At 52.8% G+C, this 141,116-nt stretch overlaps 1 protein-coding gene and 2 long non-coding RNA genes across 10 annotated transcripts; 1 reads left to right on the top strand and 2 right to left on the bottom strand.

Moving 5' to 3' along the window:
• The first annotated feature begins 34,362 nt into the window (after positions 1-34,362).
• TBX5 (T-box transcription factor 5) lies at positions 34,363-119,437 on the top strand. Of its 7 annotated transcripts, none has more exons than XM_019814585.3 (9): positions 34,363-34,425; positions 75,621-75,805; positions 77,474-77,568; positions 79,745-79,864; positions 80,661-80,808; positions 84,296-84,448; positions 92,147-92,238; positions 108,147-108,373; positions 117,249-119,437. In XM_019814585.3, the coding sequence occupies exons 2-9, from the start codon at positions 75,659-75,661 to the stop codon at positions 117,824-117,826; spliced, it is 1,560 nt and encodes a 519-aa protein (XP_019670144.1). In that variant the 5' UTR covers positions 34,363-34,425; positions 75,621-75,658; the 3' UTR covers positions 117,827-119,437. The 7 variants fall into 7 exon arrangements, with proteins under 7 accessions (XP_019670144.1, XP_044897555.1, XP_044897556.1 ...); XM_045041620.1 differs by lacking the exon at positions 34,363-34,425 and adding an exon at positions 58,864-58,988; XM_045041621.1 differs by lacking the exon at positions 34,363-34,425 and adding an exon at positions 58,867-58,988 and having other exon boundaries at positions 117,252-119,437.
• LOC102899594 lies at positions 66,537-71,255 on the bottom strand. 2 transcript variants are annotated; one of them, XR_006587904.1, is made up of 3 exons: positions 70,857-71,139; positions 70,378-70,541; positions 66,537-67,391 (listed from the first exon to the last, which is right to left on the bottom strand). It is a non-coding gene; the product is annotated as an uncharacterized LOC102899594 (long non-coding RNA). The 2 variants fall into 2 exon arrangements; XR_006587903.1 differs by having other exon boundaries at positions 70,378-71,255.
• A 4,102-nt stretch (positions 119,438-123,539) lies between the features above and the next one.
• On the bottom strand, positions 123,540-125,594 carry LOC109493035. Its single transcript, XR_006587905.1, has 4 exons — positions 125,136-125,594; positions 124,736-124,832; positions 124,354-124,623; positions 123,540-123,995 (listed from the first exon to the last, which is right to left on the bottom strand). It is a non-coding gene; the product is annotated as an uncharacterized LOC109493035 (long non-coding RNA).
• Between the last annotated feature and the right edge of the window lie 15,522 nt (positions 125,595-141,116).

The raw sequence follows: 141,116 nt of genomic DNA, 5'->3' as shown, positions 1-141,116 counted from the left end.
AACCTCCTCTCCTGCCTGAACATCCGCTGTTTGCTCATGTTCCTCTTTCTAACGCTTTCTCTGTCCTTGCCTCACTGGTAAACTCCTGCACGTTCCCTTGAGTCCGAGCCCCCATCCGCCTCCCAGGCAATATGGATGGCTTCCTGGGGACTTTATGGCCTAATGTGATCCACGCTGTAGAAGTCTGTACAGTATGGTTCTTATTTAAATATCCATCTCCCCCATTTGCCTTGGGAATTCTTCAAGTTCAAGGACTAGGTCTTATTCATTCGCATGCTTATTCATCACCCCCTCAGAAGCATTTGTTGAACGGAACAAGCTGTATCACTACCAGGTTTTACTCTCTGGCAGGTTCTGCTCTCCAGAGACGGCCACGACAATCTCGTCCGTCCTCCATCTTCTTCTCTGGTACGACTCTGCACTCGCCGTCAGGAGGCTCGTTTCCCTTCTCTTGGATTTAGGCAGGCTCGTGACTACTTCTACCAGTGAGATGGGGAGACGGGCTGCTCTGTGAGTTCCAAGGCCCGGACACGAACGTAGAGGCTGTCCGGGCTCTGTTTCCTAGAACACTTCTGCTTGGATCCCTGAGGCCGCCATGTTGGGAGGAAGTCAGGCTACACGAGGAGGCCAACCATGGGGGCTCTGCTGACAGCTGAGTCCAGCCTCCAAGTGGTCCCAATCCGGGGCCAGACGTAGGAGGAAAGAAGCTTCCAGAAGATTGCAGCTGTAGCCATTGAGTCACCTCCAGCCATTTGGATCTTCCCAGCTCAGATCTCGGACACCGTAGAGCGGTCATAAGCCATCTTTACTCCGCCCAGTCTTTTTTTTTTTTTAATTTTTTAAAATGGTTTTATTTGTTTTTGAGACAGAGAGAGATGGAGCATGAGCAGGGGAGGGGCAGAGACAGAGGGAGACACAGAATCCAAAGCAGGCTCCAGGCTCTGAGCTGTCAGCACAGAGCCCGACGCGGGGCTCGAACTCACAGAGTGTGAGATCATGACCTGAGCCGAAGTCGGACGCTTCACCGACTGAGCCACCCAGGTGCCCCAACTCCACCCAGTCTGAATGCCAGACTCTTGGAATCTGTGAGTGCAAAGAGTTGTTTTTCAAAGCTCTAAAGTCTTGGGATAGTTTGTTATGCAAAAATAGTACCCAAAGGACTCTTTCTTTGTCCCTTGTAAAATACGCAGCCCTGCATCTGACTCCTGCCTACCGTCCTCTCTCACTGTCGTGCACCTGCACTGGCCTTGGTTTCATACAGTAACGGCCAACCAGCTCTCAAAAAGACGCTCAACGTCGTCGGCCATCAGAGAAATGCTACCTGCACACTGAAATAGCTAAGAGTAAAAAGGCCGATGACGCCAAGTAGCGGACGAGGACACGGAACTAGGGGAGTGAGCGCGCATCGCTGGCAGGAACGCAAACATGGAAGAGGCACTTTGCAAAAACAGCTTGGCTGCCTCTTGCACAGTTATGCAGAGAGTTGCCCTATGAGTCGGGAAGTACACTCCTCAGTATTTGGGAGACGAATGAAAACGTATGTCCACACAAAGACACGTGCCTGCACGTTTGCCACTGTTGGGTTCACAGTAGCCCAAGACTGAAGCCACTCGTGTGTCCGTCAACCGTGGGCCGGACACACACACTGTGGCACATCCATGCCGCGGGATACTGTTCGGCAATCAAAAGGAACAGACGGATGACAGTTGCACGTGGTGAATCTCAAGACCGCCAGGGTAAGGGAAAGAAGGCAGGTGCCAAAGACTGCTTAGTGCGTGACTCCATGTATATGACATTCTAGATAAAGCACCACCGTAGGGCAGAAATCAGGGCAGTGGTCGCCCAGGGAGTGGGGGTGGGGCACTGAGGCCAGAGAAGACTGCCTGTAATTGAGACCCAAAGGAGGGGCGCCTGGGTGGCTCAGTCGGTGAAGCGTCCGACTTCGGCTCAGGTCACGATCTGGCGGTCTGTGAGCTCGAGCCCCGCGTCGGTCTCTGTGCTGACAGCTCGGAGCCTGGAGCCTGCTTCGGATTCTGTGTCTCCCTCTCTCTCTGCCCCGCCGCCCCGCCTTGCTCTCTCTCAAAAATAAATAAACATTAAAAAATTATTTAAAAAAAAAAAAGACCCAAAGGTGTCTTGGGGGGGCAAGTGTGAGGGAATGCGCCCCACCTTGACCTCAGGTGGTAGCGACATAGCTCTGTGCACCTCTCAGAACTCACGGAGCTGGCCGTGACCAAGGGTGCATCTCAATACGTGTAAATTATAAATCCATAAAACTGTCTTTTTTTTTTTTTTTAAATCACTTCTCTGGAGAGGAGCTGTCTGGTCATGTTTTATATAACGGACTCCTCATCCACTATAATTCTCTCTCACATGGTTTTATTTTCTGCAGAGTACTTAATAGCTTCTAAAAGTATAGATATATAAAACAGCATAGTGCTATAGTATATACTAATTATATACCTGTAAAAAGCACACTCCACTAATTATAGATATATAAAATGGTAGGTATTATATCCTAACTACATATAAAGCATTCTCTACTGATAGCATACTACGTCGAAGATGTATAAATAGCATAATCCTGAATATTTTGAAACTTGTATATAACATCATATGTAAATATTATATACATATACTTAATGCTTCTAAAATACAGATTTACAGGTTGTATTTTTGTATAAATTTATGTATATTTAGAAATATGAAGTACTGTGCAGAAAATCAAATCAAATCCCGAGAGAATTACGGTGGAGGAAGTGTTGTATGTGTGTATATTTGTTGCATATATATAATAAAATATATAATTATATATAAAATTTTAGAAATCATAATGGCCTATACACATACAGAAAACTATATATATGAAGCATTAATTATATATAAAATAATGTATTTATTTATATATAATAATTATTAAACATAATGTATTTATATATGATAGTTATAAAATAATGAATTTCTTTGTATATAATAATTAAATAATGTATTTATTTATAATAATTATTAAATAATGTATTTATCCATTTATAATGATTGAATAATGCATTTATTTACATATAATAATTATGAAACAATGAATTTCTTTATGTATAATAATTATTAAATAATGTCTTTACATATACTAATTATGAAATAATGAATTTCTTTATGTATAATAATTATTAAATAATATATTTACACACAAAATTATTAAACAATGTATTTGTTTTTATATAATTATTACATAATGTATTTACTTACAGATATATGTTATCTGTACTAAATATACATATATATTTTTTAACTTACTTTTTATCCTTCTATTCCTCTAGAATGGCTAGCTTCCCAAGACAGGGATTCTATCCCTCGTGTTCACTATTTCACCCTTAGCTCTGGCACACTGAGTGCACGCAATAGCTGCTCAAAATCGATATTTCTTGAATCAACCCATGGAAAAACAAAGGCGCTTAGGCAAACAGATGCAGCGGCCCAAGCTGTCAGGAAACCCAGTTTTGAATCACGAACTGAATGACTTCTGGCCTCGGCCACTGCTCTCCCTTCGCCAGTAGAACCCACGGCCCTTGCAGGAGGGCAAAAGCGTGGTGACCGGGATTCCGGAGTGGCCTGGGGTCAGGGGACCGGACGGCAGCTCTCAGCTCTCCGGGGATGGCTCTGGCGGGAGAAGAAAGGTCCCTGCCCCCAAGTGTGGCTCCTGGGCCACCCCCCTCCCCCCCCTCCCCCGGTGTGCCTGTGACATGTGTTCTGATCAGGTAATAAAAACTCGGTCAGGGGGCCTGCACCCTTTGGGTTTCATTTCATTTTATTTTATTATTAAAAACGAAACATGTGGGACACAGATAATTTGGTTCTGCACGAGGCTTCCTTTGGCTCCTGCATCTGAGAAATTTAACGAGGGGAGAAAACAGAGGGAAATATATACATATAGCTATTTGGTATATTTGGGAAGGTTGAAAGCGAAGTTTCACTTCAAAGGATTATTAGGGTAACCTCTCTGGGCAAGTTATAATCAGTAATGCCGCCCGGATCGTCATACTGTGGGCTATTTAAAGGATTCGGAGGCGGGTGGGGGATTGTAAGATTTTTGTTTTTGTTTTTTTTAAATTACTTTTAGAAGGACGAGTGTGGTGAGGGGTAGAGCTAAACTTTTAAATATGCTTCTTGGAATGGTCAGAGTTGAGTTTCAAACCTTAATGTGCTCCAAGGGACCATAATACCGGCTCGAAAATAATTATTTTCCAAGCTCCAGAGCTCCCGTGCCCCCTCTCGGCACTGTCCCCCACTAGTTAAGTCCCCGCACACAGGGCGTGCTGTCCCATTTAACTGCTCTTGGCCTCTGCCCCTTTCAGCCTTATGCAGGGGGCAGGTCGCCCATGGTGAACCCCTGGGGATCCTTCGGAGGCTCACAGACTAGTTTCAAGAGTTCAGTCCTCAAGAGGTTGAAAGGGTGTGACAAACTCTGGCTCAAGTTCAGCGGGGCCCCTGGCTGTACATGAGGCAGGGAAAGGAACCTGAACGGTAGGTTCTTAGGTTCATTTGCGGGAGCTTCCTAGGCTCCCTGTGATCTTGACAAATTCCAGCAACATTTTCTGCGGAGGAGGTTATGGTTCTTTCGCTCTCACTGCAAAATAGTATCCCTTTTGTGATGAGTTTCTCACCATGCATTCATCCATCGGCTCTTGACAGGTAGGCTGGGGCTCTTTGCAACTATATCGCAGGGGAGGTGCTCATACGATTCGGGGTCACGGACACCTTGGGTCATTCGGTGAAAGCTGGGCCTCTTATGCAAGATGCACAGGTAGGCACATGCCCGTGCAGACACAGAGAGACAGAGTCATACACAGATACAGAGAAAGGGAGAGGCATAAACATACGTAGTATTGCATACTGTATGCATACGAGTATTGCACAGTGCGGGGTATGATTTGCATACGCATGCACACTGGGACCTCCTCGAGGTCCTCCTGGAGCCCTGAGCAGGGAAGGGAGGCAGAGAGGCCTTCTGAGCCTGGCCGGACCAGCTCTCTTTGGACAAAACCGGGGACGGGAAGGGGAGTTTCCCTCCAAGTCCGCTCCTGAATGCTTTTGGTTTCTCCTCCTTGGTGCTGGGAGGGTTCCAGCCCCGGAGAGGGAGAAAAGGGAGGTCAGTTTCCCCGACATAGCCCCAAACCCCTTGGCAATCCTGCCAAGCCTGCCCCGCTCTGTGTGGACGTCTGTGTTTGCACCGAGGGCGAGGGCGAGGCCGGAGCCAAGAACAACCCATAATTCTGCACACAGCAGATTGAGTTTCTTGCAGAATTTGCTCCCAGAGGAAACGCCAGAGATGGCAGGAGTTGAGCGTGGCTGGGGCTCAGAGAGTGGATAGGCCACGTGTCTGAAAGCACCCACGGCCGGGTTTGCAGACCACGAGGGGCTCTGGGGGATTCACCGTGGGGTCCAGCTGTGTCAGCGCGGCGCTGTGTTTGGTCCTGAACAAAGTGTCTCTGTGCTTCTCCAGCGGGCTCTGCTCTGCCTCTTTGCTGACTGAGCCCCTCTCCGGGGGCAGGGAGTCTGTGGGACAGAGGCCATATCCCTCCATCACCGGTACTTACCTATGCAAGGTCCCCAGAAACTGAGGCTTCTGGGGCCCAAATGCATCCCCAGCCTGCATCCAGACCCTAGCCTCTGGGTAAATCTCCCCACCCTTGTGCTCACCCCTAGGCCTAAGGGATGGCCAAGAGACGGTCGTTTGCCAGAGGGGATGTGGACAGGCTTGGGCTCGCCAGCTGGGATGCCCCGGGTCGCCCGATTCTGGGCCGGAACTCTAAGAAACTAAGAATTCTCAAGTCCTCTTCGGCCTTTTAGGTTATTAGAAAGGTTTGCTCGTCGCCTTCTTTGACGATAGAACACATTTTATTTAGCACGCCGCCAGGTCGATGTATAACTCCGAAGTTCTCAGGTATAGTGTGTGGACCTCAATTTGTCCCCTTGCCCTGGGGCGCCACAACGTTAGGGATGGGTCAGCCAGCGTGCTACAACCCGGTGGGTTCTTTCTCCGCTCGCCTGGCAGTTTCAGCTTAGAGGCAGAGACGGATGTTGGGGGTCAGGAGCTCGGAGGCAAATGCCCACCCTATGGAGGAGCCCCCAGGGAACAAGTGGCCTTCCTGTTCCCACCCTATTGAACTTGCTTCCTGTAGCTCTCCTGGGTGGGGGTGGAATTAGCTCTCCCCAAAGACCTGGAAGGGACATGGGAGGTGTCTGCCCCAGAGAGATCCAATTCGTGCTCCGGCTTAGCTCCTCTCTGAGGTCAGGGTCCCAAGAAAGCAGAGCCTGAGGCAAGGATTCATGCACATGCGTTTCCTGAGGGGGTGCTCTCTGGAGAAACTCACATGGGAAGGAGTGAAATGGGACAGAGAGAGCCAAGGCTGAGAGCAGCTGCAAACGTGGGTCTCAGGCAAAGATCCTGCCCCGGGGGCAAGGGGACCAGCTGGTCTCTCTGCATTAGTCAGTCATTTTGAGGGGATGCTGGCATGGAGGTGGTTAAACCTCCCAGGGGAGACAGCTGATGTTGGCCAAGAGTAACTCATTGGAGAAGGGGGCAGCCGGGAAGGCAAGGGGCTCACGTGTTGCTGTGTTGGGGGGTGGAGTGTGGGCACAGCAGCCCAGTCAAGGAGACCTGTATCCCAGTTGTGAACTCTCCGAGGACCCTTGGGCAAGAAGTCCGTTAGAGTCCTCACCCCCCTGCCATCTGCCTGGATTAGAAGTCAGACCCCCCGTTAGAGCCTCGCTCGGCTCCCCTGCGCCAGGGGTCACAGATGTGGTCAAATACTGTCCGAGTGAGTTTTCTCTTCTGGAAAATGGAGGTGGTCTTCCCAGGACCACTTCTTCCGAGGAGGCCACCTCTGCGAACCGTTTTCCTGTCTCTACTGGACCTCGGGATCTCGTCCTAGAAGGGCGTTAAGTGTCCTGAGGTGCCTCTTCCAGAAGCCACTCCGCTTTCGGGGGCTTCCTGTCCAGTTTGCAGGTGAGGTGACAGGGGTCCCAGAAAGACTCTGCAATCTGATAGATGGGTGATCAGACCTCAGCCTCCTTTTCATGTTATCTTCATTTGCTTTAACATTCGTTCACGTATTTAAATTCAAGTTAGTTAACACACAGTGTTGCCATGGCTTCTGGAACAGAAGCCAGGGATCCATCCCTTACATGGGACACCCAGTGCTCATCCCCAACAGGTGCCCTCCTTAGTGCCCCCCACCCTCTCCAGCCACCCTGTGTGTTCTCTGTATTTAAGAGTCTCTTATGGTTTGTCTCCCTCTCCGTGTTTATCTTATTTTCCCTTCCCTTCCCCTGTGTTCGTCTGTTTGCTTTCTCAAATTCCACACAGGAGTGAAATCAGATGGGATCCGTCCCTCTCTGACTGATGTATTTCGCTTAGCACCACACCCTCCAGTTCCAGCCACCTTGTTGCAAATGGCCAGGTTTCATTCTTTTTGATTGCAGTGTAGTATTCCATTGTATATATCAACCACATCTTCTTTATTCATTTATCAGTCGATGGACATTTGGACTCCTCCCATAAAAGTTTTATTTATTTATTTTGAGAAAGAGATAGAGAGAGTGGGAGAGGGACAGAGAGAGAGAGGGAGAGAGAGAGCATTCCAAACAGCCTTCGTGCTGTCAGTGTGGAGCCCGACTCGGGGCTTGAACTCACAAACTGTGAGATCATGACCTGAGAGCTGAAACCAAGAGTCTGACGCTTAACCGACTGAGCCACCCAGGCACCCATTTTTTTCATTTGAGAGAGAGAGAGCACTAGCGTGAGCAAGGGAGAAAGACAGAGAGAGACAGACAATCTCAAGCAAGCTTTACAACTCAGCACAGAGCCCACTCAGGGCTCGATCCCACGACCCTGGGATCGTGACCTGAGCCGAATCAAGAGTCGCCGCTCAACCGACTGAACCCAGGCACCCCTCAGCTTCCTCTTTTTATGAGCTGGTGACCTTGTACAAGTTCCTGACTTCCTTGAGACCTCAGTTTCTTCATCTGTAGGGGAGATAATAATGCCTGGAAGGGCTAATGTGCGGATGGAATATAGTTTTATATCTAGTAAGATCTCTTCAAATAGTACCTCTGAGTATTTTGCTGTTGAGAACCTGAGCCCAGAGAGGAACGGGGTGGGGAAACCAGGAAAAGTTCAGAAAGTACCCGAACCCGCACGTGGACCCCTGCAGCCCGCCCGGAAAGCCAAAGTCAAAGCTTCGGACTATGTGGCCGGCTTCAAGTCTGGCCTCCCCTCTGCTGGGAATGTCACCCGACTGGGGCTGCACAGAGAACAGGATTTCCACCACGAGTCTAGCGTAACAATCCAGTGATTTCGGGCACAGACTTGCCCTCTGTGTGATGTGGCACAAACGGCTTAACCCCTGTGAACTTTGGTGTCCTCTTGGGGACAGAATAAACGCTATCTCTTCATAGGGCCATTGCGAGCCCTACGTAGGCACTCAGCGTGGTGCCTGGCTCCCAGCGGGCACTTGACAGGTTACCCTCACTCTTCAGCAGACATTCAGGGGCCATCCCCCACGTCCCAGGTGCCCAGCGGTCCCACCTTTTATCGGGAAATTCTTCATATCCCTTATGGGAACGCCATTAGCCCTGCCTTCCAGAGAGAGAAGGAGTCTCTCTCGCCAGCGGGTTGAGAGAGGGACAGAGTTAAGGGGTCTCCCCATGGAGAAGGTGGGCAACCCCTCGATCCTTGCTACCAATCCATCATTCTTCAGTAGAACCTTCTCGTCAGGTGTGCGGGTGGCCCCCGTGGGCTCAGATCCCAGGAGCCAAGAATCCACTGAGTCGTGGCCAGCTCTCCCAGGTCCCCTCTGGGGGACGTGGGCTCATCGCACAAGGTTAAGTGCCCAGCGGGACCAGGACCCGGGAGCTGGACAGGCTGGCACAGGCTTTGGGGCCACCATATGGCAGCTCAGCCCCCCAGGATCACCAGGCTGTTGGGGGGTGCACGCTCTGGACTCAGGTTGCTGGGTTCTCCACCTGTTTCTGCAGTCCTCTGTGGGTGTCCCTCATGGTCGCGCGCGCCCTCTCTCTCTGCTTTATCAGCTTCTGATTCACTATTCACCGTGTCTTCGTTTTCTTTGTCTCTGTCTCTTTCCCTGATGCTCCTCTCTCTCTGTTTCTCTCTCTACATCTCTGCCTTGCACCCTCCACCAGTCCTGAGCTGATAAACCTCTCGTGCCTTTCCCAAAGCCGGCCCCTGGGGGCAGCCGTCCTCAGGGACCCCAGAGCCCCTGCGCCCGCTCTGCCTACCTTCCTCCTGCAGCGTCAGCACCGGGCCGCTGGAGAGGAAGGGACAGAGGGGGCTCAGCCGTGCACCGGCTGGACCCAGCAGCCACCTTCTACTGCCCGTCCCCAGGGTCCCTTGCCATCAGGAGATCAAGACAATTCAAAGCAATTCGAACTAGGCTTTCCACGACCCCTACCCTGTGTATTTCAATCCTTTTGGTCTTGGTGCAGCCTGAAGAAGGCTGGAAGGTCCCGCTATCAACTTAAGGTGCATTTCCCAGGCCTTTCCAGGGGCCAGTCCTCTAAAGAGATACCTTTGTGCGTCAGCCAGAGTCTTTCCCATTTGATGCCTTATTTAAAGGCAAACGGAGAGAGATGGGCCAGGTTAGAAGCCCCGCTGCCTCAGCACCCCGCGTCGGGAGTGAAGGTCTCGGGGGCCCTAAAGGAAAGGACTAGGAGGCGCCGGGAGCGCCAGGAGGGGGCCTCGCCGGAAGCACGGACGCGGGAGGAGTTTCCAGCGCGCCCCGGGCTTTCCAGCTCGCAGTGTGGGCTGCAGCCGCGTCCCCAGGTAGAAGTCATGCCTGCCAGCTCCTGCCTCCCCCAGAACATGGCTGCATTTTTTTTTTTTAATTCCAAATAATACTTTGTAACAGGTAGAGATTACTCCAGGCAAACCAGACTCGTCCAGATCGTCACTCGGGGAGAGGGTCGAGCTCCAAGGCAAATGGCCCTGCAGAAGGTTTTGCAAAAACTTCCCCAGATTGCTCACAACCGGTGCCACGCGCCCGCCCTCCACCCAAAGTGAATGCAAACGTGGCACGCCCCTAAGAAGCACCACTTCCCCGGGGGGGGGGGGGAGAGGGTCCACGGAGCTCGTCAGCTTTTTTCAAAGAGCCTCGCGGAGCCCACCAGCACCGCTGAAGGGTGAAAAGGTTAAGGATCCTCACAAAGGTGGCCGGCGCTGCGCGCCGGGTCGGAAAGACCCCCTCCCGCTTATTTTTAACTCCCCTCCCTCCCCTCCTCACCCCACCCCCTTTTCCCTTTTGCAACTTTGCTCTGACATTTCAAAGCCCCCTCTCCTGGTTTCGATTTGAAGCTCCCGGATAAAATCGATCAATTTCAAAAAGGGGAAGGAGGCCGGGTCTGGAATTCCAAGCTCCCCGCCTCGGGCGAGGGCGGAGCTGGAGCCAGAGGCAGGAGAGCATCAAAACTTCGCCTCGGCACCTCATTTCCCCGCCGCGTCCCCCCTTCCCCGGCTTGTCTCCCCACCCCACCCCCCTTCTTAAAAAAAGAAAGCGATCAAAGAAAAAGGTTTAAAGTTCTGGACGCGCCAGCACCGCGCACCCGCGGCGCTCCGTGGGTCGGTGCAACATGCCCCCGCCCGCTTGGCCGCGGGAAGCACCCCCCCCCCGCTCCCCCCACACCCCCCATCTGTTTACTACCTGTCCCTGCGACCTCAGGTATTTGAGGAAGCCAGCCCGGCGACTTTAAAAGGCTGCGAGGTGGCCAAGGTCATAAACTGGAAGACAGGAAGCGATTCTTGGAGCTGGGACCTAATTCCTGTTTTCTGGTTAAGGAGAGGAGCCTACATAGTTTCAAAACAAGATGGAAAAAGCTGGATCGTCCCACCCGAACCCTCCCGCGGGCCTGCAGCGGTCCAAACAGCCTCTGTGTTCTCACCCCGGCTCACCTCTGCCCGGGAAGGGGGTGCCGCAGGCCGGGAAGGTGGAAATTTATGGCTGTGGCCCTTACAGGAAATTCGGGGGGTGGGGGGGGGAGGTGAGGCTGAGAGGGTGGGGGCAGGAGTTAATCTCCTGCCCTTTTCTTACAGTGTGGGCTGCAGGTGAGAGGGGCCATCCCGAGTACCCAGCCTCTCTTGTGTTTCAAATGCTGCCTTTTGGCACCTTGGACTTCTTTTTGCATGAATTTTGAGCTTTTAAATATATCGCATTAAAAAAAAAAAAAATATATATATATATATATATATATATATATATATATATATCTTGATCCCTGAGGTTTTTTTTTGGGGGGGGGGGCACGTCACACGTTGTACCTGAAGCCTGGTTGTAGTCCCAGCCTTGGTGGCAGGGCCACTGAAGGGGGTCCGGAAGGTCCAGTCTTGGGGGTTGGGCCACTGCAGGGAGGCATAGGCTTTGGGGATGGGAGGAGACAGTGGAGGGCAGAGAAGGGTTCCAGGGTGCTGAACTTGCTTCCCCGACTGGACCAAACATCTCCCTTCCCGCCCCCCACCCCCACCCCCCAGTCACACGGAGGCAAGAGAGAAATGCCATTTTCCTCCCCTGGGACGCGGCACAGTCCCCTGTAACATCACTGGCTCTGGTGGAGAACGGGGAGCCTCAACCGTCCGATGTGGGGTCAGAGGCCTGGGTTTCGTTTGGAGCCCAGATCCAACTTACTGTGTGGCCTGGGCCTGGCTGGTGTGGAGACTGTGGCCTCCTTGGGGAAATTTTTTTTTTTTTCTTTAGTGGAAAAGACCAGCCAGATACATCCAGAACATGTGAAATAAAACAGTTTTCCAAAATGCTTCTTGGCTCATGAGTGTGTGCCTTTCTTTTTTGTTTTAAATCCCCAGAAAGCCTCTATTTTATTAAAAGGCTTATAATAAAGGCTAGGATTTACGGGGTGTTCACCCCAGGTCGGACACTTTGCCAGCACTTTCGAAGCATTATCTCTTCCAACCCTCGCGAGGAGCCCAGGGAGATAGGATCAATCTTTCAGCTCCACTTGATGAATGAAGAAGCCGTAGGATCAGAGAGGGGAAGTAAGTTGCCTCGGGTCACACAGCAGCTGATTAGTGAGTGGGCTTCAGAGACCAGGTGAGTCGCTTCCAAAAGACCCAGTTCTCACGCACTGCGCTTAGCTGCATTTGCATCTGAGGACATTTAAGGACAAAAGGAGCAAGAATAGATTCAGAGGGGTGGGGCCGCTTGCTGAAAGTCACAAAGCCAAGAGACTCTGCTGGGGCTGTCTCGCTCTGTGTTGCTGGACCGTCCGTCCACAGATTGGCCTTCGACGCCGATCCTCGCCTGCCCTGCCCTTGTCCCCCAGAATGGACTAAACCGTGATCCAAACCCAGTTGCTTTGTGGCCAGTAACAACCTAGGCATGTACTCTATGTACCGGAGTCATTTCAATTAAGCCACAGATCCTCAGGCTGACAGAGAAGGCTCTGGAAGTCGGGAGCCAGGGCTGGGGGACGAAGCAGACTGAAAACGTGAAAGGGGAGGCGAGGAAGAGAGAATGTCCTGATTCCGCCTCGAGTTCCAGGGAAAGGGGACCCAGTGATTAAAGCAGCGGTTATAAGCAACGTTCCCTAGAGAGGGGACGAATGATTACTTCTTAATAGCCACTCACGTCTCTAGAGTATTTGTTGCTGAAGAGGAAACAGCTGTGACATTATGAGTGAAGCAACTCTGTGTCCCACAGAAGCTGGGACACATCTCGTTTCATGGGACGTCTGCAGAGCAGAAGCCAAGAGAGCGATTAGACTTTCAGCTTTTCATATAAACCACGAAGGGAAGGCGTTCGGGGGGAAGGTCCTGGATTCGGGGGTTCTAACTTTCGGTGCAAAAGACAAGGTCATCAGCGATCAGACGGGCAGCTGGAAATGGATGACCTATTAAAAAAAAAAATCTGAAACATTTTCCCCTGTTGCTAATGATAGTAATAACTTTGATTCATAGAGCGCTCGCTCTTAAGCACTTTTAAACACGTTTTCCCCTTGTCTTCGCCGCGTAGCTCTCTGTGATGGATTAGTGGGTCCTTTCACCTGGGAAGAAACCAAAGCACAGCAAGGTTAAGTGACTCGCTCAAGGTCACACAGCCAGTACATGGAAAAGCTTAGATTCAACCAGACTTTTTGTTGAACCCCAGACGCCATGTTAAGACCCGTGCCAGGAACCTTTCGGCCCCCGGGGCAAAGCTGAGGGAACATACCAAACATTTTGCAAGACTGTCCTGGGAGCCTCAGAGATTCCAAACACCAATGAAATGCCAGACAGAGCTTTTGGAACCAGACTGAGAAAGTTCTCTCTGTCCGTTTTCCTGGACGGGAGGCAAGAGAGGAGGCATGTTCGGGGAGTTGAAAGTTGGGCTGTTCTGAAGCATGGACCCGGGCAAGTGCTGAGGGGTGGACTGAGACTGCCTGAGAGATACTGTCCCCCAAACCAGATGCTGTATGAGATACATGGCCAGGAGAGACACGCTCATTCAATAACTTGTTGGAGCCAGAACTTAACAGAGCAGCCAACATTTGCTGGGGAATCTGCGAGCCACGTCCGTATCCACGTGCTAAGAAAACACTTGGCAGGCCGTCTCAAATTTTCGCTTCCTAGCAATACAGGGAAGAATTATCGAGGCTGCTCTGCACAGTTGTGTAGGTCATGCACTGCACAAAGGAGATGCCGTTCGCAGCCCCGCCTTTACCCGTTTGTATTTATTACAACAGCTTTCCAGCAGGTGGCAGTAAAGCGTCTTGTTTTACTGAAATCGGTATATTATGACAAATTTCCAACAAGGAAGTACGGTCGCTTGAGGAAGGTGTGCCTTTTTCTAATTTTGTAGAGGCACAGTGTGAGCCAGGGTGGCCCCGGCTGTGATCAGCCCTTCCCTTCCCGGGTGGGTACACTGAGGTTCAGAGGGGTAGAGTCCCCCGCTCGGCCAAAGAGGGAGGTAAAGTCAACTTAAACATAGGACCGGCTGTAGTCTGGGCCTCAACCACTGCATTCGGGAGGTCGGGAAACAGGCAACCCAACAAGATGGGGAGTTGCTTCCTGGGACAGTCTCCTGGTCGTCTTCTGGAAAGGAATGGAAGCCTGGCCAAAGGGTAAACTCTACGTTGGGTCTATAAGCCTGCTACCAGAGGCAGCACCAACTAACTCCCCCCCCATAAGAGATCTTCCAAAAACTCACTTAGGTGCTTCTTTGGGCTGCCCTTCACGTCAACCATGTTGTGCAGGGATGAGCTCTCATCATGCATCCCTGTGTCAGAATCGCAGGCCTGCCTTCCGGATTTGAAAATCTTTGCAAACCGAGGGACGCAGCCCATCTGGGTCATATAGCATCGCGGTTAAGGGAACGGGCTCCAGAGGCATCCAGATCCGGGCTGGACCTAACGCCTCCTGCGTAAAGCTGTCGTCGCCTTGAGCGAGCGCTTTATGCCCTCTGAGCCTCCGTTTCCGCATCTGTAAGATGGGAAAAGCGGGATACTACGAGTGAAGCGCACCGCTCCATATCCCACGTACAAACGTTGGCCGGCGTTACTGTGAACCGTGCCTGGATCCTTCGCTTCGATCTATATGTCGCATGGATCTCAGACCAGACCCAGGTTTGCCCATCCGGGGCGCTTTAACATGCTTTCTGAGTCGTCGGGGCTTCCTGGAAGGGTCTCTTGGTTGGGGACATGCTGTCATTCCTTTTTTTTTTTTTTTTTTCCAGCCCCCTTTCTCTTCCGTCTGCAGCTGGACGTGGAGAAATTATTGGGGGAGGGGGCGCTGAGATCATTTGTGCAGCTGTGGTTGCCTTGGGCTCCCTTATGGGGGGAGAAGATGGCGGGGGGGGGGGGAAGGGAGGAAAGAGGGAAGGTGGAAGAGAGAGATGGTCAATCCAGAAACTTCCCTGAACCCCTAAATTTATTTTGCAAGCAAGGACTTTAATAATCCAAGCCCAGCAACCTCAGCTGAGAAAGTCTAACGCCACCTCATTCAGCACCTCGGTGACATTTGGAATTTAGAAGCCTGTCCTCTCCAGCCTGATGATGTCACCAGATGCAGACGATGGAATTTTCACATCCCCCCCCCCTCCCCCCGGCCCTCTCCCCACCGAAAAGACGTTATGGAGGACGCTGGGGAACTTAACAATTTTTAACATTTATTATATAATTGTTATGATTATTACCACTCTAATTTATTTCCCTACTTAAAAACGTTCTGGCAACTGTAACTCATTTTAGGCCAGTCCTCGCAAACCAGGAGACCTTGGGTTATTTACAGAGAGAGAGAGAGAGAGCATTTAGCCAGGTGCACGAGTCTCAGATTTCCTCGAAACTACCGCACGGCCTCACTCAATAGAGAAATAAGCAAAGAACAGTATGTGCATTATATCAATATTATGATAATGTGCACAGGACGCAGATCATAAGTGATTAATTCGGTCGTTTTCCAAGTTTGTCCCCCCGGGGGGGGGTTTCGATCCCAGCGAGCCCGTGAATGAACGCATGCACACACATAATCCCATCGTCCTAGGGCTCCGTGGAAAAACACCTCGATGCAAACGGGGTGGAGACAGTGAGAGAAGCAACTTGTTTGCTGTGGGCTCGGTCTTGTCTCTCACCTGCTTGGGGGGAGGGGGAGAGAGAGGAGAGACTCAGGAGGCACAGAGCCAATAAAAACGGCCAAACCCATTTCAATATGACCCACATGAAATGCTCTTGTGGGGGGAAGTTTCCATCTGAGGTGGACCGGGAGTATTGGGTCTGAAAAGCCTCTGAGCAGACAAATCGGACTCCTTCGTGCACGGTTAAAATGCCAGCGGGTGTGTGTATTTTTGTATGAATTGAGCCATTGAATGCTTTATGTTCAGTAAAGGTGCTACCCTGTTATAATGATGATAATATGAAAGCGAGTTCACTCAGCATCCTTTGGGGGAGGATGTGGTTGTGTTTGGGACTTTTGCCTGGGGGCGGGGGTCCTACGGGCGTCTAGTGGGCTGAGACCAGGAGGCCACTAAGAATCCTGCAACACACAGGACGACTCCCCACAGCAAAGAGTTATCCAGCCAGGGCGTCGGTGGTGGCGAGGTGGGGAAGCAGTTTGCCTAGGGGCTCCGCGGGTCTGAACCCATTTAATATTGGCGACAATTCTCCAGGCCCAAGTGTGCTCCGTTTACAGATGGGGAAATGGGGTTTGGAGACCTTCCAAGGGCCATCCAAGGTCGCTCAAGGACTTGCTGGAACCGAGAGGCACACTCAGGACACTTACCTCCGGCCATGTGATAAACCACCTGTCGGCCCGGGTCCCACCACACCCGGTATGTGCGTTTACACGTGTAGCCCGTGCACTGAGCAGATCCCGGAAGGACGTACCCCCGTCTATCAGTGCTTCTCTCTAGGTTCGGAAGAGAGGACGGGAGACTTTATTTTTCGCTTTGTTCGTATGCGGTGCCTGTGTCAATTCCATGATCGGGACCGAAGGTGACGTTCAAAAATACTATGCGTGAAGTCTGTGTAGCTGTGTGGGAGAGAATCTACCATTTGCTAAATGGAACAAACAATAACAAAATGTATCCACCAATGGCTACTCTTGGCTTTGGGAGAATGTGAGCTGGGGATATGAGCCTAGCCACGCTGATGGAGGAAATTTTGGAGCTGGAAACCGCATCTCTGGCGTGAGCTAGGAAACAAACGTTTCCCCCTCTTGTCCACATTGTCTGTTAAATGGTACTCTAGACCCATAGGGGGTTTTAAGTGTTTATTTAGTTTTGAGAGAGAGGGACGGAGCACGAGCAGGGAAGGGGCAGAGAGAGAGGGAGCCACAGAATCCGAAGCAGGCTCCAGGCTCCAAGCTGTCAGCACAGAACCCAAAGCGGGGCTCAAACCCACGAACCCTGAGATCGTGACCTGAGCCAAACTCAGATGCTTAACCTACTGAGCCACCCAGGCGCCCCTAATTATTTTTTAACATAAAAGAATGTATGTTTTTCTGATGGGTCTTCATAGTTTTTTATAGACTCTCAAAGAAAATCTCGAAGACGCTGACCACCCAAATAATTACTGCACCCAGCGAGTATTAAGCGCTTAGTTTGTTCCAAGAATTATGCCACATGCTTCACAGACATTAGCTCGCTTACTGTCTCAACAACCCTATGAGGTCCATACTATTTTTATTCCTATTTGACAGATAAGAGACACAGGCTCTGGGGCGCCTGGGTGGCGCAGTCGGTTAAGCGTCCGACTTCAGCCAGGTCAGGATCTCGCGGTCCGTGGGTTCGAGCCCCGCGTCGGGCTCTGGGCTGATGGCTCGGAGCCTGGAGCCTGTTTCCGATTCTGTGTCTCCCTCTCTCTCTGCCTCTCCCCCATTCATGCTCTGTCTCTCTCTGTCCCAAAAAATAAATAAACATTGAAAAAAAAATTAAAAAAAAAAAAAGAGACACAGGCTCAGAGAGGGCAAGTCACTTCTCTAAGATCCACAGCAGCCGAGGCAGATTTTGAACCCAGATCCACCTGACTCTTAGAGCTTTAATCATGCACCTCGTTAAGTCAAGAAGCAGGGAGCCACGGGTGGCTCAGTTGGTTAAGCGACCGACTTTGGCTCAGGTCCTGATCTCACGGCTCATGCGTTCAAGCCCCGAGTCAAGCTCTGTGCTGACAGCGAAGAGCCTGGAACCTGCTTCGGATTCTGTGTCTCCCTCTCTCTCTGCCCCTCCCCTGCTTGTTCTCTCTCTCTCTCTCTCTCAAAAATAAATAAACATTAAAAATTTTTTAAAAAAAGAGTTAAGCACAGGATTCAGTTATTCCTTTAGGGCTCTTCCCAATGTGACATTTTATTCTTTCCCAAGGCGGTCTTAGAAACACGCGGAATCATCACACTTAGGAGGTAGGGACTATCAGTGTGTGCACGGTCAGAAAAAGATGCAAATCTTGTCTCTTTCCTGCTGGGAACCGGGCGGAGAAACAATCCCGGGGGGTCCCTAAGGTGCCCGCCTGGAGCTGGCGGTGGTAACAGAGGAAGGCAGCTTCCATCAGGTTAGAAGGAGGTGGGGAAGGAACTCAAAGAGTAAACAGTGGAGATGAGCATTTGGAACGGCCCTGGATATTTTAAAGCTGCTTTAAAAACACTAGCAACACTCAAGGCAGCCTCGAAGTGTGAACCTGTAAATTAAGGCCAGGATTGTAAATAGCGTGTTCCCTGTTGGCGAGACTCCTAATTAACCACAAGCCACCATCTCCTAAATTTGGACCACGTCTTCTACGGTGGCTCCTTGAAGGGTGGAAGAGGGTGTTAAATATGTCGGTGTGGTGAGCTCGGACGGTGGGAAAGCCTTCAGTGGGTTATTAACCTGGAAAATCGTGACCAGCTCTGGTTATCCTGAGGCAGGGTGACCCCGAGGCAAAGCAGTAAGACGACTAGATTTGGATGTGGTGCCAGGACTAACATTTCACTCCCGCAGATTTGGAGGGGAGGCACCAAAAAAAAACTTCAGTAATCGAGATAAAGAGTCGTTTAATGCCACCTTTTTTTAAAAAATCAAAATTAATGGAAAGTAATCTGTGATTTTATATTTTATTTGAATTGCAAATGAAAACAAGATCTGACAGGTCCAGGATTAAGGTGAGAAGTAAGGGCAGGGCCAGACCCTGATTTTGTTTAAAATCATTGCTGAAGAATTTAAAAGAAATCCCGGCCATCGTGCTATGTTATCCTTACATACTTCTGTGGGCATCTTTAAAGAACATGGACGTTTTTCTTACATAACTTCGACGCTGTTATCACATTAACAGATTTTGTTTTTTCAGATTTTATTTTATTTATTTTATTTTATTTTTATTTTTATTTATTTTTGGGACAGAGAGAGACAGAGCATGAACGGGGGAGGGGCAGAGAGAGAGGGAGACACAGAATCGGAAACAGGCTCCAGGCTCTGAGCCATCAGCCCAGAGCCCGACGCGGGGCTCGAACTCACGGACCACGAGATCGTGACCTGGCTGAAGTCAGATGCTTAACCGACTGCGCCACCCAGGCGCCCCTCAGATTTTATTTTTTTAGGGGTGCCTGCGTGGCTCAGTCAGCTAAGCATCGGACTTCGGCTCAGGTCATGATCTCACACTCCGTGAGTTCAAGCCTCGCGTCAGGCTCTGTGCCCACAGCTCTGAGCCTGGAGCCTGCTTCGGATTCTGTGTCTCCCTCTCTGTCTGTGCTCCTCCCCTGCTCACGCTCTCTCTCCCTCAAAAATAAATAAACGTTAAAAAACTTTTTTTTTAAGATTTTATTTTTTTTTTTGAGTAATCTCTACACCCAATGTGGGGCTCATACTCACAACCCTAAGATCAAGAGTCACATGCCTACTGACTAAGCCAGACAGGCACCCCCACGTTAACAAATTTAACAAAAATTCTTTACTATCATCTAATACAAATCTGAGAATCAAATTTGTCTGGTTGTCTTAAAAGAAGTCTTTTAGAGTTGTTTTGTTCTGATTAGGGTCCAAACAAAGCACACATTTACCCTTGGTTGATATATACCTTGGGTATCTTTCCCAGATACCTAGATATCTTTCCTAGATATATATACTTAGAGTATTCTCCGCCCAAGTCATTGACTCGTTGCAATAGTAGGTCAGACAAGATAGACAAGGTCCCACATTCCTGATTTGTCTGGTTTTTTCCTGTGCATCATTTGGTTTCATTTACTTTCCCTGTTGATCTCCTGTTGTGCATTTCACTGAGTATTGCTTTCAGGTTTATTTTTTCTTTCGCTCTAACGACTTTGGAATCATTTTATTCTTCTAGTTTCCTCAGGCGGAAGCTTAGATTGTTGATATTAGATCTTTCTTCTGTTTTAATATATGCATTCAATGCTACAAATTTCCCTCTGAACCTGCTTCCATTGCATCCCACACAGTTTGGTAAATTCTGCTTAGATTTTCATTTAGTTGAAATATTTCTTAATTCCTCTTGAGACTCCTTTGACTCATGTGTTATTTAGAGGTGCTGTTTAATAGACTCTTAGATTAATCTATTGATCTATTAATGTGCTATTTAGAATGTGTTGTTTAATCTCCACGTATTTGGGGATTTTTCCAGCTATCTTTCTATTATTGATTCCATTGTGGTGTAAGAACATCGATCATATGGTTTCTATTCTTTCATGCATGCTGAGGCGTGTTTTATGGCCCAGAATGTGATTTGTCTTCGTGAATGTTCCATGTAAGCTTGAGAAGAATGTGTATTTCACTGTTGCTGGATAAAATAGCCTATAGATGTCAATTATATCCACTTGGTTGATGGTGTTGTTGAGTTCAGCTAAGTCCTTTAAGATTTTCTGCCCGCTGGATCTGATCGAGGGTGCTGAATTCTCCAACTGCAACAGTGGATTTGTCTATTTCTCCCTGCAGTTCTATCATTGTTTGCCTTATGTATTTGGAGTCTCTGTTGTTAGGTGCATACATGTTGAGGATTGCTATGACTTTTTGGAGAATTGACCCCTTTATCATTATGGGATGCCCCTGTGGTGCTATTTAATTTGTTCTCCAGTCCCTTGTGTTCCTGGTAAATATGAGCTCTAGAGACTTGTAGTGGATACTGCCTTGGCCCTATTCCTGTCCTCTTGCCCATATCACTTTAGCATGAACTGGGAGTGCTGGCATTTCTGTGCCTGGAGGCTCTCTCAGCTACCAGAGTCCAGTGGCCAGAAGTGCTGGAGGTTCAAGCCCCCACCCTCAGGAATAGCCTGTAACCAAGGACTTACAGGAATTGCTATGTAAATACTCCAGCTGTGTCATCCTTTTGGTGGGATGACTCTGTGGGGCATAGTTTACTCTGATTCCATGGGCTGGAAGGTGGCAGAGCCCATGTTGAAACCCAACTTGACTTTACCTAACCCCTCTATTCTACTGCCTGCAAACCCAGATCAGCTTCCCTAGTCTAGGCATGAATTAGGAAGCTTTCAGCACAAGTACCAAAGCCCAGACTGGTGCCAACAATGAAGGTGTTATTTCACCCAGTGAGAAGTCCAAGGTAGGGTGGGTTTCAGGGCTGGTTGATCCAGCAGTGCTCCGAGGCCGTCAATGACTCAAATTCTTTCCTTCTCTTTGTTCTGCCATTCCCAGTGCGTGGAACTTGCCTTCAACAACTAGATCTTTTGTATTCCCAAGTTCTCAAGTCGTTGAGACCTGATGTGTCCAGAGGAAAGAAGGTGTTGGAGGCACCTTTCTCTATATCTCTTTCTTAGAAGTAAGGAGAATTTTCGAGAAGTTTCTCTTTCATGGTTCCTTGAGTTGGCTGGGTTCAATGGGCCGGTTCTCACTTGGGGTCTCTCATGGAGATTGCAGTCAGAGGACCATTGGGGAGGTATCATTTGAGTGCCACTTGCCCTCAGTGTCCAAGATAGTTTCTTGCCTAGTGCTCCGGTCAGGATCGGGGAAGAGCTGGAGGTTGGTCAGGCAGCTCTCTCTCTCTCTCTCTCTGCACAGCCTCTCCATATGGCTCACTTGGGCTTCCCCACAGCATGGCGGTCCCAGAGAAATCAGACTTCACGCGGCAGCTGGCTTCCCCCGGAATAAGAGACGTGGTTGGGAGCTACAAGGTTGCTTATGACCTAGGCCGTCCCGTCAAGTCACACAGCATCACTGTTGCTGTATCCTATCAGTCAAAATTAAGTCCCAGGGCCAGTCCAGGTTCAAGGAAAGAAGACAACATAAGGGCAATAAACCAGACCTTCCAGACTGGAAGGTCTGGTTTATTGGTGCGGGAGGCATCTTTGGAAACTAGCCCCCTCCCTCCCCAGAAAACTTCTGCTTATATGTCATTGGCCACAATTGTGCCACAGATCCATCTTGCGACCACCCATCAGTGGCAAGGACAATGGATTTGAGGGAAGCACCACGATGAGGGGTCAACATCATTGTATTAGGAGAAATCACCAGGGCAGGCTGACCCTCGCTTACTACCCCTCATTGTTGTGAATTCATTGTGGTTAGTTCTTACAATGATCCCTTCCCCCAAGGTCCAAACACCTCCTTATCTTCCCCAAGACAGAGCAGAGAGAATCAAGAGCTTAGCCCAGTTCCGGACTGTTGTCAATCCCCTGCTGTAAATCACGTGAAGGCTACAGCGAGGTTCTCTTCGGTGCTTTTTTAAATTTTTTTTTTCTCAACGTTTTTATTTATTTTTGGGACAGAGAGAGACAGAGCATGAACGGGGGAGGGGCAGAGAGAGAGGGAGACACAGAATCGGAAACAGGCTCCAGGCTCCGAGCCATCAGCCCAGAGCCTGACGCGGGGCTTGAACTCCCGGACCGCGAGATCGTGACCTGGCTGAAGTCGGACGCTTAACCGACTGCGCCACCCAGGCGCCCCTCTTCAGTGCTTTTTTAAAGTGCAAGGTGTCCTCTCAGTGGCATGGGCCAGCTGACCGTCAAGGACCATTTAAAGAAATTTTTTTTAAATGTTTATTTATTTTTGAGAGAGGGAGAGACTGAGTGTGAGCAGGGGAGGGGCAGAGAGAGAGAGAGAGAGAGAGAGACAGACAGAATCTGAAGCAGGCTCCAGGCTCCGAGCTGTCAGCACAGAGCCCGACGTGGGGCTGGAACCCACGAACTGTGAGATCGTGACCTGAGCCGACGCCGGACGCTCAGCTTCCTGGGCGACCCAGGCACCCCTGGCAAGGACTATTTAATAATTTGTTTGGTGCTTGGACCGGAAGTCAGAAGACCCCTTCTTAGCCACGTGATCTTAGCCAAGTGGCCCTGTCTTCATAAACAATCATGATGAGGGCAATCGAATACACAGTCGTTGAGAAGTCTGAACGAGCTATTATCCAGAAGAATATGCAATGATATATAACCGGGAGCCCCTCTTCAGAGAGACAGCAGATAGTCTCACGGTCTGAGGGCGGGCGGTAGAATCAGCAGCCCAGGATTTGGGCTGAGCCCCTTCCTCGCTGTGTGTGTTCTCGGGCAAATGACACCACCCGGCTCATTCTCAGTTGCCTTATCTGTAAAAGGAAGGGGCGGGGTATGATGTTCGGATCTGTCTCACAGACCTGGGGGGAGTGCCGACGAGATAAGAGATGTGAAGGAGATTAGAAACCCATCAAATCCTCTGCTGATGGCAGTTGTCCCGCAAGAGGAAGCGCACGAGAGCAGCAGAGCTGTTTTTGAAAGGGCGCGCGATGGGGTTGCGGCAGATGTCTTAGGCTGGGTCCCCAGACGCGGAGCCTGAGACAAGGCTTTAAGTGCAAGCCGTTGATCTGGGAGGCGATCCCAGGAAAAGTTGCAGGGAGGGGAGGAGAGCGCGGTGGGGAGGGGAGGAAGTCAGTGCCGGGTTCGGAGTCCAGCGGGTTACTCCTATGAGCTCTGGAGCTTGTGGGAATCAGTGTAGACAATACTCCACAGAGGAGCCCGCCCCCAGGGGCAAGAAAGCTAACGGTATTATATACTGTGCTCCCTTGGTACTTGATTAAGGGCGCCCTGGGGGTGCGGTTGGGGCATGAATTCCCTGGCGATTCCAGTTTGCCTCTGAGCAGCCAGAGCAGACTCCGGAGGCAAGAGAAATCCTTCAGCCAAGAATTTCAGGTCCCGGTACTTGGAAATTCAACCAGCAAGCTGAAAATGAACACGGGAACACATACGAAGAGCGCCTCTGTACATAGGTGACCACAGCGGCCTCTAAGATCTACCCTACTGGCAAGACGGTATAGAGAATGTAGCCATGGTCGGTTCCAAGGGTTGTCTACTGCTCAAGGGGTGTTATCTCGTTTTATCCTCACAACAACCTGCGAGGTTAAACAAGATAATGTGCAGAGAGTGCTTTGCCCAGGGTATGGCACGGGATAAGCGTTTAAATGCGATTAGACATTCTTCTTGTCGTCACGATCACTGCAAACGAAGGAGCTCTCACCTTCGTTTCCCCTGAGTGGGGAAACTCAGACTCTCTCCTCCCTGGTCATAGGTAACCCTTGAGGGGCCTCATTCAACATCTGACCTTCTTCATCCTTGAAAGGGGATCCTGACTGCTTCTCTCCTCTCTCCCTTTTCTCACTGAGCTATTGTCATGAGCGCTGGGCCTTTGGGGTCCCTTGGGAAGGAGGTCCAGGGCAACCACAAAATTCAGAAGTGCATCCGGGGGCGCCGGGGTGGCTCAGTTGGTTGAGCGTCCAACTCTTGATTTCGGCTCAGCTCACGATCTCCCAGTTCGCGAGATCGAGCCCTGCGTCAGGCTCTACGCCGACAGTGGGGAGCTGAAGGAATCCATTCCATGGAGAGCGAAGTAGGGAAAATCATTTTCTTCCTTCCTTCTTTTCTGAAATAGCTACACAAGAACCCCTTCTACGTGCATTTCAGAAACATCAGAAAACGTGAACACACCAAAGAGAAAAACTGCAAAAGCATCCACAGACCCAGGGACCCAGAAAGAGCCAATTTCTGCATGTTTTTAAAGCAGTGTTCTAAGCAGATTCACAGGTGGTCTTTGACCGTATATATTTTCATGTACTTTCAATAGGAAAACGTTCACATGGCTCCCATATCCGTTGCTACAAAGGCACAGAGAGTAAAAAAAATCGACCTTTCGGGGCTCCCGGGTGGCTCAGTCGGTTGAGAGTCCGACTTCGGCTCAGGTCACGGTCTCGCGGTTAATGAGCTCGAACCCCACATCGGGATCGCTGCGGTCGGCGTGGAGCCTGCTTTGGATCCTCTCTCTGTCTCCCCTCCCCACCCCCTCCTCTGCTCGCACTCTCTCTCTCTCAAAAATAAACATTGAAAAAAAGAAAGAAGGAAAGAAATTGACCTTTGTCTCCTGCAGCACCTTTCCCCAGCCCAGAGCAACATTGTCTTCACTTCCTTGCACATTTTTTCTCCTTTTTTTTTTAATTAAAAAAAAATTTTTTTTTTACCGTTTTTAAATTTATTTTTGATAGACAGAGAGAGCACAAGTGGGGGAGAGGCAGAGAGAGACAGAGACACAGAATCCGAAGCAGGCTCCGAGCTGTCAGCACAGAGCCCGACTTGGGGCTCGAACTCACAAACCTCGAGATCATGACCTGAGCCAAAGTCAGACGCTTCACCGACGGAGCCACCCAGGCGCCCCTTTTCTCCTTTTTTTTTTTTTTTAACACACATTCACACATACTAGACCTACCGCTAAGGGTCTTAGTTTTTTCTTTAGCAACTTGTCTCACAGGTTTTCCCCTTTCTCCTTTGAATGGCTACATAGTATTCCTCCACAGGGATTAAACCCTGACCTATCTGACCAGGTCCCTACAGGTGGTTATTTAAAATGTTTCCAATTTTATCTTATTCTAAACAATGAATGCTGCAGTCACTCTGGGTGTAGATACATCCTTGTGCAAGTTTGCAGGCGTGTCTGGATAGGAAATTGCTGGGTCAGAGTTCGTGTGTGCTTGTTATTGTGCTAGAACATTTGGATACTTTGAAGAAAATACAATCAAACTATTTTGTAAAACCTGTTTGTATTCCCTTTAGGATACTTGTGTATGTATGTATGTATGTATATGAGAGAGAGAGAGAGAGAGAGAGAGAGAGAGAGAGAGAGAGAGAGAGAAGGAGAGAGAGAGGGAGAGAGGGAGACAGAGAATATGGATGAATGATGTTTTACAACATCAGGGGTGTTAGGCATACCCCACTTTGCAGGTGTATCATTGTTTATTTAAGCCGCCTTCGTTTTGGGAACGGTAAGCCTGCTTCCAACTTTTACAGAATTAAAAATCACCAGGGAATCGGGGCCCCTGGTTGGCTCAGTCGGTTAAGCATCTGACTTCAGCTCCGGTCATGATCTTGCGGTTCACAGGTTCGAGTCCCTTGTCGGGCTCTGTGCTGACAGCTCAGAGACTGGAGCCTGCTTCAGGTTCTGTGTCTCCCTCTCTCTCTGCCCTTCCCCGCTCACGCGCTCTCTCTCTCTCTCTCTCTCTCAAAAAGAAACAAACATAAGACATTTTAAAAATTAAGAACAAATAAATAAAAATCATCAGGGAATTAAAACTGCCTTGGGGCAAGTGAGAAAGCCATTTCCATTCGCGAGATTCAGTTGGAAATGGAACAATGAATCAGAATGCCTCTAAATCCGGCATTAAGGAGACCGAACAGGAGGAGAAAATCCCACGTACAGGGACTCGAGGTTTTATTTCTGTTTATTTTTAAATCAATAAAGTATGAGAGCCGCTTTCTGGTTCTTGTTTTTCCAGTAAGGACCCCCTGCTTTTTAGCTCACACCGTGCACATAAATTATTTATAAATTACATCCCCGGCTTTCAAAAATAAACACCGCTCCTCCAGAAATTTAGATAAATAAAACGTCATCTATTTATCAAATTGACTCTTCATGCCTAATAACCCGTGGCCTAGCTAAAGGAATTGTTATCTAACAGCCAGGTCAAAAGTGCGAGTTCGGACTTATTAATTCTAAGCCGAGCCAGGCCATTGATTAGCTCTGTTGAGGGAAGAGTGGGAGAGAGCGGCCCGTGGTCACTTCGGTTCTCTGGGTGTTCTCCCCTCGAAGAGGATACCATGGTCGCTGGCCTCGGCCTGGGCGTTTAACAATGTTTGTGTAGTGCTCAGATAAAAGGCGCAGGGTGAGACTTAAGTGGTTGTTAAAATTGTCAGCCCCAAAGTCATCAGAATTCCGATTGATAACCCGCACTTACAGTGAGAGGAGAATTTGGGGTTTGTGTGTGTGTGTGTGTGTGTGTGTGTGTGTGTGTGTGTTTTTCTTTTTCTTTTTGGGGCGTGGAAACTGAGGCCCAGGCGGGGCCCGTGAGTTGGGGTCACCTCTAGAATCGAGACCTGGTTTCTTTTTTTTTTTTCCCAACGTTTTTTATTTATTTTTGGGGCAGAGAGAGACAGAGCATGGACGGGGGAGGGGCAGAGAGAGAGGGAGACACAGAATCCGAAACAGGCTCCAGGCTCTGAGCCATCAGCCCAGAGCCTGACGCGGGGCTCGAACTCACGGACCGCGAGATCGTGACCTGGCTGAAGTCGGACGCTTCACCGACTGCGCCACCCAGGCGCCCCGAGACCTGGTTTCTTCACTCTTGGCCCATCGTTCTGGCCCTTGGCGGTTCCATCAGGGGCCCATTTCACAGATGGATTAACGGAGGAAGAGATAACCTCATAAAAATTCCAGGCAAGCAACTAGAATGCCCAATCTTTGCTCTGTATCACCTCTGCTCCTCAGAAACCTTGCAGCCTATTTCCATATTCCACCAGACCAAAGGTCAGTTTAAGGTTTACAACTTTCTAGTTCTGGGCTATGGCTGGAGAGTGGCCTGAATCCCACATCACATCCCGGAGGCGGTAGGAGCCGTGACTTGGGGCCCGATCCTGCTGTCCCGGCTTCTTGGCTCTGTGGCCATGGGAAACGAATCTCCCTGGACGTCAGTTTCCTCATCCATAAAAGGGGGGTAATAACGGTGCTTGCCTTATCAAGTTGTGGGAATGAAGTTAAATAACCCACGTCAAGTTAAATTACATGGATTCGATTTAAAAAGTGTTAAAAATCTACGCTTCGCACGGTGTTTGGCTCCCGGGGTGCCCTGAGTAAATGGGACCTGTTACCGTTAGGGTGGCTGTGGTTGTCATTGTTGTCGAAAGGTGTATGCCTTTGGACAAGTCACAACGCTCCGTTCCCTGGTCAGGTCTACTGCCTCCTTGAAGGGACTGTTTGAGGATGAAATGAGTTAACACACACACATTCCTCGACACCGCGTCTGACACCTAACAACGCTGAAATAAATGGTAAGTGTAATATTTACCTAGGACATCTCCTACACTAAACACAAAATACACTTGACCTTAGCCAAAAGGCCGAGAAGCGATTATAATACACACAAAATAAACGGTGGGAATAATGTTTATGGCGACACGGCTTCGGGCAGCTTGCTTCTCTCTGCATGCGTCCGGATCTTCTAGAAGCGAGCAACAGTGATGCCGACGGCCGTGTTCGGATTGCGGGGAGCATGAGAGCGACCCGGGGTGAGTGTGAAAATTGCACCGGTGCTGCAGCTCGGAGATTCTGATTCGGAAGTTTGGGGCGGGCCCTAGGAATCAATGTGGCCCACCCATCAGGTGACGGGATCCCAGATGCACACTTGGAGCCACGTGGCAATAAAGGCGGGGCCATTTTGCACAGAGACGAAGAAGAGGGATCCGTATGTTTGTACCTCGAGTAGTTAACTGGCGGCCACATGTTCTAGGCACTAACTAGCCACGTAGAACGGGGGGGCTTACAGGCTGCCGTTCCGGCCGCTGAGCGAACGGGCTCTGTTTCTAGCTGTGAAAATTTCCCCCTTCTCTCGAACACCAGCATGCAGGTTCCTGCAGCTAATGGGTGCGAACGTCAGCGTCTGGTGGTTCCTTTAAGGATGCCGGCAAGAGAAGGCAATAATTAACTTGCTTTAAAATGGCTCAGTGCCTAGAACCTCAGCCCCTTTGTAATGGGACCTCTGCCCCCCCTCCCTCTCCCATTGCCCCCGGGTCTCAGTGGCCCGACTGTCAGAGCTTTCAAAGACCATTTGGAATTACTTAGCCCCAGGGTCATTGGGCCTCTCTCCAGCCCACTGAGATGTCCAACTTTGCCACTTTCCTGTTTCAGCTTTACTGGGTTTGTTCATTCATAATAGCAACCAAATGTCCCCCGGGCCTAAAAGGCCCTCGACACTCTCCTTGCCACGAGCCTCTCCTAGGTTAACTCCCGGCCTCTCAGAATAACCTCTTAGTGCAAACCCACCTAATTGACTTTGCCAGACTCTGCCCCTTCTCCAGTCCCCGCTGGGTCGTCCTGGCCCGCTCATTACCAAAGCGCAAGTCTGAGTAGGCGGCTGCCTCCTGCTCCAGCCATGGCCCCGCTCAAGGTTAGCAGGGCGTAATTGGGTTTACGAACCCCCCCGAATCCGGAGTCCCGGCTGCCACGGGAAAGGAAGTCCTGGGGAAGTCCTCAAACAAGAGCCCCAGAGGAAAACTGGACTCGAACTACGTCTCTTTCTCGCTTGGCCACACTTAGGGAAAACATCGCATCCCTATCAACACAGACAGTATCTTATTACGGAAAAACTTCAAACGTATGCAGAAGTAGAAAAGACAGCATTATATAAACCACCATAATTGCATCAGGCAGCCATTTGGAGGCACAAACCCTCCCAAACTCTGTAATCCTACCCCTCACTGTTAAACATCTTGAGGAACACACGCCACCTTTGTGAAATCGAAGGGTAACTGACACATGCCGAACATTCTGTGTCAGGTGTACAATGTAACGACTTGAAATCTATCTACACACCGTCAGATGATCGCCCCTGGTAAATCTAGTTACCATCCGTCACCACACGGAGTCACAAACGTTTTGTTCCCAGGGTAAGAAGTTCAAGAGCTCCTCCTGCAACAGTTTGCCAACGCGCAAAACAATGCTATCGACTATATTCGCCGCGCTGCACAGAACATCCCCGTGACCTAATTTTTTTATTTATATGCAACTGGAAGTTTGTACCGCTTGACCCGGTCACCATTTTACCCACACTCCACTCCCCGACCCTCTGGTGGCCACCAATCTGTTCTCCGTACTTATGAGTTTTCTTTTGTTCGGTTGTTTTGTTCTTCGATCGCACGTATAAGTGCAATCGTCCATACGCCACCTTCTTAATGCCCGTGTAATTCACACACGCAGATGCACACACACAAAGAAGATGGAATCGTAAAGATACATACGACCCTCCGTCTGTTTTTCTCACTGAAACTTGGATTTTTAGCCACTGTGTGGTATTCTATCTATAGATACAACATGATTTTACCCAACTCCTGCTTTTGCGCACCTAAGTTCTTAACTAGTTTTGTCGTGACCTATTTCACTGCTATGGGCAGTCTTTTTTTTTTTTTTTTTTTTTCAAGCTTTATTTTTGAGAGAGAGAGAGAGAGAGTGAGCGAGCAGGGGAGGAACAGAGAAAGAGAGGGAGACTCTGAATCCGAAGCAGGCTCCAGGCTCCGAGCCGTCAGCACAGAGCCCGACGTGGGGCTCGAACCCACGAACCACGAGATCGTGACCTGAGCCGAAGTCGGACGTTCAACCGACTGAGCCACTCAGGCACCCCTGCTACAGACATTCTTACAGACAGTTGCTCACATTTCTGGTTATTTCTTTAGAAAACATTTCTAGAAATGAAACAGCCATGCATGCACTTTTAAGGTAAACTACAAGCTGCCCACGCCCCTCCAATAGGGCTGTTTCAATTTACAGTCCCCCTCAAATGGTGAAAGAGACTCACTGTTTCAGTTAGGATCAGCTCCCCAAAGCCCCTGAGTTGGAAAGCCCCAGAAGCTTGGCATGCATTTCTCATTATAATTCTCCCTCCCCCAAAAAGGGAGCTCCGAGGACGGAAGGAAAGAGGGAATGAGAAAGGGGATGGCTGGACAGGGAAGACAGGATGGCAGGTAGGTGGAGGCAGGAAGGTAGGAAGGGAGGGAGGAGGGAAGGAAGGAGGGAGAAAGGATCACACAGGGGCAGAGAAAGAGACAGTACAAATGAGAGGCGGTAGGGGGCAGAAGAAGGCCAGGAGAAAGGGGACATCACTATTCTTTTTTTCTTTTTTCTTTTAGAGAGAGAGAGAGAGAGAGAGAGAGAGCATGAGCGGGGTGCAGGGGCAGAGAGAGAGAGAGGGAGAGAGAATCTTAAGCAGGTTCCACGCTAAGTGCACAGAGCCCGATGCAGGGCTCGATCTCACAACCCTGGGATCATGACCTGAGCCGAAGTCCCGAGTCAGATGCTCAACCAACCGAGCCACCCAGGCGCCCCCAGGATGTCACTGTGCTTGACTAGCGAGCTACAAACTGTGGGGCAGGAGACAGGGATGGGCAGACAAAACCACAGCTCATTACTAAAGGGACGCGGCGCCCGGGTGGTGGCTCAGTCGGTTGAGCGTCCGACTTCGGCTCAGGTCACGATCTCGTGGTTCGTGGGTTCGAGCCCCCCTTTGGGCTCTGTGCTGACAGCTCGGAGCCTGGAGCCTGCTTCCGATTCTGTGTCTCCCTCTCTCTCCGCCCCTCCCCCGCTCACGCTCCGTCTCTCTCTCCTTCAAAAATAAACAAACATTAAAAAACAAATTTACAGATACTGAGGGTCCAGCAACTCTTCACCAAGGTGTCACCCTTTGCCTTGTATTCTGGCCACTCCAGCTTCTCCGAATGGGTTCCAGGAAGGCACTGGCCCTTCCTGCCCGCCTGCCGCCTGGGGGACAGCCTGGAGGCGGGCAGCTGGGGCTGCACGGGTTTGTCAGGAAGATGCTCTGTGTGTATACACCCAGAAGAATGAAAACACAAACACCGTTTGGGAAAATAGCTTTGCACGGGCGATTTGAGCCAAAATGCAGACAAGGGGGATTTATAAAAAAAAAAAAAAAAGGAGGTGGTGAGCGTGCTGGGGATGGGCGGGAGGAATGGAATGAACATGCTGAGGACGCCTTAAACTTGCCTGTTCCCAGGCGGGAAGGTCACACGGGAAGCCAGACCCAAATAGGCAAGCCTTATCCCCCCGCCCTGCGCCTGTCGCCCTGCTGGTCTGAGGGCCCTTAGTCCCTCCACCCAAAACAGACAGTGGATATGGCTCTGCCCTGTCTCTCAGAGACCATTTAAGGCTTTGAAAGTCTCCCGCTCTGAGATGCTAGTCCAGTGACACCCCCGTGCCAAGAGCGGATGAGCATATTTTGTTCCTGGGACATCTGCTATCTCCCACTGGAATGTCAGAGATGTCAGAGCGTTCCAGAACCTCCCTCCGGTCTCTCCATTGTCTCCCTCCCTCTCTCCTCCTCTCTCCCTCCCTCCATTTCTGTCCCTAAGCAGCTGAAATGACCCTGAGCAGAACTTGACCCTGCTCTGTCCCCCCAGGAAACCAGCCCCACCAGTGCCCTTTTCCGTCTGCTTGTTTGGAACATTCTCCTTTGATGTGCGGTGATTAGCGATCGGAAGCCCCTACTTTAAAAAAAAAAAAAAAAAAACAAGAAACGCACCCTCAAGTTAACCAGATAATAAAAATACGAAGGGAACAACAGTTTATACCGCGAGGTCCGTTCGCAGTTTACGAAAAGGAGGCAGAATAGAAAGAGGCAAAAAGACACACGTGGGTGTCAGCAGCGGGGAACGGGAGTCTTAGTCGTTGATTTTTGCCTCACGTGCATTTATCTCTTAAAACCCAATTACGGGGGTGCCTGGGGGGTGCAGTCGGTGAAGCACCCAACTCTTGATCTCGGCTCAGGTCATGATCTCAAGGTTCGTGGGTTCGCGCCCCACATGGGGCTCTGTGCTGGTGGTGCGGGGCCTGCTTGGGATTCTCTCTCTCTCCCTCTCTCTCTGCCCCTCCCCTGCTTACGCTCTTTCTCTCTCTCCGGATCAATAACCTTAAAAAAACAAAATAAAAATCCATTTAGTGTTATTATTGTTATCCTAGTTATTATTTTAAAAGCCTGGGAGATCTGGTCCAAATCCTGCCCTGCCCACTAGCTGCGAGGATATGGGGTACGTGACCTCGGCAGTCCTTGGCTGTGAAATGGGGCGACTGTACTGACCGCCCGGCGGGAGTTGCTGCAAGGAACAGCAGGATGAGTCAGTGCGCCAAACTCTTAGCGCTGTGCGGCGCGTGTAGCCAATAAACGTTCGCCGTCACCATCATCATCATCATTATCCTTAGTGTTAGTGTCTCCGGCTGTTATCCGGCCCCCAGAGAACCTGGCTGATGGTTTGTTTGTCTCCGGAAAGTCAGGGAGCCTCTCCAATATCACCAATTGGCCGTTCTTTGAAGTAGGGCCGCGTCGTCCGCGGGGGAGGGAAGGAGCCATGTGTTAAGGGCCTGAAGCATATACGTCTTCCTCCGCAGATCATTAGGCTCACGTTTGTCACATTTATTTTAAGGAAACTGGTAGGCAGAGGGTGGGTGAGGTTAATGGCTCTGTGGGTCTGGGGCGGCCCTGTTCTCCAGATGGGGGGAGGCTCAGCAGAGCCTCGAGTGACCCCGGAGGCCTGGCTCAGGCCCCAGCCCCTAGGCCTGACCACGCAGGAACCAGACCCAGCCTGGAGCGGGGTGGCCGGGATCTAAGCTTTCACCCCTGGGACACGCGGCTAGCAGGACCCCCCCCCCGAATGGTCTGGCCGCAGTTTGTTACCAAAGCGTGGGAAAGCACCAGGCTTTCTCCTACCCGGAGCGGGTCAGGCGGGACTCCTGAGCCGCCCGGCCCGGACAAGCGGACAAGGCGAGGGCCGTTCCTTCTGGAATTCTTTTCCGGCCTGAATAGCTCAGAGGGCTGGGGGGAGAAATGGTATGGGGCCTCTGGGGGGGGGGGGTGTCTGACTGCAGGTCTTTTAGGTGGCAGACGGCTCCCCAAGACAGAGCAGTGAGGGCATCTCTGCCTTCCATCGCCAACGTTCAGACTTCCCACACTTTTTATCCCAGACCTACTGTGCGCCTGGCTGTGGTAGCTGGAAGGCCGTCTGGGGCTGGTTCTCCTATGGCCGTGTGACTCGGGGATGCCGCCTCACCTCTTCAAACCTCCGGCTATCCACGGGCAGGACGAGGAAAGGAGCGGTTCCTACCTCACAGGCCTTTCTGGGGGATTCGAGCACAAAAGCACACCATAAACGCTAGCCACGCTAAAAAAAAGCTAGTACTGAAATCAAGGCCAGCTTCTCGGTGAGGATGATGATTAATTTTTCAGACCACGTAAGAGCCAAGATTAGCCTTCTCCTGAGAATCTTTGCGTATCTCTTAAGCCCTCCGTTATCCGAAAGAGAAAACAAACCAATCCATTAAACGGTTTGCCTCGGCCCTCCCAGAAAATCATCAGGAACACACGGCGACCGTGGATACACGGGTGGGAAACTCCCGGTGCGTAGACACAGGCGATATGCCCGCTCGATGTTGATTTTCCGACCACCAAAAGATTCCTTTTTACGGACCTGCTGGAGTTCTGCGGATTAACAACTCCGGGCGGGGCGCTCAAGGCACTCGAGGCCCCCAGCCCGGCCAAGCTTCCCCAGGCCCGGAGAAGGTGTGATTTCAGACATAATGGTAAGGATGGGGAGGGGGGGGGCGGGGGCGGAATGCAGGCCTGTGTGTGAGGTGATTGTAACCAGAAACACCTCGGCAGGCATCTCGCTGCTGTCCTGAGTGCTGCTGGCAGGCAGCCGGGCCCCCGGAGCCGGGAGCCGGCCAGAGGTGCCCCGGCTGGCCGCTCACCGCCCCTCCGGGGCCCGGCCCGGGTGATAGCTTATCGGGCGCACTCGGGGTGGGGTGGGGGGGGCGGGCGCCCAGCGCTACAACCGGAAACGCGGCTCAAGGCCAGCGGATGCCTGATGGAGAGGTTTGCGCCAGGGTGCGCGCAAGCCCGCGCTTAGGCTCCCGGTGTAGGCCTGCGTCCCTGCGCGACCAGGTAAGGCGGCAGGTGGGTGGGGAGCGATGTTCCCTACGGGCCTGGCGAAGGCTGGTATTTTATAAGAACCAGAGGGGTGGGGAGGGGCGGGGGGGGAGGGGAGGAAATCAGGGAAGGCAGGGGTCAGGGCTTCAGGGCAGGGATGCGGTGGGGCGCACCCCAAGTTGTCGGTGAGGGGGTGCGCCTGCGAGAGGTGTGTCTGACCCCTGATGCGCCCTGTCACCTTCCCACAGCGGGGCTCGACACTCCCGGCCTCCGGCCACGCGTGGGTGCCCTCCGTTCCTCTGAGACGCCAGCATGCATATTGGGGCGTATTGGGAGGGGGGCGAGCGTGTTGGGGTTGAGGGCCCGTAGTCAGAAGGTCGTTGTAGTACGTTAGAACATGAGGGGGATTTGGAGCCCGAAGCCCTGAGTTTGACTCCAGGCTTTCCAGGTTTTACTGTGCACTCTTGGGCCAGTAGCTTAACATCTCTGGGCCCAGCCTCCTCATCTTGCAGGGACGAATCTTAATAACAACTCGGGGGGCTGTCGGGCTTCAGTAAGGTGATAATTTGAAAGATCGTTTTAAAATGGAGCCTTATTTTGGGTGGTCTATTATGAGAAAGTTCTGGCACCGTCTAGAGAGAGTCAACCAGCAGCCCAGCCGACTGGGATGTGCGTTTCCCCTGGAAGGGGACCCGCGTGGGATCAAACAGGTTGAAGCATGGCCCTGAGCAGGTGTCCCCGGTCCCAGGGAAAGACGTTTGGGAGGAAGAGCACCCAAGGCAGTGACCTGCAGACCGGGTTGCAGAGCTCAAGCCAAGAGTGTTTCCAAGGCCTTTCACTGCAGGGCCCCCAGCGAGATGCTCACTGGGCCCTGGGAGATCCCGGCCAGATCCTGCCCCACCCCCCCACCCCCCAGCGGGGCCTCTCCAGGGCGCGCCCTCGAGCTGGTCCAGCCGGGCTCCCAGCGCTCTTACAGCTCACTGGGACAGCCGGGACCCGCGGGCAGACGCGCAGACAGACAGACGCCTCGGTGCCGGTGCCGGCCGGTCTCCGGGTGCGCCCGGGTCTGCGAATCAAAGGAAGAGCCTCCTCCGGTCACCCTCTCCCCCTGCTCCGCTCACCCGGGAGGGAGCGCCTAGCGGGTCTCGAACTAGTCAGCTCTGGTGGCCCTAGCCCCTTTCTCAGGCACCGGTCGGGGTTTACGCCCCATCTCCTCGCTTTAAGCAAGGGGCTTCCACCTATCCAGCAGGGACTCCGGAAAATTATATGCAAAATCGACTATTGAAGTGCATTTTCCCTTCTTTGGTGCAGAGAAGAGCCTTCTTGTTATCATCGTCTCCGTAAGATCTGCATTGCCCCAAAGGCTACCAAGCCCTCTTCCCCACCAGGTCCTCGGGGGCCTTATCCTTGGTGCAGGGTGGAACGTTCTGGGTTGTGTGTTCTTCTCCTACATCTACCTCGAGGTGGTTGACTGTGCAAGACAGTACGTTAGAGCGTACACATCTCAAAAAGGTTCCTTCCAAAAGCTTCAGGGGAAACTGAGGCCCAGAGGCCAAGACAGCCAGTTAGAGGCCGAGGGCAAAGCTCGGGTCCCTGGGCTCTGAATCTAACGCTGGTGAGAATTCCCAAATATCATGAGTCCAAAACGGGGCCCGAGGCAACCTCCAAAATGCCCTAGGTTAAGGTGGTGGTTACCCTTTAGTGACACACGCTGAGCCGGCCTGAAGGACAAACACTTGTATGGAGTGTGGACCTGCCAACGTGGGAAGGTAAAGGGCCTCGCTTGGCTCTTTGCTAAGTTAGTGGGGTTTTGGCCTTTTAGATGACAAGGTGTCGATGGCTTTTCTCCACAAAAATTCACCAGCGTCCCCAGTTTTGCAAACAGCATCCAGTGCTCTGCAGGCCCTGGAGGGCCATCCACAGCAATCACGTGAAGGTCACTTCCCTTGGAAGGGAAGATCCAAAACCCGGGCAGAGGCTGGTTGGGGGAACGCCCCCGGGGTACCACGTCCCCCGAAGAGGCTTGTCCCCAGGAGTGTGGGGCATTCTCTTGCCCACACCTCCGCCATCATTGGCGTGGCCTCGCATCTGCAGCCGGGCTGCGGGGTAGACGGGAGAAAAGTTCAAGTCTCCAGCCCAGGCTCCGCTGAAATGGTCCTTAACGCCCCAGCCCCTTCGGCCTCATTGTTTATCCATCTGAACGACTCCCCTTCCCCGGCCCACTCCCACCCCCACTTTTCCGAGGTCGACTATAAAAATAAACTATTTTTCCTTGTTAATAAATCTCCGCCCGGCGCCCTCTTTTAAAGAACTCAAAAAAAAAAAAAAAAAAAAAACCCACTGCGCCCCGCGCGAGCGAGCAGAGAGATTAATCTCGAAGCAGGATTTATGTGGCGCGGGCATCCTCAAACAATTGGAGTCATAAAGTGAAATGAGATTCGGAGGCGGGTGGGGGAGGGGGAGGACCTCGGGAACCACAAACACATTTGTGTAGCTAAACAATGTGGAAACTCTTAAAGACCCTTTTTCTGCAGACATCTTGCAGCAACGACGCTTCCCTGTCAGCCCGCGGGAAAGGGAGAGAGATATATTAACTGAAGACACAATCTAAAATTACTTAGGGGTTTTAAACATGCGGGCAATGGGGGCGGGGGCGCTGATAAACTGTTGTCCATATTTCCTTCTCTCGGTGTATTATTTCCAAGATATTTCACCCCCCCCCCCCGTCACAGTGTCCCCTCCCTCCCCACTCCTTCTTTTCTCTCTCCATTCATTACGTTGACTAGCGTGCAGGGGCCGAAGCCTGGCGGGACTGGAGCCCAGCGGGCAGGATCTTGGTTTGAGCCAACGCGTCCGGGCGCAATTGCGCCAGTGCGTAAAGACGCGGGTGGGGCGCACGGCGCGAAGGCGAAGGCGCAGGGGCTTAGATGGGTCACATCTGCCTCTGGGTGACCTTTCTCATAGCCCTTTTCGTTGCTCTCTAGGCTCTTTGGGGCTTTAGAAATTCCAAGCCTTGGGCAGGAATTATGCGCGGCCTTGGGGAAGATGGCAGAAAGCCCTTTTCTTCTGCCCGGAGAGTTAGGGCTCGCGCACACACTAGCCCAAGACGTCAGGGGTCCCCGCCCTGATGTGTAAGTTTAGAGCTGGTTACAGCCTCCTTCAAACGTCTGGGCTTGGCCAGGTTTAGGCTGGCTGGACTCCCCGGGCTTGGGAGGACGCGCGTAGAGTTGTCTTAAACGTCTGGAGAAATGGGGAGCCCCCGGGCCGAGCGCTCATCGTACCCTAGACGTGGCATCTAGAGCAGGACTCACACAGTCAGGATGACTGTTCATCCCCGTGTGAACCGGGTGGTCGAGTTAATTAGCGTCGTGGAGCGCCTGGTTGCTCATCTGTCAAGTGGGGATATAACGGTACCTACCCCTACCGATTGTTGGTCGAGTAGAAGAATATAAAGCTTGATGAAAAGCATAGGTGGTCCATGAGTTCCAGATGTTTTTATGGTTATCACTTATTATGACCGAGTTGTGAGAGCCTAGCAGGGGCCACAAGACGGTCCTGTTCCTCTACAGAGGGGACGCAGGCCACAGAGAGACATTCAGTGTCCCAGAGGGGATAAGGAGACAGTGAAGATTGAAATCCCGATTTCTGGATCCGTGCACTGGTTCGATACATACTCCGTCGTTGTCAGGCTCCGTTCTGGGCCCTGGGGACCCAGCGGTGACCAGGACGGTCCTCTGCCCCGTGCAGCCCGCCCATCACTGGGAGAGGCCGAGGTTGAAACTAACAGCGCCTCGTTCTGGTGCCAAACTCTTGCCTGCGCGATCCCTTAACGCCTTTCTGGTCACAGCTGGGGCGTTGCAGACGGACCCCTGCCCCCAGGGGGGCACACAAATGCGGAGGACAAGGGTAAAAAAAAAAAAAAAAAAAGGGCGGGCAACCACGGAGGACGCCACAGCGGCCGCCGCTCAGCGCCAGCCTACGACCGGCGACGCGACCTCGTCCAGGCCGCCGGCTGCGGCTGTCGCCCTTGCGGGGCGGGCGGCCAGCAAAACTTTTCCAAACGTGTCTGGACCCGATTCCGGAGTGTGAGGCAATCCCTCTGGCCCACGCTGCCGGCGGACCCTTTATTTAGGCGCTTTTCAGCCGGGCAGCGCCTCTTAGGTCATCTTTTCTGGGTCTGCGCGGGGAAATCTGCTGTGAGCGCACCCGGCGACCCTCCGCTCTGAGTGGCCCCCACGCCGGCTGTCCCCCCCGCCCCCGCGCCGACAGCGGGGGATTTGCTTGGGGGCGGCGGCGGGGGCAGGGGCAGGGGCCGTGCGGCCGGGGCGATGCCGCTCTCGGTGCCTGGCGAGTGTGGCCGTGGCCGAGGTGGAAATTCCAGCCCCAGCGCGCATCTTCAAATAAAACAAAACGGAAAAACTCCGCTAGACTTTTTACCAAAAATGCCACCTTGTTATAAATCCCCCCCCCCCCATCGGATGTCGCTCGCCTTATCCGAGTGGAATTGTCACATTCTCCGGACGTTATATGGAATCGTTCAGAATTTCCTGAATTTGCCAGCCGGCCCAAATCTGCTCCAATGGGGACAACTGTCCGGGTTGTATTAGCGAGGGTGAAATGTTCCACCCTCCAGCCTTGACTCTGAAGGATATACCGTCTCCTGAAATTTCCAGATACTTCTGGTGGTTTTTCCTTTGCCAAATGTCCCCATGCCCCCGGGCTTGGGATGGAGGGAGAAGAATGGGGTTTGGTGACGCAGGTGGTGCGGGGGACTGTCACCTTGGCCTCCTCTCCGAGGAGATGTTCTCACTTTCATAGCCTAGGGAAGAGCCTCAAATTCATCCCCAGGTTTCCCACCTGGAGGCACACACATCCCTCCTACTCGCCCACATACCCACAGAAATAGAAAATTAAAGCACTTCTTCCAATCATCCAGATGCTTGATCTCTAAACTCCCCCCCCCCCCCCCCCCGCCAAAGATCCAGATAATTAAGTATACATGGGAGAGGGGAAGCTAAGCCCCAAATTTCTGGAAAGTGTAGATACACGTTTTATCTCGAAATGCAAACACGACACGATGAAACAAAAAATCCTGTATTTGTGTGTTCGGTTTGAACAGCCCTCTCCCGGCACTTAGCAGCTGCACACCCCTCAAACCCAGCGGGGGCAGGGGACAGCCGGGACGGTCCGTTGGCCTGGGTTGGGGACAATCCTGTTGACTTTTTCAGCTTCGGAAATGCCCGTCAGATCTCACCCTCTAGGGGATACCGCTCTGTGCCCGGACGCCAATTTCTGACCCTCGCGTTTCCTGTAGGGCCGCTCCAGGGGACAGCGTCCCTCTGGCATCTCGTGCTTCCGGCAGAGCCTGAGGGTGGGGGTTCAGGCTACACGTCCAAACGCCGGTGACAAAGCTTCCCCAGCAATTTGGGTATCAGCGTGTTTGGAAACAAAGCCCGGCGGCGGAGGGGCCGGGGGTTGGATTAATCCAGGCGGGCTGGGTCTGCTTTCTTTCCCTGGCTTTCATTTCCCGGGGTATAGAGCTCCGCCTGGAAGCAGAAAAGTCTGAAAAGCGAGGTGGAAAAGTCCCCTCCTCCAGGAGCTGCTGGGAGACCTGGCCTGGCTATTGCCCTCTGGTCTTGGGGGACATTCTGGAGGGCGCAGTGACCCCTTGGCTTTTGCAACTGGAGGGAGGGGATGAATCGGGGTCCTGTGGCTGTATTCCCGTGAGGGCCCCTGCAACTTCATGCAAAAAGGAGGTCAGGATTTGTGAAGGACTCATCCTCTGCTCTTTGGTCTCCCAAGGACGACTGTGGAACTGTACCTGAGTCACCGGCAAGGTCCTGGACCCCACTCACGTTCCCCAAAACTTTCCTTAGCTCCTAGACCTCCTTCCTCTTGGAGAGGACATCCAGAGTTTTTATTACCTCGAACAATCCTCTCACTAAAACCTGTTCTCTACCATTGGTCCCCCACCTACCTTTGGACTCCGATTAAACGGGGATGCCTGGGGAGGGAGGGGGGTTGGGAATGTCGTTATCAAAATCAGAATCGTTCTGGAGTCCGAATGCCTGAGCTGAAACTCTCCCCTCACTTGCCCAGTGGCATTGGGCAAATTATCTAACCTCTCTGAACCCCCTCCTCCTCCTCCTCTGTGAACCGTGATGATAACAATCCTTCCCTCATAGGGTGGTTAGGAGAAGAGAGGCAGGTCGGCACGAGTTCTCAGCCAGAGGGTTGTGGAGCGCAGGCAGCCACGGGGTGCTAATGCAATACATACACATCCATGCGTCGTGGGTCTAGTCCAGAAAGGGCAGTGTGCATGTAGGATACCTTCCCGTGCAGCGGTGTGGGTAGATGTCCCCTTCTCACCCCTACTGCCAGTTTTCAGGCTCTGGGTTCCAATCCAAGCCCTGCCCCCTTTCTAGCTGGGTAACGCTGGGCAAATGTTTTCCCTCTCTGTACCTCTAGGGCGCAGAGGGAGAAAGGAGTCTGGCCTCCGGGGTCTTTGTGGGGATCAAATAAGCCTGTAGGTGCGCGGCACATGGTAGTGAGATTGAAAGATACAATATCACAGCACGTCGTAACAAACACATAAGCACAGCCTAACACAATATACACATCCTAATGGAAGGTAAACGCGGTATAATATCCGATATTACGATGTGTTATATTGTATTATAATTCTGGGCACACGTGTGCGCACTGGGAGGGACTGACTGCCTTAGCCGGGACGTGCTTCGCCACTGCAGTGCCCGTGGGGGACACAGGGGCTTGCTAACCCACTGTTTCCCCAGTGGTTGCCGACTGGGGTTTCGCAGCGCGCACGAGCCGCTGGCAAAACGCGAGGACTTTCGCTTTCTCCCGGTGGCGCTGCCCCGGGCGGGTTGCACCCGGCCCGGGGAAGGTTTTAGGAGGCTCCCGGGCACTAGAAAGCCCAGGCAGGCTCCGGCGACTCCGTGGCGGCAGCCAGTTAACCCGCGGACACCTGGGAGACCGTGCGTCCGAGGAAACTCGTGACAGCGCAGCGCGGGGCGAGTGCAAAGGCGCGCCGCTTCTGGAGAGCGTCGACCCCGCGGAGCTGGAAGCTTGGGGCAGGCAAAGGGAGGACCTGCAAACATCTACCCTCTCTTCTTTCCCTTCCGCACCAGAAGGCAGAGCCGGCAGGGAGAGGGCACGGTGGGAAGCAGGGCAGGTTTTCTTTTACGCGCTGCTTCTCAGGACTTAGGCGGTCCGGACGATGCGACGTCTACCTAACCGCCCAGAAACGATTTTTTGGAGCCCTTTCTTTGGCTCTGTAAAGGCACCACACATCAGCACGATCGTGTGCAGCGGTGGAAATCATTGGCGCGAACCCCAGCTCACTTGCACGCGGAACAACTTGCCCACAGAAGCATATGCACGGAGAGGTACTAGCTGCACCCCCGAGTCGCTGGCACGTCGGCATTGTTGGCACACCGATCATCGCTTGCATATGCTGTTTGCAGATCCCGAGCCACGCTTAATTTGCGCATAACCGTCTGCAGACCGGATCGTCTTTGCGCGCCCAGTTATCTGCACGCGCCAGCGAGCGTAGGCTTCATCGCACACACGCAAATTAGGGTGCACCGCCGCCATTGCACTTTCGCACGGCCCTAGACACGCACCCACACGCTCGGACCTCGGCGTGCTAACGAGGGGCACGAGGTTGAGATCTCCCGTCTAATCGGGGAAGTTTCGGAGTTTAGAGGGGAAAACTCTCCCTCCAGTCCATGTTGGGTCTTTTTCTTCGTTGTTCGTTTTTTTTTTTCCGGACAGAGGTCGGAAGCCAGACAATTTTCCCGCTAGGAGAGACGGCGGGACAAAGGCCAGCCGGTGGGTCCCCAGTTTTGAGTAGTCCAGATACGGTTCCGGGGTTCCAGGCAGCGCTCGGAGCGCAGAGCTCTCGGCACGGCCTCCGCGCCTCCCCCGAGCCCCCGAGCCAGGTGGGGCCGGGAGGGAGACCCAGGGCCTGCGCTCAGAGGCCGGGGAGTTGTGTTTATTTTCCAGTTATTCTTGGCCGCCGTCCACGCGATTATTTGGAGCAGCGCAGGGACCTTCGGGGAGAGCTGGGGCCTTGGGGGGGTGGGGTGGGGGTCCCTTTGCCAGGCCCCACGAGTTTTATGGCGCCGGAGCTCGGAGGGCGAAATTACAGGCGGAATCAAAATGTGTAAATTATAGGTTTGTGTTGTAAAGAGGCCTGAGCGCGCCCGCTGGAGAAAGGCGGTTGTGGGTTCCCGGCGGACCCGCGCCAGCGCCGCGCGCGCCTCTGCGCGCTGAGCTTTTGCCGGCTCCACCCCCAGGCGCGGGGAGCCCGGACCCCGGGGCGCGGGGACACAGGGCCGCCACGCAGGCCCCCGGGCTCCGGCGCGCACCGCGTGGCCTCCCCGGCCGGCCGGAGAGAGAGGCAGCAGGCCGACTCCCGGCCTCCGGCGCGCCAGGCTCGACGACCAGCAGTCAGGACCGCGGGAGCCGGGGCGCTGTCGCCCTCCTGCCGTCCCCGCCGCGCTGGCCTTTTAGCCGCAGCTCGCCAATTAGCTTTCGTCGGAAATGCCTTTACGTGCCCAGCCGCGAGCGCAGCGAAAGCTCGTTGGCGGGTCGCCGGAGCGCGTTGGAAAGAATTTCAGAAGCATCGCCGTTCAAAGCTCTCCTGACTTAATTTTAAATCATTTGGCTTTTCCTGGGTTTCTTCTGCATTCCCTTCGCCGTCTTATCTCTTCTTTTCCCCCTTTCAAAAAAATTTTTCTCCTTACCTTCGCTTCCTTTCCCTTCTCCCCCTCCGGGCTGGCCTCCCGCCTGCCTGCCTGCCTTCCTTCCTTCCCTCCCTCCTGGATCCCGTCTTTCCCATTACATGTTCGATTTTCTTTCTTCTTTCTCTCCTTTTTCTCCTCACAGTTGCAGGATTTCAAAACCCCCTTCTTGCGGGCGTCTTCCTTCTTCTTTATTTACACCGTTTTGCGTCCCTCCACGCTCCCTTGTTCCTTTCTACTGTGACTCTCTCCACTTCTTGGCCTAGGATGTGTTGCCATTGAACGTCGACGTTCTCCGTTTCGGAAAACCAACTGCAGCCGGTCACACCGGCCTGAAGAAAACCAGAAAGGGGAGGAGAACATTTTAAGAACCTTCCAGAAGTCCTGCGTTGGGTTAGCACCAGCCCTTCCAGGACTGGGTGTGTTGGAGAGGCGGAGGGGCTGGAAGGTTTCTAAGAGCTCAGATGTTCCATAGTCAGTGGGACTGTCCATTGGGACGGGTGACATACCCAGCTACCAGCTGTCCCTCCTATGTGTTACTACTGCCTGCCTGTGCATACCAGGCGCTGTCCCCCTCGGAGGCCCATTTGATTCCCACCTCCGTTCTGAGAGCCCGGGCGACCGCCTTGCCAATGGTTGGCGAGAATTTCAAGAAGGCAAAAAACCCATCCGATGTTAAAATCCTTCTCAGACCACCTAGCTCCCTTCCAGGATGACAGATGTCTATTTCCCAGCCCCACCACCCAGCCCACGCCTCCCCCTTCTCAACAGCTGTTCATCCATTGTTATATTTATTAGGTAAATATAAATCCCATAAATACACCTGCATGAAAAGCGTCATGTTCCATAATTTGCTGTTCAGAGCCACCAACATCCATCTTCCCGCCAGTCCCCGTCTTCGGTTTGACAAGGAGGGTCCACACTCTGGCCCCTTTTGCTAAGTGATGAGAATATTAACATCTGACCACGCTGCCCCCGTAAGTAGCCTCTACCCCATCTACCTTTGCAAAGCTTCCTTATTAATAAGAGGTCATTTCCTCCCCAGGCCTTAAACTCAGCCTGCAGCACGGACCAGACGGGGAGAAAATGTTGACATCTCCCGGCCCTGTGGCGCTACCGGGGTGATCATAGCCTCCTTCGGGGAGAGGCTGGCTGGGGACCCATGCTGGGGGCTTCTGGAAGCAGAGAAACAGGTGCTCCTGTGTGGAGATCACCGAGGGGACTTCAGGGACAGAAACACTGGTAGCCGCTTCACAGTTCATTTTCCCAGAGCACATGCTCTTTATGTCTGGCTTTCTGGAATGATCCAAGCAGCTGGCTGATGAGCCCTATTTCTTTCAGTCGTTACTGCCTGGCTCTCTTAAAGCTCAGACACCACTAAGAAGATGGGTAAAGATGGAAATATGTAATTAACACACGGTGCTGGCGAGGGCGTGGGGAACAGGAAATCCCAGAAGCCACGAGCAGGGAGAAGATAGATGGTTACAGCCAATACGGGGAGGGGGGATTTGATGTACCCGCCAAAACCGGGAGAGCGCTATCCTTTGACTCAGCGACTCCTCCCCCCACCCCAGATGTTGCCCCTACAGATGTGATCCTACAACCCGCAAATTGCAAATGTGTGAAGATGTTCAACGTGGCACTTCTTTGATAGGAAAAAAAAAAATTGATAGCTCGGTCCGTTTTCATGGGGTTCTGGTTAAATTAACTGTGGGGAAAGAACGCTGCACCCACTGAGCTCCACCCAGGCACGCCAGAAGTCATTTTTAAGTGAACTGGTAAAATACTGGAAAAAGGGTTGTTGTCCTCGTGGTTCTTTTCTTAGGACTCCCCCCTCCCCTGCCCGCCCCCCCCATGTCCCCCCATCACGCCTTTCTCTCCCCCAGCTTCAGCACAGCAATCAGCACCTGATGAACGCTCACTGTGGGCGGAGGTTGGGCCAAGCCCTTCCAAAAATATCTCATTTTATCCCCACATCGCTGTGCCAGAGAGGCCCCATTTTACAGGTGGTTAAACGGAGGCTCTAGGAACAAACTTCCTGCCCAGAGTCCTGTACTTAGTAGGATGCTCGCCAACCCAGATCATCTGCTTCGGCAGCCTAATGGCTGCCATTGAATTGACCCCTATTTCAGCTTCCTCCTCCTCTTTCTACTTTTTTTTTCCCTTTTCCCAACCGCGGGAGCCCCTCTCCCACCCTTAATTTCCACCCTACCTCCCCACCACCGTTCACAACGAGTAAATGAAAGAAATGCTTGCAAGGGGACAGCTAAGTCCAGACCAAAGTGAGTCAACAGGCTCTGCTACACGTCCAGAGACAATTGGCCAGGACACACGGTGGCAGATGGCACCGAGGTGGGCCTGACAGAGACCCAAGTGAGCCAGGCGTGCCCCTTAGCCGTTCACAGGAAACTCACCCGTGGTCTCCGTGCTTCCAAAGGATTTGGTCCCAAGCCTGCCCTTCTCCCCTGCAGTTCCCATAAATCCTAGCAGGCCTCCCTTCCCGGAGCCGGCGCTAAGCCCTGAAAGGTAATGGGGTGTGAGAATACGGCTTCGAAAATTGCTCGGTTAAGATCCGGATGTGGGGCTAGGATTCCTGTGGGGATCCCTTAAACATAGGAGCTAGGGCTGTTACCGAAATTCCTCTTATCTGAGGATTGGGCTTCTGCAAGTAATGCCTTCAGACTTCAAATGCATTCCTTGGCTACCAGAGCAACGCCCCAGGAAGATACGAGGAATCCTATTTTTTGGAAGATGGGACTGAGGCATGGCCAGGCCAGCGAATAGCTCTTGAGAACCGAAGATGTCTAAGGCGCTGCGCGACCGTCCGAGATGCTGAAATGTGTGTTCCAGCCACATGTGCTTGTATATTGTAAAGATTACATTTCAGCTCTGTCTAGAAAGTTACATAATGAACCCATGTTTCCTTCTCGGCCCCTCCTGCCACAGTCCTTTTCCTTGTTCCCAGGCAGTTCCAGCTGTGGCCCCTTTCTTGTAGATTTCCTGGACACAATCTATGCGCAATTAATTTCTTCTGATTTGAAGGGTTACCTTTGATATTCAACATATAGCCGTGGCCCGGGTGGGTGAGAGCCCGGGTGCCTGATCCACATCTGGAGCCGTGACTTTTTAGCTCTGTGTCCTTGGGCAACTTCCTTAACTTCTCTGGCTTGGTGTTCCCACCTTTAAAAAAATTTTTTTAATGTTTATTTATTTTTGAGAGACAGAGTGTGAGTGGGGGAGGGGCAGACACACACACACACACACACACACACACACACACAGAATCTGAAGCAGCCTCCAAGCTCTGAGCTGTCAGCACAGAGCCCAACATGGGGCTCAAACCCACAAACTGTGAGATCATGACCTGAGCTGAAGTCGGAGGCTTAACTGACTGAGCCACCCAGGCGCCTCTTGGTTTTCCCATCTTTAAAATGGGATTGATACTATTACCTGCCTTAAAGGTTTCCTATGAGGATCAAATGTGACAAAACATGTCACGCATCTAGGATTTTGCCTGCCACCAAAAAAAGAAAAAGGCAACAAAAAACCCACCATGCAATGAATATTAGCTTTTAACGTTAATTATTAATAGCTAAATAATAAATAATTATGCTCTGTTCCCTCCGTGTTGCTGTCCCTTCCTCCTTTACCAGTTCCTTTCGGATGGAGGTCGTGGTCTCTTAGCCCATTACCAGAAAAATAACTGAGGAAAGAAGTTTCTGTGTAAGTTACAAATGTTACAAGCTGCAACATTTGAAAAAGGAGGAGGATGCTACAATTCTGGAATCCTAACTTCCTCCAAATGGAGAGTCCACGGCGGTGGTGTACAAAGTAGAATTCGGATTTCTGTTACTACTCCGTGTGTGTGTGTGTGTGTGTGTGTGTGTGTGTGTGCTATCAGCGGCTGAGGCAAACGCCTGAACCCAGAATCTGGCCACTTTGAATGTGGGCAGACCTCAGTAAGGAAGGAAGTTTGCATTAAACTTGAAAATGTTTGTGGTCATATTAAAAAGTAGGGTGGCATTTACAAATTTAAGGCTGCCGCACAAATAGAAAAGATCTGTTGACTTTTGAAATGAATTCTTCTGGATAAAAATGCATTCCCTTTCCTAAGTGTGTTGGAGCCCTGTTTACTTAAATTAATCCTATCTTTGCACAACATATTGGCGTGGCCTTGGAAGCAAGGGTTTCCTCTGCATTCCTTGGAGAGAACTTGCTGGTTGGCCAAGGAGGGGCGGCTGTGGTTTAGGGAGTGGCGGAAGGTCTCTGTACCTTATGGAGACAACCACAAAGGCCGGGTTCTTCCCTGGAGGTGTGTTTTTTTGAAAACGACCTTATAATTCTTTGCAAAGATCATTATACAGTTGGATGGTAAATGATGCTTTTCTTTCTTTCTTTCTTTCTTTCTTTCTTTCTTTCTTTCTTTCTTTCTTTCTTTCATCATCAGCAAGTAAAATCTATCCCTCTCCCCTGCCAGGAAAGAAGCCAAAAAAATAAGAGGGAAGCAAGCAAAATCATAAATATGCTGAGTCTGAGCTTTTCATAGCAACAGGAACAAAGACTTTGTGGGCCTTCACGCTTGGAAAAAAAATTCTCACATACACAAAAGTACACTGATTATTATATCAAGTGCCTGTGTGCTTAACACCCAGAAAAAAAAAACCAAAAAAACAACACAGATTAACCTGTGGTCATGCCTGCTGCAAAGCTTTTTTTAAATAGCAGAAGCAAAATATTATAAAGGTAAAGTGGTTTCCCCTTTTCTGATACCATACCTCCCGTCTCCTCCTCTCCTCAAATATAACCACTATCAGAATTTTGGCAAATATCTGCCGCCCAGTTTTATACTTTTATGAAAAACACACTTCTCTAGAAGTGATACAAAGTATGAGTTTGTGGGGGGTTAAAACTTTTTTTATGTTTATTTATTTGGGGGAGGAGAGAGAGAGAGAGCGCGCACACACACACACACACACACGTGGCGGAGGGGGAGAGGGAGAGAGAGAATCCCAAGCAGGCTCTGCACTGTCATGGCAGAGCCTGACACAGGGCTCGATCTCACGCGCTGTGAGATCTCACGACCTGAGCTGAAATCAAGAGTGGGACACTTAAAAGACTGAACCACCCAGGCGCCCCTGTGGCTTTTTTGTTTTTTAATTTGCATGAATCTTATACTGTGTATATAGTTCTACGATTTGCTTTTTCCCCCCTCAACATCATCCTTCTGACAGTTGTGTTCAATTTGTTTTGATAAATAGATATAATTGCAAATATTATAAATATATTTCACTCATCCTGATTGCTACGCAGCAGTTTATTATATAATAATAATTGTAGCTAATGCATGCATAGCAATTTCCAGGTGCCAAGCATTCTATTTAATGAATTCAGTAAATGAAATTTTCTCTTAAGATGTATTTATTTTAGAGAGAGAGAGCAAGCAGGGAAGGGGCAGACGGAGGGGGGGGGACAGAAGGTCCGAAGTGGGCCCTGTGCTGTCATCACAGAGCCCGACGCGGGGCTCAAACTCACACCCCGTGAGATCACGACCTGAGCTCAAGTGGGACGCTCAACCAACTGAGCCAGCCAGGCGCCCCAATGAATTTTTTTTCCTTTTCAAATTTTTATTTAAATTCTTTAGTTAACATATGGTGGTTTCAGGAGTAGAATTCAGCGTCTTATCAGTTACATATAACACCCAGTGCTCATCACAAGTGCCCTCCTTAATGCCTGTCACCCATCTAGCCCATCCCCCACCCATTTCCCTCCATTAACCCTGTTTGTTCTCTCTTGTTAAGAGTCTCCTATGATTTGTTTCCCTGTCTGTTTTCATTAAGTGAACTTATTTAATGAATTCTCCCACCTATAGGTGCTATTGTTGCCTTGTTACTTAGAGAAGAAAACTGAGGCATCCAGATGGAGTGCCTTGGCTGACTCAGTTGGTAAAGCACGACCCTCGATCTCAGGGTCATGGGTTCAAGCCTCACATTGGGTATAGAGATCACTTTAAAAAAATCTCCAAAAAAACCAAACCAAACCAAAACAAAAAACAGGCATACGGAATTAAGTAACCAGCCCAAGGTCACTTTCTCTGCTGACGGACATCTAGATTTTTCCCTGTTTTTTTTCCACCGTGATAAACAACGATACAGTGAACATCTTTGTGCCTGCTTCGTCACGGATGCCGGTTAGTATTCTCTGGGCAAGAGTTTCCAGCAAGCAGATACCCCAAGGAATTGCTTGCTGACCCTGAGAGTAAATACGTTGCGGATTTTCACTAAACATTTGCGATGTCACATTGGCATGTGTGATCTTGGGCAGCCTTCACCTTGCGGATCCTTGGTTTCTTCCTCTGTAAAATGGGTTTCCTCAGGGCTGGCTTATAAAGGCTGAGGCAGAGATGGAAAGGGATGTCCAGGGTTCAGCAGGTGGCAGACTGGTAACTGTTACAGTCACTAATAAGAACGTTGCTGTCGCATCGGGCTGTGGGCTATATGTTGGCCAGGTTCTAACCCAGGGTACCTTTGCCAAAGTTGAACAGTGATCTTTAGGACCGAACTGGAAAACTCTTCTTGGTTGCGGTCTCATTTTAAAGGATTGAAAATAAGGAACAGGAACGTCTGTTAAATGTTTTATTTATTTACTTATTTATTTATTTATCTATTTATTTATTTTGAACATTTATTCATTTTTGAGAAAGAGAGACAGACTGCGAGCAGGGGAGGGGCAGAGAGAGAGAGAGAAAGAGAGAGACACAAAATCCGAAGCAGGTTCCAGGCGCTGAGCTGTCAGCAGCAGAGCCTGACGCGGGGCTCGAACTCACCAACTGTGAGGTCATGACCTGAGACGAAGTCGGAGGCTTCACTGATTGAGCCACCCAAGGGCGCCCCAAATGTTTATATCAAACCACACCAAACAACCCGAGGGGGCACAATGAAGCAGAGACTCGAAGTACAGAACTGGGCCATCCCGGGCCAGCGGATGGCTGCTGTGTGACCTTAGGCAGACCACTCCACCTTTCTGTTTGTCTATTTCTCCAGATCTCAGGAAAAAATAATTCTGCTTTCTTGCCCTGCAACTCAAGGCTGCTATGAGCAAACATAGATGGGCAGGCGGGCGTGGTGGATTGAATGAATCCTTTTTGGATTATTGAAAATAAAAGATCGGGGGTATATTTGATTTTATTTACTTATTTATTTTAGAGAGAGAGGGAGGGAGGGAGGGGCAGAAGAAGGGGGAGAGAGAGAGAGAATCTTTTTTTATTTTTTTATTTTTATTTTTGATTTTTTAATTTTTTTTATTTTTTTAATGTTTATTTATTTTTGAGAGAGAGAGAGAGACAGAGCATGAATGGGGGAGGGACAGAGAGAGGGAGACACAGAATCTGAAACAGGCTCCAGGCTCTGAGCTGTCAGCACAGAGCCCAACACGGGGCTCGAACTCACGGACCGCGAGATCGTGACCTGAGCTGAAGCCGGCCGCCCAACCGACTGAGCCACCCGGGCGCCCCGAGAATCTTTTTTTTAAAAATATACTTATTTATTTTTGAGAGAGAGAGAGGGCACAAGCGGGAAAAGGGCAGAGAGAGAGGGAGACACAGGATATGAAGCAGGCTCCAGGCTCTGGGCTGTCAGCACAGAGCCCGATATGGGGTTTGAACCCATGAACTGTGAGATTATGATCTGAGAGAGAGAGAGAGAGGGAGGATCTTAAGCAGGTTCCACGTCCAGCACAGAGCCCGATGCAGGTCCCGATCCCGTGACCCTGGGATCGCGAACTGAGCTGAAATCAAGAGTCGGCTGCTAAACGACTAAGCCATCCAGGCATCCCTGGAGTATATTAAAGACATTATTTTCTGTACCTTAGGTTTGGCCGGGCCTCCGGAAGCCATTTTCCCGTTGCGTACGTATCTAAAACGTTTCAGAAAATGTTATCTTCACTTCTGAAATTCGTTTTCCTTAGGAGATAGAGAGAACACGTTAGATTAGTGCGCTATGGAGTTCTTTCTCATTGCCATACCAACCTCTGGCTCAGGAAGACGTTAAGGCTTTGTCTCCCCACTTACACTGAGGTGGCGGAAAGATGCTGGGGAGGAGAAGGTACCCAGACCGCAGCTCAGTCAGCTGTTTTGCCAACAATTGATGGAATTCAGTTAGTTTTCCAAACCAGGTGGCTGATGGAGTCGAGTCCCTTGTCTTCCCGCCCCCTCGAGGAGGACGTTACCCGCCCCCCCCCACCTCCTTGTGTTTAAGATTTCTCCAATCGGTTATCAGCTAAATTCAGCTTCTTTTTTATGTCAAAAATAGCTCACTGGTAGCTTGAGTAAAGCCAACTGGCACCTCTTCAAACTGGTTTGTCTGAGTCTTTGAGCCACAGGAAACGCTCCGGCCCTGTTCCTAGCTGGGACGGCATTGACGTTGGTTGGAGTGGGGCCATTTTCATTTGCTAATAAAGCCCCAGAAACCACGGTGAAGAACTGGACGAAAGATCCTGGCTGCTGCTGGTTGCTGGGAAACGGTACAGCGCCCAACCCCCCCCCCCCCCCACCTCCCCGGGGAAGGGAGAGGGTCAGAAGGAAACTCACCCAGAGCCAGAGGTGCTCTCCCAGCCAAGGGCGAGTAGTGTGCTGGCTCCCTTACTCCTCCGGGAGGATGGTGTGGGAAAAACAGGGCTGCAAAGAGACAGGGGGTGGGTGAGAGAGAGAGAGAGAGAGAGAGAGAGATCGAAAGCAAGGAGGACGAGGGAATACAAGTGTTTTGCTTGCGTAAATCAGCTGGGAGAAGAATGGAGAATGGGTGTCCTTGAAACACAAATGACTCTGGGGGCGGGCGGGGCGGGGCGGGGGGTGGGGCACTACATAGGTTATTGTTATTGTTATTGTTATTGTGGTGGGTATTTTTGGAGGATACAATTTTGCCCAGAACAGGCTTTTGCTTACTTGTCAAGAACCTCACGGGCCAGGCACTGATGAGGCAACTGAGGCTCAGAGTGGTTTTAAGATAGGTTTCACGGAGATGCGTGTATGGGTGTCCAGCTGACAGGGGGTGGCTCTGTGATGTGCTTGTATGAATTTGCAGGTCAGGGAAGTCACTCCGTCCCAAAGTTCGGTCATTGTCAAACTCACTCGGGATTTTTGCCATTTTCAAGCACCGTCCATTCAGTTTTCTCTTTCTTTCTTTCTTTCTTTCTTTCTTTCTTTCTTTCTTTCTTTCTTTCTTTCTTCTTTCTTCTTTCTTCTCCACTTTTCTAAACCTGAATATCCTCTTTGGTCTCATCCTAAGCAATCACGAGTTTGGTGGGTTGGTCTATTTTTTTTCCAGTAATAATCATTTTTTAAAAACGTATTTATTTTTGAGAGAGAGAGAGAGAGAGAGAGAGAGAGCAAGTGGGGGAGGGGCAGAGAGAGAGGGGGACAGAGGATCCAAAGCAGGCTCCCCGCTGACAGCGGTGAGCCTGATGCGGGGCTCGAACCCGCGAACCACGAGATTATGACCTGGGATGACCCGTCAGATGCTCAACCGACTGAGCCACCCAGGCGCCTCTTGAATAATCATTAAAGTGAATATATAAGTATTAACCGTTTCTCCTGAAGTTCGTCTTTGTTGTACCTAAAGTCACGTCGAGAATGGCCACCAGACATTTTTGGGTCAAGGTGAAAAACCCACGGCTTGGTGACCGCCAGATCGGATTTAAACACCAGCGCTCACACTGAGCAGCTGTGTAACTTGGTTTGAGTTAGTGAGCCACTCTGAGCCTCAGTTTCCTCGTCAGTAGAATGGGGCTAATAGTGCCATCCTTATGGGGCTATTGGGAAGGATGAAATGAGACAAGGCCTGTAGAGTGTGTGCACAGTGCCTGGCCTGCGAGGTCCTTAACATGTAAGTCAAAACCTGTTAGGGGCTACACTGTGTCCTCCAAAAATTCATATGCTGGATTTCTAACCCCTGGTAGCTCAGAAGGTGCCTGAATTTGGAGAGAAGACTTTTTTTTTTTTTTAATGTTTATTTCTTTTTGAAGGAGAGAGAGACAGAGCATGAGTTGGGGAGGGGCAGAGAGAGAGGGAGACACAGAATCTGAAACAGGCTCCAGGCTCTGAGCCGTCAGCATAGAGCCTGACGCAGGGCTCGAACTCATGATCCGGTGAGCTCATGACCTGAGCTAAAGTCGGAGGCTTAACCGGCTGCACCGCCCCGGTGCCCCAGAGATAAGTCTTTCAAGGAGGTAATTCAGGTAAAATGAGATTATTCAGGTGGGCCCAGGGTGTGATGCCTGGTGCCCCGGAAGAAGAGGTTAGGACATAGGCACAAACACACGGACAGGGGCGACCCCACGACGACCAGGGAGAGGGAGACCATCCACAAGCCAAGGAGAGAGGACTCAGAACGAACCAAAGCTTGCCAACACCTTGGCCTTGGCCTTCCAGCCTCCAGAGCTGTGGGAAAATAAGCTTCTGCCGTTTCAGCCCTATAGTAGGTCGTTAGGGTGGCTCTGGCCTACGAGTCTCAAGCAGACAGCATATAAACGCGCAGAATACAAAATGGTCCCGGTGATTAGCCATCTACACGCATGGACCCAGGCTCTATTTCGATTCAAGGTGATGACGCAAACCACAAGAAATAATAGCGGAAACTAGAGTGAGGCTGCGCCTTCTTGGCCCTTTCATCGGAATGCTGTCATCCAGGAATGTGGTTATCGCACGAGGAGGGTGACTAAGCTCCAGGGATTCGAACCCCCTGTGATCTTTAGGTACAGATCCTAGGCCTCGGTGAACCGCAATCATTTTTCATCAGGGTGACGCGTGCTAAGGAGCTTCTGGCCCGGATTTACGGTTCGAGACTCGTGTGTGTTGTCAGATGTTTCCAATGGTCTCACAGGCCCGCGGAAGGGATGCTCATCTAAGAATGTCTTTCCAGCTATTCTCTCTTGGTGCGCGTCACTCAGCCCCCAGCTCACCACCATATGCCCTTCCCGTCGCCGACGAGACTACTTATATGATTTAATGGAGTCCCGAAATGTTTACTGATGATTATCACGTACCAGTGTTAACACACGCCAGCCCCCACAAGCTAGGGTGTGCAGTTGGCAAGCTAGGGTATGCAGCTGGTGAGCTAGGGTATGCAGCTGGCGAGCTAGGGTATGCAGTTGGCGTATACCTTTCCTCACCCAAGTGGATGCATCCGGGCGTGATCCCCATGGAAACAGTCGCCAATGAAGGAGGGTGCGCTTGGCCCCTTCAGGCCACGGTGAGATGAGAATTTGGATGGGAGGAGAAGTTGAGAAAAATCAGATGGCACTGTATTGTGACTGTCACCTGTCCGTTTTATTAGACCATCATGAGACCATTAAGACTGGGGGCTGGGTCTTACCCCCTGCTGTATACCTGTTGCCCAGCATGGAGCCCGGGACAGAGTGGTCATACGATATAACGTAGCAATAATTGTCAGGACCCGTGTGATTCTCCACTCACTTCGCTTAATGGCTGGCATAAGCAAACACATTTAAAAGGGGCGTATTTCATTGGCCCATTAAACTGGGAAGTTCGAGGGCATGTCGGTTTCAGGCAGATGTGGATCAAGGACCTCAGTAATGCGTCCGTGCTCAAATAGGTTTTGGGATCTCCAACGATGTATTCGTATGTACCTCTATTTACCTCTCCATGTGGGTAGATTCCACCCTTTCCTTTGAAAAGAAAGACCTGCAGTTTCCTTTCCAGACCAGCATTTGAGAGAGAGCTGGTATCACTTCTCGGCCTTTTCGCTAAGATCAAGTGAGAGAGAGCTAGCGATGATGTGGTTGACACTGAGTTGTGCAAGCCCCCCAGTCGTTTGTGGCGGATCGGCATGACAATGAGCTTCTTGAGGACAGAGATGCTTAGGCATTTGGGTCACTGCTGTAACATCAGCTCCAAGAATAGTGCTGGGCGCACAGTAGGCACTTAGCCAATATTTATTTGAATCGCAAGCCCCTGGGGGGCCCTGGGGGGCTCAGTTGGTTAAGCGTCCCACTCTGGATTTCGGTCCAGGTCATGATCTCACAGTTCGTGAGATCGAGTCCCACGTCGGGCTCCGAGCTGGCAGCGCAGAGCCTGCTTGGGATTCTCTCTCCCTGTCTCTGCGCCTGCCACCCCCCCCCCCAATAAATAAATAAACATTAAAAAAAATTTTGCAAGCCCCTGTTGGGTGGCCTTGGAGGTTGAGTTTAGAATAATGCGGGGTTAGAACTTTAAATGGGTTCCAAGTACAGCTCAGATGTACATCTATGAAATGTCTTTTGGTGGGTCCAGAGAAATGGATGGAAAAGAAAACTCTCAGCCTTACACCTGTGGGACAACACTGAGTGCCAACCTTTGAGCTAAAGGTGGGGAGGTGTTATGGAAAATAAATTAACTAGTTAAAAATGGGGGGGGGGCGGGTGTTAAAGAATAGCCATGAAGTAAGGCTTGGCAAATTCAGTCCCATAGACTCCTTGGTCTGATTCGCCACTTGGGATTTCGATTGTACCCAATTTTGTAGCAAGCGTGCTCATCCGAGATGCCAGGCACTCACAGCCTTACGTGTAACCCCTGCATTAGCCCTACAAGCGGGATATTCCCTGCTTCATCTCAGATAAAGTCGCGGAGGCTGAGGAACAACCTATTCAGCATCGGTTTTCTTTTCCTCTTTGAGGCCAGACCACGTTGTTGTGGGTTAAGGGAAGCAGGTATTCTCAGTTCTACACATGGATCACAGAGAGGAAGGACGGTAATTTTGTTACATCTGGTAGCCCTCTGTCAATGGTGTGTTAAGTGTTATACATGAATATCTTATTTAATCCACTTGGCAGTCTTGGAAGGGCGGTATTAGCGTGTCTATTTTGCAGAAGAGGAAACTGAGGCACAGAGAAGTTTAGTAACTTACCCGTGGTCACCCAAGTCGGCCTGTCGATGCTCTGGACCACGGCACACGAATGCCTTTCACAGGGGACCTGACTACTGAGCTCTCTTGCAAACAGGCTTTGGCATTAAGAGTCTCTTTCCTGCCCTCAACAAGCCCTTGGCCAGGAGGTCCTTGGGTTGTTTTCACATCAACCTCTTGCTATCCCTCTTCCTATCCCTCTTCCTTAATGTCCATGAAAGGAGACATTAGGTAGCGCATGGAAGCATTGCCATATTGGAGTCTAAAGAAATGTCCGCTGAATCCATGAGTGGTCACGTGAATGCGCCTTCCAGGCAACCGTCCAGGGCTACTGAGATGTGGAAATCGGGCTGTGGCTGGTGTGAGCGACTGACTCCCAGCTCGACCCTCTGGCCACCCAGCCCCATTTCAGATTTCCCCACCGTGAAGCGAGCCGCTTTGGCTCTCGGGCCACGCTTTGATCTGCCTTCATAATCCAGTGGGAGAAGAACCGTGAAGTCAGCTCCGAGCAAGGCTGCCCCCTTCCTGCTTATTAACCTCCTGGGACCTCTTGGTCTACTAGACCCCTCTACTGTTTGCTTTCTTTTTAGGGGTGTGGAAGAGCATAGAGCGCTTTGATAGAAATAAACAGAGACATTTAATATCTGGGGAAAAGAGGATGTTGTCCTTGTGACCTACGCAGGCTGCACAAACATCTTCTTTCGTTAAAATGTAAGTTGCTCCCAGCGCATTACGGATGTCTCACGGGAGATGGGTCAGCACAGATTCACTCACTGTCTCCTCATATAAATCGAGGCACGGGAGTGGGGGGTGGGTGGGTGATAGAACAGCTCAACCGGGGCAGCATATAGCTGTGGTGTCATTAAACAGCACCTCGGTACCTCCGGGTGTTTGTTGAACCCACACCCTCGCTTTTGGGCTTTGACATTTTACACTCTCAGCTTGGTTCACCGCCCCTTTGCAGACACTTCCTTTGGGAATGCTGCACGAGCTGATGTCTCGTCTGGAAGTTGCCTCCTTCCAAAGAAATGTGTCCAACTGTTCCCTCGAGACTGGAGTCGAGCGGCCTGCAACAAATTTTGGGTAATTTGCCCTGCGCAACGGGGCTCTGAGGATGAATGCCATGGTGGACGTGTACATAAGCTGTTGTGCAAAACTGAGATTGAAGGAAGCCTTAAGGGGGAAAAATGGGGCGACAGGAATCACTGACGATTATTGAGCATTCAGTGGGTTGAGGGAATGTAGGTGATATGTATTACTTAGCTGTGTGCAGGTGACACATATTTTTTAAAGTTTATTGTTTGGGGGGGAGGGGCAAGAAGAGAGAGAGAGAGAGAGAGAGAGAGAGAGAGAGAATCCCAAGATGGCTCCATGCTGTCAGTGCAGAGCCCTAGGTGGGGCTTGATCTCACAAACTGTGAGATCATGACCTGAGCTGAAATCAAGAGTCAGATGCTTAACTGACTGAGGCACCCTGGTGCCCCTGTAGGTGGCACATATTATTTAGATAGTCGTTTAACTATCTCCTTAATATGAGAAGGTGAATCCTGAAATTACTTCTTTTCTAAAATTTTTTAAATGTTTATTTATTTTTGAGAGAGAGAGAGAGAGAGAGAGAGAGAGAGAGCGTGTGAGCGTGAGCGGGGGAGGGGCAGAGAGAGAGGAAGACACAGATTCCGAAGCAGGCTCCGGGTTCTGAGCTTGTCAGCACAGAGCCTGAGGCGGGGGAGCCTGAACCCACAAGCCCTGAGATTGTGACCTTGGTTCCCCAACCCCCATTCGGATGCTTAACTGGCAGCCACCCAGGAGGCCCTGGAGGGAGGTCTTTATGGTGGTAATTAAGTTAAAAGAGGTCATTAGGGCGGGCCCTAATGCAATATGACTGATATCCATACAAAAAGTGGAAATTTGGACACAGAAACACCACAGAGGGCAAACACCATTGCTGGCAGCCTGATTTCAGAGGAGCCTCCAGAACTGGGAAATGATAAATTTCGGTTGTTTGAGCCACTCAGTCCGTGGTGCTTTGTTACAGAAGCCGTAGGAAAGTAATCCAGCCTTGGAGAAGGGTCGAGGGCAGTGACTCCTTCAGGGACCACATGTGTGCCTTTGGTGGCCAGGGAGAGCTCAGGGTGACTCATTTCAAACTCCCGACCCGAGAGCCAGCCAAAGAACACGCCTGATGAGGGTCGGGGTTCTCTTGGCTTGGAAAGACCGCCTTGCGTTTTTACTGGCGCTTCTGGGAGGAAATGCTGTACAAGACGGTCACCGGCATCCACGTGCGCATGGAAAGCATCACAGAGACACGTCTAGGTATCTGCTCATTTTTCGTTACTGGTTAAATATCAGACACTGATCGGGCCCAGTGACGGCACCAAAGTAATCACAACAGCTAACGTTTCCAGATCCCTCGCCTGGTGCTTTTCATCGAGGATCTCCCTAACCCCTCACAACAATTCCATGAGGGGACGCAATAATTATCCGCTTTTTCACACGCGAGAAAACGGAGGCCCGGAGATGTCAGGGCACTTGCCCCTCTGGGCAGGCTCCTGTCTGGTGGTGATCGCGGGCAGTAGGGTTCCACCCTCGCACCTGCCAGTGCGGAGAAATAGGCCTCTTCCCTGTCTTTCCGGCAAAAGCCCTCTGATTGGATAGAATTTGGACACGTGCCTGTTGCTGAACCAATCATTGTGGCTGACGGCTGGAAGATGCTGATTGGCCGCCTCTGGGGTAAGAGGCGTGAAGATTGGCCGCCTCTGGGGTAAGAGGCGTGAAGAAGGGGCTTATTTCCCAGAGAAAACCAGGGGCCTGGAGCCAGAGGAGGGGGATGCCGCTCTCTGTGGCCCAGCAAGCTGTGCTAGGGAGCACCTGCCGTTGTTTTTCTCCGACGCAGCTCACGGCGGCTGCCTCACTCAGCCCAGGTCTGTGTGTTTATTTATTTATTTTAAACGTTTATTTATTTTTGAGACAGAGAGAGACAGAGCAAGAACAGGGGAGGGGCAGAGAGAGAGGAGACACAAACTCTGAAACGGGCTCCAGGCTCTGAGCTGTCAGCACAGAGCCCGACGCGGGGCTCGGACTCACAGACCGTGAGATCATGACCTGAGCCGAAGTCGGACGCTTAACCGACCGAGCCCCCCGGGCGCCCCAGGTCTGTGTGTTTTTGATGAACCAGGAAGTTGGTTCGATCTCCACCTGGCCTTAAGGAATTCTCCCTCACTCTTTGTCCACACCAGTCTCCCTGCTTTGAAGCCAGAAGCGCCAATCTATTTCTGATGCTTTAAATAACCACCCCTGGGCGTTGAACCCGGGACCTGAAACCGTGCAGCCGGAACCTTAAAACCCCTTTCCTGGGCAAAAACGGGAAGGTGGGGATAGTCGGGGCTGGATTCAGATCGGGGCTATGTATCAGGGATCTATCGCCACGATAATGCCACATAAGAAGGGAGCACCACGCCGGAGGCTTCTGTGACTCTGGGTTAGCTAGATGGGTGGTCTGCCGGGTGGGGCTCGCGCAGGTGTTTGTGGTCAGTGGCAGCCGAGGAGGTGGCTTTCCTGGTCTGGGCTGGGTTGTCTTACTCATGTAGGGCCCCGGCTGGGACAGCTGGCTAACTTAGCGGTGCGTCTCATCCTCCATCAGGCGAGCCCTGCCTTTGCACGGAGATGGCAGGAGGACAAGAGAGCAGAAACCCGCAAGGTGTCCGTTGTGTTGCTGTGCCATTGGCCTCAGCAGGTTGCAGAGGCCACGTCCGGAGCCGGTGCGGGAGGCAGCCATGCGAAGGTGTGAATACAGGACGGTGCGCTAAATTGGGTCATTAGGGGCGCCTGGGTGGCTCAGTGGGTTGGGCGTCTGACTGCAGCTCGGGTCATGATCTCATGGGTTCGCGGGTTCGAGCCCCGCGTCGGGCTCTGGGCTGACAGCTCGGAGCCTGGAGCCTGCTTCGGATTCTGTGTCTCCCTCTCTCTCTGCCCCTCCGTCCCTCGCGCTCTCTGCAAAATAAACATTAAAAAAACAAATACGTTGGGTCATTAAATGCAATGAAGCTTCCATAAGCTCCCAATCTCTTCTAGTTTCCTGATGAGGGGGCTCCCAGGAAGCAAGCATTGTACCCCAGCTATCCGAGAAACGGGACACCTTCAATCCCAGCCCCAGGGCCCTGGTCTTCATTGACACCCAAACTAGGACCACAAAGCCAGAGGGTCCGGCTGCATCCAGTCTCTCGGCCGTTCACAGTGGACGTTTCTTCCTGTTTCTGGGAGCTGGGAGATGAACAGAAGGGCTCTCTCCTAGGGGAACCGGGCCTGGAAGTCAATGGTTACGACGGGGGTCCTTAGCGGAGTTACAGGGGGTGCTGGAGTAGCACAGGGAGGGCCCCCGCCTCACGAATACTCAAGTCACCAAAGAACGACCGCTGTCTTTCCCCGCCCCTCCCCCCGGGGACTGAGGCCAGGGCTCTCTGGGCCCTTCAGACCAGGCCCTGAGCCGTCCTTACCTCGTTCCCCTGCCCTGGCCCTGTGTCCCGTGCCCCAGAAACCTCGGTGTCCTCCAGACGTTTCTCTATATCATTTCTTTTTCCCTCAAAACAACCACTGAGGCTGGTATTCTTATGAGACCCATTGCACAGTCGGAGACACTGAGGCTGGGGGAGGCGAAGAGGCTTGCTCAGTTCACACGACTCCAAAGAGGCAGGGTCGGGACCTCTGGAGGCCTTTTCCACCCCAGATCTTTGCTGTCTCCTCAACTCCAGTCCCTGTTCCTCCTTGTTCTATAACACGAGAAAGTCCTTCTCCAGGAGCCTGAGAGCGAAATGGAGAGATGGGTCTGGAAACACGGGTCTGAGAGAAGCCCAGCATATGTTTCTTTTAAGTGGACATTTCCCTCGGCTTCTTCACTCTGTCCCGCGAGGACCCCGGCTCTCCTCCTCCCTGCCCCTGGGAGCCTCCCCACCCCCGTCACCGCCCTGCCCGGAAGAACAGGAGGTCCGAGGGTGGGCGACCGGCCAGCAAGGTCAGCTAGAAACGGTTCTTTCTTTTCTGTCGGTGACGGCCCCGCACCCTGGCTACATAAATCCTTTCTTTTATTTTTATTATTATTATAGCCCAGGGTCTAGCATGGGCCGTAAACGGATTTAAGAGGCTGCTAGAGTATAGGATTTAATATATTTGGCATCATTAAATAGTGGCATAGCAAACCCACTTGGAGAAGTCCGGACCCCTCCCCCGACAGCATCCCTGGTCCCCATCTCCTCTCGCCCACCCCCTGATCCCACAAAAGTCCTCCTGACAGAGGTCTCCTGTGAGGCATCCCTCCCTGAAGGGAAGGGCAGTGGGGAGCGGGGCAGAGGCCAGAAGGCAGGGAGGGTGTCTGCAGCCCCAGTGGGGAGGGCATTGGGGACCAATTAGGGACACTTGGGGAGACGGGACAAAGCTTTCTAGATAAGCCTGGTTTTTATCAGCCTGTAAAAAGACCACTTTCACTCTACTGGCTCCTTCTCCAGGCTCCTGGGAACAGATAGAAGGGTGGACAAACGGAAGGCCCAGAGGACAAGGGAGGGATGAGTCGGTGTGGGGGGCACCTGGAGCAGGGGGGGAGAAGAAGTATTTCGGGGCTTCAAGGCTCAGAAAAAGCCAAGAATATGTTGCAGGCTTTATTCCACCTGTAAACTTCCCACCCTTCAGACACCTATCCTTGTTTGAAATTTTTTTTAACGTTTATTCATTCTTTGATAGAGAGAGACAGAGCGCGAGTGGGGAGGGGCAGAGAGAGCGGGAGACACAGAATCCCAGGCAGGCACCAGGCTCCGAGCTGTCAGCCCAGAGCCCGACGTGGGGCTCGAACTCACCGACCGCGAGATCGTGACCTGAGCCGAAGTCGGACGCTCAACCGACTGAGCCACCCAGGCGCCCCATCCTTATTTTATGGCACGGAGCAGACAGTCCTGTGCCCTTCACTGATACCTTGTATATTTTCTGTCTATGCCTCCACATCTTTGACTGGGTCTGCTTAATACCTTCGTATACTTTACTCAGCAAGTATTTATGTAGCATCAACTATGTGAATGGGATGGGCGCCATGATCTGTCCTCAGCAGCTTAGAGTCTAAGGTGAAGACAGATAATGAACAGGCACATAACAAAAATGATAGGAGGCATAACCTTGAGCCAGCTGGGGGCAGAAGGTATAGTATGTGCAAAGGCCCTGAGGGAATAGTATGTGCAAAAGCCCTGCGGTGGAAACAAAGGTTGGTACAAATGAAGAACAAAGAAGAAGGGGGATGGAATGTGGAGGAAGAAAGGGGGCCAGGAGGTGAGGTGAGAGGGGCAGGCAGGGGTAGGCTTGTGCAAGGCCTTAAATATATGAGGAGTTGGTGTTTTATCCTCAGACTTTCTTTTAATGTTTATTTGTTCTTGAGAGAGAGAGCGAGAGAGTGCGTGTGCAAGTAGAGAGGGGCAGAGAGAAAGGGGGGGGGGCGGACAGAGGATCTGAAGTGAGCTCCGAGCTGCCGGCAGACAGCCTGATGCGGGGCTCGAACCGTGAGATCGTGACCTGAGCCGAAGTCGGACGCTTAACTGACTGAGCCACCCGGGAGCCCCGGATCCTCGGTTTCCCCACGTGTAAAATTAGCGCTGGACTAGTTAGCAGGAAGGGCCCACTAGAGAGGGTCCGGAGGGCGGGACCGTGATGGGTCTGTGGCAAAGCCCTTGGGGGCTCTGCGGAGGGTGGCTGGGAAAGAGGCGGGTTGCAGATGGGTTTCTCCCCCCACCCCCAACCCGCCTGCTTCGAGACCTGCCCGTCCTTCCTCCTCCGGAACTGGTGACCGCAGCTTGGGTGGGGCTGTTGGATCAAGGGCTCCCTCCAGTGGAGCCTCCCCAGGCCTCGGAGAATGATCCATGGTGGTGCCCACCCAAGTATCTCTTCCGGCCGGGGTGGGGGGCGGGGGTGGGGGGCAGCCTCCGGTTTTCCAGACCGAGACCTACCGCAGTAGAGGAGACGCGAGGGTCCAGTCTGCGGGGGGGGGGGGGGGGGGGGGGCGGGAAGCGGGGGGGGGGCGGGGAAAGAGGGGTGGGCTGTGGACGTGGGGACCGGGTGCGAATCCTGGGCGAGCGGAGGTAAAATGCGTCTGTGGGTGAGAGCGGGCGCGCCCCGGCCCCGCGGGCTGGTGTGTGTGACTCAGGGGGGAAGGACTGCCATCGCGCGTGTGGCTTTCTGGGAGCGACCGTGGGCCCCGTTTGCCGTCATACGTGCGGCTGACTTCACGTCCGCGCAGGGGCAGACGTGCGCTCGCGGGGGGTGGTGGGTGACCGACCACGAGCGTGTGTGTATGTGTGTGCGCGCGCGCGTGTGAGATGGAACCGGTGAGGATGTGCACGTGAATGTGTGATGGCAGATATGACGAGGGCCATGTGTGCGACCGTCGCTGGCCCCAGGTGCGAGGCGGATGGCTCTGCCCGCCGTGATCATGTGGGTGTGTGTGCGCGGGAGAGAATGGCCTTACCTGTACCGCAGTAACTGGCCGTGCAAGGCCGTGTGTGTGTGTGTGTGTGTGTGTGTGTGTGTGTGTGTGTGTGTGTGTTGTGAGTGACTCCCAAGTGGCCGGGCCTGGGACACCTTACGCGTGACCTCTTGAAGATGGCATACCCTGCCAGTGAGTGGCATCATTGAGGGGCCAGGCCACTGGGCTCGGGGGGAAAGCTGAATCCCCCCCCCCCCCCCCCCCCATGGAGCAGAAGTGGCTTTTAGGGCCAGAAAACCACGTTTAGGGCCGGAGGGGGATGGGGCCGTTAGAAGGCCTGGCTCAGCAGCCCGGGTGAGCGCTGTGCTCCCGCCCCAGGCCCCCAGGCCCCCAGGCCCCCAGGCCCGGGAGGGTTTGGACAAGCCACCCTGCCACCCTTCCAGTCCGCCCCGGTGTCCGCAGCGCTATGCCCGGTTCCCAGGAAACGCCTGTGGGATTTGCTTCCAAATATAGACTCTGGTGGCCCAGCCACCTTGTGGCCTGGCCCCTCTGGCCTCCTGGCTGAATGGCGGAACTTCAGCTGCCTTCCAGGGGGCCCAGGCCCGCAGGCCTCCACTTGGAGCTGTTGGTAAAAATAATAATCATAAAAGTGGTCAATAAAAATGGAGGGGAGCTGAACGTCGCCTGGGTTATGGGCCCAGGACACCACTTGACCCGTCGTGATGTTTGACACAACAGCAGAGTGATGCACACGCTTTCTCCTCAAGTGACACACGGTCGTGCAGAGAGACTGGAGGGTGACGTCCTGTTCAGTCACACGGAGGGAGACACACAGCCCGTGCCCCCAGGTGGACCCCCGAACCTCCAGCTTTGCTCCAGGAAGTGGAGCCTGGGAAGGGGGTCGGGAATTCAGGAGGATCCGTCCTGGGTCCTGGCCGTCCTGGCCGGTGCTCAGATTCAGGTGCTCTGGGGTCAGGCCCTCACTCCTGGGTCCTGGGCACTCACCAAGATGCACCAGGAGCCCGCAGATGGGGCCCCTGGGAAAGCTGTTGGTGGCGAGGACCTGGCCTCCAGAGTGGTCTGGGAGGAACTGGGAACGACCCAGTCCGTCTGCCGGCATCCTGGGGTGGGGGAGACAGGGGGGTCTGGAGAGGTGGCAATCTCCCAGACAGCAAATCGTGCAGGGGGGCGGGAAGACTCAGTCCCTGGACGGCCAAGGGGCCGGCAGGTGCCAGGTGGAGGAAACTGAAGAGTGACAGCTGGAGAGTGGGGACCCCTTGAGCCTCCCTCTGGGGCGCTCCTCTCAGGCTTTGGCTCTCCGAGTCCCTACCTTCTAGAGAAGTCCTTCCCTTCCTAACTTGCAGCAGCCAGCGCTGCACCAGGGGCTGGCCTGGGAGGAGTGGGCACAGGGGCAAGCAGGTGGCAAGAAGAAGAAGGAAAAGCGAAAGGCCACCTCTGGGGAGGCCTCAGGACTGACATCAGGTCTCGGGGTCTGGGATCTGGAGCCCCTGAAAGGGCTTGGGACCTTCCTGAGACCCGCCGGTGGGACCCCGGAGGTGCGGGACTCTGTGGACGCCCAGAGGTGCAGCGGGGAAGACGCATAGAGGGAAGGGCGGGCTGAGCGTCTGGGAGGGGAACCCAGGCACCTGCAGTCCCCGCGCCCTTGCCTTCGAGGGGCGCCCTTGGCCGCCCCGCACTCGCGGGCGCCGCTTCGTGTGCACTGGGGAAGCGACTGGGGTTCCCTTTCGGGCTCCAGCTGAAAGCACAGAGCCTAGACACTGGCGAGGAGCTGAGTGCATTTCGGCAAAGGCTGTGTGACCCGAACGAGCCTTCACCCTCTCTGAACCTAATTCTTCGTTTTCGTTTTTTTTTTTTTTAAACGAAGTCGTGCTCATCGCTTCCCCTCCCCACTCCCCCACATCCCGCGCACCCCTATTTCCCTCCAGTGGGTCCTGGCTTGAGGCTACGGGGCCACGGTCTGGGGACAGAACAGGACGGAGAACAGAACGCTGAGGTTTAAGGAGGAGACTGTCCGCACCTCTACGTGCTCTCTCTTCCACCCTGCTCAGTTCTGGGGAATCTGGGTCTGATGCCCACACAGACCCTCTTCTGCTTCCTCCGAGGGAGGGAGGGAGGAGAGAGGGTGGAGACGTGCCGGAGATCAGAGCCATTACCCCAAAGGCTAAGCCTTCCGCAGCCGCCTTAGTTTGACTGAATGTGTTTTCAGATGCGTCAAAATGCTCCCACAACATAACGGGCCTCCTCCCTTCCCCCTGTCTCCTAAGAGAGTTGCTCCCGGCTTCTGGAGTCACACTGCCTGGGTTCAAATCCCACCAGAGGGACGCTGTGGCCAGACCCCCAGGAGTCACCTCCTCACTGAGCTTTTTAGAGATAATGTGTGAGTGAAACCACCTTACGACAGCTCCTGGCCTGCTGTAAATGTTAGCTACTGTCAACACCTCAAATGCTAGATTTTTGAGCCTCAAATACCCACATTTTTCTCATCGTGGCTACGGGACAGGGGCGGGGGTTGGGGGACTCGAGCAGGACTTTTCTGAAAATATTAACACAAGATGCTGGAGAGGAAAGAGAGGCAGCCGCCTGGGGCTCAGCCTGGAAAGGGGCGGATGGGGGCACTGACGAGCCAGCCAGGAACTTTGGGGGACATTAGATGCCCCCCCATGGAAGCTGAGAGACAGGAGTTAAGTTTTGTCTTTCCTGACCAGCCTGGAGACGGGTGGCGTCCCCTGCAGAGAGTGAACCAAGAAGGGAGGACCCCAGAGGAGGAGTCACCGAGACCCAAACCCACGGCCCTAGGTCGCAGCCCCCCCCCCCCAGGCCTGCAGTGATTCTCCTTGAGGCCTTCTCTCTCCCTCTAGCTCCCTCCATGGCCTCCAAGCCGGTCAGTGCCCTGGATCTTTCTCGGAGCTTCCTGCCTATCGTGCACTGCCCACCCCCAGAAGAAAGATGGGTATTTCCCGCTGCAGGTTCAAGCAGAAAGCAATGCAGGCCAACGTGCTATTTTAATGTTGTTTATATTACACCCACAATGGAAAATGTTCCCTCTAAAAGGAGTATAATGTATTCTTTCTCTCAGTAAGGCCTTGCCCACACGAAAGCCACAAATTTCTAGTTCCTGACTTTCCTCCTTCCACTGAGACCTTAATCCAGGCAGGCGAAAGGGTGGTGTGCATGTATGCGGGGAGCCTCAAAAGCAGAGTTCGGGGTGAATAGTATATGTGAAGAGACAGAGACTCAGCACTCCTGGTCGCTGACCCGGTCCCAGGCCGCTGGCTGAAAATCCGGGCTTGCGGGCTTGGGCGAAAGCATCCCTGTACGCACCCCTCGGAGGTCACGGTGGTCAACTCCAAGTGGGGGCTTTTGCTCCAGACCTGGGCCCACCCGCAGAGACGGCACTAAATCTCGATTTTCTCCTCCGTTTCCAAAAGGGGGTGGTTTTTCAATCCCTGCCGTGTTGAATCTGTGGAGGAGGCTCTGGAAAGCCAAGAGCCCCAGAGTGATGGGTGGGAGAAGAACCTCGAAGACCTCGGAACGTCCCGATGGTCCTGCGGGTGCCCCATTGTTGAGAGTGTTGGACAGGACTCCTGGGTCGCCATGGCGACCAGGAAGACAAGCCCCCCCCCCCAAACGGTCGCCAGGAACTTTTCTTTGCCACCAACCTCTGTCTGTTGCACCCCACGACAAGCCATGGTCAGTTTCACCCCAGGGTTTTCCGGGTGTGATGGCGTGGCAGCAGCTAGGCGTCTGGAGGCCCCTGCTTCCGGATCCTTCTGTCGAGGCTGCCCCCAAAGACCAGAAACCCAGCACCAGGAGGCCAGGGGGGACCCGCTGCGGCGCTCAAGGCCCGGGGCTGAAAGGGAAGAAAAATTAGAGGTCTTGACCAAGCAATCGTTTTGGTGACGGATCCTTCCAGTTTGGGGTCTGGCCCCCCCTTGTCACCCCGCACCCCCACACGCGTCCCTTCACCTCCTCAAGGTCATTACTAGAGTTTTCACTCGCAGCTCCCCGGCGGTGTGGCCGCTCTGTCCTTCACCCCCACCTCCCCTGCACCGGGTGCCGAGCTCCTCCCGGGGCTGGGGCCTGTGGCCGCTGCCCTGGCAAGTTTCTCGGCCAAAGAGAGAAGCAAGGCATGTGAGGTGTCGCCATGCAGATGATCAAACTGGCTGTTCCAGGGTCAGTAAAACAACGGTTTAGGTTCTCTTGACCCAGGTAGGTCCAAGTCTGAAAGCCGGGTCAGACCTCAGGGATTTCCAAAATCACTGGCCTGGCTCATTTTGGCTCTAAAGTCAATGTTGCCTGAATCACTGGCTTGACTAGGAGGTATCTAGCTGAACTTTCTTAAAGGGGTGTGTGTGTGGGGGGTGTTAGGGTCCCAACTACTATCTCCTTTGTTTGCTTTGCGGCTCCCTCTGCAGCGTAGACAGGAACCATGCCCCTTCCCCCTTAAAGAAAGTGCTTTATGAAACATCAGACTGAGTCCTCTCGGCGTGGACGTCTTGCTCTGTGAGGCCCGGGCTGGCTGGAAGGAGGCCCACGGGCAGCCAGCACTGGAGTCGTGGTTTCGTCTCTGGTTTTGAATCCGGCCCTTTGAGCAAGCTTAACACGTGTGGATTTAATTTCCCTTTCTTTCTCGCTTTCTTTTCTCCCCCCCCCCCACCCTTGTGAGGGAACAAGAAAAATAGTCTGCCTTGTCGACAGCACGACACCGTTCCCTTTGCCAAAGAAAATTTGTCTTTCCAGAGCCCTGGAGAGCAGCGGGTTCCCAAGTTTCCACAGCACCCTCCGGTTGAGGGAGGGGGGTATCCAGACAGGCTCCCCGCCAGACCTGGAGGTATTAGCCCGAGTCTCTATCTTACTGGGTCAGAGCCCTGGAATTTAGTATATATTTCCCCCATGGCTTTTGGGGCTGTGGGCACATGCTGACTGCACGGGGTGGGGTGGGGGGCTTTCTACAGGTTCTAGGCTGCAGGGACAGATGGAGTTCTCAGGCGCAGTGCAGCCCATTGGCGTAAGAGGGGGTTCCAGGCCCCCCTCAGTTCGAGACTCACCCTTCTCCTCCACTGAAGACTGCTTAAATTGGAGGGGCCAGAACAAGATGCCCCTTTTACACCCCAATCACCTTCTCTGCTCCTCGGAGCTTGCAAATCTCTAGCATCGAGATCTCACCTTCTAGATCTCATTTTATTGCCCTGATGGGGTGGGGCGGGGGCTTCATCCGCCAAATTTGGGGGAGCGGGGGGGGGGAATGTTTCCAAAGCACAGGGAAGAACAACCTGGGTAAGAGCAGTGGCAGTAATAATTCTCGGTGAAAATATTGGAGGAGAATATGGGATATTAAAATAATAGCCATAGCCAGTATGCTCCCCAGATGCTTCCGGTCAGAAGGGAAGAAAGGCAGGAATGGGCTAAAACACGGGGAAGGGAGATACCGCGAGGTCCTGGAAAAAATACAGCAGAGCCAGATTTAACTAGGCGAGAGGGGAAATGACCCCCTGAGAAAACGAGGGAATTTCTCCCCTGTAGACCGACTGCCTTTTTTGCAAAATGAGTCGGCCCAACTTTGGTTTGTCGTTATCTGTCGTTGCTGGAATCCTTCCTCATTTTCCCAGCCTTTTCTGCTCTTCTCCCTCCTGTTTTGACTCCGGTAGAGATCAGACCCGAGTCAGGCAGGGACGCGTTGGAAAAAAAAAAACGGAAAAGATGGTGTCTTCGTAAGCCAGGTCATTTTTTTGAGAGGAGAGAGACGGTGGTCTGTCTTTCCTTCAGAAACACTCAACTTTCCTAAAACAGAGAGGCAGGAGCGAGAAAAAAGCAACAGCGGTCTCCCCTTGTTGGTTTTGTTTCGGGCTTTTTTTTTTTTTTTTTTTAAGTGGGACCCTCTACTCCTCTACCCACGGTGATATTAAAAACAGGGCCAGAATTTTGCAAAATTGAGGAAAATGCATTTGGCGGGGTGGGCGCGGGGGGCGGTGGAGACCGTGCTGGGAGCAGGTCGAGGAAAGCGCGGATCCTCCCGAAGAGGGAAGGGAGGCTGCTTGGGGCGGCTGCTCTTTGGAACTTAACCGCCCAACGACCGGGGGAAAGAATGGAGATGCTCAAAACTGGGGGAGGTCTTTAGTGTATGCGGTCCGCGCTCCGGGCCTCCCCAGTGTCTGGGACAGCGGGTCCCGGAAGCCGCGGCTGCGGGATCCTTTGCGAGCGCGTCCGAGGGGCTGCGGGGACCCGCGCCGGGAACGCGGGGGAAGGGAGCCACAAGGAAAGGAGCTCTCGCCCAGCTCAGAGCTTCGCCTTCTCCTTCCAGCTCCGGCGGGGCCCAGGCCTCCGTTTCCGGCCCATCTAAGCCTGGAGATCAAATGGGAACCCATCCGCAGGCCTCGGGCGAAGGGTTTCGGCTTGCACTCTGGGCAACTGGGAGCAAACGCTTCGCCCCCAAGGGCCTCGGACTGGGGAAAAGATAATAGCTAGTAATCTGGGAAACGAAAGAGAATCTGGGGGAAGTCACTGCGGCCTGGCCCAGAGGAGAGACGCGGGTCCTGCTGGCTGGATACAGCAGAGTCTGCGGCCCGGCCGGCCCCGGGCGCCCGCGTCCAGCGCTGGAAACCACTGCCCGTTCTCCCCGCGGGCCTGACCTTAGCTCCCGGGGCCGCTCGGTCAGCTGCGTTCCCGACTTTTCGCTGCCGCTCCAGCCCCAGACGGACCGGACCTGGAGACAGGCCGCGCTTCGGAAAGCCAGGGGGGCTAGGGGCCAGCGAAACGCGGGATGGAACCCCCGAAGCTGGGGGCAAGGCCAGGTCCCGACATCCGCTTCCCTCTGGGCCCCTTGGCGGGGAGCTTACCCTTGCCGAAGGCCCGACGCTCGCTCGCTCGCTCGCTCGCTCACGGGCAGGCCTAGCTCTTCCCTCGGCGCCGCCGGGGGCGTCTACGCAGTACGTTTCCCGACTGCACCCAGCGCGTTTCCAGCTGCGCGCCAAAGCTCGAGCGCATATCCCTCCACGGGGCGCTTAGGAGTTATGCCCATTGAGGAGACCAAGAATAATGATAATCGTTAATCCAGAACAAGACAAAGCGCCTCACCCTTTGCAGGCCCGGTCGCTGCACTTTTTCTGTGCAGAAATCACCCCCTCTACCCCGACCCCTGCACCTACTCGCACCCCGCCCCCGCCGGGCCGCGCTGGGACGAGTTGCGTCCCCGGACCCGGCTAGAGGTGCTCCCGCAGAATGGACTTTTTTCTCAGTAAGATACATTGCGGACGACCCTCTTTCTTCCCTCCAACGCCCTGGTCTCATTTCCCCTGCGCGATAACCCGGTAATTACTTGTATGCAGGTCTGCGAGCAGGCACTGAGTTATCGCGTCCCAAACATAACCAGCTAGAGCGGCGCCTGGATATTCGTTTGCCGAGAGCTGCTCCTCGGAAAAAAATAATTTTTAAATAATAAGAGGACTCTCGTGCCTCCTCCAAGGGACTTCGTTCCACCTCGGAACAATTTGATTTCTTCCCAATCGTGGGCTGAGATTGGCTCCCACCTCCCTTCGCCGAGAGCCCCCCTCCCCCTCCCTAAGAAAATCGATCTCGGTTCTATTTGTGCCTGATGTTCGCCACCCCCATTTCCCCCAGAGAGCGCTGGGTTTGTTTATTTCTTTATTTATTCCCGCGGCCCAGGCGTCTGGGACTTGTGGCTGCTCAGACCCGGGGCTGATAGGCGAAGACGGACAGAAATTAACCTCCCGCCGCTGCCCCCCAGTCGAGCGTGACAGAGCGCGCGGGCCGGTTGCGTGACTCGTGACGTCTCCAAGTCCTATAGGTGCAGCGGCTGGTGAGATAGTCCGTATCGCCTGGTTGCCTCTTTATTTTATTGGGGTATGCCTGGTAATAAATAGTAATATTTAATTTGTCGAAGACCACAAACCAGCCTCGAGCTGGGAGGTACCTAGTACTCTTGACAGACGCTGGAAGAAGGCTTGGCCTAAAAGGGGTCTCTTTTGGGGGTCCTTTGCAAAGTCTTCACCTGAACCCCCCCAACTCCCCAGCAAGGCGCCACTGCTGGCTTCTGCGCTGGAAAGAAGAGGTGGGATTTTTGGAGGTGAGTGTCCCCTTGGACAGCTATGGGGGGGGGGGTAGGTTTCTCTCAGCACCTGACCTGCCTCCGGCCCCCTGCCTTCCCGCCCCAACTCAGCCCTGCTGAACCCCCCTCCCAGAGATGCTGTTTTTCACCGTGGAAATGAGAATGCACTCTTTGCATTTTGCCTTGGAGTGTCACCTGGCGAGAACAGATTCCCTTTGGAGGTTTCAAAATCCCAGTTTCTCTTGGTGGCCAGCACAAACTGCACTCCACCGACTAAGTGAGTCTGGCTAGGCAGTTACTTGGGGAGTTCAGATTTGCCCTCCCGGGAGGGGCCTCCGGATTATTTATGGGAAATTCTTTTATCCGCAAATCTCTGAGAATTTAAAGGGATTGGAGAGGTCTTTCTAGATTTCCCCTTCCTTTTGCCAGAGATGCGGAGATTTAGGCTCATCCTGAAACCACGTTTGTTTTCCATCTTTGGCCAGGGGTCCCCTCCTTAGCAAGCCCAAAGTCCTCTGAGCTGACATTTTGGAAGGGTGAGGGTGTGTTTATAAATAAATAAACCGCCTTGGTGAAAGGTTGTTTGCAAACAAACCTGGAAGGCGAAGTGAGAACCGTAGCAAATGCTGGGCTCGGTCCTTCTCTCCCCCCCACCCAACCCCTTGTAGCCCCACTTTTAGGGATGGACAGTCCACTTTGTAATCTGGCAACGATGGGTTACACCCAGATGGCCGCTGATCTCTCCAGGGCATTTCTCCCCTCTCGGTGCCTCTCCCCAGACCTTGGCCTGCAGGCCCAAGTCTCGAACCAGAGCCCCCAGAAAAGAATAAGGCGAGGGGGTACAGGAGCCGAGGGTGGGAAACTATGGGAACCCTGACATTTATTCGGAGCCTCAATGGTTGGTGCTCCAGACTGGGTCTGCTCAGGCTAAGACCTGCTCGCTGTGTTTACGCTTCTATTGACCTCTTCAACCCTCAAAATAATACATTTCAGAGACGGGGAGGGCAGGGAGAGGGGCCCAGTGGAGATGAAAACCCCAGCCAGTTTCCAATGACTGTTTGATTATTTTAATAAAACTGGGTACTGCCGCGTACATCTCCAGCCCGGGAGGTCTGGTGGCCCCGGGGGTGGGAGCCCCAGGCAATTTCTTGGCATCTTTGATCTCAGTCCCCATCCCCAATGCACCTTCACCCTGCCTTCACCCTGGAGTCGCTGAGAGCCCGGGTGGTGAGTGGGGAGGGGGAGAGATGTCAGGGCGGCCGTCGGCGGCCAGCCGGGCCAGGCGGGGTCACGCAGCTCTGTCTTGAGGTCAGCGTTGGAGGGAGAACGCGGGCCAGGCTTCAGAGGAGGCGCAAGGCGTGTGTGTGTGTGTGTGTGTGTGTGTGTGTGTGTGCAGCGTAGCGTTCAGACTCCGTTCTCTGCACAGCCGTGTCACCGAGATTACTTCCCGGGCAGAAGCCGACCGGGTTTGCGATGATTTGTGCAGGATTTTTTTGCAGCCACCGAGCCGAGCTCAGAGAAGCAGAGATGGATGGAGGTTGGGAAGGGGGTGGAGAGGAGGGGTGATCTCGAGGTCTGGGTTTGAGACTAGTGCTGTGATTTGAGTGTTCGGGAAATCTAGTGGAAAAGGTGGTTGGGGGAGGGAGTGGGAAGAGAGAGGGAGGGAGGGAGGGAGAGAGAGAGAGAGAGAGGGTGGGGGGGCGGGAAAGAGGCAGAGGCAGGCTGCATGCATTGGGAGCTAGTTGGATAGGCAATTTCAGTACTTTGTAAGCATCAAGGCAGCCCAACGTCACTGAGCTCAGCTGAGTCGGCTTGTATTTCTGAGAGAGAGAGAGAGAGAGGGAGAGAGGCCCTTTTTCTTTGGATTCCAGAACTTTAACCCTGCAAGCGGCGCTCAGAAAGGACCTTGGCCATTCCCAACTTCCCAGCTCCCTCCGGTCTCCCAACTCTCCCTCCCGAGGGGTGCAAGTGAGCAGGGGGCCCTGAGGTTCTACCCTCGAGGGTGCTCCCGGAGGCTGCCGCTTGCGTTCCTTGGGGCCCTTCTGGCGCCGGACAACTTGGAAGTCTTTAGGGAGAGCGAGCGAGCGCAAAGCGGAGGAGGTGTGTGTTGGAGGTGGGCAGGCTCCAGCGGTGGCCGATCCTTTGTAGGCAGCGGTAGCCGCTAGTCTGGGCGAGCCGTCCCCGGCATAGACCCCCACCCCCCACCCCCCACCCGGAGCCACCATGCCCGCGCCCCCGCCTCGCCGCCAGCTTCCCTGCTAGGAGCCAGAAGGGATGTGGTGAATGCACCGGCTTCACCGAGCGAGGTAACCGTCCCTGCAGATGGCCCGGGAGGCTCGGGAGGGAGCCCGCCGGCCGCGCGGGCTCCGGGAGGCGCGAAACGGCGGCGGGACTCCGGCCCCGCCCGGGACTGCGCCGAGCCCGGCGTTGCGGGGGATGTGGCGCGGCCCGGAGCTCCCCGGCGCGTGGAGCCAGGCGGGGAGGCGCGCGGCCCGGCGAGCGGCGGGGAGGTTTGCAGGACGCGCGGCCTGGTTCTGTCACAGCGCATCTAGCTTGCCTCCGCCAGCCCCGAGCTGCCGCCTACCGCGACCGGGGCGCGCGAGGGGACGGTCCCCGCGGCCCCCGGCGGAAGGCCGCGCACGTGGGCGACTCCAGCCCCGCGTTCTTTTGTTGCCAGCCGGCCGCGGGGCTCCCATCACCGCCTCGCCCAAGCCCCAAGGGTGTGGTGAGGGAAGCTGCTGGGGAGTCGGGCCTCGCGAGCCGTCCTCGTCGGCCGCACTCCGGGTCTCCGGCCACCGCAGACCTGGGTGGGACCCAGCCTTTCGCTTCAGCGGCTGCGAAGCTTTGGTGGGGGGGGGGCATCCTTGGCGCCCCCTTCCCAGTGCAGCCCGGTGTGGGGGGAGGAGATCCCTACTTGGAAACGTGGAGGAGATTGGAAAGCGATCAGAGCGGGGAGGCAGGCTCATCCGGGCTTGAACAGTTCTGCAGCTGTTCCTTTACGTGCTTGCAACCCCGGCCCGTTCTCCCCGTTGCGTCGGACCTCCGAGTTGGATCCAGCGCCTGCCGCCCAGGATTTGTCCGGGACCCATTTTGTCCTCCTCGGCCCGAGCTTGGGCCTGCCTTTCCAGCGAGCCAGGCCCGGCTGAAGCTCGGAGAAACTCCCCTCGGCCTGGCCGCTCGTCAAAATGCCCGTCCGGGGCCGGAGAGCCGAGAAAGCCTGGAGATCGCGCAGCCCCGGCGGCCTGCAGAGCGCTGGCCTGCCGCGCCCAGCAGCGCGCCTCCCTCCCCACTGCCGCGCGGCCGCTCTCCTGCCTTTTCTGTTCGGCTCCTTTTAATTTTTACCGTTGCTGAAGGTGGGGGGAAAGGGGAGGACTCTTACTGTTAAGGGACTTTTCATTTTAAGGCCTGTAACTGATAAAGGATGAACGCGAATTCTCCTTGGGGCTGGGTCTCTTGATCTGCGTATCTTTCCCCCTCTAGGTTCTTGGTTTTGCAAGAGGCGGGTTACTGTAGACGTTTTGCCTGCTGCAGGAGAATATGCCTCCTGTGACTTTTAATACACAGAGCCGTGATGTCCTTCTGTAAGTCTGACGGAGAAAAACAGTTCTCCAAAGGACACTAGGTTTTTGTTTTGTTTTTGGTTCGTGCCCAATGGCTTCCAAAAATACCCAGGCCTTATCTTTATTGGCCCTTCCAGAAGTCCAGACAAATTTGACGGGCAGCTGGCTTATCGTGGGGGAGCCTGCGCAGGGGAGATGCGAGCCTCGCCGCCTCCTCTCGGCCTGACCCGGGTCTTTTGCAAGAGGTTGTGCGTGGTCATAGAGTAATAACAACGATAATAATAACGGGACCTTCCACAGCCTCCTTCAGCTGAGAACGGAGGTGCTGGAAGCTGGACACTGGGGCCCAGCTGCGCCCTCCTGTCACTAGACACTAGAATTGTACTTCCAACTCTCTCTCTCTCTCTCTCTCTCTCTCTCTCTCTCTCTCTCTCTCTCTGTTTCCTGGCCTCAGAGCAGGACCCTGCTCGGGCACAGGGCGCCAGGCACACCATGGCCGACGCAGACGAGGGCTTTGGCCTGGCACACACTCCCCTGGAACCTGATTCGAAGGACCTACCCTGTGACTCCAAGCCCGAGAGCACGCTAGGGGCCCCCAACAAGTCTCCGTCATCCCCGCAGGCCGCCTTCACCCAGCAGGTAAGAAGACAGCTAGCCTAGAAGCCCTTTGCAAAAACCGAAGGCCCTCCTGTGGGGGAGGGGAGGAGGGTGGCTTGCCCGTTGCTCATAATTGTCCCCTTTTCCTTTTTATCTCCACTCATTCCACTTTCCTATGCCCTGCATCCCCCCCCCCCATTCCAGTATATTCCAATCCACTTTATTGTGACGATAATCTTTATGGCCAGAGGATTTTGGAAATACATTGAGGTTGTTATAGAGAAGCCTTCATTATCCGGCTATTTGGGGCCAGCTAACAATAGCCCAGATCATTCCTTTGCTGCCGCACTAGGTATAAGCTCAGCCCTGAGCACCTCATTAAGGGCTGGGTCAGCGGCTGCTTCAGGCCGGCGTGAGCGATGGCTTGACCCTTCTACAGATCTTCCTTAGCCTTCGCCTCCGCCCGCCTTCCCCGAGCCGCCGCCCAGACCCTCGAGTTGCACTATTTGTCTTGGGCCGGGCTCTGGAGGGCTGGCTCGCTCTGGCCGGTGGAGGGGAGCGCCGGGCCCGTGCCAAGAGGTTGCAGGGAGCCGCAGGCTCCCCTGGATGGAACTGGGCCCCAGTTAGAGGGGGAGAGGCCTCCTAGGCCGTGTGCTCTGTGCCCTGTTCCCCCCAGCGCTCTGGGTGCTCCAGGCGGCCCCTGGAGCCCTCCCATAATTTTCAATAAGGTGTCAGTTGGTGCAAAACGGGGTGACTTGGTCCGAAGAGATATTTGCACGTAGCTAAAGCCCTTCTTTGGGATTTCCATGGATGTCCTTCCTGGCTACCTCATCGACTCTCCTTTTTCCCCTTCCCGGCTCAGGAAAATGCGTGAATAGTTGTAGAGCACAGTGGGTACACGGTTTGGGGGACTTCGATTTTTCTTTCCGGAAAAGCAAACCTGCTTATTGAGACGGTTGCGGATTATTGCACAACGAAGGTTTCGTCTAGAAATTTTTCTGCGTCGCTTCAGTAAAATAACTTCGAGCTGCATAGCGGAAACGTTAACCGGTTTCGGCTGCTCCCGTAATCAAAAAACAGCTCGAAGCGAATGAAGTTGGGTGTGAGAACCTAGGAGGTTTGTTAATAGAGGCATCAGAGGATTAACTTTTCGGACCGTGGGAACCTCTTATACGATCTACACAGTTTTAAGTTTACATTTTCTCTTACGGCCATATTTGCACCACCGCGAGACTCAACACGCGTACATGCACTATTTGCACCCCGTGGGAGTGGCTACGTGAGAATGTTCTGAGTGGGCCTTTTGAGGTGGAGTGTTTTTGTTTTTGCTTTTGTCTTTTAGTTGCATCTTGGCTAAAAGGGTTTGCGATTGGCCCCAGTTTTTTTGTTATTTTTGTTTTGTTTTGGTTTGGTTTTTTAAAGTCTGTTCTCATGGACGCACTAGAGGACCCTGATGGTTGGGGACTTTTCTCTAGCCTTGTGTTGGTGGCGTTAGGAGACAACAGGGCATCGTGGGGAGGTACACGGAGCTTGTACAGGGATTCCTGGGCAGGGCTGCTGGTGCTCCAGAGCTGGCTGGGGCAAATCTCAGCCTCAGAGCCCAGAGGCTCCGGAGGGAAGGAGAAGTCTGTGTTTGGGGGGCAGCTGGGGGGAAGGGAAGGCCCACTGCTCCCGGGGCCGGTCCGTGTGACTTTTGTCTCCTCTCTCTAGGGCATGGAAGGGATCAAGGTGTTTCTCCATGAAAGAGAACTGTGGCTGAAATTTCACGAAGTCGGCACAGAAATGATCATAACCAAGGCCGGAAGGTGAGCTGGCCACCTCTGCTGGGGTGGGTGGGGTGGGGGGCGCCTGGGCAACTTGTGGGGGAGACAAAGGAGGGAACGTCTCAGAGATGCGAGAGACAGAGACGGGGCAGAGAAAAGACTAGAGCAGAGCAGAGCAGAGCAGAGCAGAGAGAGAGAGAACGAATGTGTTTTGTTTGACCCGATTTTGGATAAAGATGCTTGGAGAATTCCTCCATTGACCTGCATCGCTGGTGGGGGAAACGCCTGTTGGATTCACCTCCGAAACAGGGCATTTCTCCCACCTCGTATAGGAGAAGAATCCAGAGCTTTGGGGGCCATACTAAGTGGACGGGTTGGTCGTGGGAGAAAGTGGGACGGGCAGGGAGAGAGAACGGGGAACCGGGGAGGTGCGGAGTCGGCACAGAGATGAGACCGGCTCTCAGCCTTGACTCCTGGCCCCCACCCTCCGTCCCACCCTCCCTGACCTTGGAGCGGCTCCAGAGTCCCACCCGATTGCCAAACTCCGAATCGCTGAATGTATTCGCTACCTCTTTCATTGTTTATAGAAAGCGGGAGAAGCCTTTGAAACTGAACCGGGGCTCGGCCGGGCTCTATATATACAGACACCGATAAACACGGCAGTTTGGCCAAGACACTCACCCCAGAGTTCCTCTTAAAAGCTCGCAGGGTTTTTTTTTTTTTTTTTTTTTTTTTTTTTGCTAGAAACGCTAAACTTCTGGGGAAAGCTATTTGGAGGGTCATGCAACTCTGTATCCCAGGGGCGACTGTGTGTGCACGAGCCCGGGCCTGGGGACGTCCTCACCACAGGCCTCCCGGTGCCGCAGGCGCCCTCCGTGTCCCAAGGGCAGAAAGTCCGGAGTCCGCCCCGGACAGGCTCGTGAAGCCGGCCACCGAGTGTGTGAAGGGGGGGGAGGGAGGAGCCGCCTCACCAGACGCCCCCGGTCCTCCAGCCCGAGCCTCCCGCAATAAACTGACAACAGTGACATTTATTATTATTTGAAATTAAACAACGTTTGCTCCCCCGCTCGGCCTGAGTGAACCAGGAGGCGCGTTCTGTTTACACTGCAGAACTGAGTTCTTCTTCCCAATCTGCTCTGGAAGGAAAGACACCACCGGGCCCCCTCTCCCCCTCAGCCTGAGCTGAGGGGATTTAACTATAAAAGGCCTGGGAAGCCTCCCTCGACCTTGCCTGCAGGCGCAGAGCTCAGGCAGATAAACACCACCAGGCTTCGGCTCCAAGGCCTCCCTTCACTCACCCCTTCCTGCCATCCCTGGGTGAGCCAGGATCCAGCAGCCCGTCCTTCTGCCCCGGCCAGCCTCGAACCCGCCTTCTGGCTTTCTGGGGAGCGCTCCATCCCCCTCCGCGGGAGGGCTGGGAATCTGGAGCCCGCCCGTGCGCGCTGAGGGGAGCGGGGGGTACAGAGCCTTGCAGACCCCGAAGCACCTGCCTGCCCCTGAGCCCATCCTGGTTCAGGCCCCAGTGTCTCCAAAACCAAACCCGGATGGGTTTTGAGTTTCTTTGCCGGGGGCCGGAGGGCTTAGACTCTCCCAGGAAGGGCACCAGGTGCCTTGGAGAAGTTGGGGGGCGGGGGAGTGGTGGGACTGAGGAATAAATGTCGGCTGGAGGCTCGTGGCAAGGTCACCAGCTGAGCTCTACGCTGGGGGTGGAGGACCGAAGCCAGGACAGAAGGTACACGGGTGCCCACGGGTGTGCACCCACCTCGGTGCCCGCATGTGGGTGCATAGCGGCCAACGCACCTGCCTGCACGGAGGAGGCCAGCTTTTCGCCTAAGAAGGCTCCTTCTGCCCCTAGATTAAAAAGTAGGTCTCTGGCTCTGAAAAGAGCCTTTACAAAGAGCAGAAATGGAGGCCCTGGTTCTCTCTAGAAGCCCTCGCCTCCAGGTTTCTATTTTCCTCCTGGTTACAAATAATCACCAGCCTCCAGCTCACCTCTGGGCCTTTCTCCTCCCCAGAACTCGCAGGGAAACCCGGAGTGGATTTTGGCAGGAGCGGAGCGGGGGTCACTTCTCTCCTGAGCGCTTCTCAAACTGTAGCTTCTCCCGTTAAAATGTGGGGACGCGCTCTTTAAAACGTTGGCATTAATTCTCTCTTTCTCTCTCTCTGTGTCTCTGTCTCTGTCTCTGACTTTCTGGGTCTCCCTCCTTTTCTCCCCTAGGCGGATGTTTCCCAGTTACAAAGTGAAGGTGACGGGCCTTAACCCCAAAACGAAATACATCCTCCTCATGGACATCGTTCCCGCGGATGACCACAGATACAAGTTCGCAGACAATAAATGGTAGGCACCGGCGTGGGCAGTTGCGGGGGAGCAGGGAGGAAAGTGGGGGGAAAAAAAACCTCCTCCCCTCCCCCGCACCGAACGAAGCAACATCTTCTGAACCCCTACTGTGCCTTAGAGGCTCTTGCTGCTATCCCCACGCATCCTCCGGACCACCCCGAGAGGAAGAAACAGCAGCCCTTAGCCCCCATTTTATAGACAAGAAAACTGAGGCTCACGGGAGGTAAAGGGCTTGTTATCTGTTGGTGCAGCCGCGGGTTGTGGATTTTTCAAAAGGGTATTGTTTCCAAGCGCTGGAGGTATTTCTGGGGGCATAAAACCATTTACAGTTATTTTTTATGAGTTACCTGCTTTGAACATGCCTTTTTATGAAATTGCAAAGTCGGGCCGTGGTATTTGAGTCAAACAGGCAAGAGAGGAGAGGTCCATTCCTTGGGTGGATTGCTCCCCGTGGCTGCCCAGCAAACGGAGGCTCCAAGAGGAAGGCCCGTTTGCAAGCCTTCAAGGATTTTTCTTAGACTTTTTTTTTTTTTTTTTTTTTTTTTGTCCAGAGGCTTCCAGAACCCACCGATTGTTTGAGGGCCGCCAGGCTGCATGCCCCTGGTGCAGGGGAAGGAGCGAGGTGGAAGAAAAAAGAGCCGGGTGGGGGCTCGCCTGGCTGCAGGCGTTCTGGGCGCCTGGGCTTGTAGATGCCAGGGGAGGGTCAGGACATTTCCAGATCGTTCTCTTAGTCAGCTGCCCTCGCCGGCACCACGGGGCGCTAAGTCTGGGTGGGTTTCGCCCCATCTCGGTCTAGGTCTGTGACGGGCAAAGCAGAGCCCGCTATGCCGGGCCGCCTTTACGTGCACCCAGACTCGCCGGCCACTGGGGCACACTGGATGCGGCAGCTGGTCTCCTTCCAGAAACTCAAGCTCACCAACAACCACCTGGACCCATTTGGGCACGTAAGTACCAGGAGGGCTCCTCCGGTCCACCCCTGCTCCCAGTCTCTCTCTGTCTGTCTCTCTTGTCCTCGCTTCTCTCCTCCCAGGGTTTCTCTCTCTTCTTGCCTCTACTTTCCTTGCTCCACTCCACCCGCCTGAGTCTTTTCCTTCAGGCTCCGGCCTTCCCTTCTCTTCCTTTTCCTCTGATTTCTCTCACCTTCTTCCCCTCTGGCTCCACCTCTCTCCTGTGCGGTCCTCTCTGTGGTCGGCTGTCCCATGCTCTGGGGCCACCTTTTCCCCCCGGCAACTGGAGAACCGGGGTCTTGGGGAGAGGGAAGCGCGCACCCCTGGCCTGGCCCCCAGTCTCATCTGTGATTAGGGGTGGCGGCTGCATTTCAGATCTTCCGAAAACACGGTCCTTCTAGCCCAGTGGGTACGCGGCACCCGCTGCCCAAAGGCTGGACTGTGGTGGGAGGCACAGATACCTTCCCTACTCGCTTCCAGATCTTGCCTTATTATTGAGACATTCTGGCTCAGAGGGAGACCCCAGGCCACCTGCTCCCTCTTTTACGGATGGGGAAGCCAAGCTGCCAGAGACCAACCCTGATATCCCTTTTAGCTGATACTTTAGGGTTTATGTCCCTCCCCCCCCCCCCCCCCCCCCCCCGACTTCTAGCCTTCCTCACCCCCAGTTCCCAGGATGGGCTGGGCACCAATTCCCGCAGCAGGCACACTAGACCAGGGTCCTAAACCTGGAGTCTGGTGTGCTGCCCCCCCGCCCCACCTTCCAAGAGAATTGTGTAGCTTTTAGTGGATTCGCTAGCTTTGAGTAGATTTCTCTTCACCAACGAAAAGCAAATGAAGAACAAAACGCCGATTTGGGGGGAAATGTCTCTAGGTCTTTTCATTGGCGACAATTAATCACCAAGACAGAACACGGTCTCCGGATTCAGTGTTCAAAACCCTTAGCTTGCTGATTCCACCGTAAAGTGGGCTGGTTGGTCTTAGGACACTTGACCCTCATGGCAGCCTAGAAGCGAGGACAGAAATAGGGGAGGCGGGGGAGTTGCCCAAGGTCATGCAGCTTGTATGTGGGAGCAGAGATCTGAGGCTTGGTCTAATTCCAAGGGTGGTCTCTGTCCTGCCATGTGGTCTCTTTAGGGAAAATCAACAAACACATGGTGCCCAGTTGAGGGAGCCGGGTTTGCAAGGATTTGATCCGGAGGGGAGACGGTTTGGGAAGGTCCAAATGGGAGACTCTGGTCCCGTGGGGCCTTAGGGCTAAAACCCTGAGCCCCCAGGGTCTGGGGTGGGGAGGGGACATTGAGTGCTTGCACCTCTGGCTGCTGGCCGCTGGGGAAGAGAGAAGGCAGGCCCATTCCCTTCCTGTGCGGCGGGAAGGAGCAGGGGGTGCAGAGGGGCGTCTCTAGACAAAACGCCCGGCCTCCTTTCCGTTTCAACCAGGCAGTTTGCCCGCAGCGGCCCGTAGGCCGGAGCGTGCACTGCACAGAAATGCCGTCGAGCGTGCGTGGGCGGTCAGCTGGCCGGGGTGACGCGCACCTGCGGGCACCGGACCGAGACTTTAGCTTAAGCGCTGGGGAGAAGCGGGACGGTTTTGTAAGCGTCCCGCGTGCCACTCCCGCCTGGCTGGCGGCCTCCCGCGGGCTGGGTGCGGGGGACCCTTTTGTGGGGGGGGGTCTCCGTGGAACCCTGGTGCGCGGCTGCGGGACCGTGCTCCGGCCCCACGTGGGCGCCTAGCTTTTCCCCTGCGGTGCCTTCTGCGGGCGCGATGGGCTGGGCGCCCGGGGAAGGCTCGCAGCCCCGCAGCCCCGCAGCCAGGCTCCCGCACCCTGGAGCGTTTCTGGTCCTCACGAGGGCACCGAAGAGGGAGGGTGCTCGGGGCTGCCCTGGACTGCCCTTCGCAGCCCTCCCCCACCCCCCAACTCCGGACTTGGGGTCCAGAGCCGCCCTAATGAAATTAGGAGTCATTAGATCGCCCTCGCGCTGATGTCTCGACACTGTCCCCGGCCGTCAAAGCAATTTGGCTAAGCCGGGACGATGGCCGCGCCGGCCGGGGGCTGCGGCGGCGCGCGGGGCCCCGCTGCGTCTCTCTGTCGCCACGCCGCCCCAGCCCGGCGTCGCTATCGGCCAGGGAGGCGGCCGGACCGCGGCGGGCCGGAGATTAGAGCCGCGCGGCCCGGGGTCGGGGAGCCGCGGGGCCCCGGGTTCGCGCCCCTTCTCCGCTTCCCCTCCCCCTCCTCCGGGCGGGTCTCAAGGGTTGGCCCAAGGACCCTGCCCCAGGGTCATCAACGCACATAATCCAAGACACCGGGACAGCCTCCGGCCGCTCCAGTTGGCTGTCCTGGGGAGAAAGCAGGCCCGAGTTCCATCCCGCCCGTTGAGCGCGGCGATTGGCCGGTTCGGCGGGTTTCTCTCCGAGCGTCCTGATGCGCGTTGGCTTTCACAGCCTCCCGAAATCATCAAAAACCCGGCGTCCTCAAAGCAGCCAGGCCGGTTTTCCAAGTAAAGATGCTCATCTCCTAGAAATAGCCCTGTTCCAGCAGAGCCCCCCACCCCCACCCCAACCCCATACTGACTATAGTAGCTGGATTCAGGCTACCGCGGTAAGACCCTGTCTGCCCCGCCACCCCCCCGGGGGCGTTCCCCAAACACGCAGAAGGCAGAAAGGAAGGAGAAAGAGCGCATGCCCCCCAAAAGGCAGATGCAGCCGTTCTGTGTCCCGCCAAATCTGGAGATCAGGCTCGTGGATCCTGAAATGTTGCTGACCTTATAGAAAGGGAACCTGGAAGGAAGCAGGCCCTCCTCTGCTGGGGGTGAGATGGGGGGGGGTGACAAGGAGATGCTTCCTCCCCCCATCTCGCCATCCGTGGAGGTCTCCCCCCCCCCCCCCCCCGTTCCATTATCCTCTTTTTTCTTTTTCATTGACGCTCCTTTGCACAGTCTGCAAACAAAAGGTGATTTTTATTCCAGTTCTGCGAACTCTTGGTCTCTTCTTTTTCCATCTCTCCCAGGTTTATGGGGGGTGGGGCAGGGCGGAGGATGTTGTTTGTTTGTGTCTTCTCCCCTTTCGCTCCAAAATTGATGCTTAGACATCTCCCCCCACCCCCGCCCCGACTCCAGGCACAAGTTCCCTGCTCCTGACTTGCTTTCCTCCCATTTGGGTGGGGGGGGGGGAAGTACCTTATGCAGGAGTTAATTTATTAAGCAAACTTTATTAAGAATTCTGATTTACTGCCGTGTGTGCTTTGGGTAGATTCCTGGAATATTACCCGGGCTTTTTTGGTTGGAAATTGTCATTTTTGAAATGTTTCTTTTTAATGAAATCACTGGCCCCTTTTCAAAACAGGAGGGAAAAAATCAGACATTTTTTTTTTTTTTTTGAGAGCCCGTATAAGGAGGTGAATTTTAGGGGTGGAAAGTGGGGTTTTATCTGGAAACAAAGGGGTTTTGATTGTTCTTACAATTTCATTTTCTTTACGATTTTTAGATTATTCTAAATTCCATGCACAAATACCAGCCCAGATTACACATCGTGAAAGCAGATGAAAATAATGGATTTGGCTCAAAAAATACTGCGTTCTGCACCCACGTCTTTCCTGAGACCGCCTTTATTGCGGTGACTTCCTACCAGAACCACAAGGTAAGCTGAAACCTGGGAGCTAGCTCTGGGACTGTCTGTTCGTTTGCATGAAAACAATTGTGCAGGGGTCTCGTGCTGGAACCTTTAGACTTTAAGGGATTCTTCGTTCCCTCGCTGCGGGCTGAGGCGGGACAAAGCTACAGATCGAGGACTGCAGCTGTTTGTACTATGTTCACGTGTTTTGTATCACTCTCTCTGTCTCTGTCTCTGTGTGTCCCTCTCACACATAGACACACACACACACACACACGCAGGCACACACCAGTCAGACACAAGTTTATCAAACTGCAGGTGCCCATGCGTCCAAATGCAACAAGAAAGCACCTCTCTGGTCTCATGAAGTGATCACCGAGGAGAAAGGTCGCTTTTGTACGTGGCTCCCTGCTCTTGGGTGGGGGCCCGGTGGTACCCTTCATGGAGCTTTTTTTTTTGGTGGTGGGGGAGGGTTGGGGGTCTCTCCTCCAGTCTGTCTTTTGGATGCATTTCAACTTGAACTGGGACAAAGTTGCCAGAAGCCTTGGGCTTGGGTTTGCAAGATGCCTTCTCTAGTTAGACAAGACCTTCTAGTTAGACAAGACGCTTGGGGAGGGGAGGGATACCTTGTTTTCAGGAAGCCGGCTGCAGTGTGGTATAGATAGGGAAGGGTGCACATGGGTCCTGTCAACGACCGACCCCACGCTGTTCAAAATCCAGGCCCCGATTCGGGTATTTCCAAGCTGAACAATGATAGGTGAACAGGGCACCCCATAACCGCAGGTTGGGGGAGTATCTTTTATTCTCTCCCAGGGGAAAGGGCTCGTCTTGACTTGTCTTGGGTCATTTCTGTTCTTTAGACACTTGAGTGCCTCTGGATTCATTTTATTGGCCGGAGGGCAGGACTGAATGATTCTTAAACCTACTTATGAAAAGACATAGAATCGGGGGGGGGGGGGGAGGCACCGCGGGGGTGCAGGTTGTTAGCATTAAGTAGTGGTTTAATTGGAGGACTGGCAAAGGGGAAATTAGCAGGTCCCATAGGGGATCAGTGAAGGCAGGTCACTGGGGCAACACGAGGAGATAGTAGATGCGGGCATGGTAATGTCCTCCCTCTCCACAGCTCCTGTCCCCACTTGCCAGGAAGGGTGGCAGGAAGTTACAGGGACTGGGAAGAGGTGGGAGAGGACAGGGCAGGGTGAAGGGTGGGTTTAGGACCCTAAAGCCTCCGGTCACCCTGGGAAGGTCAGTCCAGTACATGCCGAGTGTCAGAAAGTGTCCCCCCACCCGCCCCAGTGAAGCCAGGGCACTTACAAGATAGTAATCTCCAAATTCAGACTGTCAGTCACCAGGCCAAGCTGTGATGGATGGTCCCTCCTAGACCACAAGGCCTGCCTCGGGGCCCCAGGTCTTGAGAGAGCTTCCCTCCAGAAAGAAAACTCACTCTCCCCAAAGTGCGATGACTTTTTAAAGGGGAAGAAGGATTTTTTTTTTTTCTGGGATCCAAGCCCCGACTCGTCAAACCAGCAAGAGCAAAAACATTAAGGCCAAATACCCTGAAAATTGCAAAACTGTTTCAGGCTAATTTGAGTCTGGCTGTTAGAAACCTGTTTCCTCTATGGCTGTTGTCAATCTATGTTTAACTTTGCGGTGACAGTCACAGGGGAAAAAAATTGGAAAAAATAGTAGCAAGGACGTTCAGTCTCATTCCCTCCCTCCCTCCCTCCCTCTTGCACATACAGCCATGTATTACACATGGCTGTATGCACATACAGCCATGTATTACACATATGTATCTACACACACACACACACACACACACACACACACACACACACACCTGACAGAGGGTCCAAACATGTATCAGATCTTCTTTTCTTTTCTTTCTTTCTTTTCCTCTAAGAAAGCCCAGGCTCCTACAGAAAGGACAGGAAGTGTTAGGCTCACCCTGCTGGAGAGTAGGTCCTTTGGGGGAGAGCCCTAAGCTCTTCCTAGTTAGGATCTTAGGGCCCATCCAGCCTGGCTAGATCTGGGGAACATGAGCACACTCTTGTCTCTGTCCTTCTTTCCGTCTCTTTCTTTGCTTCATTGAGGCATAACCGTCCAACAATAAACTGCGATATGTGAAGCATACAGTTTGGCCAATTTGACAGGTGTGTTAATACCCACAAGACTATCATCGCGATCTCTTGTGAATCTCCCTGACACGCTCAGGTTTCTGTTATTTCTTTCTTTCTTTCTTTTCTTTTCTTTCTTTTTTTTTTTTTTTTAAGTCTGTTCATTTATTTTGAGAGAGGGAGAGAGAGCATGAGGAGAGGAGGGGCAGAGAGAGAGAGGGAGAGCGAGAGAGAATCCCAAGCATGCTCTGTGCCGACGGTGCGATGCGGGGCTCAAACTCATCAACTGAGATGTCGACCCAAGCCGAAACCAAGAGTTGGATGCTGAAACGACTGAGCCACCCAGGCGCCCCCCCCCTCCAATTTTTTTTTTCCAGATTTCTGTTTTTAAAAAGGTATCTTCCCCAGTGAGTATATTTAGTGATCCGTGCGCTTGAAGGAGTGTCTGCCCAACGGGGTGTGTACTTTGTGAGGTTTGAGCACAATCTAGGGGATTGTGTATCTAAATGCTCATGGGTCTAAAACTGTGTGTCTCCAAATAGGAATCTGGATGGATAGGGTTCACAGGTGGGAATTTAAAAAAAAAAAATGTTTAAATGTTTGTTTATTTTGAGAGTGGGGGGCACAGCATGAGTGGGAGAGGGGCAGAGAGAGAGGAGAGAGAATCCCAGGCAGGCCCCACCCTGTCAGCACAGAGCCCGATGTGGGGCTGGAACTCGCGAAACCGTGAGATCATGACCTGAACCGAGATCAAGAGCTGGACAGTTAACTGGCTGAGCCACTCAGGTGCCCCTGGGTTTTTTTTTTTTTTTTTTTTTTGAATTGGTTGGGCCATAAAGGTTTTTGAGCCCACCTGACATCCAGAAGAGGGATTCCATGGGAGAGAACTTGCAGTCACTCGCTCCCATATGAGGTTTCCCCCACTTTTTCGTGGTAAAGTACCAAAGGCACTCATTTTTATCTGGAGGTAGTCTAAAGCAGTACATTTTTCCAGTCCAGTCCAGGGCCCCTCCAGACGTTCCCTGCGTGGATGTATGACGTGTGACTTGACTAACAGGGCCAACCTGCGTGTGGTTTGTGGACTCTGTCTTGTTCCCTTATGGTCCCACCTGGGGGAGGAGTTGAGACCTCTTGGGCAGGAGCCACCTGAGCTGCTGCTCATGGTTGCATAAGGTTAAGGCGGGACTCTGGAGGCGGGCTGCCTGGGTTGAAGTCCATTCGATTGGGCATAGTTCCTGGACTCAGTTTTCCTCCTCTGTACAATGGGGATAACACAAGCATCGTTTTTTATCACTGTGAGGGCCAAACGAGAGAATCCTCGGAAAATTCGTAGTGCTGAGCCTGGCAAAGAGTAAGCACGGTTAGTGATGAAGTCACTGACTTACGGCTCAACCGATCCGTTTGCAACAGGGCAGCTCCTTCCAGAACACACGCTCGGAAACCCTTTGCCCTGCCCTGGCTGCATTGGGTTCCGAAAAACTGAGATTTTAAAGAAGTTCCTCGTACTGTGGTTGCGCAACAGCTACAAGCATTAGTCTTTGTGGTTGAGTCGGTTCGTTCCCCGAACATGCCATCCATTCGAGGGCTCTTTGCCCCACATTATGCTTTGGAAAAATGAGCAAGGACAGAAAAGCCATCCGCGTGATTAAATCGCCAGGACCGTTCGGGACACTGACGAGCCACTGATTTTTGGTGTCAAGGGCCCGGTGCCTTCACGATGCCCTCTCTCTCTGCTTGGATGCGGGTACCAGGCGGAGGCAGGTGCGTGGCAGGGTTGGCGCGTTGGGCCGCAGTCACGCACCCGCACGCCGCCGGGCTCCTAATGACACGACGTATTTTCCTCAGCCCAGCTGTGATCCCCAAGCTGGATTTGGGAGTTATTTCCCCAGATGGTTGACAGCTTGGAAAAGATATTTAAAAACTCGACTCGTCCAGAACGACGTTTGCTCTGTGAAACACGTTTTTGTAAGGTTTTCACTGAAGCTGTCAGCAGCGTCCAGAGCGATCCCTAGAAATATTTAGGTGTTAAAAAAAGGTCACGTGGGCATTTCATTTCTCTGCTCGCGCAACAATGGCTGTGTTTGCAAGTGGCCGTCCCCCCGATATTAACTTACCTCGCCATTAAGAGGCATTTTTTCTTCCTGCTTAAATCATTGTGCAAGGAGCCTGTATTTATGAGGTACGAGCTTTCTGGTTGGGACCAGGAAATGAACCCCTAATAGAGAGACATAATTAAGATTTTTGGCCCTCGCGAGGGTGTTTTTTTTTTTTTTTTCAAAAGCAAGAATTCCCAACAATTATTCTCATTAATTTTTACAACCTCTGTCTCACTGGTCCGAGCTGGCATTTATATTTGTTTTTTTTTCCCCCACCGCCCCCCCCCCTCCCCCGGATATCCGGTTTTATGCTGACTTTGGAGGGAAGTCAGTTTCAGTGGAGCCTTTTTAGTGGAACTCAGACGTCTGAGTCTATCAGCCTGTGTGCCCGTGAGTGAGCGAGCGACAGCACACGGCGGTGTGTCGGGAAGGACGTATCCTAGAGGCGGTTATACGGAACAAGGAGGACTTTGCCACCTTTAGCTAAGCTTGTAGGTTAACGTTTCTCCAGGGTGATAATTCTTAATAACCTACGGGCGTCTGGACTCAGTCTACAAAGCCAGATGTGTGTAAGATCAACCTACCTAGGGGTACGTGTAGCAGATTGTGTTTGTCCTATGCGATCATACTTTTGGAAGCGCAAAGAGTAGGTAAGCAGTAAACCTTTTGGTAAGGAGTGGTGTCAGGGAAAAAGATTTTTGCTGATAAAAGACTTCCTCCCCCCCTCCCCCCGCCCCTGCATAATAATTGTTTGTCCTGAGCGCTTGGAGGAACAGTGACATCATGGACCAGGCATTAATTCAGCCCCGATACCACACCCTGACTGTCTTCAATATTTCCAGAGACTGGCTTCAGTCACTTGAAGGGGGGGGGGGATTGGGGGCATGGAGTGCAGCAAGGATTCCCTCCCTCCCTTCTTAAATGATCGAATATTTACTTAGCATATCGAGAATCTCTCCCCCTCCTTTAAAAAACAAAAACAAAAACATGATTTATGGTCAGTTGGGTTGCATTTTATTGTGACAAAGCCTGAGTGGGAAAAAAAAAGGCTCCAGGAGGGGATGGGTCTTTGGACTCCAAAACAGAAGTGGCTTCGGGAGTGCACATGTTAAAGACTGTTTTCCTAAGAGATTTTATAGACTTTTCTACTCGTTCTGAAGAGTCGAGTCAAGATCAGGAAGTTGTAGGAATGGGCATGGTTTAAAAAAAAAAGAAATGAGGGGAAAAGGAATGTGTATACACATAAATACCCACACCTACTTTAAAAGTTTTAAAATAGATTTTGTTTTTATAAGAGAAGTTTTAGGTTTACAGCAAAGTTAAGTGGAAAGTACAGAGAGTTCCCATAGACCCCTTGCCCCCCACCCTTCCCAAAGGCTCCCTCACCATCAACATCCCCCACCAGAGTGACACATTATTACAATCGATGAATGCACATTGACACATCGTTATCACCCGGAATCTAATTTAGGGTTCACTTGTGATGTCGTACATCCTGTGGGTTTGGACAAACATATGAGGATGTGTGTCCGCCGTAAAGTATCACATAGAATAGTTTCACTAACTGTCTTCTGGGCTCTGCCTTTTCATCCGTCCCTCCCCACACAACTTCTGGCCACCATTGACCTTTGCCTTTCTAAAATGTCCTACGGTTGGATTCATACACCAGATCTTAAAAACGTTAACTTTGTATGTTTTTTTTTCATCGCAAATGCACACACATGTACACATACACAATATAGTAATTTCACGCTCATTATAGCGTCTTGGGGTGGGAAGGAAACCTTATAAAGCCGTCTCTTCTGGAAAACAGAACATACCAGAATGCCTGCCCCCCCGGATGTGCCACGCATGAATTATGGGTGCATTCACTAATTACTCCTGGTTTCTCAAAGAAACGTGCTCAGTTTCTCAAAGTCTGCAGCGCTACTACGGGGGGTGGATGAGGTGTTTTTCGTGTGTACTTGGCATATGATGTGACCACAAAGAGAAAAGTGTTCTCGCTTTGATTATGTTTCCGTTCGTCTATCAGGGAGAGAGTGCAGAACCAATTTGTGTAAGTTCGTCTCGAAAAGTGCCTCGTCTCCCCTCGCAACAAAGTGAGGGCGGACCTTGGATTTAGAACTTTCTGTGGGTGCCAGCAGAGAGAATTTGATACAATAGTTTTCCTCTTATTGAATAGCTGGTGATTCTGCTTTGATGCGTAGAGAAGGTTACATGTATGAAATAAACGTAAACAAGAAGGGCTTTGACTGAGATCACGGTACTAAGTAGACCAGCATGCCGTATAGATAGGGTACAATCATGATAACGAAGGTGAAGTTAGTGTCACTGAATCTGCCCAGCTGGCTGTAACGGTGATTTGATGAGGGCGCCTGGGTGGCTCAGTCGGTTGAACGTCCGACTTCAGCTCAGGTCATGATCTCGCAGTTCCTGAGTTCGAGCCCCGCATCGGGCTCTGTGCTGACAGCTCGGAGCCTGGAGCCTGCTTCGGATTCTGTGTCTCCCTCTCTCTCTGCCCCTCCCCGCTCCTGCTCTCTCTCTCTCTCAAAAATAAACATAGGGGCGCATGGGTGCCTCAGTTAAGCATCTGATTTTGGCTCAGGTCATGATGTCGCGGTTCTTGGGTTCGAACCCCGCTTTGGGCTCTGCGCTGACAGCTCAGAGCCTGGAGCCTGCTTGGGATTCTGTGTCTCCCTCTCCCGCTCGCACTCTGTCTCTCTATCTCAAAAACAAATCAAAACATTTTTCAAAAAGTAAACACATACACATAAAAAAAGACTCCTTTAAAAAAAAGTGATTTGATGCATAAACATGCGATTCACACACAGCTTTTAGGAAGTACTTCTAGCAAAGTCCATACGGTTGGACTGTTTCCCTGTTCTGTTACTGAGTATTGTACATTACAACCGAAATTTCCAAGAACAGGGATCGCTCTTTGTCTAGAAGATTGAAGGGGTTTGGAGCGGTCTGACAGGTATCATGTATGTTACCATTTCTGTATTTTGGTATTGATTTAATTAGACACCGTCTTCTACCTGGGCTGGCTATAACCCTTGTCTGTGAAGCTGAATGAACCCGGCATGAGGCAGAGCAGAATTTTGGAAGCAGTCGAGTTTTTCCAAACGGCGATCGCCACGCTGCGGGGGGGAGCGACACCGTGTCAACGTGCAGAACTTTCCAGGCTGGGGGGGAGGGGGGGGATCGGCGCACCGAGTGTCGGGGGCCTAGATCGTGTGTGCGGCACAACATGGCAGGATTAAAAACCAAACGCAGCTGGAGTGATGCGGGGTATGACTCCACTTAATGGGCAAACCGAAACCAGGTTTTTTTCCCCTTTTCCAAGCGGTCTGATCTAGGACATTTTTCAAAGCCTCCTGTCGAATGAAGTGGTGGGTTCCGTTGACGTGACTGGCTTAATTTGCTGCCTTTGGTTGCCAGAGGCTGCGTTTCCAGCCATCAAGTGAAAACCCAAGTTTCTCCCTCCCTCTCTCTCTCCTTCCTTCCTTCAGATCACCCAATTAAAGATTGAGAATAATCCCTTCGCCAAAGGATTCCGGGGCAGTGACGACATGGACCTACACAGAATGTCAAGAATACAAAGGTAAGAAGCTGGAAGTCTGGGCTCCTTTGTCCCCACCGAGAAAAGGGAGAAGTGGCCACCCACGGCCTAAACCTTAAAGGATGGGACAGCCTGGGGGGAGGGGCGTGTGCCCCCTCGGGGGGCAGGACGGGGAGGAGGCACGAGGGAACTTGATGTTCCCTGGGGAGGGGCGGGGGGACAAAAGCGAGAACTTTCTCTCCCCTCTTTCTTTGCTGTCGCCTACCTTCCCGTGAAGTCAGTCCTTTCTCTTTCTTCCCATAAGTCACAGCCGATGAATGATTTTCTTTTTTGGCAACAGCTCTCCGTAAATGAAAGGGAAGTTAATGACTTGATTTCCTGGGGGTGAAATACAGACAAACCTGACACCATGTGGTGGTCCGGGGCACTGGGGGGATTGGAAGCTGGTGATAAAAATTGCTCGGTATTTTTACATATCCTGTGGTCACGGTCGCTGATATGATGAATAGAAGGGGCTATAGCAAATGTACATAGTGGGAATTTGGTCTGATTTGAAAGGGTTGTACAAGCCTTGCCAAGTTTCTCAAACGTTCTCTTACCTCATGATACGCTTCCAAAATAACTTACCATATGGCGAGAGAATTAGAAATACATCTTGATTCCTTTGACCAGGAAGGGGTTTCTGTCCCCGCCCCGCCACACCCCTTCTGGTGGGTTTAGTGTTTCAAAATAAAATGAGGTCATTTAGGAAGTTTTTCCTTATCCTCTCTGGAAGACACGAGAAGGGTGAGTCAGGCAGATGGACGGACATACCCATTCAAAGAAACAGAAGGGATCTAAGAAAGGGAGAGGGAAAACCCGCAGCGCTGGGGTTTTAACAGGCGTTTGGAAATACGTGCCACGGAAACCGTGTTTAGCTGGTGGGGTCACCTGCTGTGATTTCGCACGCTTTTAAAAAGTGAGCAACACCGATACCTTCATGCGCACACGTCCGCCCCGCTGGATGTACTTCCGCGTTTATCATTGGGGTCCTTCACGATCGCGGGGGTAGTGAGATTTTTTGTGGTCGTGGCTAAGAGAACCCAGTTCTTAAATTGTTAGAAAACGTTGGCGTCGAGTGTCTGCATTTTGGAAATTGGAGTTGGGTGAAGTCCACGGTCAGCGGAAAAGTTGACAGTAAGCACCGCATAAGGCCGGGGGGGGGGGGGGGCAGTCAACCTGTTTGTGGCCCTGGGCTCACAGCGCCAAGCTGTTGTTTGCACGGTGACCACACTCCCTCGCCATCCTGTTGGCTTCCTTTAAGGCGTTGTAGCCTTTGATGGAGTCTCACCTCAGGCCTGCCGGTGAGGCTCTGGGCCGTGCAGGTAGGGACTGGATGCGAGCCACCCCGCTCCGGCCTGCACACCAAGGGTTTTTCCCTCACATCTTCCCTCCTTCCCACAAAGTCAAGAGCAGACGGGATGATGGACTGAAAGTGTTGCAAATCACCCCCTCACACGCACCCAGTCACCGGGTCCCGTCGATGCAGCCTTCTTAACATGTGTCCAAATTCACCACCCCTTTCTCCTGCCAGGCTCTCGGTTCCAGCAGCCACAGCCTCCTGAGTTGTTTAGACCCTTCTAGGACATTCTCCAGGCAGCTGCCAAAGACATCTGTGTAAAACACGAATCAGACGAGGTTACTCCACAGCCTAGAACACTCCCAGGCTTCCTGATGCCCTCAGGATGAGGTCGTCCAGACTCCTCGAGGAGGGCCACGCCCTTCCTGTCCGACCTGGCCACTCCTCCCTAGCTCTGTCCCCCTCCAGTGCCCCCACTGTGTCTCAATCATGCGGAAGGGGATGCTCGACACCTGTATTCTTCCCATTATTTTTGGCCCCTCGAACAGCACGTCTGGTCTGCCTCGGGCTTTCTCCCTTCCTCCCCACTTGACCCTCTCCCGCCCATCACTAGGTCTCCTTGGAGCTGCCCCTTCCTCCAAGAGGTGTCCCCTGGCCACAGACCGTGTATGTCTGTCCCCAGGACTCCTCACCGCTTTCCTGTGTCGGGCCGGGGCCCTGCGCTTTGGAAGCTGATTGGCTGGATGATAGACGTGGAAAGAGAGACAGGTGGGGAGGCACAGATGTCTTGAGAGCTTCACTGTCAGTGACCCCAGGGGACTCTGTCCTGAAGTTCTAAACACAGCTGGTTAGATATTTAGGCAGATGACTCTACTTTGGTCTGGGTTGGCTGTCCCTTTCAACCCCCAGTTACTGCAGATTCGCCGAGGGGTCGTCCCAGGGTCCTTTTTGGGGAAGCACTTGCAGAAGAGGTGGGAAAGGGTGGCCCGTAGTCAGTAGGCACTCAGTAACTGACATGTTGGATCGGAACTCTCAGCCTAAGAACCGCGTGCGTCTTTGTGGCCGTGTTGGGAGCCGCACTGGGGAACCAGGCTGGGAGAGTGGACACAGTCATGGGCCCAGTACTGTGGACGTGGTCCCTGAGAAGGAGACAGAGTAGGGCAGAGCGGGTCCAACAGAAGGCTTTGGGAGTCGGACGAACCCGGGTTCGATCCTCGCTCTGCATTTATCAGCATGCGCCCTCAGGCGAGTGACTTAACCTCGCAGAGCCTCAGTGTCTTCATCTGTAAAATGGGTGTAAATAAATACAGCTTCCATCTTCCAGGGTTCTTGTAAGTGTTATATGAGAGGCTGTCAACAGGGTACTTGGTTCTTAGTCCACGCTCGATATAACGTATCTGATTTGGGGGAAGACTCGCCATTACTCCCAGTTTTGCCCTCGTTAAGCAGTTATTCTGGGCTGTGGTCCCAACTCCCAGTGACAAGTGGGGAAGATGGCTGTCCGGAGTCGGCTGTGATAATAGCCAGGCCGGAACGGCAGGCTCCCTGTTCGTCTTGTAATCCTGTTTCCTGTCCCCTGCACACCCGGTGACAGCTGGCTTGGGGTGGGGGGGCGGGGGGAAGCAGGAGGAATGACATTTCCTCTAATTCCAGCAGTTGGAAGAAGGGAGAGGGCCGGACATTGACTCACAGTCAGCCCGCGTAAATATTGTCCGCATTCGCTTGGCAAATGTCTGGGCACTCACCCCGCTGTCTCTTCTCACCCAGCTCTCGGTGTTTTTTGAAAACGCAGATGGTCTTCGTTGTTTTGCAACGGCCGTGTACGATTTCTAATTCCAGAAAGAAGACCGCTTACTATAAAAAAATGGGAGAGCTGTGGGAAAAGCACAAAGAGGACGATAAAATTATTTTAAAATCCTGTCTTTTAGCAGGCTGATTAAAATATGCCAAGGTTATTCTGCAAGGTTAATCTGCGGCTTAAACAACATCTTCCCCTAAAAACCAATATTTCCCCAATTGCAGGACCCTTCCCCTGGTGACAGATGGATGATTCTAGAAGGTTACGGACGCAAGCACATCAGGCTGATTTTATAGTTGCCGTTGCTTAGAATGAGGCTGCTTCTAAAGAAGGAGGAAGGGGGGAAGGAAGGGGGACGGCGAAGGCTGATTATTTAAGGGAAAGTATTAACTAAATAGCAGTAGCGCTGGAGTAAACGTTTGTCGAACTTGTCAAGGTCCTACGCAAATGGCCGAAATTTGGGCAATACCCCTAAATGCGCATCCTAACGAGAAAGGTGTGGGAGCTTCACTGCTGTTTGAAATGATCTAGAGCCTGGTTTTCCATAGAACATGGCTTTCTGTGAACTTTGCTCCGGTCTTTAAGATGTGTTCAGGCAGGTTGTGAACTTCCTAAGAGTCAGCAGGTGCTGGGGACCAAGGCCAAGGCCGCTGGGGCAGGAGGTGGGGGCCCTGGGGGGAGGGGAGATGGGGGAAGGAGCGGGTGGGAGTCAGGCTTTGTGGGAAGAGTGGCGTTTGCCCTGTTGGGAACAAGGGTTTTCTGGGTTGGATCAGGGTAGAAGTGGGCAGTGATCTGCAAGTCTTGAGGTCTAGAGTAGGGGTCACATTCTGAAGCTCTCTGAAAGCCAGCCGGGGTGGCCCAGTGACATGGTGGCATTAGGGGGCACAGCTGCTCCAAGAAGCATAGGATGCTCCACACAGAAGGGACCACAGGAGACAGCCTGTCCCCCAGTGTTCTCCCTTTGGCAGAAGGGGAAACTGAGGACCAGAGACTCATTAATCCATGCAGTTTCTGATCTGCCGATCCGTTATTCAGCGAACACACGTTTGGGAAGGGCTCGCTCGACGCCGGGTCCTGAGGATGCAAAGGTGAATCTCCCGGGGAACGGGGTCCACTGGGGGAAAGTTCTGGAGTTGGGATCGGGGCCACCCCATGGAGTAGCTCCAGGGCTCCCCTACTCCACTGAGCCTCGGCTGCCTCGTCTGTCAAATGGGGGATGACTATAGAACCCACCTCCAGGGCTGTTGCCTGGGTGAATGAGATAATGGGCGCATCCTGATTGCTATTGCAAGGTAACAGGTGACGCCCAGGCTTCGCTGGGACGGGCTGGAAGGCTATGCCTTCTGTTCCGTGTGCGTGACTAAATCCGGGACAGCTGGAGCGCTAGACCCCGCTTGCTCTGTGCCACCACGGCCCGCTAAAGGGTCAGGGAGGTGCAGGCGACCTCAGAGTGCCCATCTGCTGGCCCTCGCTCGGTGCTGCTGCTCGTCAGAAGCACTGATGCTGAAAAGACCAGGCGTGGCTGGCCGCCACGTGTGCCAGGTGAAGCAGGAAGTCACCCCGCTCGTCTCGTTCGTGATTTGCGGGTCGGGAACTTGGAAAGGGCTCGTCTGGGCACTTCTCGCCTGCAGCCAGGTGTTGGCTGGGGTGCCAGGTAGCTGAAGTCACGCGTCCGGGCGTCCGGGATGGCACGCAGCTGTGATCGCCAGCTGGTGCTGCCTTTCGGCTGGGACCTCAGCCGGTGCGTGCGGCCCGCCCCGCGTGGCGGACTCCGCGGAGTCAGACTCCTCCCAGGGCTGCCGGCTGCTCCCAAGAGGACCAGGAGGGAGCCGTGAGACTCTTGCTTACCGGGTCTTGAAAACACGTAGTGTTACTCCTGCCGCATCCCGTGGCTTGCACGGGACTCACTGGAGTGGGGCCCGATCTGAGGCGCAGGGATCCCCCCTCTAGGGAGGAGAGTCGAAGAGGGTGTCCGCGTGTTTTAAGCCCACCCCGACATGCACGGAGGCATCTGGCAGGGGATGGGGCCCATACTGAGGCTGGACTGATGTCAGGCCGACGTTGAGACGGGGTCCGTGCCCTCATGAAGCCAGACGCCGGCTTGGCCAGCCCAGGGCCCCTCGGCGAGTCAGGCCGCAGAGGGCTGGCTGTGAGCTCGGCCCCTTGAGGGTGGAGAGACGCCCCCTTGCTCCCCACCGCTTCCCCCACATTTCTTGGGTCACCTTGCACAGAGGGCCATTTATGCAGCGTCATTGGGGTTTGTCACACTCGATGGACTGTGGTGGCTTCAGAGCCTGTCTGGAGCCGGGACACCCTGAGGCTCTGCTTCGCTGGCCTGGATTTGGAGCCCCCCGCCCCCCAGCCAGCCAGCGGCTAGGAAAGCTTAGGGCCCAGGATGTCCCAGCTCCACCCAGGAGGTTCCTGTTGTCTCTCCCAGGCCGGCTCCGCCCACCCACTCTGGAAACCGACGTTGTCACCTGCCTCTGCGCTCCTTAGAGTCCCCTCCATCTTTTTCTCCAGGGCTGGGCTTCTTCATCAGGGTCCCTTTTGAAAATCCGATGAAAGCCAGGGACTCTCTGACCAACTCACAAGATACAAATAGGAAAAAAAAAAAAACATTTGCAAACGATTTCGAAGGATTCAGGGGTCCAACCCCTCCCCCCCGCCCCCACCGCCACCCTAAAAGGTTAAAGCCCTTCCGTTGGCACCTTCCCTCCTCCTCCAGCCCCGGCTTCCTGATTTTAAATGAATGTTGAGCCCTTAACCTCAAACGGTCACTTTTCAAACGGGCTTAGCGCTCTTGCAGCCCCATGCTTGTGGTTGAAGGTAATCGGAATCCCCGGTTAATGAGGAGGGATTTGCAAGACAACATTCCGGAGATGGCATGAACTCCCCACTCCTTGCCGTACTTTTTGGCTAGCCACACGGCTTCCCCCAGAGAAGTGTGAACTTCTGGAAAATAAGAGGGGGTTGTGTTTGGGAAGCCAAGCCGGCCTAAGTTGTGAAATTGAGGTTTGCCCCAAGGGGGTCCCATGTTGGCTCCTGGTTGACCAGCAGGGATATGGATGCTGAGAACACCCCCCCCCCTCGACCTTTTCTTGCTCATCTGCAGCACTGTCCCCACCCCCACCCCCCCCCCCCCCGGCATACCTTCTCTTCAGGGACAGTGTCTGTGGGCACATCACTCATTCACGTGCGAATAGCACTTCTCAGACTTTTGGCAGACATCAAAATTACCTGGGGGTGGGGAGCTTGTTAAGAAAAGCAGATTTCTGGGTTTCCTCCGCAGAGGTTCTGAATCGGTGGCTCTAGGGAGGGCTCAGAAACGGCCCTTTGGCACGTTTTCTGATGGAGGGGTCCCCAGCTCGCACCTGGGTAATCCCCTGGCTCTACAGAACGGGCACGGGTGTTCAGGTAAATGTGTGAAATAGATCTGGAAATAGATCCCGTGTGCTGGGCTGTTGTGTAAAACCTAACCCTTTGCTGTAAGCGCTCAACTTTGGCTGAACGTGAGAAGTACCCGCGGTGCTTCCCCAGTGTTTTGTTTTGAAAACTGTAAAACATACAGAAAACGTGGAAGAAGGGTACAGTGAGCACCCACAAATCTGCTGCTTACATTCTACAGTTAATATTTTGTTGTATATTTGCCCTATCAGCCATCTGACCACCCATCCATCCATCCGTCCATCCACCCACCCATCCTCCCATCAATCCATTGACCAGTCAATCTTTCCATCCATCTATCCATCGGCCAGTCCATCTATCCACCTACCCATCCACCCATCCACCCATCCATCCATTGACCAGTCTGTCTTTCCATCCATCCATCCATCCATCCACCCATCCATCCATTGACCAGTCTGTCTTTCCATCCATCCATCCATCCATCCATCCATCCATCCACCCATCCATCCATCGACCAGTCTGTCTTTCCATCCATCCATCCATCCATCCATCCATCCATCCATCGACCAGTCTGTCTTTCCATCCATCCATCCATCCATCCATCCATCCATCCATCCACCCATCCATCCATTGACCAGTCTGTCTTTCCATCCATCCATCCATCCATCCACCCATCCATTGACCAGTCTGTCTTTCATCCATCCATCCATCCATCCATCCACCCATCCATCCATTGACCAGTCTGTCTTTCCATCCATCCATCCATCCATCCATCCATCCATCCACCCATCCATCCATTGACCAGTCTGTCTTTCCATCCATCCATCCATCCATCCACCCATCCATCCATTGACCAGTCTGTCTTTCCATCCATCCATCCATCCATCCATCCATCCATCCATCCACCCATCCACCAGTCCATCTATCCACCCACCAATCTCTCTGTCCATCAATCCACCACCCCATCCATCCATCCATTTTATTTTTTTATGCATTTCATATTGAGTGGCAGTGGCAGACACGAGTATATTCCACTCCTCTATGCTTCATGCGTATCATTAACTAAGACTCCATTTTTGCTCACAAATCTCTATTTTAGGTAAAGTTACATACAGTGAAATGCACAAACCATAAGGGCACCGTTCGCTTTTTGACAAACGCACATTCCTGTGAAACCCAAGCCCCCATCGTAATATAGAACATTCCCCCACCCCAGAAACTTCCCTCATGCCCCATCCCAATTAATTCCTGCCCCCACGTCCCCACCAGAAGCAATTCGACTTTTATTTCCTTTCTACTGTAGGTTTTTTCTGTTACAGAATTTGGTGTAAATGGATGCTTATAGCGTGCACTCTTTTTGCATAAGGCTTCTTTCTCCTGGGGAGCTCTTTAAGATCGCCAAGTCCAGGCTGCACCACAGAACAATGACATCAGACTCTTGGCGGGGATGGGGGGTGGGGTGGACTCAGGAGTCAGTATTTCTTTTCTTTGCTGAAATATTCTTTTTTTAAATTGAAGCATAATTAATACATGGTGTTCTATTAGTTTCAGGTGTACAGGATAGTGATTCAACAATTTGATATATTGTTCAGTGCTCATCAAAATAAGTGCATTCATTTTTTTTTTTAATGTTTATTTTTATTTTTGAGAGAGACAGAGACAGAATGCGAGTGGGTTAGGGGCAGAGAGAGAGGGAGACACAGAATCCGAAGCAGGCTCCGGGCTCTGAGCTGTCAGCACAGAGCCCGACGTGGGGCTCGAACCCACGAGCTGCGAGATCATGACCCGAGCCGAAGTCGGACGCTCAACCGACTGAGCCACCCAGGCGCCCCCACAATGAATGCATTCTTAATCTCCTTTATTTCACCCGGAGTGAACATTTGTTTCCCTTTAATTCTCCCAGGTGGTTATACTGTGCAGCCAAGCTTGAAACCCACTCCAATCTCTAGCCATCCTCACTCTAAGCCCTGTATCTCAGCTGCCCCATCCCAGTCATGTTCTCACATTAGAAGTTTGTCTCCCTGGAGACCCGTTCCCTCATAGGTGTTTGTGTCTGTTTTTAGGGGGAGAGACAGATTTTTATATTAGTACACAGGCCATTTAGCATTCTTGCAGAAGTGGTTGCTTTTGGGTGGCTTTGCCAAGGTCGTTGTTCGAACTGAAGGTCACCAGCAGCTCCTTGACTTACTTCTTTCTGCATGACCAAGGGGCCCCCGCGTGCGTCCCCTCGGAACAAAAGCTTCAAAACAATCCCCTCTGGTATAGGAAGCAGTTTGAGAAAGATCTGTTAGTCCGGGCCCTCCCAGTCTTCCGGCTTCCAGAAAGACCGTGGCCAGACCTCAGAAAGTCCCCTCTACCTTCCCATCCTCCATCTAAAATCATTAAAAAAAAAAAAAGCTAGTAAAACAAAGACATGGTTAAACTTGTTGAAACTGATAGTTTTAGGAGACTGAACCAAGGCGGATTGTACCCTTACCGTGAGCCCCATCGAAAGTTTCGTTTGCACTGACCTTTCCTGTCTGTAGCCTCACATCCTAGCTCTTACTTTGGGGGCTCACAGCTATGCTACGTGACGTGGGCCTTGGTCGTCCCGTTCTGTGAGTGGAGAAACTGAGGCAAAGATTGATGTCATCAGCGGTCCGTGAAACCATTCAGCGCTTTCTCTGTGATCCCAGAGCTGTCTCTGGACCGCTTTTTGAGGAGGTGATAACAAGAATGGCCCTCTCCCTGGAAACATTGACAAGTTCTAAATATCTGATGTTTGGGCATAGTAGGGGGGGTGGGTTCCTAGACCAATCAGAGCCCGGGCAAGGGAGGTATCTCTGCTTCAGAATCGAGTAACGGGCGATTTGTAAGCTGGTGCTCATCGAGCTGTGTGTCCCGCCTACGGGCTCAGCCTTTCCACGCATCGTATTGTTTTACAATCCCAAGAGGCAGTGGATTTTACTGTTCCCATTTTACAGACAGAAAACTGAGGCTCAGAGAAAGGTGGAAGCTAGCCTGCTCCACCGTGGCCACGTTTGTGGCTGGTGAGGCACATCCACGAGGCCTGACTTCAGAGCCCCGACTCCACACGACCACCCTGATATTCAGTTACCCGGAGATTCAACCGGGGAGCCCCGAGTTCTCAAACCGAAGTGCCGTAAGGTGGGGGCTCACAGCCGCAGAGGGAGAGGCGCCTTTGAATTTCTTGGTGCCCCCTCGAATCCTGCAGCCCCGGTTGTTGAACCAGTGGTGGGAGAGGGGGTCCAACTTCTTAGCGCGCCCGGTTCTCACCGCGCCTTCTGCAGCGTGCTGGTGCGGCATGAACTGAGTCATAAAAATAATGGCAAAGCCCTCTGTGCGCTGAGCTCCGTCCTGCCTGGGCTGAGCTGTCCCCGGTCCCCCCAAGCGTCCACGCACGTGAGATCAGAAGAGCGCCCCTGAGCGTACTAGAGAGTGAATAAATCGCCAAGGCCCTTGTGGGATGGTGGGAATTTTAATCACAGATTAAGGTACCAGCAGAGGAGGGATTTGCTCCGCGGGGACAGGGATTTTGCAATCCCAGTCTTGCCCCAGCAAGCTGCTTCGGTTGTTTGAGAAGGGCTCGCTGGGCTTGGCGGGGGTTGGGGGCGGGGGGGGGGGGGAGCGACAACACCCCTCCCCCCCAGCACCCAGCACCCCTGCCACCTGCTCCCGTGAAAAGGCCGATTCAGTTGGCCGCAGTGGAAGACCTTCTCGGGGGCGTTCATTAGCTGGCGGCGGGCAGTTTGGCCGCGGATCGCAGTATTCCCTTGTAACGTTTTACAGCCCAGACCCGGCGACAATGGCGTCATTCACTGCACTCGCTCACGTGGAACAGAATGTGAGCGGGGGCCCGAGCCGGGGAGAAGCTGCTCTGCGGGGCGCCGGCACCCAGGGCGAGCGGAGGGGCTGAGGACCCCGGCTGGTGTCGGGCGAGCCCGGACTGAGCACAGCCCGTCCTTGAGGATGTGGCCGCGGCTGGCAGAGAGCAGGGGTGCGGGCGGGGGGGTGACCTTCGGTAAACTCAAGGCCGCTCAGACGGTAGGATTGACAGGTTGACCAGTAGAACTTGATGTTGCCCGATGCAGCCCATCTCCAGCTGCTGCCACCAGGATGCCTTATGCAACAGGGCGGCCGTGTTGCCCAGGCTGTTGTTGTGAAGGCAACAATTCCCTGCGATCAAGTGTAAGTGAGCTAGCAAGAGCTTTGGAATAGCACTGAGCCCGGGCGAAGCTCGGCTTTATCCTCTGCTGTGCCATCTGGGGAGAGTTGCTTGACCTCTCTGAGCCTCAGCTTCTTTACCTCTGAAGTGCATGTAATCCTACCGGTGAGGTGGGCATATCGCCCGGATCAAATGAGGGTAAGGCTTCATTCAGTTCATCGCCCGGAAGATGAGGGTAAGGCTGGAACAAAACAAAACAAAACAAAACAAAACCCCCAGCACTTTGTTGCTGCCCTCTTCCTAGATGCACAAGGGCTTTTCAACTTTTACCTTTACCCCCTTTGTGCCCTGGATTCTTTCTTCTTGTTTTTTTTAACGTTTATTCGGTTTTTGAGAGACAGAGACAGAGCGTGAGCGGGGGTGGGGCGGGGAGAGAGGGAGACGCAGAATCCGAGCTGTCGGCCCAGAGCCCGACGCGGGGCTCGAACCCATGGGATCGTGACCTGAGCTGAAGTCAGACACTCAATGGACTGAGCCGCCCAGGCGCCCCTCCTGATCCTGATTTTTTTTTCTAATTTTTTTTTTTTTTTTACATTTTATTTATTTTTGACATACAGAGAGAGAGACAGAGCACAAGTGGGGGTGGGGCGGGGAGAGAGGGAGACGCAGAATCCGAAGCGGGCTCCAGGCTCCGAGCTGTCGGCCCAGAGCCCGACACGGGGCTCGAACCCACGAACGGCGAGATCGTGACCTGAGCCGCAGTCGGAGGCTTACCCCAGGCGCCCCAAGCGCGCTGGATTCCTCACTGCCGCTCTCGAGCTGTAGAGGAAGACAATTTGTCTTCCCCGCTGCAAGGACGTTAGACGCCGTCTTGTTGCTACTGACCGCATTCCTTGGGTGCATTGGGGAGCCCGGGGAAAATCCGCCCCCCGCCCCGTGTTGGTGGATTGCCGGCGCTTTCCCCCCTTTGTGTCGACCCCGTACCGATGGAGGGGACGCTTCGCCGTTGCACGCTCCTGTTTTGACACCTGTCGGATGGACTTGGGGACGTTGCACGGCAGGCACCGAGAGGGAGGTGTTCCTGATTGACGGTGGGGATGATGTCTCAAGCGCCTTGCAGAGAAACAAGCTGTGAGGGACAAGTGGCTGTTGGGATAATGTGGCTCTCCCACTTCTGGGAGTGTTAGTAATCAAAAGCAGGGTTTGGCCTTTGCAGAGAGTTGTTTTGCAAGTTGGCAGCACTGGAGGGGAGAATTCCACGGAGTCCATTGATACATTCTCTTGTAAAATCCCTCGGCCAACATTTTTTGGGAGTTGTTTTCTTTAATTAAAAAAAAATAACCTTCCCCATTAAGAACATACGACTGAAAGAGATTTCCCCCTTCCTGTCGGAGCTCTGGCAGCCCAGCTCTGGAACTAAGCAGACCCGAACAGAATTGCCAGCAAGAGTTGACAACTTTTGTAATGTTTTATTATTATTCTAATTTTTCTTCTTCTTCTTCTTCTTCTTTTTTTTTCCATTACGTAGCTGCAACCTCAAAGAGAGGACCGTAAAGCTAATTCTATTCCTTTCAGGCCTCTGGCCCCAGGGGGGAGTTCTGAGTGTTGTGGCCGCTCAGGACGGCTCCAGCTTGGGTTCTGAGATGGCCCGTAGCACGGGAAAGCTCCGCCAGGGGACCCCCGGGTGTCGTGAGGGTTCTGTGCCCTCATGGAAACTTGGCGGATGCTCTGCGTCCCCTGCCTGGCTACTCTGACGTGCTTTCGCGTGACAAACAAAGTCCGGGGCCAGGGTGGAGATCATTCCAGCCCCCGAGGGGTGGGAGAAGCCGGGGAGGAATCTTGGGCCCCGGTCCCTGCTCTCCTAAAAGTATACTGTGTTCTGAGAATGGAAAGACACCATCAGGAGCCTGCGGAGAAGTGGTTAGGGGACGCCTGGGGTAGAGTCCTGGTGGTGGGTCTTTCTAGCTCTGTGACCAGGGGCGGCAAGTTGCTTCTTCTCCCAGGGCCTTGGTTTCCTAATCTGTAAAGTGGGGACCAAACCAGTCCCTACTTCCTAAGGGTCACAGAAAGGATGGAGAGGACCAATGCAGCGCACCCTTCAGAATGTGCTAGACGCAGCGCTCTTTGGACGTGACATGATTTCACGTGCGCTCTTTTCAAACGTAGATTTATTTTTATTTTTTTTTAAGTTTTAAAAAAATTTTAATTTGTTTTTATTTTATTAAAAAAATTTTTTTCTTAATGTTTTTATTTATTTTTGAGACAGAGAGAGACAGAGCATGAGCAGAGAAGGGGCAGAGAGAGAGGGAGACACAGAATCGGAAGCAGGCTCCAGGCTCTGAGCCATCAGCACAGAGCCCGACGCGGGGCTCGAACCCACAAACCGTGAGATCATGACCTGAGCCGAAGTCGGACGCTCAACCGACTGAGCCACCCAGGCGCCCCTTTAATTTGTTTTTTTTAAATGTTTGTGTATATTTCAGAGAGACAGTGTCAGTGGGGGAGGAGGAGAGAGAGCGGGAGACGCAGAGTCGGAAGCAGGCTCCAGGCTCCGAGCTGTCGGCACAGAAGTCGGCCAAAGTCGGCCGCTTAACCGACTGAGCCACCCAGGCGCCCCTCTTTGAGTTCAATGAGTATTTATTTCAGTTGCTGTCCAGTTGCCGTCGCTTTGCAGATCTCGTCGCTCAGAGTGAGGCTAAACGCACTTGGCGAAAAACGGATTGAAAAACGTGATTCGTAAAAGAAGAGTTTGGTTCATGGCAAAAATCACAGCTGAGTTTGGGATTTACTGATACGTATTTCTTCTCGGGAGGCGGTCGCAGCCTGTTTGGTGGCATGGGCCTCTCTGGTGGCCTCGTGAAACTGACGTGTCACTTCTCAGAGTAACACGATTCGACGCATCGTAGCAATTGTGTGGATTGCAGAAGAACACCAGTTGTATTAAAATACAGTGATGGAAGTATTTTTATTATTTATTAGTTCTTTAAGAGAGAGCGTGAGTGAGCGAGGGGCAGAGAGAGAGAGGGGGAGAGAGAGAGAGAATCCCGAAGTGGGGCTTGAGCTCAGCTGAAGCAGGGCTCAAACTCACGGACTGCGAGATCATGACCTGAGCCGAAAGCCAAAGCCGGACGCTTAACCGACCAAGCCACCCAGGTGTCCCTCCTCATTCTTTTTCAATTCTGTGTAATATTCCATTGCTCGGCTCTGTCAGAGTTTACTTAGCCATTAATGAGGGCATTTCAGCCATTTCTAGTTTTCCCCTGGGCTGCAGGGAAAAGCCTCAGGCTTATGTCTTTGCGCACTGACCTGGTCAACTTCTTAGGGAAATTCGTCGTAATTGGATTGCTGGATCTGCATTATTGTATATTAAAAAAAAAAAAAAAGGGGGATGCTATCCAGTCGCCTTCCAGTAAGGATGGGGTGGATCACGCCTCCATCAGCCTGCACACTGATTGTGGTTTTCCTGTCCCCGATTTCCTCTCCCCACTCCAGATGTCAGCAGCCCCCTTCCCTGCATGGATGAGCACACGCTGGGGGTCAGACTATAATCTTCTTATGAGCACAGATGCTTCTCTCAGTTCTCCCTGTTTTGAAAGGAATTATCGGGGCGCCTGGGTGGCGCAGTCGGTTAAACGTCCGACTTCGGCTCGGGTCACGATCTCGCGGTCTGTGAGCTCGAGCCCCGCATCCGGCTCTGTGCTGACAGCTCGGAGCCTGGGGCCTGCTTTGGATTTTGTGTCTCCCCCTCTCTCTGCCCCTCCCCTGCTCATGCTTTGTCTCTCTCTCTCTCTGTCTCTCTCAAAAATAAATCAACATTAAAAAATTAAAATTATTTATTTATTAAAATGAAAAAAAGAGTTTTATTTATTTATTTATCTTGAGAGACGGAGAGAGCATGAGCAGGGGAGGGCCAGAGAGAGGGAGAGAGAGAATCCCAAGCAGGCTCGGTGCGGTCAGCACGGACCCCGGGGCGGGGCTCGAACTCACGAACCTTGAGATCGTGAGCTGAGTTGAAATCAGGAGTCGGCCGCTTAACCGACTGAGCCGCCCTCAATTCTCCTTTTTATTGTAGAGCCACCCCTCCTCCCGACTCCTCTGCAGACTCTTCTTCTGACCCTCCTCACCCACCCGGCTTCCTGTGGGGCTCCCTCCTTCCCGGGGGGAGGTTCCTGGTGAAATCCCCAAGCTCTTATGAGGAAAGGAGTGGGAATTCCTGGTGTGAAAGCTGAAGGCAAGGGAACGTGGCGCGTGCGAGCCGGACGAGTGTGAGAAACCAGGTTCTGAGCACCTGGGAGGATGCTCTTCGTGGGATGTCACTGGATTTTCTTCTACTCGGTTTCCCCGTGGGACGCCTGAGGCTCAGAGGGGCACACAGTCTATAAGTGATGGGGGGGGGGCCTGAACCTGGGCCTGCCCAGTCCTAGATCTGTGCTCTGCTCTCTGTTTCCTTTGGCCCTGTTCTGCCTTCCCTCCTCTCTCTGTCTCTCTCTCCTTACTCTCTCAAAACGACCACAGTAATGATGACGGCCGTCGTTTGTTGAACGCTCGCTCTGTGTCAGCTGCTGTTCCGTCTTTCACACGTATGAATTTCTTTTTTTTTTCCCTCAACGATCCTTTGAACTGGGGATTTTTACTATCCTTGTTTCACAGATGGGACAACCCAGGCACGGAGGAGAAGTTAAATATGATGGCAGTGGTGACCAGTAGAACAGCTCAAAAGGAAATTGTAAGGCACAGATGAGGGTAGCCGGGGATCGTTCCTGACTATTCTAGAGGGTCAACTACCTTTTTCCTAATGTTGACCAAAGACCTGAGCGCCGTTTTAAAGATGGAAACCCAGGAGTTAAGCCTAAGTGACCCCGACTGCTCAGCTCTTTTAGGTTTTGAATTAGGGAATTCAAAGACATACGCAACAGATTGAAGTATTTCAAGACGCTGTGTGTTCATTGATCACGAAGAGGGTTCCTCAGCGGTGGAGCTCACTTAACTTTCAGTATACATACAGAACTATACGTAAACCCACTTGCCTAACGTATAAGGCATGAAAAGTTAGTGCCTAAATATATATGTCTGTTTATTTGATGCACTTGAGTACAAGTGGATCGCTTCACTCGTCAAAGACGCCTTTGTTTCTTATGCTGTGACACATTTCTGGTGGATTCTCTGATCCCGTGGCTCAGCCAGCGGGGGGCATCTGTATGGGGGGCACTGATCCACAGTATTTCTCACCTTCTCTCTTTCAGTAAAGAATATCCCGTGGTTCCCAGGAGCACAGTAAGACAGAAAGTAGCCTCCAACCACAGTCCTTTCAGCAGTGAGCCTCGAGCTCTGTCCTCCTCGTCCAACTTGGGGTCCCAGTACCAGTGCGAGAATGGTGTATCCGGCCCCTCCCAGGATCTCCTGCCCCCGCCCAACCCATACCCACTGCCCCAGGAGCACAGCCAGATTTATCACTGCACCAAGAGGAAAGGTGAGTGTGATACTCCCTGCCTGCCCACCTTGCCTTTCTGTTTTTCCTTCCTTTCCTTGGGGGAAGAAAAATACACACAACTACATTTGTTTATTTAAAAGACGTAAGCAATATAAAAACTCACGGAGGTTGTGAGACACTCAAACCATTATCTGTAGAACTTGACATGTCTCCTCCAGTTCTGGCCCCTTCCTTGGGGAAAATGTATTTGAAACGTCCAGTCTTGTTTGATTCGTTTACACCCGCACGCGCAAGCACATAAAAATGGTTTTGTTTTTGCTTCTAACGGCTGATACTATGCCGTCTGAATATCGCAACTTGCATTTCTTAAACTTGAGACTATGCCGCGGAGGATCTTTTCCCGAGCCTAGAGCCGCCTCGTGCTTTTTAGTTGCCGAAGGGAGAGCGTTGCCCCCAAAGGGTGAAGCCGCGTCTGCCTTTCCACCCCCACTGGCAGACACGGTGGTTTCTTCCAGCATTTTCGTTGCCTCCCGCGAGCCATGCTGCAGGGAGCTCTCTTACAGTTGGATGTGCTTTGGTTTATGTGCTACGGTTTCTCTTGGGTGGGTGGATTCTGAGCTCGTCTTCTTGCCTTTCTAGATCCAAACCGACACCCAAAAAAGAAAGAAAGGAGAAAAACCACAGCGGGTTGTTTTTCTCTCCTTTGCATTTTGTCTTGAAATCTGGTTTGAACTCTGTCTGAGACGCTGCGTAGTTTTCTTGGCCGAATGAGAAATGGGGACTTTTCCTGAGTCAGCTGAGTCTAGGGCTATCATACCGAAGGGAATTTCTGGTGGCATATTTTTCGAGCCAGAATCAAAGTGGTTGACCTGGGGGGGGTGGGGTGGGGTGTGCGGCTGAGTTCAGCTTTACTGGAACCGTTGCTTGTGTGAGCGGCAGACAGGCATGGCGGGGACAGCGTGGGCAACGGGGCTGGAGGACCCAGGCTGGAGTCTCAGCTCTGCCGCCAGCTTCCTGTGTGGCCTTAGCCAGGTGTCCTGGCGTCTCGGTGCCTCAGTTTCTCGCTTTGTAAATGGTGCCGAGTTCCCGAGAGCACCCGATACTCGGTGAGCACCCGGTAGGTGTTGGCTCTGGTTACGGCTGTCGCTCTAGGAAGTGTGTCCGTGGAGGGGGAGGTGGTAAGGCTCCCGTCCCAGTGAAGCTTCGAGAAAGATACGGGACGGAGGGAACTACATACAATTGGGATGAATCCTACCTTTGCCAGTTGCAAATTTTCATGATTAGGGGCAAGTTACTTAACTGTTCTGAGCCTTATTTTTTCTAATCTGTAGATTTGGGCTCACGATTAGACCTATAGGCTTGGTGTGAGGATGTCATGAAATTGGGCTTGTCGTATATATATATATTGTTTAAGTTTTATTTTATTTATTTGAGAGAGACAGAGACCGTGCAAGTGGGGGTGGGGCAGAGAGAGAGGGAGACACAGAATCCGAAGCAAGGCTCCGGGCTCCGGGCTGTCAGCACAGAGCCCGACGCGGGGCTCGAACTCACGGACTTTGAGATCGTGACCCGAGCCGAAGTCGGACGTTTAACCGACTGAGCCACCCAGGCGTCCCTCGTGCTTGTCATATTTAGCACAAGGCGGACCCAATAAGCAGTCACTGGTTTGCTCCAGCGGGCCCAGTGTGGCCTGATGTGTCTCCCCAGCCTCAGTAGCCAACTCAATGCCTTTGGAATTCCAGTGCCCAGTGTCTGGAACATCTTTAAAAAAAAAAATATATCAACTCACTAACAACTGATGGAAACAGATGCTTTGGCAGTGTTCTCTGAGCCGAGGTTACTTGAGGAAAGTCGCACGGTTTGACCATTGGACGTGTACCGATCTCGCAGTTTGCCGGAGAGAAAGGCCGTCGTTGGTTCAAGCCCGGGGCTGGGGTGCTGATCCGGGTGAGGCTGTTTTCCAGGCTGAAGCCCATCCACGCTCCTTGGATCCCAAAGGGTGGAACAATGATATCACCCCAACAGACCCCCTGGCCCGGCTCCCAGCGGGTCCGCTGCTGCGTGGCCTGGAGACCAGATGCGTGCAAAAATGTCTGCCTCTCCAGGCCCCAGCAGGGGTTGAGGATGTCACCTGGGGCACAGGACCCTGCACGGAGATCCTGTTCTGTGTTCTGTGTAAGGGTGCCCCGCCCAGGCTCTCCACCACGACCTTTTAACAACGCTGCTAGGTAGGTGCGGTTATTCACCCGCTTTACAGGTGGGGAAACTGAGGCCCGGAAAGGTAAACGCACATGCCGAAGGCTCCCGGGGGGCAGAATTTGAACCCGTGCCTGGTCAGCAGTATCAGCTACGATCTCAAAACGCCATGCTCCGCTAGAGACCCGTCTCGAGACCGAGACTGGGTCAGACACACGGATGAAGAGCTCACCGGGTTTGAATTAGGGAGTTCTGTCGATTAAATTAATGCCAGACCAGAAGAAGGGGAGGAAGAAGTTAAAAAGAATCAAGGCACTTTTTTAAGGCTCGATATTTACAGCAGCATCCGTGTCAATGCTTTTTCTCCTGGAGGCGGCGGGGGGAGAGTCGGAAGGCTTTGAATGCCGGGGGAATGGACCCCCTCCCGTGATGGGAGCAGGTGACCCGCACAGGGCACTCGGCGGGTCCTCAGGTGAGCTCAGGGTCAGCTTGAGATGGCCGCGGGCGAAGCCAGTGGGGTGGCGACCAGTCTGTGGCAGGAGGTCACAGCAGCTGACGCTTTCCGGCTGCGGGCAAGCCCCCCGCTTTCTCAGCCCTAACTCCCTCTTCTGCAAAACGAGTGTGATAACAGCACCTCCCCCGTAGGGTTGCGGTGAGATGGAACGAGATGGTCTAAGGGCGCAGCGCCCGTTGGCTGGCCGCCGCTCTAGGCGCTTCTGAAGCTCACGGTGGCGAGGGGGTCGGATGTCGTCCCGCGTGGTGACATAACTGATGACCACGGTGGGCTAATGCTGCAGAGCAGATCTGCAAAGTGCTGGTGCCTGTGAAGCGGGGGTGGGGGGCGGGGGGGGGGCGGGAAACCTCTGCCCTTCTCACCCCCCGCCACCCTCCCCCCAAAAGGGAGCTCCCAGGGACAGCATTCCAGCCAAGCTCTGTCTGTCCTGCGTGCCTCTCGGAGACGACAAAAAGCAATTCATCATCAGCCTCCATTGTAAGGTGATAAGGAATCAGCCAGGTTTCCTTCCAGTTTGGGAGTCCCGCGAAGTGGTGACTCCATGGGTGGCTTTCCCCGCCCCCCCCCCCACCCCTGCCCCGGCCCCCTGCCTGCCCCACTATCTGACTTCCCTTCATTGTCTGTCTCCTTTCCAACGAGCCCAGGAGGCAGGCCCAATGAAATGTCAAAGGGCCAGGCCGGCCGGAGGGCTTCTTGTGTTTGGACCCAGCTGTCTCCCAACTATCTCTCCCGATGGATGGAACCAAAAGAGCTGGGAAGGTCTTTTATCAACGCCACTCAATCAAATCCAGGACCCCGGGGCCTGGGAGAACACTTGTCTGTCTCTTGTTCCCCCTCCCACTCTGACAGCCCCCCCCCCCACCGCCTTCCCACATTTAGATATCAGAGGCAACCCAAATAAAGATTTAAAGCAAAGCCATATACTGCCTTGGCCCTTCAAAGGCAAGTCAGAGGTGGGAGGAAGGGCGGGGAACATAGTTTTGCAGGGTGCATTTTGTCGGCGCTGTGTGCTTTTTCGAGGAATTTCACATCGCTTCCTTCCTTGGACCCGCGCTGTAGCCCCTGAGCGGGGAGGGGGCTCAACATTTTGCAGGGTCAACAGGGGACCAAGAGGTTGGGGTCGCTTCCCAAGGTCACGGGGCTGGTGAGTGGCAGATCGGGGACGTATTCGTCAAAGAAATATCGGTTGAGCTCTTACTGTGTCCGGGGCACTGTGCTGAATATGGGGGATAAGCCGGGGGGGGGCAAGGTGGCCGGGGTCCCTGCTCCCCGAAACCTGGGAGACAGATAGTAATCAAGTGGATGAATTTATGATTTTCAGGTGGTGGTTAAGTGAGGGGCAGACTGGGGTCTTTTGGTTCCCAGTTGACGATCTCCCTACAGTACCATTCCAGTCCTTTCCACGTTGGGCTAAGAGCTAACACTACGGGTACATGCACCATTCTTCATCCATCCATCTGTCCATCCATCCGTCCAACCACCCACCCATCTATACCCATCCATCCACCCACCCATCCATCCAGGTCAAGGTTACCACCCTTTCGTATTTTCTGAACACAGCGGGTTTCGTGAAAGCCGAAAGGCTAAGCCCTCCGAAAGAGCACGGTTTTGTGACCCGGAGGGACTGAACTATAGTTCCGCTTCTGACTTGCTAAAGGTCACTCAGCCCAGTGGCTGGTGACCATGGTCTTTCATCTGAGTGAACCCAGTCAGCGAGGGAAGTGACCTGTTTGGGAATGGTGACAAATGTCCTTAACGGGAATAGCGATTTCAAAGCAGGCTTGTGGGTATTCCGGCTCGAATCCACCCAGACACCCTCCAGCATGGGACAGCCTTCCCAGGGCCATCTGTCCCATCTTCCAGAGGGAAAGGAGAGAAGACCCGTCATCCCTGGACAGCTAAGATTTGAACACATGATGGGCAAGGAAGGTAGAAACTAAAGCACACTTCTTACGTGCATTCCTACAACAAAGTTAAGTATTAGCCTCCTATAGAGTCAAAAACGGAAATTGGAATGGTAAAGTGGTTTGCCCCAGGTCACATAGCCGAGGGAGAGTCAGAGACGTGACCGCGCCCTAAAATCTGTGGTCTGGATTTATCATCAAAGCCACATGGTCCAGAATCAAAAGCCGCTAGAAAGACGCAAGGGGCCGGGGATTTTCAGGGGGCAATGAGGTGACGGGTGCTCAGCATCCCGTAAGAGCTTTCTCGTAATTCAGGAGACACAGCGGGGTTCAGGACAGGTGGACTACGCCTGAGCATTCTTGTTCTTCAACTCCCTGAACCTGAGCTGTGGGACCCGTCTCACGGAAGACTTGATGGCTGACTACAGCGCGTTCCCGGGCCGTGGAAAGTAGGCTTGGCTGGGAAAGAGGCCTTTGCAGTTGACCGGTTGGTTATCAGGCTCCCAAGAAAGAGAAGGAAATCAAGCCGCCACCCAAAAGGACACAGGGATCGCGTCCAAACCAGTTATCGCGACCCACTTGAAATCTGGATCCGTGCTTCGGAATTTCTTGACGATGTGATGAGGTCCAAGAGGAATGTGAGAATGTTCAGGACCCGCTTTCATGAACAAGCCAGCGTTTTGCTTTTCCTTAGGACTCTGCATCAGATCTTTGGGTTATTAAAGACTGGAATGTGTAATTTTACGATTTTCCAAAATGCGCCTCGGCCTTTTTCATATTATTCTTCCTTTTTTTTTTACTTGTAACAAATCTGGAAGGGGATCAGAAACTCGGGAATGGTTAGTTTGCCTTGTTTTTTTTTCTCTTGCCAAGGGTACCCTGCAGCTGTACTTTTTATTATTGAAAACGGGAACGCCCTGGTTAAATGGAAAACCCAAAGGTTATGATTCTAGCAACAATGGAAACATTCAGATTTATGGATCCGGCGGCGGGGGTGGGGGTGGGGTTGGAAGGAAGCACGGAGGCACGATGGGACCAAGGGAGGAGGTGGGGAGGACAGAAAAGGTGGCGTGTAACAATGTCTTCAAGATGCCAGAGAGATGCCCCGTGGAAAGGTGAGACGTGTGGCCACCGGCTCATCTGGATGGCTTCGAACATTCGGATGGTTGGCATGATGTAGACGAAGCACCTGGAAGAGTGGCCGCATTTTTTCCCTTTCTTTTGGACACGGGCGTGGGCGTCCTCTGGGGCCCAGATGTGTCCCAGAAAGAGTCTAGCTAACAATTAACGCGCTTGCTGTGAGGCGGGTACGATCCCAGCGTGGATGTGTTTTGATTGGGGAGTTTTTTTTTTTGTTTTTTGTTTTTTGTTTTTTGTTTTTTTTTCTTACCTGTGAGGGTCACTCCTGAGCTTGATACCAGGGCGAGTGTTTGGTGGAACCCAAACTCAGGCCATCCTATCCGCGTTGGGGAGCTGTTTTAAAATCCAGTGCAAAACCAAAGGACTCCCTGTGGGGTGAATGAGTCACTTGGAGCTTTCTAGCAAGGACCACCCCCCGTGCACAGGCTCACAGGCTGTTAGCCTCCCACCTTCGCTGTTCAGGGTGGGCTGGAGAGGGCCCCCACCCCCACCCCCCGGCCATGTGCGCTGAGCAGGACCATGACTGTTTATTGACCTCTCTATCCGCCCACCGCCTGGCACTTGGTAGGGGCTCAGTACATCTCTGTTGGATGACTGGGTGAGTGGCCTTGGATATGAGAAATCTGGAGCGCTGGAAGCAAGGTGTGGTTGGCAAAGGAAGCCAGACCTGACCTCGAGTCCAGCCTCTGCCCCTTCCCTGCTTCGGGGAAGGTCACTTCACCAAGCTTCGGTTTCTGCCGCTGAGACAGGCTGGAGAGCAGCCATCTTGAAGAATTACTGGGAGATTAGGGTAAGGTCACTTAGGAGGTGCTACATAAATAATAACTCGTATCTCCTCCCATTTTGTTCTTCACCCTCCCCGCCAGGCCGTCGGCCATCACAGTGAGGGGGAGGAATGTTCCAGTATTTATTTCTTCTTCACACCCCCCAACGACAGACATATTTCTTTCTTTCTCCCTCTTTCTTTCTTTCTTTCTTTCTTTCTTTCTTTCTTTCTTTCTTTCTTTCTTTCACATTTATTTTTGAGAGAGAGAGAGACAGAACACGAGCAAGGAAGGACAGAGAGAGAGAGGGAGACACAGAATCCGAAACAGGCTCCAGGCTCCGAGCTGTCAGCACAGAGCCCGACACGGGGCTCGAACCCACGAACCGTGAGGTCACGACCTGAGCCGAAGTCGGACGCTCAGCCGACTGAGCCGCCCAGGCGCCCCACGACAGACAGATTTCTTAACATTTACTGATTTGAAAGAGATTGGAAGATGAGGACGGAAAATCTCCGGGCTGGGGGCTGAAATTCCAGCTAAGGAATGAATGAATCTGTGTTGGGGTTTACACCTTGGTAGAAGTTCTCAAATATTGCCTCCCTAAAGGAAACACCTGGAGGCGTGTTAATCTACATCAGGTCTGCCGAGGGACCAACTGGTGGTGTTACCGTTGCAACAAGAGCTGCTCTTGACGAAAGCTATCGGGAGATTTACATGCTTGATTTTATTTAATTCTTAGCTGCCTGGTGAGGTAAATAGCATTAACTCGGATTCAGAGACGCTAAAAACGAGCCTCCGAGAGGGCAGACGCCCTGCTGGTGTCACACAGGCATTAAGCAGAAGAACGAGATCGAAACTCACATACGTCTCCGCTCCTTAACTCGGGGTCTGGATTTTAGGGGATCCGTGAGCTCCGCAAACTGCACGCGAGGCTGAGCCAGGCACGTGCCGTTTCCCAAACTTTGTATTTCGGCGGATTTTCCCAGGACACAGCCCCGCACTTTTGTTCCCAAACGAGGCAGTGACCCCAGAGTCACGAAGGGAGACCCTCTTCCAGGGACAGAAGTACCTCCACTGCCCTACGCCGGGGACTAGTGTCTGGGGAAGGGAGTGGACTGACGTTACGTTGTACCAGCTCTGCAGATGTTAACTGAGCCTTGCTCACGGAGGCATCGGGAGAGGAGCTGGGGCGGCGTCCGAGCGCCCAGCCCTGTGTGCACGACGTGTCCGTCTGTCCTTCCCATCTGTCGCACGGGTATTTTAGCGCATGGCTTTTTGGGTAGCGTAGTACCGCAGGGCAGAGACTTGCAATAAGCTCCCTTGAATTGCAACCCTCGCTCCCCTGTTGATCAGCCACGCGCGTGAGGCCTCGGGCGAGTTTCCGAACCTCCGTGTGCTTCCTTTTTGCCATCTGCAGCATGAGGATAATCCCAGAACCCACATCACGGGGTACCTTCCGGAGACAGCTTGGAACAGCACCAGGCAGGGGAAACGCGGCTGGCGTTTGTTTTTACTGTTGTTGTTGACGGTGTCATTACTGTTTTGCGCGCGCAGAATGTACCGGAATCTGGGAATATCGTGACGGGTAGGACAGTGTCCCGCCTTCATGGAACATACGTGCCGGAGCGGAGGGAAGGAAAGAGAGATAGTTGTTACTTATTGGGTGTTTTTTTTTTTTTTCTTTTTTCTTTCTTGTACCCAAGCTCTGGACTAAGTTGCTTAATCCGTATTTTTCCGTCTCCTTCTCAACACCTCCCTTCACCCTGAAAAGTGGAAAAGTAGAAGCGTGTCGTTACTGTCTTTTCCATGTTATAGATGAAACTGAGCTCAGAAAGGTCAGCCTGTTTGCTCGAGGTCTCTACCCTCTTTGTTTTGTTTTGTTTTATTTTGTTTTGTTTTATTTTGTTTTGTTTTATTTTATTTTATTTTATCATTCTTATTTACTTAAAACAACTTATTTAATGTTTATTTATTTTTGAGAGGGAGAGAGAGAGAGAGAGAGACGGACTCCGAAGGAGGCTCCAGGCTCCGAGCTGTCAGCCCAGAGCCCGACGCGGGGCTCGAACTCACGGACCGTGAGATCGTGACCCGAGCCGAAGTCGGACGCTTAACTGACTGAGCCACCCAGGCGCCTCCCCTCCCTCTTTTCTTTTTTCTTTCCTTTCCTTTCTTTCCTTTCCTTTCCTTTCCTTTCCTTTCCTTTCCTTTCCTTTCCTTGTCTTTTCTTTTCTTTCTTTTCTTTCTTTCTTTCTTTTTTTTTTTTTAATCAGAGAGGAGGTTGGAGCTGAGTCTCCCGGACTTGATTCTTCACGCCTTGGGCCCGAGGTCCCCCTCCGCCTTCAGAATGAGGGGTGGCTGGTCCCGGGGCCTCACTGGTCTCTCTCCTCCTGTCTTAGCAGATGAAGAATGTTCTACCACGGACCACCCGTATAAGAAGCCCTACATGGAGACGTCGCCCAGCCCCGAGGACCCTTTCTACCGCTCCGGCTACCCCCAGCAGCAGGCCCTGAGTGCCTCCTACAGGACAGAGTCGGCCCAGCGGCACGCCTGCATGTATGCCAGCTCCGTGCCCCCCAGCGAGCCGGTGCCCAGCCTGGAGGACATCAGCTGCAACACGTGGTCCGGCATGCCCCCCTACAGCAGCTGCACGGTCACCACGGTGCAGCCCATGGACCGGCTGCCCTACCAGCCTTTCTCCGCTCACTTCACCTCGGGGCCCCTGGTCCCCCGGCTGGCTGGCGTGGCCAACCACGGCTCCCCGCAGCTCGGAGAGGGAATGTTCCAGCACCAGCCCTCCGCGGCCCACCAGCCCGCGGTGAGGCAGTGCGGGCCTCAGACTGGCCTCCAGTCCCCCGGCGGCCTTCAGCCGTCCGAGTTCCTGTATCCTCACGGCGTGCCGAGGACCCTGTCCCCACATCAGTACCACCCTGTGCACGGGGTCGGCATGGTGCCCGAGTGGAGCGAGAACAGCTAAAGGGAGGGCTGCTTCGTCACAGACGTTGGCCGGGGAGAGAGAGAGAGAGAGAGAGCGGGAGACAGACGGAAGCAGAGAGGACCCCCGCCGGAGGCGTTTCTCCTCCGCAGTGTTCACGTCTGCCCTCGAGAGCCCTGGACGCTGATCTAATCAGTAGCTCGAAACCACAATTCAAAAAAGGTGACTTTGTCGTTTCAACACTTAAAAAAAAAAAAAAAAGACAAAAAAAAACCAAACAAAAAAAAACCAAGATGCACCCCACCTGCCACGACCACTCCACGCGTCGGCCGGCCATGTTCACGCCACCTCCGGGAGTCCTCCGTGATTCCTTCTTTTGGCCTCCAAAAGGCCTTTGCCTTATCGAGGGTTTTAGCCTAAAGGTGTGGCTGGAGTCTTCCCTGTCTCAGTGTTAATGTTGACGTTGTTATATAATAAATAATAATATATTTTTTCTTTCAATTTTCTTAATGGGACCCAGTCCCTTATGGGGGGGGAGGGGGGGAGGTCTGAGGCAAGTGTGTTTCCTATAAGTACCTGTGGGGGGTTCCCCTCACGTACACCACGGCCGGAACCGGAGATTCGCCACCCTGCCCTTGACTAAGAAATTACCTACCTCTGCCACGTGATGTTCTCGAGAAAGTTCCCTACGTGCTGGCCTTTGTCCGACTTTTCCCACCTGGCCGGGCCTCGCGGGGCCCCGCTCGGCCCTTCTTCTTTACCAGCGGGGTCAGCATAGCGTTGCACTCCGTCTGGCCTCCTATCTTACTCAGCCCTCCCGTCGTCCCGGCTCTGTGTCTTTCCAGCCGTCTGTCGCTAAGACGTGGCCTATAGCTTCCCGACCCGAAAGCTCGCTTTGAAAAACTTAAAAAGCCTTGGGTTACACGCGGGCAGAACTGTGATAAGCCAGGAGCAAGCTCTGTGCCGACAAGCGTTGCAAAAAGGCCAAAGCAAACATTCGTCCCGATAAAACACAAAGCCAGCCCCAAGCTTCCCAACGTCCGTCACCGTCGCCGGCGACCCGGCCCGGACGCCACGCGAGGCCCGCCGTTCCTAGAGCAAGGGCGAGACGTGCTCGCCGATTGGTTTTCTCCAAAGCGATCATACCAACGCCAGATGCCGACACCAAACTGTGGTTATTGAAAGCAGAAAACCGTATTAAAAAAAAAAAAAAGAAAGAAGCGTGTAAGTAAAATGTTATTTCAGGGTTCTTCAGATGTAATAGTTTACTGGTACTATTTATTTATAAATAGGAATTCTAATTAAGTAATAACATGAAATGAAATCCAGCATGGGAGCTGGCCAAGAGCTTTTAATTTTATGAATACTCAAAACCAAGTTTGCGTTTTTTTTTTTTCTTTCGAATGTGCTTTGCTTTCTTGATTAAAAAAAAAATTTTTTTTTTTTTTTTAAACTGACCCTAATAAAGAGAACAGGGTAATATGTGAGGCTAAGTATGTCCAAGTATGAGCGAGTGTGTATGTTTGTACGTGAGTGTCTTCATGCGATCACGTCTTTTGATGTTGCTACGGGGGTGGGGTGAGAATTAAGTAACCATTTCGTGTATTTGTGCGCCAATTAATGCCTAATAAATACCATGTGCTTAAAAAAGTATAAGGGACTTGGATCCCCCCTTTTATTTTCCTTGTTCTTTCTGCTGATTGAATAGAGGGGAAGGTAGGTGGAGGAAATAGGAGGAAGTTCTCTTGCAGGTGCGTTTTTCGTCCCGTTTTCTTTGTCCGAGTGTGGTGGAGCTGTGAATATATTTATCCACTGGCCTGTGTCCCTGGCATGGAGTTAATTGATTTTCACTGAATTCGTGCCGGCATCGGACAAGAAAAACCGTCAGGAATCTCAACTGATCAAAAGACGTGTCGGTCGTACCGCATAGAGCACCCCGTGCTGGAGTTTTCTGAAGGATCTCTTTCTTTGACCTTGACTGTTGGAAGTGAGTGTTCTGGAGGTCCCGATGCAAGCGACCTTGTGGGCCTTCCACGGATATTTATTTTCAACGCACACATTGAGGATTTGTGAGTTCTTCCTGTAGAATACCTATAAGGCAGAACAGAGCTGCAAACTCGTGAGTGAATTCATGGCGCGGTGTTTAAAAACGTTTATAATTTCCGTGCCTGCGCCTTTCAAATGATCAAGAACCATCAAAGAGATCACATCCCCTTGCAACAGGAACAATTAGATTGTTGATTACAAATTATTCATTTAATCATACTCCCCGCCCCCAACCTTTCCTAGGCAGAGAACTCCCAAGAAGCGTGAATTAATGATACAGAAATGACAATTCAGCTTCTTTTAGGTACAGTGGAGAAACTAGGTCAGTGGCATTCGTGTCCCTGCAGAGAATGAATTAGTGAAGTTTCGCCGAATAAATTCTGATTGTGCTCTAAATAGGTATTTCTTCTGAAAAAGAAAGAAAGAAAGAAAGAAAAGAAAGAAAGAAAGAAAAAAAAAAAGGTTGCCTTTGGAAAAATTAGCTTCCCAAACTAATTCCCCAACTGTACAAGGCAGGCAGTCAGTCTTATTTCTTCCCAAAAACGTCACAAGAGTACTGAATTAACACCACCACCCCCCTCTCTGGGCACAGCACTCAGATAGTTGCTGGCGTTGGAAAATCACTAAAAACATGTTCAGGGCAAGTTTCATAAATCAGAGAAGGGACATCTCATTCCATAACGGATGCAAGTGAACTGCTTTGGGTTCCAAACAATGGTTACCAAGGATCTTCTCACCGAATTGGTAGGGTTAAGGTTGTCCTATCTAAATATTCGTGTAGTTTCATCATTATGTAGATGTCAGGAGACACGATGTAAATGGCTCTGTTCCTGAAATATACTTGGTGGATACTTGCTCTGGACTGGACATGTGTATTTACTGCAATTATTGTTCACAGTAGTGAACAAGATGATAGGTTGTATCCTTCTGGAACTTCCGGTCTAGTGAGAGAAACAGCCCTTAGGTGATCATCTGCGAAATCAGTGGATTGCAGACGCGGGAAGACCGACGAAGGCAGCATGCGTGAGGTCACAAAAGGGTAAGATGAGGGGTCCTAACTCGGTCTGGAGGAGGTGACTTCTGAGCAGAGCCCTGAACGCCGAGTAGGAATTAACCAGGTAAAAAGTTGGGAGGAGGAGCATTTCAGGCAGAGGGGACTTCCGGCTTGTGCAAAGGTCCTGAGGCAGAAATGGCGATGAAGGAAGGAGCCGTGGGATCATGAGCGGGTAGTGATGACCTTCTTTATATTCATTAATTCAACGAGCATTTGCTAAGGTCCCACCCTATGTGGTAGACACCCTTCCTCGTTGAGCGCCTACTCAAGGTGTTAGGCTCTTTTCCAGCTAGTTCCCAGAGGACAGTCTCGATCTGGGAGCTGGTGGGGCTTCCTTGTACTTGAGAGAGGAGGGGGACAGCGTCCTCCTGGCTTTCTGGTCCAACACGGGGTATGTGAGCGTGGGACTCAAAGTTCTGGGATCACCGGAAGGATCGCCAGGACTTGCAGAGATTCAGAACGTTAGTATTCTTGAGCTCAGAGAGGTTGGGAACACCCCCCAGCCTCACTGCTGGTGTGTGGCCGAGCTCAGCAGGGACCCTCAGTTTACCCGAGCCTCAGCTTCCTCGTTCGCTGAAAGGGGATAAGGGCACCTGCCTCAAAGGTCTGTTGTGAACTTTAAGTGGGTGGTATCTATAGAAATGTCCAGTAAAGTACTTACTGTAGTAGATGCTAAATAAATGCCTGGAAAGACAGACTTCCCTCAATGAAATGCAAGTGAGACGTAACTTTTATTCATTGAGTTAGCAAATGTATATTTAGCGAATAATGATACCGATTTTCTAATGAGAAGATAAGAAATCCCAGAAACTGTTGGCTGGAATGAACATGGGTAAATCTCTTTTTTTAAGTTAATTATTTATTTAGAGAGAGAGACAGAACCAGTGGGGAAGGGGCAGAGGGACCGAGGAGCTGAAGCAGGCTCAGAGCTGACAGCACAGAGCCGGACGCGGGGCTCGAACTCACAAACCATGAGATCATGACCTGAGCCGAAGTCGGATGCTTAACTGAGCCACCCAGGCACCCCCCCCCCCCCCGCCAAATAGATACACCTTTTAAGAGGGGAACTTGGCAAACTCTATCAGAAGCCCTAAAATTGTGCCAATCAGTTAATCTGATGATTCCACTTTGAGGAATTCGGTCCTAAGGAAATAATCGGGAATGTGCATCATACTTATTTTCTGGGACGCTCATCATGATTTTTTAAAATTCTGCAAAACTGGAGGGGCGCCTGGGTGGCTCAGTAGGTTGAGGTCTGACTTCGGTTCAGGTCATAATCTCACGGTTTGTGAGTTCGAGCCCCGCGTCGGGCTCTGTGCTCACAGCTCGGAGCCTGGAGCCTGCTTTGGATTCTGTGTCTCCCTCTCTCTGCCCCAAGGGGTATTTAAGATACATCGTAAGTCAAAGACGCTGACGACAACTGCCATGCCCAGCGGCTTCTCGGTCGTCTTGAATGCAACGGCCTTCATTCAAGCATAGAGGGGAACGAAAACCACTGTTCGTGTGCACGACACAATAACAGTGGCAGGATTGTGAGTGCCTACGTTTTCTTTGTGTTTTCGGATACGTCTCCATTCTCCGGTGTGACGAAGACGAATTATCTTTGCAACTGGGAACAGAACTAGTGAAATAAAATCTAGTTTCTTTGGGGGCGCATTGTCCAATCGAGTTTGTGAGGAAGGCGGGGCACCTGGTGTCTGTGTGCTTCGAGGGCGAAGGGGCTGGAGATCCGTCGAGGAGTGCCCTTGGCCCGGTCGGTGACAGAGCTGGACGCCGGTCCCAGTCGGCCGACTGCTAATCACGGAACATTCTACCTCAGAAACAAGGAGACACCTGGGTGCTTCTCTGTTGCCACTTTCTGGGGTTGGCCCTTGCTGGCTTGTTCCTCTCGGTGGGGTAGGATGTTGTCCTGGTCCGAATTATCATTCGCTTGTTAACAAATACAGCACACACGCGCGCACACACACGCAGACACGCACAATATACACATACACAAACACGTGCGCAACATATACATACGAACACACGCAGGCCGTTGTGAGAATCGCACCTTTGAATTTTTAAATTTTTTTTTTCAACGTTTATTTATTTTTGCGACAGAGAGAGACAGAGCATGAACGGGGGAGGGGCAGAGAGAGAGGGAGACACAGAATCGGAAACAGGCTCCAGGCTCTGAGCCATCAGCCCGGAGCCCGACGCGGGGCTCGAACTCCTGGACCGCGAGATCGTGACCTGAGCCGAAGTCGGACGCTTAACCGACTGCGCCACCCAGGCGCCCCTGAGAATCGCACCTTTGTTCCCTACCTGACCTGGCTCGTAAAAGTCACCTTGCCGCTTACTGCTTCCGTGACCTCGCGCGAGTCACTTAACCTCTTTGACCCTCCATTTAATCATCTGCAGCATGAGGATAAGGGTACCTCCCCCCCCCCCCCCCCCTGGGACCTTCGAGCCAGCGTTCGGTGGGACAGTGGGTATCGAGGGTGCTGGGCACAGAGCCCGTGTAAGGCAATAGCTGTCAGCTGATAAAAAGATGAATTAGTATTGATTATCCTCATTGCTAATTAGCCCCTCTCCTCCCCGTCCTCCCCTCCCCCTCCCACCCCCTCCCCCTCCTTCGCTTGGGAAATTCGCCCCTTGCGATGTGCCTCAGCTCGGTGAGGGTTGGGAAAACGTCACCATCCTCGCCATCGCCACTGTCGTCACTTAGGACGAGAATTCAAACACAGGTCTTCCACCCAGGCCCCACCTCAACCCCGGGTCCCCCTGCGGCAACCACGAGCGACCAGAAATCTCTACGCCCCAAAAGGCCGACAACCCCACGCCTTCTCTCTTCTGACCTCACAACTGCATTCTTCTGCCTGTTAATGAAGGAGAGAGAAACCCCATCAAAAGACTGGGGTGCCCCCTCCAAAAAAGGAGTAATGGAGGCAAGGAGGTCGAAAAAAACCGAATGCCCATCACACGAGGAATCCAGCACGAATAGGGTTTTGCCCAAGTGTTCACCCCACTACATAGCCCCGTGGCCTTGAGCAAGCCTCCTCACCTTCCTGGTCTCGCCCACACAGACCGCTGCTCCCAAATGCTGGTGTCAGGGGCTGCTTTGAGGGAGCCCTAGAGTAAGAGAGTAAAGCTGCTCATCCAACAGCTCCCCAGCCCCTCAGACAAGGGGTAGGAGTGCTTGACCCGAGAAAGGCTCCCTGTCTCTGCCTCTGTCTCTCCCAGCGTCGGAATCTGGAGTAGAGAAATAAACGGACTGACGTTGCTCGTGCTCACTCGCTCACTCTGGTCCCTACCCAAACTCTCTTCGAGTTCCTTCCACCTAGATCCCCAAGATTGCCCCTTTCTTATAATTGTGGTTCCCCAATCTTCCCTTCACCTCTGTGAGTTCCCTTTCAGAGCTGTCACCCACACTTGTATAGGTTGAACGTGGCACAACCCTCAGAAGGCAGCTTTCACAGGGGTGGTCTACCTGAGTGGTGCCTCTTGGAGTGGTGCAGTGCACAGCCTGCCCAGCTGTCCCTGGCAGCTCTGTACCACGACTCCTGTCATTACGTTCTTTTCTTTAAGGTGGTACCCTAGCTGATAAAAATCTTGATGTGGAAATCGCGTAGAGATCTTCTGTCCCAGCCCTCTGCCTCCGGAGAAGTCAACGTCTAAAAACCACGGGCATAAGATAGTTGCCGTAGGGTTGGATCCTGCTCCAACCCAATTCAGGTATTCTGCGGGTTGAGTTTTGTCCCTACGACAAAAATCCAGAGGAGAAAAGAAATCAGCCATCACAAGGGACGCTTGAGGCAGAAAAGCTGACTTGGCTTTCTCAATATCAGTTGTTTGCAGGAGGTGAGTCTTACTTTCCTGTTCTGTTTATCTGCTTGAAGTAACGTAAGCTGGAAGTCTAGCCATTGGCAGTGGCCTTGCCCAGCTCTCTCTGCTACCTGCCTTCTTTCCCTGGAGAAAAATGCAGTGGAAGGGAAAAAAGGAGGAGGGAGAGAGAGAGAGAGAGAGAGAGAAGGAGAGAGAGAGAAACCCCAGGAAAGTTTTTACATTGCTCTAATTTCTGAAACATAAAAGCTATTCTTTTAGAGTAAATCCATTTTTTCCCTGTGGCATTAAGGACAGAGAAATTCCTATGAAAATAATTTGTCAAGTCCCGACTGATCAAAGATACGTATGAAAGGACCCCACTTTTTTTCTTCCCAATGCAGAAACCAGCCCCCATCCCAGCTCAGAATGAATTGGCAATTCATTTACCGACTGTCAGTCCAAGTAGCACAATCCCCACCACATCTTTAACTGGGACGGGACCAGAAGGAAGCAATTCTGTGCCCACCGAGTGTACAGGCTGGGGGTATGTTAGTGATTAAGGGATCCTGGCCTGGGGGAGGCAGAGAGATATGACTCAGATTCACAAATGCACCATAAATCTCCCTCTTTTATTCAAAATGTGTGTTTTATAGTCGTTTCCTGGCCAATTGCTGCCTTGAATAAATATATAACATATCTGGACTTAGCTTTTTAGGCCGAGAGCTGGGGTTTGTCTTGAGGGCCAGGCATTCTGGATATTTCCAAGAGCTGGCAAAAGAAGTGAATGGTGAAGCTCCCCTTTCTTCCCGACGCCCCAGCCACATTCTACGCGGAAGAGAAAAGTAGAGGTGGGCGCTGATCGGGCCGACAGAGACAGGGCAGCAACGGGGTCTGCGGAGCTGAAAAGGCCGCCAGCCCGCCTTCCCACCCGGCGCCCCCTGACCAGGCACCCGCCCGCGAGGCTGCAGCCTCAGAAGGTCATTGGCTGCATCTGTTCAGATCCATTGACGCAGGCACTGGCCGAAGAGCTGGGCTTAAAGGATCAGGGGTTTAGGGGGAAAAAAAAAAGAAAAAAAAAAGAAGAGAACATGGGAGATTTCTGTTCATTCCAGAAGCATCAGGTCCCCGGCTTGCATCCCATTCCCTCAAGGCTGCTGTTTCCAGAGGTGGGAGAACCGGAGGCCCGATGACTTTTACCCACGCTCCTCCTCCCACTTGCCATCACCCTGAGGTTGAGGTTAGATCAAGCCCCAGAGAGCACCCCCCGACCCCCAGCCCTGGGGACTGAGGGCTGGTTGTCTGCTGGGCATTCTACGGGATGACGGGGCACAGGCCCCAAACTCGCCTTTGAGCCCCTTAGAAGCCAGCAAAAAACAAAAACAAAAACCGGAGAACCTACTTTGTTACGAGGTTTCTGACACAGCCCTGTGGGGAGTGCCGGGACCAGTCTCATCCCCATTTTATAGGTGAGCGAATGGAGGCTCAGAGAGGGGGTCACTCGCCCCAGGCTCCGTTGCTACCGCAGACAGACAAGCGCTTCCCCCTTCTCCCTTAGGGCGCTAGGCGATCGCAGGGTGCCCAGCGACAAAGCCGCGGGGGCATGGTCCCCGCCCTCGAACGGATCTCAGCCCAGTGTGACGTTCTAGGCCTTGCGTCTGGATTCCTGAGAGTCAGCTCAGGGCCCGGCAGGAAGTGGGTGCTCAGAAACTTTCTGCCAAATCCCCCGACTTCCCACAGGCTGGCTGATCTAAGTTGGAGGGAATGTTAATCTTGATGTATACGCAGGGGTCAGCGAGGACTTTCTTATTTCTCAGGGAGAGTTGCGCGAGAGAACGCTCGGGGGTCAGGGGAGACATTCGGGGGGAAGGGAGGGCTAAATCTGGCGTAGCCTGTAGGTTACAACCTCAAGGGCAGGAGCTTGGTGCTGAGTGGGGCTCAAAGGCCGGGAACGAAGGTGCGGGGTGGCCGGGGGTGGGGGGGCAGGGGGGTGGGTCTCCACCGGGGGCAGAGCTGAATCCGACGGCCCAGGATGGAGTCCCACCTTTGCCACTTCTCCGAGATGCGGGGTCTGGTGACCTTTGTCCGCTTCCTGTGTCTTTACTCCTGCGGTAAAGAAAGATGGGAGGATTGTCTGTGAATGAAAACCGAGAGGGGGAGAAGGAAGGACCTATCCGCATGGTGCCAGGCATGTGAAAAACACTCAGAGAGCAGAGCCATTTCAGCTACTGTCTCCGCACCCGCCCGGTCGTGCAAAGAATCTGGGACTGCAAACCTCCGCGTGGTCCGCGGAGGACGATCAATGAGGGGACAGAGGCTGGAATCCCGAGCACACATCAGTGACCTCTAGCTGGTCCCGTGTGTGCAGGCTGTGTTTTCCCAAAGTGGCCACGGCAGTAACTGCGTCCCCCGGTGGCTTCTAGAACCTTCGCGCTTCTCCCATCAAGAGGTGGAGTCTGATTCTCCCCCTTGAGTGCGAGCTGGACCTCGTGGTGGCTTCCTTCTGGCAAACGCCGCGTGAGAGGGGGTGATGGTCCCCAGCACCAAGGGCCGAGCTGAAAGCGGGTCAGGCCAAGGGTGGGGGACGGGGAGTGACCTCCTCAGTCGGAGAACCTCCCAAGGCGAGGTCATGAAAAGCGGGTGCCGTTTCTGTCTTACTTGCCCCTGCCCCCGGGAGACTCACTCTCGAAACCCAGCCGGCCTTCTGTGAAGGGACAGCCGCCTACCGGGTGAGCCCCCAAGGGGAGGTCCGCGTGGAGAGACATAGAAGCCCCAGCCTGCCAGCACTACCCCCAGACACGTGAATGAAGAGCCTTCAGTTCATCCTGCAACCCCCTTACCCCCCTCCCAACCCCCTCCCACCCTGCCCTTGACCCGGTAGGTGCAGAGGCTCAGGGTTCCGGCCACACACTGTCTGGATCACGTAAGAAAGCGTCGTCCTGCACCACCCCCTTTGGGGATAGTTTGCATCTCAGCCCTCAGAGCTGGAACATCCTGTGTAGTTGGTAGAAACGTACGTGGCTCTGAACTTCCCAGCTGCAAAACGAGGAGAGAATGAATCGTTTGTGACAATAGTCCGGGAGGTTGTAAGAGACCAACAGATCGCCATGTTTGCTAAAAACCGGGAGAGAGTTTTCTCTTGGGTTCCTGGAAAGATGACGTAGCGGGGGCGCCTGGGTGGCTCAGTGGGTGGAGCGTCCGACTTCGGCTCAGGTCACGATCTCAGGGTCTGTGAGTTTCAGCCTCGCATCAGGCAGCTCAGAGCCCGGAGCCAGTTTCGGATTCGGTGTCTCCCTCTCTCTCTGCCCCTCCCCTGCTCACGCTCTCTCTCTCTCTCTCTTTCAAAAATAAAGAAACATTAAAAAAATTTTTTTAAAGTATTTGTTGAATGAATAAAGAATAAATGGCTGTACAGTCATTCCAACAGGTCCTCCATCAACAGGATCTCTCATAACAAAAGAGGGCAAGGAACACCCTGGTTTAAAGAAGTCAGCTTGGGAGCTTGAGAGACATCTAGGCTCAAGTCCCATCGATGCCTCTGACTGGCTGTGTGACCCTAGGTGAGTTAGTCAACGTCTCTGGGTCTGCTTGTCTGCTCTCGGAGACAGGGAGACTCCCCGCGACGGTTTCACGGTGCAGCGAGAACCACGGTGATTTTGAAAGGATCCCGGGGCAGGGCTGAGGTCAGTTGGAGCCCAGACCTTTCCCTTTTCCTCTCACTCTCTCTTTCCTGTGCTTCACACTCTCCCCCAGCCACTTGAGAAGAACAAGCTTGGGTTTCAAGTGGTTCCCCTGGGAATGGGGGCGGGGGCAGGACCATCATGGGGATGAGACAGGACCATCCCCCCTGGCACTCAGGGCCGATCTAAAAACAGGCCAGGGGCGGGAAGACCTCCTCCCTCTGCGCACCCTCCCTGCTCTTTGGGGAAGCAGGCCAGCCAGGGCGCCCTGTCCTAAGTGCCTCCCGTTCCCCTCCCCCCTACACCCCCACGTCAAGCTTCTCCTGTCTCGAGGAGGGAACTGTAAGTACTTTAGACAACAGGCTGATAGTGTCAATGAGATGGATGAGACAGGCAGCTTATCTCGCTTAAAGAGACATGACTGGCTGGGCCTGTGGCCTCCCCCCCACCCCTTCTCTTCCTTCCCAGCCTGTGAATTTAATTTTCTTTCAGATGCACATTCGCAAGCACGCCTGCACCCAGACCCGGGGAAGCTTCTTCAGCTTACCTCGTCTTTCTCCCTCTTTTTTTTTTTTTTTTCAACGTTTATTTATTTTTGGGACAGAGAGAGACAGAGCATGAACGGGGAAGGGGCAGAGAGAGAGGGAGACACAGAATCGGAAACAGGCTCCAGGCTCCGAGCCATCAGCCCAGAGCCCGACGCGGGGCTCGAACTCCCGGACCGCGAGATCGTGACCTGGCTGAAGTCGGACGCTTAACCGACTGCGCCACCCAGGCGCCCCACGTCTTTCTCCCTCTTGTTCACTGTGCTCATTGCTTGTGAAACTCAGGCAGCCACCAGGACGCCGATTGGGCCCTTAAGGAGACTGAGGGGACTCTGGAAATTTGAGATGGGGGGGTGCAGGATGGAGTATCCTCCCCTCCCCTCAGCAGAATTAACTAAAAGGAAAGGAAAGGAAAAAAAAAAAGAAAGAAATAAAACCCCAAAACAAAAAAAACAACAAAACTCTTGTTCGTCCTCACCCTTATTTCTACTCCGGACCTTTAGGCTCTCGAGTCTAGATTCTAGAAGCTTGAAGTGTATTCCCAGGCATGACAGCGTTCCTGAGCTTTGGGGCTACAGGTGGCAGTGTGAAAATTGGCGGTGCTCAGGGCTGTGGCCCCACTTCTAGATCCAGACACAGGGACAAAGGGGTAGAATGTTTGCCGGAAGGATAGTCCCAGAAAATGAGAGGTTGTGGATCAGTCCCCAAAGGGTGCACCCCCTCTAATCCAACCACTCTCCTTCTAGGTTCCTATCCCAAAGCAGCTGTTCTTTTTTTTTTTTTTAACGTTTATTTATTTTTGAGACAGAGAGAGACAGAGCACGAACGGGGGAGGGTCAGAGAGAGAGGGAGACACAGAATCTGAAACAGGCTCCAGGCTCTGAGCTGTCAGCACAGAGCCCGACGCGGGGCTCGAACTCACAGACTGTGAGATCATGACCTGAGCCGAAGTCTGACGCTTAACGGACTGAGCCACCCAGGCGCCCCTCAAAGCAGTTGTTCTTAACCTGGGGTGATTTTGCTCCCCAGAATGCAGCCGTGTCTGGAGACATTTTTTTTTTTAATTGAAGTGTAGCTGATATACAATATCCTATCAGTTTGAGGCATGCAACATAGTGACTCAATATTTTTATACATTTCAGAGCGACCCCCACGGGAAGCGTCGGAACCATCTGTCACCACGCGGAGTCATTACATTATCGTGGACTGTATCCCCTGTGCTGTAAGCTACAGCCCCAGGACTTAGTTACTTTATACTCGGAAGTTTGTATCACTTAATCCCCTTTACCTGCCTCTGGAGACATTTCTGGTTGTTGTGACGTGTGTGTGTGTGTGTGTGTGTGTGTGTGTGTGTGTGTGATGTTGCTGGACATCCTATAGTGCCCAGGACAGCCCTCCACAAAAAAGGACTTATGAAGCCCCAAATGTCGGAGGTAGACCCCCACCCTAGAGAAATATCAGGGCAGAGGCACAAAGAAGAAATGTACAAAGAAGTGCTCGGCAGCCTTTTTTTGTTTTTGTTTTTTTCTTTAACAGAACAGACTTGGAAACAATATGCATTAATAGGAGACTGACTCCATGAATAAGGCTTGACCCTGGCTGCAAGCTATAATCATTCAGAGTTGTAACATCTGCTGCCTAGACCCTGCCCTCAGAGTTCTCATTAGGTTTGTTTGGGGGGGGGGGGGCCCAGGCATCCCTATTTAAAATTTTTTTTTTCAATGTTTATTTATTTTTGGGACAGAGAGAGACAGAGCATGAACGGGGGAGGGGCAGAGACAGAGGGAGACACAGAATCTGAAACAGGCTCCAGGCTCTGAGCCATCAGCCCTGAGCCTGACGCGGGGCTCGAACTCATGGACCGCGAGATTGTGACCTGGCTGAAGTCGGACGCTTAACCGACTGCACCACCCAGGCGCCCCCCCCCCCCCCCCCCAGGCATCCCTATTTTAAAAGGGACCTTCCTACACGCCTATACTTCGGTGTTTTGTTTGTTTTTTATTTTTTTAATGTTTATTATTTTATTTTTGAGAGAGAGAGAGTGCGAGTAGGGGAGGAGCAGAGAGGGAGACACAGAATGGGAAGCAGGCTCCAGGCTCTGAGCTGTCAGCACAGAGCCCAACGCGGGGCTCGAACCCACGGACCGCGAGACCGTGACCTGAGCCGAAGTCGGACGCTTAACCGACTGAGCCACCCAGGTGCCCCCCACTTTGGCGTTTTAATATGCAGCCAGAGTGGAATAAACTTGGTTGTATCTACTTTTAGGAATGCTATGTCGTTATGAAAAAAACCAGGTTGATCTGTGTGCACCTACACGGCAAGACCCCCCAGACACATCATCGAATGGAAGAAGCCACTTGCCGAATCAGAGATTCGAGGAGATGCCATTTGGAAACAAAACCAACCAACCCCCCCCCACACAACCCCCCCCCACTTCCCCCCCGGGAAAAGTCTACGTACCAATAGCTACGCAAAATACGACTACCTAACGCGGGAGGTACATGTGCGTGTCAAGCATGAAATGGGTTCTGGAAAGATACACCCACCCCCCACAGTGCTGTCAGTGGTTAGTTCCTGGGAGACGCTGAAGGGGCCAAGACAGGAGGGGAAGGGGGTCCCTGTGGCTTTATCTGCAAGGTTAATTTTTTTTGAGCAAGGGGAACTTATTCATGATTTTATAAGTAAACCCTCACTGCTGTAGGCAAATAGGAGAACATTGGGGATACAGTCAGTGAAAATCAGTGGGGTCGGACATGGCTCGGGGCACCAGACCTTTCTCAGCCGAGGCTTGGGCTTTTTTATGCATTTAATATCTGGAGGCAGCGGCTTCGTGCGCCCTCCCCTGCCACAGCTACCCACCCCCCCCCCCCAGCTTTGGGGCTGCCCCGAGCCTCCACGTGTGCCCCCCAGCAATGGACAGCTGATTGGAGGGGAGGCTGACAGCCTCTCGTTTCATTAATAAGGGTCCTGTCCAGGGAGCTTAAAGCGCCAGATTTCTCGCTCCCTCTCTCTTTCTTCCCAGAAGTCTCCTGTTAGTGATCAAAGCCGTTCCGTGTCTCCGGGCGGCGTGGGGGAGAACGGAGGGGCCGGCCCTGGAGGCTGTCCCACCACGAGGGGCTGGAGGTCCCCACCTGCACTGGAGAAGGGAGAGGGGAAGGGGTTTGGAGCAGGAGGGCCGGGCGGGCGGGGGGCTCCCTGGGGAGCCCTCCTACCTGCACGCGCTCCGTTATTTCCCGTTTGTTGCACACCTATCACACGCCAGGTCCTGTGTCGAGCGGTGACAAGCTCACTCTGGCTGCAGCGAGGAGGGGCGTGGGGGGTTTCGGTAGGGTACATGCGAGGGTGGGCACAGACAGAGGGCACACAGCCCCGCCGGAGAAAGCAAGGGGTCAGGATCTCTTCTCTTCATGCTCGTTCCCTTCCCACCCCTGATTCCTCTGGCCTCTGCACTCCTCTAGCTGCAGCCCAAATATCCGGACCCCGTCAGCGCTCGGGAGCTCTGTTTTTGCCCTGTTGTTGTTGTTGTTTTTGATACGTGCAAAGACAGGTGGCCGCGAATTGTTTCATGCACGGCTGTCGTGTCTCTCTGAGATCGAGTGCCCACGTTTGAGGCCTCTGGGACAGATCTCATCAGTCCCTTCCCTCAAAGACGTATCCTTTCCGCCTTGCCCTGATCAAGGCAGCAAGCAATATGCCCATGGCGATCGCATTCTTTTTTTTTTTTTTTTTTTTTTTGGTCAAGTACTTGCTTGCAGCCAGAAGGGTCCCTGTGATTCATGGCCAGAAAATCAGGAGGAATCACGTTGGAGGGGGGGGCGGTTTCTAAGGAAAAGTTCTCCTTTTTGTTAAAAGGGAATACCTTTCTGTTGGCCCCTTTCTCCCGGGTTTGGACACTGGAGTGAAGTGCGATATTCGGTGCTCTGGCAGCGCTCCGGGGACCATGAGACAACAAGGACAAGATTGGAAGCCAGCCTGTTAAATACAGTGAGGAGAAAGGGTTGAAAAAGTCTGCACATGGATAAACTGGTTGAGGAGCTGCACAAAGCGTCACTTTGGTTAAGTGACTTATTAATGTAGGATATATTTCAATATTGCTATGGTTTACTTGACTCTTACTTGTAACTGACCACATCCTAAATGACAGAACATGACAAGGAGGATGGGAGGTCCAGAGACCATCTCATTCAATCCCCGTCTTGGACAGATGACGAAACTGAAGCTCAGAGAGGGAAGGTCACACAGCAAGTCACTGGCAGAGCTGAACGCAGGAGTTTTTGCCTCACTGGTCCAAATGGGAACCTAGGATCTCCCAGTCTGGCACTCCTGTTTGTGATTCCATAGGGAGGTCTCAGGGGATGACAGGAACATTCATGAAATGTACGTTTTCACTCCACTTCCCATTTACAGAGATGTCAGGCACGTTAGGGAAGAAGTCAGGGAGGCCTCAGATTTCTTGTTGCTATTGACATAAAGGAAATAAAAAGTCCTAAAACAAGCAAGTATATTAGCTTAGGCCTGTGGGCTAGGGTTTGAGAAACTTCAGACCTGGCTTTAAAGGCATCAGTTGGCAAAGAAGGAAGTGTTGACATACATTGATTCATCCGTCCGTCTGTCCATCCGCCTACCTGTCCACCAATCCTTCTGTCATCCATCCATCCATCATCCATCCATCCATCCATCCATCCACCTATCCATCCATTCATCTACCCATCAATCCATCCATGCATCCATCCACCCATCCACCTATCCATCCACCTATCCATCCACACATCCATCCATCCATCTATCCATCTATCCACCCATCCCATTCATCCCATCCATCCATCCATCCATCCCATCCATCCCATCCATCCATCCATCCACCCATCCATCCATCCATCTATCCATCTATCCACCCATCCCATTCATCCCATCCATCCATCCATCCATCCACCCATCTATCCATCTATCCACCCATCCCATTCATCCCATCCATCCATCCATCCATCCCATCCATCCCATCCATCCACCCATCCACCCATCCATCCATCCATCCACACATCCATCCATCCATCCATCTATCCATCCATCCATCCATCCACCCATCTATCCATCTATCCACTTATCCATCCACTCATCCATCCACATATCCATCCCCTTATCCATCCACACATCCATCTATCCATCCATCTATCCGTCCATCCATCCATCTATCTGTCCATCCATCCATCTATCTGTCTATCCATCCATCCATCATCCACCCATCCATCTATCCATCTATCCACCTATCCATCCACACATTCATCCATCCACATATCCATCCACTTATCCATCCATCCATCCATCCATCCATCCAGTCATTCATTAAAAAAATATTTATGAAGTATTACTTTGTGCCAGGCACTGTGCTAGACACGAGGAGTAAATGTTGAGTGGGACACAACAGCAACAGCTATGACCACTATTTGTTGAATGCAAATTTTGCACTAAGCTCATCTGTACTTGTCTGGATCCTTTGGGAAGACACTAAGATGAGACAGAACCTTCAAGAGGCTTATTGAGGGAAACATCTTGGAGGGCAAATGGGGGGGGAGATGGAGGAGCTGAAGGGTCACTGGATCTGATTCAGGTCTGTCCCCTGTGAGGGAGTAGGGGGAGGGAGGGAAGGAGGGGAGAGAGGAAGGGAGGGGGGAAGGGAGGGAGAGAAAAGAGGGAGGGAGGAAAGAAGGGAGGAAGGGAGGGAGGGGAGGAAGGAGGGGAGGAAGGAGGGAAGAGGGAAGGAAGGAAGGAAGCAGGAAGGAAGGAAGGAAAGAAGGAGGGAGGGAGGGAAGGAAGGAAGAAGGGAATGGAGCAAGGGAGGAGAATGGAGGGAGGAAGGAGGGAGGGAGGGAAGGAAGGAAGGAAGGAAGAAAGGAAGGGAGGGAGGCTACTTGGTTTGGTAGGAAGAGTCCCAGACTGCCATGCAGTTCTAAGGAAGGTTCAGCAAGGCCAATGGCAAGTCCTTGTGCCAAAGTCATCCATCAGAGAAATCCCAGGTCTCCCGGGAACACGCCCATCTTAGTATCCCTGCTGTGCTGAGTCCTTAGCTAGAAGCGGCCCAAGGGAAGTGTGGCCCAAACTTGGTGATGGATTGCAAAGTACAGCCACTGGAACCCTCAGTCAGTTACCCCTCCTGTGGCGGGGGGGGGGGGGGGTCCCGCAAGGTGTGCTTCATGGCGACGACAGCATCGTGGCATTCAGTTCTCCAGTCCGCCCTTTGTAAGCGGCCACCTAAACTGATTCCATCAGAATGCATTCAGCTGCCCTAGACAGAAGTTGTGTCCCGTGGTAGAGTCTCCAGGCAGCGCAACACCAGGGCCAATTACTTCCATGACGCCGATCTAATGAAAGACGCAGCCCCCTCCCAACTTCTCACACTGCCGTCCCGGTCCCGAGCCTTCTGGCCGTGGGTGTCAGCTGACTTCTGCGTTCCCAGCTCCTACGATCAGGTCTAGCAGTGCTCAGGGGCAGTGGAGGGACTGCCCCTCCCGGGTCTATTTCCTCGAAGCCCCGGACAGACTCCCCTTCTCAAAGCTCCTTGGTCACAACTGGCCCAGGGGCTTCTTCCTAAAAAGCTCCACGCGAGAAGAATGGGAGCACGGAGTCACTTCGAGGGGGGATGGAGTCAGCAGGATCAGAGCTTTGCCAGCAAAGTGGAGAAGAACAATGAGTATCCGATGCACGTCCCAGGTTGGGTTCTCTGAGAAGCAGACCCCGGGATGGAATTTAGGGGGCTGGGGGTTTTTTAGGGAGTGCTCTTGGGATCGACACTTGCGGAAGGGAAGGAAAGGCAGCAAAATGGACAGAGATGAAGCCTCTTAAAATAAAAATGTTTCTATATGTTTGTTTATTTTTGGCAGAGAGAGAGAGAGAGAGACAGTGCACGAGTGGGGGAGGGGCAGAGAGAGGGGGAGACACAGGATCTGAAGCGGGCTCCAGGCTCTGAGCTGTCGGCACACAGCCCACCATGGGGCTTGAGCCCATGAGCTGTGAGATCATGACCTGAGCCGAAACCAAGAGTCAGATGTTTAACTCACTGAGCCACCCAGGCGCCGCCCCAAAGGGTCTATTTCTAAGCCCGTATGGCTGTTGGCAGAATTCCGTTTCGTACAGGTTGTGGGACAGATGACAGTGGTTTCTTGTTGGCTGTTGGCAGGAAGCCACTCTGGTTCTTGGCCCCGCGGCTGGCCCCTGGCTTCATCACAGTCAGCAAGGGACAGAGTGTGACGGCAAGACCGACAGTGAAGTCTTACACGACAGAGCCGCAGAAGCGACGCTCCCTCACCTTTGCCGTGTTCATCTGTTAGAGGCAAGTTGCGGCTTCTACCCACGTTCCCGGGGAGGGCACTACACAAGGGCGCAAGACACAAGACGCGGGGATCATCGGGGGGTCACCTAAGAGTCTCTGCCCCCCCACAATATCCGAAGCTGGGATGACCCTTCGGACTTGTCTCGAGCCGTGTCACGGGCATCAGGTCTTTACTCCTCGTCATCCACCCATCATTGGATGCGGGTTGTGACCTTGGGTGAGACGGCTCTCTATTGACGAGGCCACGTCTGGCAGCCGAGGAGCCACAGTGACCGCAACGCGGCCACCAGCGTCTGCTACAAATCTTATCCCTATTTACAGATGAGGCGGTGACGTTTAACCTCGACCAAGTCCACACAGCAGGACGGGATTAAGCCAAAGTCCGACCCCCGTTGGCCTGACTTCGGCAGCCACGTGCTTCATCATGGCTGTATGAGACTCTGCCAGAATTGAAAGCCCAATTGGGATACGCTGATTTCCAGCCATCTAGGTATAATCCCCACGGCGGATGGTCCCTGCCACCAGATTTGCTGCTCAGCACGGCCTCTGTGGCATTTACAAGCGAAGTCGGTCACAGAAGGTGACACGTAAGCAGGCCGCCGTCGTATCTCGCAAGCCGGTAGACTTTTTGGAACCTAGTTGCATTAGTCAGGGTAGGCCAGGCGATGCTGGAGTGACACATCCTTGAGACTCAGTCGCTTGTCACACTCGCTGTCATCACAGGCTCGTGTGCGCTGGGCAGCTGTTTGGACCGTTCTCCAGGTGGTGACTCAGGGCTCCGGGCTCCTTCCGTCTTATGCACGGGAACCCTAGATCATCGTGGAAAGAGCAGAAGAAGATTCTAGATGCACAGGGAGTCTCATGGCTGAACCTGGAAGTTGTGGGTATATTTCTGTCCCTCTCTCCTGGGCCAGGATCGGGCCGTATGTCTTCGACAGACGAAATAACCAGGGTTTATAATGGGGTCGACGGGGAATCTTACGAACATCCAGCATTATCTCTGCCACGCCCACCAGTGTGCCCAAAGGTGGGGGGTGGGCAGGCAGTGTGGGATGACAAGTCTCTAAAACGAACCGATGTTAACAGTTGTGGGTTTTTTTAATGTTTATTTTTGAGAGACAGAGAGAGACAGAATTTGAGTGGGTTAGGGGCAGAGAGAGAGGGAGACACAGCATCCGAAGCAGGCTCCCGGCTCCGAGCGGTCAGCACAGAGCCCGACGCAGGGCTCGAACCCACCGACCGCGAGATCATGACCCCAGCCGAAGTCCGACGCTCAACCGGCTGAGCCACCCAGGCGCCCCGCCAATATTAACAACTGTCCTGGGAAGACCACGCTTTCGGCTTCGAGCCCGGGGCTTCGGGGTTCAGATCCCCCATGCGGAATATCTGCTGGCGGAAAAACCTCAAAGGGTCCAGATTTACCCAGCCTTCGCGCGTTGAGAAAGACCAGCCTCACCCTCCGGGGTACATCTGACCCTCTCCTGGGTTTCTTGAAGCCGTCTGCAGTCTGAGGATCCTGGGGGTCTCCAGCCTGAGCCTGGAGACCCTGAGAAGGAAGGGAAGCTATCTGGCTTTAAACCGTTCCCAGACGACGGGGCTCTTAGCGCCTAAGCCTCGAGGGGAGAGACGTTTTCTCCTTGAGAGACTGTCTAAGCCAACACCTGGAAGAGATTGATTGAGAGACAGTTAATATGGCTGTGTGATTTATGAGGAGGAGATATCGCAGCCAAGGTGCACGGGGCCGGGGGGCGGGTGGGCAGGGTGAGTGCAGGCGGTGTTAGGTACTTACTGCGGGGCGGGAAACACTGGATAAGTTTCCAGGGCCAGCTCAGTTGCTGGGGGAGGAGGGGGGAAGGGCCAGACGGACGGGGTTGGGGGACTGGGCGGGGGGACTTGGGAGATCTGGCTCCAAAATCCGGGCGCGGAGGGGGCTGTGGGACGCGGGGTGCATCTCCCAGGGGTGCCGGTTTCGCTGGGACCCCGGGCTCAGCCTCGCTGCCTCACGTCCATCGTGCGGACGAGGGGTCCCGCGTGAAACATCACACGTGTCAGCAACCCTCCTTGCGGGCGTCCGTGGAGTCCGCTTCGGCTCCCGGCCATCCGGTGCCTGCTCAGTGCCAAGCGCTTCGCCCGGACACAGCCAGACATCGCGGGGAGAGCGAGCGTCCCTCGGGCCTGCTGCCTTCGGAACCTCGCTCCCTTTTTCTGCGTTAGCAGGAGCCCCCTCTTTCGGGAGCTTAGCGGGTCTTTGTGTCCTCCGTGTGGACATCCTAGTGACTTCCTGTGACTATTCTATGTACCGTCTGCACCTCAGGCTTCCACGCTGTGAAGTGGGCATAAGTTGGTCTCCTTTCTTGGCCAGGCTTGTCAGAATGCAAGCGTAATTCTACTCTGATGCTTCCGATCGAGGGTTTTTGAGCCAAGCGGACTCTAAACCCCAGTGGGTTGGAGTCCCGGCCCCACCCCTGCTGGCCGTGCAACCTTAAGCCAGTCACTCTCTTGGAGAGAGACTCAGGGCGCTCACCTATGAAAGAAAATAAGCGACGGCTGCCTCCCAATGTCATAGGCGATCCCTGTGATCCTGTAGGTCAACTGCCAGCCTCGGGGGCTGGTGCACAGCATGAACTCACAAGCGAGACGCCCAACAATGACTACTTGACAGTAATGATATTGAGGACGGATAGAAAGCATGCGCGAGAAAGTGTTTACAAACATCAGCCATTGTTACCATTGATTACCCACCGGGTAACCCTGCCCGGTCCTGTCAAGGAGAGTTCTGGAATCCCCTCCGACCTCTGTCATGCTTCCTGTAGCCGATTTCGCAAGCCTTGGCCAAGCATCTTTCAGCCAGTCGGAGAACGAGGCTGAATACATTCATAGGCAGTTTCTGCTGTCTGAAGGACATTCTTCCGGAAAGCTCCATCGTGTCGATCTTCATAGGTCAGCGGAGGAGACATTTAACTAAACCAAGAGAGGAAAATATAGTGTGATAAGGACACCTGGGGGTGTGGGGCAGGGCTGAGGTAACCCTGAAGTGAGTGATCCAAAAATCATCTTCTGGAACGGTCCAGGAGAGAATTGCAGGGGGTTGCGACAGGGGCCGTCCCGACGAGGCTGGCAGCTACGGGCCATCAGCCGGCCGCGCTCCCGGCAGGCGGGGGAACGTAGCCTTCTGTCCTAAGGGGGAGTCTGGACATTCCAGCACAGCATCCACTGGAACACGGACTCCACTCTCACCCACTCAGCATCCCAGGGTGTGCCTTTCTCGGGGGATGTGCCCGGCACCCTCGGCTTCGCACGCTCTGTAAATGTCTGCCGCTGGGAGTCGAAGCACGTGGGAGAAGGCAGAGGGCTTGCGGGGGGAATGGAGTCAAGTTCTCAGGCAGGAAAAGGTGCAGCTGGCCCACGAGGGCAAGACTCTGTTCCTCGGCTCACTGAGCTGTCCCCGGTCCCTGGCACATAGTAGGTGCTCAAGAAATATGTGCTGCCTTCCTGAAACTGATGTCACACCGTATGCCCGTTACACTGGAATTAAAAACAAAGTCACCAAATAAAGAATTCTTCCTTTTTATTTATTTTTTTAATTTTTTAATTTTTTTTCAACGTTTATTTATTTTGGGGACAGAGAGAGACAGAGCGTGAACGGGGGAGGGGCAGAGAGAGAGGGAGACACAGAATCGGAAACAGGCTCCAGGCTCCGAGCCATCAGCCCAGAGCCCGACGCGGGGCTCGAACCCACGGACCGCGAGATCGTGACCTGGCTGAAGTCGGACGCTTAACCGACTGCGCCACCCAGGCGCCCCTAGAAATAGATGCCTCCTTGATAAACCTCCTATACCCTCTCATGTTTAGCTCTCCTCATGGACCTGTGAGGGGGCTGGGTTGGCCGGGTCTCATTTTGCAAACAGAGGCTTAGGGAGGCAGGTAGCGGGGGGGGGGGGGGGGGGGGGGGGGGGGGGAGGGGGTGGTCAGGATTCGAACCTCGGTCTGTCTGACTTCAAAGGGCTTCTCGGTGCTGCCCTGTCGTATGGATGCTCACTGCAGACCCGTCTACAAGCAAAGGAGCGTGTTTGAGAATAGAAACAGAAATAGAGCCACTGGAGTCCAAGTTCCAGAGTTCAAGTGCTCCGTCTTCAGGGGTAGATGGGGAGCGGTGAGAACGAGACAGAGAGAGAGAAAAGCGTCCATTTTGAGCGATGTATTTATTCAGCAAATCTTTGAGAACAATACGTTTAAAATTGAAAGTTCCCAGCCATACATTTTAAACACGAAAGCCATCCATGACAATATATTTAAAGCATTAAAATACTTAACTGTAAGAATAATACATCTAGAACATTCAAACGTTTCAAAATAATATATTTAGAGCATTTGCATAATCTTTATACATATTAAGACACTTAGTGCTAATACATTTAAGATGTTAAAACGTTTGGCGGGAATAATAATTCGTATTATAATTGTCAGGCTCTGCCTAGACTATGCACAGCTGTCTCATTTAATCCTCGCACTGTTCTATGAAGAAAGTTCTGTTATAATTCATGTTTACTGATGGGGAAGCTGAGGTTCAGAGGACACAAGTGAATTGTCTGAAATCACACATGAGGACGAGGTTTTTTTAAATTTATATTAAAAATTAAAAAAGTTTTTTTTTTACATTTATTTACTTTGGAGTGACAGAGTGAGACAGAGCATGAGCAGGGGACGGGCAGAGAGAGAGGGAGACACAGAATCTGAAACAGGTTCCAGGCTCTGAGCTGTCAGCACAGAGCCTGACGCAGGGCCCGAACCCACGAACCGCGAGATCATGACCCGAGCCAAAGTCGGATGCTCAACCGACTGAGACACGCAGGCACCCCTAAAATTTTTTTTAACATTT

Source organism: Felis catus, chromosome D3 (genome assembly GCF_018350175.1).
Source record: "Felis catus isolate Fca126 chromosome D3, F.catus_Fca126_mat1.0, whole genome shotgun sequence".
Taxonomy (NCBI): Eukaryota; Metazoa; Chordata; class Mammalia; order Carnivora; family Felidae; genus Felis; species Felis catus.
The sequence above is the reverse complement of the archived record's forward strand: the minus strand, read 5'-3'. Positions and strand labels throughout refer to the sequence as shown.

Bases quoted from the DNA above. Each gene is read 5' to 3' on its own strand.
- TBX5 (XM_045041620.1), top strand. From the start codon at position 58,895: ATGCCGCTCTCTGTGGCCCAGCAAGCTGTGCTAGGGAGCACCTGCCGT. The intron at 75,806-77,473 runs GTAAGAAGACAG...TCCTCTCTCTAG, and splicing joins AGGCCGCCTTCACCCAGCAG to GGCATGGAAGGGATCAAGGT. The intron at 84,449-92,146 runs GTAAGCTGAAAC...TCCTTCCTTCAG, and splicing joins CTTCCTACCAGAACCACAAG to ATCACCCAATTAAAGATTGA.